Below are 144,179 nucleotides of genomic sequence, written 5' to 3' on the forward strand. Positions count from 1 at the left end.
AGGGAAAACTGACTTGTCAATAACCTTGACAGGATCCAGGTTCAGCCTTCAAGATTAAATGTTTTAGCATTTTTCAAAGAGACAAAAAGAGAGAGAGAAGATGAAGTCTCAAACGCGGCAGATCTTTAAGACATCTGAAGATTTTATTAGATAGAGATTTCCTTCCTCTCAGTGATAGTTGGACTACAAATGGAGCGAGTGGGCTCCTAAACCTGAATCAGGGAGTTCAGGTAGGTTGGTGTCCAGCTAGCGTTGTAGCTAACTTTGTAGGTGAGCACTGATGACTTGAACTTGATGGCAGCAGCAGCAGCAGCAGGAAACCAGTGGGGAGTGATGAAAAGCACAGTTCCACCGCAGAAGGTCATCGTTTCCCCAGATGTAGATGCTCTTGGTCCAAAGAAAGGAGGCTTCTGCAGAGCCTGGATGTGCTCAGGACTGCACCGACACCAAGCATGATGTCCAAACTGCATACAATACTACATCAGCATGTGCCGTGAGCTCACTGGACAAACTCGACTGCCCAGAAATGCATCGTGTGTCTTCAAGACCATCCAGTGGTGAGCCAGACAAACTGTGGCTGGTGAAAGGCATCGACAGTGGATCAGTCATGAGATGCAGAGTTGCTCGTTTAGTAGAAAAACAGGGTCTAGCTTTAGTTCTGAGTTAGCCCAACGAACCAAACCTGGACGATCAGAGAACTCAGAGAAGATCAGCTCAGATTTGAGTGTATCGTTGTGCTGAAAATGAATGTATGTGTATGTAAATGGACTAAAGCCGGATACTTTATTCTGTTGTGACAATATACATTCAACAGTATTTAAAGCAACAAAGAACAAGGAAAATGAAAACAAACGGTCAGATTTCTACTCAATTTGATTTGATTTGATCTGAAGGAGTCTGAGCTGAGTGAAACGACAAAGTGCACCGCCCCGCTGCTCGAGCAGCAAGTGAAACGGCCGGCCTGGACAGGATTAAGCCTGATGAGTTTGGTGTTGAGGTAATTTGTGTTGCCTGTAAAAAATCACGACCCGCGGGAATCAGAGGTGAAGGTGGCCGATCGACATCATTATCCAGCAGCCTCGTTTCAATAAATCACTGAGGAGTGATGCCTCTGACCGCCTCAGTGTGATGTCCTGTGGACGTCGTCTAACCTCAAATCAAAGCAGGAGTCTCCAAAGCGCCTGAACGAACGCTGGATATCAAACAAAAGTCACATTTGAAGTAAAGGTGGTGACTTTTATTTTTTTTCTTTAAACTTTACTGTCCCCAAACAGAAACACGAACACACACAGACCAAAACACGAGCTGTCTAAAAAGGTCTAGAGTGGATCAAACATACATACAAATATGTAATTGAGTCAAGTTAATTCACTAAAAAGACAGGATCATCAGCAAAAGAGTTGAGTCTGGCTTTGTGATACATCTACAGAGAAAGAGGATTAAATAGTTGTTGCTGTGACTTTTCCAGTTATCAATCCTCTGTCATAGCATCATAAACTTAAACTCACTGATACCATCAAGTAACATTTCCACACCAGAGCAGCACTGGTGTTTTTGGTCTTAACAAAGATGGCAGCCAAACAAACTCCTCCTTCTGGTCCAGACAACTGCCTCAGCTGAGAACGGGGGGCAGGCTGGGTGTGAAGGCTGCATTGTAAACCTTCAGGGCAATTTTCACTTTTCTCAATGAACTCTGGTGGCTTGTTTCTGATTGAAAAAAAAAAAAAAGGATCTTCCAGGTCTCTCTCTGTAGGGATCCTTTCCATGATGCTGTCACACACTTAGAATAACACTCTGAGCCTGTCAGTGGATCAAACAAGTACTTTTAGTGTAGCCTGTTTGCCGCACATTGTCGGGGGATCTGTAAGGGATCTGTAGGGGATCTGTAGGGGATCTGATGGGCAAATTCCAAAAGGTTTTGCATCCAACAGTCATTTCAAGCTGAAAATATGTCAAATTAGAGCCTGTGTTTAAAAATACTGGAGTTATCCTTTAATGAAAGGTCTCTCTGTATGATGAAGTGTAACTGTATCTAAGTCCATGTTTTATTTACGTGCATTAATACACACTGCCTGTGTGCACACAATATGAACCAAAGAGCACATCATCGCTAATTAGGAAGTGGCTGACAGCTCTGGATTTGCGACATGAGGCTAATTGAAGTTCAAGAACTGAGGATTTTTCCGGGAATTCATCGCTGCTCTCATGGTTAGAACAGTTCATCCGACATATTCAGACATGAAGACGTCACATTTCTGTTTTCATGTGTTTCTGCTCTGGATTGATGAAAGGAGGATTATTATTTTAGGATGAAATTGTATTGTTTCCTAATCCCAGATAAATGGCTTTATGTCCTTTTGTGCTGGGTTATTAAACTTGTTTCAGATATAAAATCTATGTTTCAGCCTGACTTAGTAGTAAATGCGGTAAATTGCGTCTGCTGTGTTTTATTACCCCGTCTCAGGTGAACGACCAGGTCAGGTTAGTGTAGACCACATGGTTCAAACCAGTGTCAATCAAAAACATTAACTCGTGCAGTGCTGAGAAAACAGCAGCTAAACTTCAATAAACTCTACGACACACAACCAAACAGCTTTCTATAAATAGATCCACGTTTTCCTCTAAACAAACCTTGCATTTCTCACGAGGACGTCTCGACAAGGACGAACACGTCTTCTGGTGTGGACATCAAACCCCCGGCTTCTCCCATCAGGCCGTGCTGCTGCCCTGCGAGCCCCGTCAAGAAAGTGGCTCCGGCATAAACGACGGCGGCAAAGACTCACGCTGGAGGAAGCGATTTGTTCCCCATCATCTAAAAATCTATTAAATCTATTCATGGATTTGAAGTGAGCTATTTATTCATAAACAAAACAGCAGGGAAAACAAAAGGAAAATCAAGACGAGGAGAGAAAAGATGAAGATAAATGAAACTCCACATTCAAATGCCTGTCAGACATCACAATCATAATCATGAATTCAAATGTAACCTTGCTGTATAGCATCTTGACTGTCTTCAGCTCAAGTGCACAATCAGTGCGAGAGAACTGTTTCTGTATTGATCATATTCCAGCTTTCTGATTACCAGTGTGATTACAGATGATTAATGCCGCAGCTCCAAGCCAAACAAGGAGAACCAGCAGCCAAATGGGCGACGAGCTGAGCGCAGCAGATTACAAGGAAGGGACTGGAGGAATGAAGAGGAGGAGGAGGAGGAGGAGGAGGAGGAGGAGGAGAAAAAAAGAGAAAGTCCTCGGGATGACTCATCCCCTCAGGCTGCCTCTCAGATATGATGCCAGCACAGTTGGTTATTTGCAGCAGGCTCAAACCGCCACGTTACCCTCAAACATGATCATTTCCCGAGCTGGCCTCAGCCTCTGTGACTCCCCGACATCATCGGAGCGCAAAAAAAAAATCTCCACCAGTCCTTAATCTCATACAGGGGATTAAAACTTCTATCACTTGGAGCACATGAGGGTGGTTTCTGTGTGTTTTCACTGCAGATCAGCTTGTTTCAAGACTTCTTCTTTGATTTGGTTATGTAATTTTTCATACTAGCACAAGTGTAGGATTACCAGGGACATATCTAATGCTGCTCAGACCTCCAAACGCACATCCTGCTCACCAAAGATACAGACAGAGTTCTGCTGATGACGTAAAATGAGGGGATGTTTCTGTGGGAGCTGGTGTTTCTCTCCATTTAAAGGACCACACCGGTGAAAGGCAGCCGTTCAGGACGCTCGGGCCACCACACTGACAGTTTCCTCTCCATGTATCCTGATAGTGTGGAGAGGGAAACAGCAATTAGCCCTTAATGTAGGAAAACAGAACGGCAATGCTTCATTTACACGTCTATAATTTCATTATTATCTCTCAAGTGGGTTGTAATAATGATTTTTTAAAAGCAGCTATTGATTTTCAGAGACAGAACTGTTCACTTTAATGAAAATGACAAATACAAATACCTTTAGTCATAATCTAGCTAACTAAAAAAATGTTTTACTGATGTGTTCAATGTCAAACTTTTGCCAGATTTGTTCATTAACAACATCTCCTCATTATGATGATATCAAATCTAATCTGGTCGACACTGTTTTTGTTGTTGATAATCAATTAATCTAAAGCTTAGACTGAGGTTATCAAGGTGGACTGTTGGTAGAAGACTGGAAAGCTTTCAAATTTTATTTAAGGTGGATATATTATCTTTTTTTCTGCATTACAAACGACAATATTACTGTTTGTGCTAAGATGTGCACACTGCAGACATAAGCAGCCCAACGTTAGATATTCTTTCATCAGGTGAAACTGGATGCGTTTGATTTAAAGTGAAAAAAACAACAACTGTCATTTGACATTTTCGCTGAAGACAATGTTGAAAAAAGTGAACACAGAGTCTCTGTTCAACAAAGTGCATCCACATATGTTTAATAAAGGCTTTGCTGAAATTTGATTTGGTCTCTCCACGTGAATTAAATCTGATTGCATTTTGGCTGCTGCGAATCTGGAAAACCTCAACTCAGCAGGTTTGAATTAAAGAAGCTGCTGCCGTCGGCCAATCAGAACGCAGCGCTGAGAGGGGGCTCAGTGAAGACCCGTTTAAAACAAAACTGCATTCATCCAGAACCAGAGGCCGGTCTGGATTAACTCACTACCTGATTCAGAGTCCCCTCCCACTGACAGTCATCCATGACCACCGTGTTCCTTCAGACCATGTAGGTGGCACGTCAGACGTGGGGGTTCTTTTCCTCATGCACTTCAAACAATGAGGTCGAACCTTGAACAGATCACTTTGCAGTTGAAACGGCTAAATACTGAACTGAAGGGTTATTCTTAGGGAAATGACTGCAGCACAGAAAAGAGATGAGACGTCAGAGGAGATGGTTTGTAGAACCGCTGAACTGACGTCCAGCCGCCGACAGACACGGACACAGTGGACCGATCACAGTTGTTGCCACGATTTGTAATTACATATTGGGGAAATGAAAGTCAAGCTACGGTGTAGTTAGACACACTGAGACTTCAGGCCCCCAGAACGGACCACACAAACAGGTTCTTCAAGCTGCGTTGTTCATGTGAAAAAGCTAAATGCAACACAAGTGCATGCTGCAGCCTTAGCGTTGCAGCTAGGCGGTGCTATAGCGTGGAACAGTAACAAACAGCTGTCTGACTTCACTTCCCCTCAAAGCAGCCATTTTTACAACTTTTCTCTCCAGCTGAACGTGTCTGTACATGCCGCCATATTAATGACCCTACGTCAGCGCTTTCTTCAGACAGGAAGGCAGATGAAAACACACCGTGCTCATGGAGACGCTCTGATTTGCTCTACATGCATTCAGACATGCTCACAGTGATGCTGAACACCGACAGGTATAATGTTTCACCCATAACTACAAATGTGAAGCTCAACGTGGCAGCAGAGGGAAAGTCAGAGGATCAGCAGAGTGACATTTACTAAAGATTCACTGTCTGTACCAGCTTCTGTGTCGACCCAACCAGTACATGTTGATATATATATATATATATATACATATATTTATTAGTGGTGGTGGTGGAGGTGTCTGAGGAAACGTCAGACGGCCGTAAATGTTTCCGTGATTATGAGGATGATTCAGTCAGGACCAAAGTGTCTGACTCACTGGCTGCTGTGTTTCCCTCACATAACGACCTTTCTGTTTCCTGTGAGAACGAATACTTTCTTCATTCCTGCAGGCAGGTCGTGTGTGATATCAGTATATCTTCACAGCCATACACACACACACACACAAAGTCATATACATCCATCCGTGCACACATACATATCGCCGGCATGCTGGCGGTGAGGCTCATCGATGGTGGCATATGAAGCTTGTGTCAGCGTGACAAGATCAGGAGGTGTGTGTGTGTGTGTGTGTGTGTGTGTGTGTGTGTGTGGGACGATAAGACTCCTGCAGTCTCTCTCATTTCCCTGCCGGCCTCTGATTTGTCAGATAAACTGCATCTGAGTTAAAACCTGCTCGACACCCAGAGAATCTGCATCCTGTCATCACACAGAGGACGAAGATGCAGAGCTGAGGTCAGCGTGACATCAGCGAGGACGGTCTGAGCCGCTCACTGGGTTTTAAACTTCGGAACAGAAGTTATTAAAAGTGTTTAGGAGTCATACATATCTTTGGAAACCAGCGTGTTGTTTCTACAGAACCTTCAGCTGCACAGTAAAGTACAGGTTTGACTAGTTTCAGCCTGTCACGTGTGTCTATAGAGACAGTTTGTCATGTTACACAGATAAAGAGGTCAACGAGAAAGTTCTACAAATGTCAAAGAGCACAGAGGTCAGCCATCTTTAGTCTGAGTGTGATAAGTGATCAGACGCTGCATGTTTATTATCGCTAACTTGACCGCTGAATGAGGAAAAGATGCACAGAGAGCTTTAAATGCTTCACATGACACAGAAAATATTAAATAATACAGAAACCTCTCTCTTACCGTGATTGATGAGGTCATCCCAGCGTGTGTTCATGCTTCATCAATCAATGTGATCGATCAGTGTCCGTGGAGAAGCCCCAGGAAAGACCAACATGGAGATGTGACTTCCCTCCTCCTTCGGCGGCCATCTTTGTTTGGGTCCTGAAACTAAAGCTGACCTTTGAGCCCTTAGAGGTCCGCCTACGTGCCTGCGTACTTCTGTCAACTTCACTGGAAAGTACAGGTCTGAAACTCTCTCCCACTTTTTGTTTGACGTTGATAGACCATGTAAAAGCGGAGATATGATCGTTTTATTTTGAAAGTACTAAAACATTTTAGCGTGACCTACTTTTTCTGTTCAGGCGCTTTGAAAACGTCACGTGATCTGACGGACCCGTAACCCAAACAAAGATGGCGGCTGAAAGAGGAGGGAAGGGTCTTTCCTGGGGCTTCTCCACGGACACTGATGAACCTCATCAATCACGGTAAGACAGAGAGTTCTGTATTAATTAATATTTTCTGTGTCATGAGAACACATTTAAAGCTTTCTGTGCATCATGTCCTCATTCAGCGGTCAAGCTAGCGATTATAAACATGCAGCGTCTGATATGTTAGCATACTCAGGATCAAGATGGCTGAGAATGGTTTATTTATTTATTTATTTGTTAAGATTGTTATAATTCTCCCTGGTTGTATAATTCTTCCTATTTTAATTTTTAGACTTGATGTCTGGGTGTACCAACATAATTTCGTTGTAATGCTGTTAACAGTTGCACAATGACAATAAAACCTCTCTTGTCTTAAACAACTCTCTTAACACTTTGAAAATAAAGCTTGCCGACATGGACAGGTTCAGGATTAGGCACAAACACTTTAGACCCCCCCTCTTTCTTGGACATTTGTATAACTAAACAGCAGGCAGAACAGAGAAAGTGAGCCTGCTGTTGTTTGCAAGTGTTATTTTAGTCTGATTTCTTCTTGTGTTAGAGGAAGAACTGGCTGGTATGTTAGCTGACATGGTTACACACAGCAGATGTTACTTAGGATAACATTAATGTAACTAAAATACCTTAAGCAGTGATTTAGAACAGCTGACCGTAGGTGGTGCAGCATTTAAAGCCCCAGAATTATTCCATTATTCCCCAATAACCGTAGATATTCATGACTAAATGAGCAAACCGTCAAGACGAACGTGTGAAAAAGCTTTTTTCATTTATTGAAGACTTCTATTTTCTATATTTTATTCTTTATATTTATCGAGGCTTAAACCGGGACCTGAGAACGTCATTTCGTAACCTCCCCGTGTGTGAATGTGTGTTGGTTTGACAAATAAAGTTCTTTGAATCCTTGAATATGAGATGCCCCTCTGAGATGTCATTAGTTTTTGAAGGGGTGGTGAAACATCCCCCCTGATGGAGTCTGGACACTGGTGGTGGTGGTGAAGGGGTGAAAGCACCGGCTGGAGACACGGAGGAAGGACCCCTGGGTGCATGGACGGAGACCCAAGTCCTCTTTTTTTTTTTACTGGCCAAAATCGAAAGCAGGGACAGTGAACGTGACGTCGCCTCGTGAGGTCGTAGATTTTTCACAGCTGAACACTTAAGACTATAAGATGGGACTGACACAGTTTGATTCTCAGCTAAACTGTGACTGGGGCCTGGATGTAGGTGACAAATACAGAAAGCGGGTTTAGGGGACTTTAAGATCTGTCGGGTTTTGACGCAGCTCGATAACGTCAACAGCGTTCGGTCCAGCCCACGAGGCCTGGGATTGGCTCGGCTGTTTCGGAGGTCTGGAAAGCAGGCTAACAAGATTACAAACAAATGTAATTCAGGTTCCTTGCACTGCATCAGTCAGCTGGGCCTCTGTCTGATCCGATCAGATGAAGTTTGTCTGGATGTTACATCCTCACTGACTTACTGTGCTTTTAGTCTGAAGTTTTTTTCCCACAAACCCCTGCTTCCCCTTCAGGATAACAAGGAGTCTGACTCTCGGATCATGTTTGACCCAGATTCAAACCCAGTCAAACACTTCACCGACACAGAATAACACCAGATCTCTATTCTTTTGCTGCTTCTCTTTGTTCCGTCCGCCGATGAGTGGTAATCCTACGGGGAGTGAACACAGTCTGTCTGAAGCTCCTCTACCAGACTGTTTCCACACACTTGATTATTTGCCTCAGTAAAAGTCTTTTTTTGGTTGCAGAGCCTCAGTTTTTAACCCTGATGTTTCCAGAACATCAGCTCGGTGCAGGCTGGAGCATCTATCTGTGTAATTATTAACCTGTATTTAACCAGAGAAAGGTGACTGAGCTTTTAAACTCGTTTTTCCACCCACTCCCTCCTCCAGTCACACATTAACACTTGGCAGGAGGCCAGCACAATCACAGTGTGCTCTCATTGGAGCTGAATTACAGTGAAATGAGCTGGAGAGGTTTGGAAAAACTGATTTACTCTTTAATCACAGAAAAGCCACCTAAAAGTAGTCTGAATTAACATTTGTGGAGAGGAAAACATCATCTAGGAAAAAAAATCACAAACTCAAATCACGGATGCTGGATGAAGTGTTTCACACACACAGAAACACACAAGCTGTCAGGACCGAAACGACAACACGGGCTGATCAGTGTCTTTAAAAACAACTTATTATGAGCAATTACTGTTCTGCCACCTCCATGTTTAAGATAAGATAAGATAAGATAACGTTTCTTGATCCCTCAGTGGGGAAAGTTTGCTGTTGCAGCAGCTCAAGGAGACAGACATAAAGCACACAGTTAAAGAAATAGAAAATTAAATAAACATAATATATACAGAAGAAAACCTTTTATATACACAAAGAAACATGATGTACACTGAATACAGTAATTACAAGATTAAGATGTTGTTTCTTTAATATTGATTAATTCTGTGTTCCTGCTCTAAGATTATTTACTATCTATGACGTTTAGTGGTGAAATGTGTGTTTAATAAAAGTTTGTTTGTTCAGGTGCCTTTTGTGGACAAAGTCCTGCAGCATCCTGACTCTCAGATTACATGAAGTACATTTAATAAGATGATTTATTTATATTGTGTAACGTTAAATATCACCAGCTAGATAAGTAACATCTTTAGGTGTTATTTAGTTTAAATCTCAGCTGTGTGGAGGAGATTTAGATTTATTCAACATCAAACTACTCAACAACTGTCATCGGTTTCTGCTGATGACTGATGATGCACTGAAGAACAAAATCCCATTTTTCTCCTCTTCAAACGAGAAAAGCGCAGCTGAAAAGAGGAAAAAATGTGAATCCTCACATGAGAAATGACCCAAAGTGTTGACATGCATGCAATCAATATTAAACACTGTACACAATATAATCAGCCGACATGTTTGTACTCTGAGACACATTATGACTGTGATCCACAGCTCGTGCTGCAGACGCCCTCTGAGACCTCGTCTTCTGTGGGGGAAATGGACCAGAAACCAGCCTGCCAGAGGAATTAATAAGGTTATTACTCATGCCACGCAAACAACAACACAGTTTGAACAAACACGCATAAGTAATGTGGAATAAATCATCATGTGGGGAGGAAATTGTAAGTGGTGAAGTATGAAACATAGGTAGCTGAAGCGGTTTGACAAATGAAGTGGTAAATGACCTTCACAGCAGGCGGCTGCGGTGTGAAGAGAGCGAAGGAAAATGTTTCTGCAGATGACAGGTAGGAAGAGATTTAGACGTGAGAGAGGCATAACTACGGCGGGGCTACAGGTTCAGATCCCTGGGGGCTCTCACACGGTAGAGATGTGGACCAGAGATGTGGAGACCCGTGCACGTTGATCACATTATTGTTGAATAACTCCTGTTGGATTGTTTTACTGCTAATACTGCGACAGTGATTTCTATGAGTGATCAGTTCTGTACCCGGTGCGGACGCTTCTTTTATAACCCGGCACGGTTAAATCCACAATCCTCTCAGTCTGGGGGAAGAAAAAAAAATGCTTTTCCAAACTCAGCTGAAGCTCATATGAGGCGTCAGCTGGCTGACTTACACAAATCAAGAGGGTATTTTCCAGAGTTGCTGTCTTTCTCTGTATGAATAGAAACCCTGCAGTGAGGAGATAGAAACACAAACAGATGTTTAACACAGAGTTTGAGGTGAACAAACGTCCCTTTGTGTCCTTCAGTCTAATATACACATTCAATACTCCATGATTCCCCTCAGAGCGTTCGGCTACTGGAACAAGTATTAAGTTATTACAGCTGCTAACGTAGAGTGAAGACTATAAATAATGTTTGTGGCTTAACTTCGAACCTCCAACCATCAGCTTGTTCTCCTGCGGCCATAATAATTATAATAACTTCCTGGTTTCACAAGCATCCAGCAGAATCCACATTTACTGTAGTGAACATGACAAACTTCACTCACTTCAATATATATATTTCAGTATTTTGTCTTGTCAATGCCGTGATCATAACATCTTAATGATTGGTCATGACTGCAGGTCACCGTGTTGTTATGAGCAGCGAGCACAGAGAACAGGAGAGGCTGAGAGGACTTTTAACAGTTCGTCTCCCTCCCTCCCTCCCCCCTTTTGCTCCCTCCTCCTCTCCCTCGGTACATCTAGGGGTCTACAGTGTACGATGGCGGCAGTGAGCCGAGCCAACAGGGAAGGAGAAATGCGCACACGTGTGTTATGTTCCAGATGAAACATGTAAATCTGGGCCGCCTCCCAAAGTCCTCGCCAAAGTCATGAAGGACGGCGAGCTGCTTGTGGTCAGCCGTGCGTGTCCGTGTGACCAGCGTCCATCTGAATAATGTGGTGTTTGAGTCTCCAGCGATGAGACGGGAGCTTCTCTGAAGTCTGTCCACAGTCTGTGAGCTTAAAAGCAGAACATCCAGACATGTTTCAGTGGTCTAATAAATACTAATTATGTCTCTCCTCCTGATGTGTGCGACCTGAATGCACTGAATCATCACCTGAGCAGCTCCACGTGACGTCATCAGCTGTTTCTCTGTCTCTCGCTCCTTCAGATTCACGCAGAGACATCCTGTATTATCGATTTCCTGCTAAACATTAGTATTGATCAGCTTCGTGTCTATTTGACAACCAGGATGAAGTGCTGTTCTCTCTTATGCACCACATGGATACTTTCACAGTAAACTTAAGAGGCTTCACATATAAATAACACACCAGTGTCTCTACTGACTTATACTGTGTATTATTTCACACGTCACGTGTAGCATCAGAGTGTGTGTAGATCCACATGGAGGAGGCCATGATGATGATGATGATGATGATGATGATGATGGATCAAACACTGTGTGAAACCAATAGTCAGTTATTTGATAACTTATTTCATGTTGGTATTGTAACCCAACCCTAACCAAGCCTCGATAGATCACGATGGATCTCAGCGAGCTTTATTTTCACGGTGTAACCAGACGCTTCATGTTGACTCTGGCTAACGTGACGGCAGAATGAGAGCAGCGTTAAATGACGTGACACATGAAATGTGGCGCTCTGTTTATGCGCCATCCCGTGAGATCACGCAGGAACATACATTCACTTCAGTGACACCACGACGCCTTGACGTTTTTAGAGCTTTAAAGAACCAAACCAAGCTTCGCTCTGTTTGCTCCACGTCTCATTTCTTCTTGTCTTCCAGTTTTGATTCTCTCCTTCTTTCCCCAAACACCCCATAAACATGTCAGAGAAGTATTTTTACTTTCTTCTACTTTTCCTTTTTTTTACTGGGTGTTGATTTCCCTTGTTTTGGACTGAGAGTCTCCTCGATGAGAAAGGTGTTTGCACACAGGTCTATACATCATGTAGTCATGTAGCTGATAGAATAACTGCTGAAAACCTCAAACTGGACAAAACACACAAAGAAAGAAAGTGAGGTAGAAACCACGTGCTGCTCTTAGCAGGTTTTAACCTCCAGAGGGGACAAATGATGAGAATAAAAGCTCCTGCAGAGCTAAAAACCTTCCCATGTCTCCCTCCATTATTCAAGGTAAGGCCTATTTTAGCTCTGCGGCTAGCTGCGGGGCACGGCCCGTGCGGGGACATCAGCCTTGACACGCGGTCAGGTGGTGCTGGGGGAAAAGCACCATTCGTCCTTGCTGTTCACGCTCGCCGTTGTTAAGCTCTGTGCATATGAGCCGTCCCTCATTTCATGTCATCTCGTCATTGAAACCTCAAATTACGGCTCCGTGGAATTGATGAGCTGTCAGGCGCGACCCTGCGGAGCTGTCAGGGGGCCCGACACCCTGAAATGAGCAGGTCCGGGCGGAATGGCAAACAGCTTAATTTCTGAGGGGCCTGTGACATTTTGACGGCCGACTGATGCACCTCAGATAATGTATGCAGCCTTTTAATGTGGCCCGAGAGAGTAAACAAGGAGTTTCACTTCCTGAAAACTAGGTTTTCAGGACTTAATATTAGAAAAATGGACAGAAGGCAATCAAATCTGCTTAATTGTCTTAACTGTTCTGAATGGATCCAGAACAGAAAGTGAATCACTTCAACACTTGTCCAGTGTATAACCTGTAAAAGCGTCTGGCTGTGGTTGATTCATGATGAAGAAGGAAGATGAAACGCCACAGAGAGGCAGCTTCCACATAGGACGTGGCCTCGATATTAAAAATGTCTTTTTAAATGAGGGAGGAACACTACGCAGTATCTCTGAGTTCATCGGGAAAAGGTTTTGCAGCTGATGGTATGTACTCAAAAACAAAGAAAAGGAATCTCACGTAGCGTCTCGTTGTCGGGCCGTGAATATAAAGTACGTCTGATGCTGCACACGAGTCATCACGGTGGGCTGAAGTGTGCGTTAATCACGCTTCGATGTGGCGCTGCAGGAGAGAGGCCGCACATAATAACAATAATGTTAATAAAGAACCATGGAGCCTATTCAGCCAGGGAGTAACAGAGAGTTAGTGTTGGCTTTCAGTCACCACATGACCCCCATGAGCAGGGGGAGTCCGGCCAGTGTTAAGAATAAACCTGGAAATCTCTAAAGCTTTTAAAGGGACACGAGGAGCTTTTACCAGAACACAAAGAATTACCTGTGTGACTAATATTATCATCTTATTACTGGTAACAGAGGGCGATGTTGTGTCTTTGTCTTTGTCTTTGTTCAGACTGCAGACAGATCAGATCTGCTTCTTTCAGACAGACTAGTGTCCAGACATCACCGGCCCGTCTGCATGCTTCGCCGTGGAAGACGAGGGCAGTTACATATGTAGGCCTGAGAAATGGAGATCCGTCATCTCTCCTCCTCCGAACAACTCCGATTCAGCGTCCTCCAAACCGCCCAGCCGCTCCGATGCACTTCCATCACTCTGGATTTGACGTCGTCGTCGTGTGTCGGGTCGCCGGACTGAGGCGCTTCTGTAGGAACCTGATCGAAATCGCATTCCTGTCCACCTCCACGTGTGGCTTTTAACGACGAGACTTGACTTGACTCGACCTAACTAACAGTCGCTGCTGGTTAAGGTCAAGTAAACCATGCAGCCGACTGCCTGAAGTTAACAAACCCACAGATCTGGAAACATCACGTGAATCTCTCCCTTTTTCCTGAAACATTCTGCTCTGCAACACAGCAGACAAGATGTTTTAGGTTAAGTTTGTATCTGTACAAAGTTTGGTTGACCCTGTTTGGCTGCTCAACATTATTCTGTATCTGCACATAATCAGAATCAGAATCAACTTTATTTGGTCAAGTTTGTACGAGCAAACAAGGAATTTGACTCTTCTCTCTTTATGTACAGTAAAAATAAGAAATAGACTAGAACAATAAGAATATGAACAATATAAGTCCACATAAATAGCAGTATAAATAGCAGTTCTGTGGGATTGGGGGGGTTAATGGTTAAATTAGATTAAAAATCATGAATAAGACCATTTAGTTTTATAAAAATAAGTGTAAAGTTCTGAGGGAAACTGATTCTGTAAAAGGTAAAAACTCATTTAAAGAATTTATTTATTGCATTTTGACAAGTACTTTCATTATTCATCACTTCTGCACAGACAGTATTTACTAGTTAAAAACAGAAAGTGCAGTTGGTCTGGTTCGTTTTTCTGGAGCAGCTTTCCCTCTGAAGTTCAGGCTCCAGTGACGTGAGAGCTGCACACTTACGATGTCAGTATTTCTCCCCATCACTTCCGATGCCCATCTTCTGAGGACGAGTGAAGGGCGTGTTGAATAGGAGCTGGATCTTACTGGTGCTCGATAGTGTTCAGCGAGGTTCAGCTTGGGGAAGGATTTCAGTAAGTCTCCTTCCCTGGGAATCAGCAGAAAAAACCCCCGCTACAGTAGAGACACGGCAGACGAAGGGAGGGTAAAAATAGACTGAATAGCAATGAGGCAACTTTCCTCTCGCCTGGAGCCATGCGTGAGTCAAAGTGGGGGTTGCTTCTCCTCATAAGGACCTCTTGCAGCTCCTCAAGGTTTAGGAGGGAATAATTTTACCCGGTCTAATCCGAGTCCAGCGAGCACTGACAGGCCTTGGCCCTGCTTCTCTCGGATAAGGAAAAGTGGGGCAGGATAGTTAACACGGTGGGGGACGATTCCCTTCTCCTGTATTCTGTCTGCATTTTGGGCGTTTTGATGACACATTGAATTAATCTGAATTAATCTCGCTTTAACCAGAGTCCCCCGGGCACGACAGTGAGTGGAGATCTGTGGAGGATGATTGTACAAACATCTCTGGGGAGCTCCGCTTTCATGATTAATTTGAAGTTTACTGTTTGTGATTAACATTCGAGGGCCTCCGAGCCGCCGATTAAATTCACCAACAGGTCGAGAATATTATTTACATTTTAGTGGGTAAGTTGATGCTCCTACCCAGGGTGATTTACACTGAGGCCGAGAGCAGCACCAACCTTGAATTAAAGATTTCCAGCATTACAAATCAGAAGAAGTGCAGCAACCGAAGGCAAACTGCCCTGAAAGCAAATGTCAAATACATGCCTGTGGATGTGAGGTGAATTCTAGAGGCGTAGAAAGTTGTCTAACTGGGGCTAAGTTATTGATTTGGGTTTTTCTATGTGGAGAGGAGACCTCAGGTGTGCCTGTAGCTAAACCACAGGGTTCTGAATAATCTAATAAATTATTTTATCACAGCTTTTTTTTTTTTTTTTTTTTTTTACAAGAGAGGCTCGAGTGTTCAAGTGTTGAAGTTACATCCTTCAGAAAACAGCATCTTCTTGGTGTTTGGTCCCGAATGAAGCCGGCGACAGACTGACACCTGCCTGCTGGCCGTGATGTAGCTTCAGATGTAGTCAACGTTTTCAGCTCCGTGAGCATCAACCAGTCTTCTGTTTCGCTGCTTCCTTCTGCTCTTTAGTAGTATTGACCCTCACCAAAGAAAAGGCAGCTATTGCAGGAGAATCTAACATACATTGTTAGATGCACAGCGGCTTGGTTTAGTTGTGTAGCTAGCTGACGCTCTGCTGGCTAACGTTAGCTTCTGTGGACTGCTACTACATCCTGTTTACTAGCTGCTGAATAGAATCTGAGCACTTGACTCCACAGCGTTTGGGCGTCAGTGCAGCAGCTTCGCTTGGCTGTTTTATATCTCCGACACTCGTGGTGTGAACACATCATGACGCCTGCTCAGGTTTAGTTTGACTTCAGATGTCCAAACGCACACATCTGGAAAAGAATTCATACTAAATAATCTAAAACTGGCAAAAATCTGATTTAACTTGAGGGTAAAATTCATCCTCCTTTAACCCTTCAGAGTCATTTTACCTTTGTGTTTCCCAGCTTACCTTTTTCCTGCCTTTCTTTGTCTTTCTGTTCAGCACAACCTCACCTATGTGATTCTACAAGTATTTATTTATTTTGACATGATATATGGACACACTGGATGTAAAAGTGCAAAAGAAACACAAAATCCGAGCAGGAACTAGTTGGATCTTTGGAGGAGCGGGGGTCTGCGTGGACACCTCCTCTCCTTCGTCTTCACGTGCAGCATCCACTTCATCCTCTGAAAGGAGTCTTCCTCAGAATCACAACGTTCTTCCCCAGATTCAGCATCTTCTAACTCGTAGAAGAGCTGTAGTGTGCCACTTCGGCTCTTCATAACTTTAGTCTTAATAGGCCGATCGACAAAATTCAAACACTTGTAAAAAGTTTGAAGTGTCCGCTTTCCAACAGTCTTTGAACTGAGCACCTGCGTGCTTGTGTCACAGCTTTACGTTTTCAAACGTGCGACATGTGACTTTGACGCCGTGTGGCGGTCCTAGACTCTGAAGGGTTAAAGCTGTTTGACTTGTTTTTGTATATTTGTGTGTGTGTGTGTGTGTGTGAGATATCTTGAATGGTTGATCCGATCGACTTCACACTGTTTCGCCAAGGAATGTCGTGTGTGAGTGTGAAGTCTATCAGACGAGTAAAGGGGCACGCACTCTGCACAGGTACTGCTCTAATACTAACAATACGAACTATTTACAGCACTTTGAAGCCTGTTCCTCTACTATAAAGCCCACTGGACGCCTCCTGTCTGGCTGTTTGGCTGTTTGGACCCATGACCAGCCGCTAATGTGGATGATTGGTGCTCATGCAAGGCAAATGTGTTCATACAGCAAAGCAATCCAAAGTGCTTTACAGTAGAATAAAACCAAGACACAGAATCATTAAATATTAAATTGCATGCAGCAAACACACCAAAGTCAACTTCCACGCTGTTATAAACAACATGAGTGTGTGTGTGTGTGTGTGTGTGTGTGTGTGTGAGTTTGACTGTGTGTGCTAGCTTCATGGGACAATGAGTGGAAGGATGACTCATCTCAGGGCTCCATCAGCAGATGCCTGTTTGCCTGATGCAGCCAGTGCCTTTTATAAAAGCCCACATCCAGGACACTCTGTCAAACACTCTGCCTCATGCTTCACTCTGCTGACGGGGGGGGTGGGGGGGGCTCAGACCATTGATCCGGCTGCTGTCAATCACTGTTACTATCTGAGCCACTTATGTAGATTATCGTCCACAAACACGTGCAACAGTGGGCTTTGTTTAGCAGCATCAGGCCCCACAGGTCCGCTCATTCTTCAGCTTTTGTGTGCTTTGATCTTCCTCCTCTGCGGTTTGTTAACTCCTGGAGTAAAGTTAGTTAAAGACGGTCGTCATCCAGCAGCGCTTTAACGACATCACGCCGAGAGACGAGGGTCGGTAGTGACTCAGCCACAAGGGGCCACCTGACGGAAAAATGTGAATTTCGGTTCTTGTGGCGCCTGACGCTGTCTCTTCATGACTTATATCACATTATGTTGTGTTCAGTAACACCAAACTAATCACACACACCTTCATTATGTTCTGCTGCTTATTTTTGTGACTATTTCTGACTTCATCTCGTTGGTTCCTGAACTGTGCAGCCTGACTCATGACTCTACATGCACTACACGGCCAAAAGCATGTGGACACCCAAACTGCTGCTGCAACAGCCTCCTCCTTTCTCAGTGTCTCCTGCAGATGTTTGAATGGGCGACTCTGCGTCAGTGTAGCTGGTGGCGTTTGGTCGTTTGGTATCTCTGACGCTCGTGATGTGAACGTGCTGCTAATGCTAGCAGGCAAAGCTAACTAGCTTCCATTTTGATCCCTGTTGAATGTTGGGAAAGGAGCAGATTATTGAAATCACCAGCAGGCGGTGGCCAACATGTGGTGTCCTGATGTTCTCTGCTTACGATGGAGTAGTTTCCACTAATAGGACCTCAGACTGAAAGCTCTGGCTGCCAGTTGTGCGGCAGAGGTCTGATGGATGATGAGGTTCAGCTCCACTGACAGATTCAGCCTCCTGTCTCAAACCTGTGATGGGGGTACATGTGTTTTATTAACTGCAACCACGATCTTTGCCTACAGAGTTGTAGTTGCCCACCCGTTGCTGCCGCTACCTGAGAACCCTCCTCTGATCCAGCACCACACTCCAGTAACAACTTTTTAAAATAAAATAAGAGGCACCAACATCGATGCAGCAGAACCAGAGATGTCGTCTTTTTTATTCTACAGTGTGAATGTTGACCTTCTGATTCTTGGACGTTCTTCACCAAACTGTTGCCGCACCGCTGGAAGAACGGTGAGATCTAAACTTTGTTTTTATGCCGGAGCATTAAGATTTCCCCTGAGAGGACCTGGGGGGGTAGTCAGGAGGAGGAGGAGGAGGAGAAGAAGAAGAAGAGAGCAAAGGGAAACGGGAGGAGGAGGACAAAGAACCTGGAGGAATGATTGGAGACAGAGGGAAGGATGGAGGGGGGGGGGGGGGGGGGGGGGGGATGGAGAGGAGGGGAAGGGAAGTAATGGAGGATAAAGGGATAAATCAGAAGAAAAGCGTGGGATGAGAGAGACTGTTAAGATCAGGAGCACACACACACACACACACACACACACACACACACACACACACACACGGATACAGAGGTGACTGTGACGTCAAACCGGAGCCCAGCTGACTCGCTGCCTCTCGCTGACCAGCCTCGCGCTCTCTGCACATCCACTCCACGCGGCTGCTGCTGCTGCTGCACGCCCTTCTGAGCACCGAGGAGGAGACGAAGAAGAACAGAAGAACAAGGGGGGGGTAGACCGGGAGGACTCACGCGGAGAGACGGCTCACCGACGGAGGAGGAACTGGAGGAGGAGGAGGAGGAGGAAGGAGGCTGAGCTCTCATCCTCGCGCGCTGCTCTCTGGACACCCTCCGTGGAGACGCGCCGCGGTCTCCTCTCAGAGATAACCCAGTAGGACCGTGGACCCGGTAGGACCGTGGCAGGGGGACCTTGGCGTGTCTTGGCACCGCTGCCCGCCGCCCTCACACCCCCGGACAGGTGTTGCATTCAAGCGCGAGCCCCCGGTGTGGATGGAGGGGCGCGGGGAGGAGGGCTGATCCGCTGCGGAGCCTCTTCAGCAACAACAAGTTGACAATCCTCCATCGGCTCTGCGGAGCGAGCACACGGATTCTACCGACGGTGTCCCCCCCGTGTTTTTTGGGCCTTTTTCTGACGTTACCGGATTTGTCTTTTGTGGCATCTTGTGTGAAAAAGGGATTTAACGTGAAAATGTGCGTGTTTTTGCTGCACAGCCGCACGCGCACATAGGAGCCGGATGGCCAAGTGAACGGACCCAGCTGTGCCAACGACGCACGATCCATTTTTTGGGGGGGTTGAATGTAAAGATCCCGTTTCCTGGCGTCTCCGACAGCCCGACACCCTCCCGCACCCCGAGCCCCCTGCCTTGTCGCTAACGGATCCCGGCTCTCCGTGACGCCGCGGCACCCTGATGGTGCGGACGGACGGCGCACGGTGGCTCCTGCTGCTGCTCGGACGCGCCGCCCGGTGATTTTTTCCGGTGCCGATGACGATGACGGTACGCGGTTAATCCGGGAGATGCTTTTCCACTCGAGTCGGATTTATGTGCTGTTTCTTCAGTGGAACCGTTCGCGTGACGATGACCTCCAGCCGCGCTTTACCCCGTGCCGTGCTCGCCGCAACCCGAGAGACAAGCACGTGCCCCCGGTTCGATGCGCACGAGAGGACGTCGTCTCCCCAAAACAGCTGAACTAACTGACACCCGGGAAGGCAGGGATCCTACGAACCGACACGACCCATAGGAGACACACAGCCGCGGCAGCAGCGGCGGCGGCGGCGGCAGTGATGGAGCTGTCCGAGGTCCGGTGCTCCAGCGCGAGCGAGGAGCTGTACACCATCAACAAGACCCCCAGCAGCAACAACAGCAACAGCAGCGGCAGCGCGCGGCCCAAGCGGCTGCTGTGGCAGGACGCGGTGCGGCACATCACCGAGCAGCGCTTCATCCACGAGCAGGGCGGCGGCGGCGGCGGCGGCGGTGGCGGTGGCGGTGGGGGGGTGAAGGGCATCGGGCCGGACGAGCCCTACGACCCGAACCAGGGCGCACGGAAGCAGTCTGCGGGGAGGACGTCAGTGGGGGACCGGCACAACAACGGGGGGACCAAGGTGTTCCCGGAGCGCGCCAGCAGCGATCTGGGCTTCCTGCAGATCGACTGCGCGCCGAGCAACTCCGACTTCTTCCTCAACTGGGGCTACACGTACCGGGGCGTCATCTTCCCCACGCTGCGGAACGCCTTCAAGTCCCGCGACCTGGAGCGGCTGTACCAGCGCTACTTTCTGGGCCAAAGGCGCAAGTCGGTGGTGGTGATGAACATCCTGGACGTGGTGACCAAGCTCACCCTGCTGGTGCTGCACCTCACCCTGGCCTCCTCCCCCATGGACCCGATCAAAGGGACGCTGCTGGGCTTCTTCACGGGCATCGAAGTCGTCATTTGTGCCTTAGTGGTGGTGCGGAAGGACACCACGTCGCACAGCTACCTGCAGTACAGCGGCGTGGTCACCTGGGTGGCCATGGCCACGCAGATCCTGGCTGCCGGGCTGGGCTACGGGCTGCTGGGGGACGGGGTGGGGTACGTGCTCTTCACCCTGTTCGCCACCTACAGCATGCTGCCGCTGCCGCTCACCTGGGCCATCCTGGCCGGCCTCTTCACCTCCGGGCTCCACATCCTGGTCCAGCTGCTCATCTCCCAGAATGCACAGCTCTCTACCAACCAGGTAAGCCCCCATCTGTCCTCCTCAGACTCCCCATTCCGCCCCCCCCCTCCCCTTTCTCCCCTCTTCTCCTTTCCTTTGTCTCCCCCTAACCCCCATCTCTCTTCCTCCAGTTTCCTCCCTTCCTCTCCTCCTCCTCCCCCCCCCCTCTTGTTTTATTCTATTGATCTCCTCTTCCCCCTTCATCTCCCTCCACCTCCCTCCCTAATCCTCCTCACCCTCTCCATATTCCTTCCATCCCCCCTCCTCTTCTTCTCCATCCCCCTGCTCCCCTTTCGTATCTGCCTCTCGTCCTCCTCCTCTCTCCCCCTCCTCTCCTCTCCTCCACCATTTTCTCCTCTATCGACCTCCTCCTCCTCCCTTCCTTCCTTCCTTCCTCCTCCTCCTCCTCCTCCATCTCATGACTCTTCTTTGTTTCCAGAAACTTCCACACTTGTTGATGAATGCCTTCAGACTGAGGCCTGATGAGATGTTGGTGTTTACCACAGATCTCAGCTGTGAGCCAGCTGTCATGTGATCTTTTGTTAGGGCTGCTTTTCATGCACGTTTCCCTCTGCGCCGCAGTTTGTCTGCAGCTGACACCCGTCTCTCCCCCCCCCCCTCTGCTGCAGATGAACAGGTGTCCACGTTTGTCCCTTCACCTGGGCTGCTTGTCCTCTGCCTTTTTATTCCTGTGAAAGGTTTCAGGTTAAATAATGGAAGAAGGCACCAGCCTGCTGGTGTGACTGCTGAGGTTTCAGCACCAGGAGCTGTCCCACACACACACACACACACACACACACACACACACATACAGGTCCTGAAGTGCACTGCAGCTCCACAAAGGTGTAGCACCCCCTACTGGTGAACATTATAATCAGAAATCCCTCTCTCTGTCTTTCTTGTAGATCTAATATCTCTAATGTCTCAGTAAATGTGAGCTCAGGCCTCACAGTATCCCAGCACACTGTCATGCTGACTCCCATCTCTAACTTTATAATCTCCACATCAGATGAACCGTTTAGTTTCTGTCGCTCTAAACTAAAAAGGAGCCTCGATCAGTCTCCGTCCAGCAGATCATAGATCTAGAGCTCTAATACCCTAAACCGATCATCTGATGTAAGCACAGGAGAGCCTCTCACTGCCTGGACTGTGTGTGCGTTCATGTCAGTATTTGTTTGGGAGAAAACTGTGAGAGAGTTTCTACCTTTCTGTCTGTTCTGTCTCTCCTGGCAGACAGAGTGAAGCACGCAGTGTTAAATACTGAGGCCTCCTACTTCTCTTTGCTTCTGCAGGCAGTCAGTCAGCGGCTGAGTTTTGATAGAGGAGTAGTTGTACCTGGGCTCTGTGCATCTTGTCTTGGAGAAACTCCCGATGAGTCTCCTAAGCTGTGCTGCAGCCACACGGGAACCTGGGCTGTAGGTGACGGCGACACGAGTCAACAAAGATGCTTTTAGACGGGAACGTGTAGGTGCACGCTCGACAGATTATAGTTTCTGCTGTCAAAATGTTTTTGCTCCTCGTTAAGCGTCTCCCTCCTGTTTGCTGTCAGGACTAAAAGGGTCCTGGAGTGATTGTGTAACCGCGGGTGTCTCTCCGAGTTAAGAACATAATTGTTCTTCAGTCAGAACTTCATTTATTTATCCTCCTCATCGGAGCAGACAGGCTGATTACTGAGGTGCAGGCTCACAAGTTGTCACCCACATTCTACATGTTTGATAGTCATTGGTGTTAAAATGTCAACACGGTTTCAAATGAGCGTTTTCTTGATTTGCTAAATTGCAAAGAAGCAGAGACGTGTTTTGGTAGAAAATCACCTGAAGTGGATTATTCAGTGTGTGACAGTCGGAGGAAGATGCTTATCTCCGGTGTGTGTGGGAGTCTGTAGCCGGATAAAAAGCCCAGCGAAGCCCTCTGATGGGTTTTTACCTCTAATTCTGCATTTATTTTCTGAAGGTGGCTGTCACATGGTCCCAAGTGCAGTGCAGCTCTCGTTTCTGAATTAAGGTGTTTACGTCGACATGAAGCTTGAAGCGTGCAGCATGCCAGATCCCCTGAGGGTTCACAGGTCGCTCACGAAAAGCACCAATCACAGCATGAACAGTTTGTTTGTTAGCTGGTCTGGTTTCACTGAGGCTGTAGCAGCGCATGTAGGGAAGAGTTTCAGCACCAACACCAGGAAGGCGACGGTAACTACTTCTCTCTGCTTCGGTAGAATTTGCCAAACGTCAGTTTTAACACAGACCGTCTTCAAGGACGACGTTCACAGATCTACAAAATTATGAATCAGCACTCTGGATGTAAAATATCAGCTGATTTCTGTTCCCCAACAGTTTTCATTTGAGGTACGACATGTTCACAGACCAAAGGGAAGTCCTGATGTTTCATCACATCATTAACAGGAAGAGATTTTACATTTCTAATCTCACAGAGCTGCTGTTGCCATGGCTCATATTAAGGCCACCGGCTCTTCGCTTTGGTATTTCTGTCCTCTTTTATTCCATATTTAACTCATTTAGCTGAGCCACAGGTTAGTTAGTGAGAGTTTATCAACTGTTGAAGTCACTTTTGAAGACAAAAACATTCGGAGGATCTGCAGCTTCTCTCCGTTAAATATGATTGTAAATTAAATATCTTTGGGTTTTGGACTGTTTGTCGGATGAAACCAGACATTTGGAGATGCTGCATTTGTTCTGTGGTGGCTTGATGTTGTCATTTCCCACTAATTATCACATTTTATGAACCAAACAGTTATTTAATCAATGATACAAATAGTGGTTCACTGCAGCTCCACACAGATTTGTCAGATTCATCAACAGTTTTTAGTTTTATTCTAATAGTTCTTATACTGCTGAGTCTTGAATGAGCATCATCACATGTAGAGACACACACGCTATAATACGATGAACAGACAAAAGCCCAAATCTCTGTGGTTCGTCGTCTCATGAGGCCGTTCACAAAGAGTCTTTGAGTCATGACTTATCTCCAGCGAGCGGCTCAGAGTCACACACGTTCAGACATGCAAGAAACTCCAAAAACGCAGTGGAAAACCTCACACAGTGCAGCACAACGGCATAAAAGCACAGTGAGCGTGCTCCGTGCGACTCACGCCTCCCGATCCGAGGGCTGGGTGAGCAGAGCCTCGTCCCTCCGACGCTGTCACACCCAATCCCATCACGCCGCACGTCTAAGTGTCAGCTGACCCTCTGCGTGGCCGTGTGGATGACTGTAGATGTGATGCAGCTGACTGTACGCTGCACTGGGTGTCTCTTGTTGTGTAGCTCAGGGGGGATTTCCCAGCTTCCCCTTGTGTGGTTCAGCTGTGCCACTCTGCTCGCAGCCGCCAACCCGGCGAGCCTCTCAGAGGAGGAGGAGGGGGTCGGAGGTCGAGGCTGCCGCTGGCTGGATTCAAGAGCCTCTGCGCTGGATGATTGCACTGTTTTTAACTATTGATTGTTTAGACTGAGATGTGTTTTGGCAGCTTGTGCCTTTTATTGGACAGAAACAGGGAAGGTGGGCAGGAACAGGGAGAGAATGAGGATGTCGTGCTGTAAGGGGTTTGAGTCCCAGCAGCATGTGGTCATGTGGCATTCGCTGCGCCCACTCAGCCACCGAGGCACTTCCTGTTTTATGACTTTTGCAGATCAATAAAAGCTGAAAGAGTCAACAGTGACTCTGCTGTCTGTCCATTAGCTGCTCTGAAGTCTGTTTCAGCTGTGTGTCAGTGTGCAGTCAAACTGTAGTAATACTGTAACAGATTAGCACGGCTCTGCTTGCCAGTGTCGTCCATTTGTATTGATCGGCCTGAGCTGCCGATCAGGCCTGTGGAAGGTCAAGCTGATGGGTGTGAGAGCGCCCTCTGCTGGAGCACGAGGCGACGCTCTGCAGCTCGTAGACACTGTGGACTTTACGCTCCAACAGCGTCCAGGAGCAACACTCTAACATTTAAAAGATATTGATTAGTTCGGCTTTAAAGAAAAACAGGATGTTTTCCCAAAGATCTGCGTGTCAAGATGAGAAGCTGTCCCTCCTGCATGCACTCGTCCACCTTATGAAATCTGCAGCTGTCTTGTGGTTTCTGTCTGTATTGATCTGGTGTGTCAGGAGGACCAGATCCAAACAGCCTCTCTGACATGAACGAAGTGTCGACTCTTCATGGCTTTAACTCCGTGCTGTTGTTCCTCTGACGCCGTCATGGTGGCGGTGAAACGACTCTTCTCAAGGTTAAGAATGAACTCTACAATCAGCTGAAGGTTTAGAGACATTTAGGCCAAATGTAGCTGTTGTTTCAACAGTGTTTCAGTAGTATTATTCAAATGATTAGTCAAGTAATACATTCAAAATCGCCTTGTTAGGAGTATTTTCTGCTTTGGGTCTTGGGCTGTTGTTTGGACGTCACCTTGGACTTGGAACTTTTGGACTTTTTTGGATTTGTTTGTCACTGGATAACATTTTGGTCTGCTGATGCCGATGGATCGCTGCCTTTATGTTCTGATAATTAAAGTCAGATTTTCCATAAAGCTCTGATATGTATGAGAGTTCGGCGATGAGTCCATTAATTAGCTTCCAGTAGTGCTGTGATCCCGGTCCTTGTGTCATTATTATCTGAGTATTAGCTCGCTGGAAACTCTGTGGGAGGGGAGGGGATTATTTAAGCATCGCGTGTTGATATTAGTCGACCCGAAAACGCTCTGAGATCAGCGCCTTACATGTTCTGTCTTAATTCGGCTGCGGTGACATGCAAGCTGTGGTGCGTTGGGGTGCGTGCAGCTGGACGGGCGGGCGTGGTGGTGGAAGGAGGATTAGGACGGCTCATGCTGCACTCCTGGGGTTAGGAGGACCGGGCTCGCTGTGAAATTAAACATCCTCGACTCAAGCGGTGCTAATCTGCTCTTATTAATTGTGTTTGCTTAAGTATGAGCTGAATATGTAACGTATATATATTTATATTAAGTACAGAGAGCAGAGAGAAGGGGAGGACGTTGACAGCCAGTGTAATTAGAGGAGGAGGCTCAGCTTTTAAGTTTAACTGGAAGTTACTAAAAGCAGGTTTGTTAGAGGGAGAAGACTCGAGCATGACCTCCTCAGGAGACCCTGCAACATAAAATTATGTTATCACATTTTGAGTAAAGACACATTTTTTTTTAAAGTCAACAATAGCAAGTGTTATTAGGACTCTAACTGAACTTGATCCTGAGCTGTGGTGTTAACAGGATGAACTAAACTGTGCGCCCACATGTGAGGTCTGCAGCGATCCTTTAGACAGATTACATTAACCAGCCACTTTTCTCTCCACATAATTGGAGACTTATTTTCACATGTGAAGCTGCTTCTTTCTGATGAATGTTGAAGTGCCAGTCGTAATTAAGCTCCGCTCAGCTCTGCCGCTGCAGTAATGGAGGCAGAGCTTGAGATGGAAACACACAAATCAGCCGCTGGATTTGTTTCTGACTGCCCCGCTGACGTGTGTGCAGGCCGTTTGGTTTGAGCTTAAACAAGCGTCGCTTCCCTAAAGGTGGATATTTCCTCTGTCAGGCTGTACAGCAGAATAATTGTAAACAGTGTTGAGAGTTGTCCACTCCTCCCTCAGTCTGTGAACCTGTCAGACTCAGAATAGTCTCCATCGATCCGGCTCCATCTTTTAGAGCCTCTCTGAGCCCCCGCTGGCCCCACATCCTTTGTCTCTGGCCTGTCAAAGGCTTCAGTATTGGCTGCTGCATTTCCTTTAAAACCTTCACACCAATACGATCACATCTTCTCGCTCTCTAAACAATAAGCTGATATTGACCTGCTGTTTGCTTTTTTTTCCTGAAAAGACTGCGTATAGACCGGATCCCGGTTCTCCAGCCGCTGCTGTATTGATGGCTGCCTTTGTGCAGAAGTCATTTAGCCTTTTTACTTGCTGTTAAATGAACAGAGGCGTCAGTAAATAGCAGATTAGGTTGTTCTGGGCTGCGGGGGAGTGTGTGTGTATGATAATGTGTGTGTTTTGGTGTTTGGGGAGTGTTCTCGTGGAGCTAAGAGCGTTATAAAACCGTCAATAGTGCTGCATCTTCTTCCCTCTGTACACACAGCTTCGTACCCACCGATTAGCCGCTCTTCAAGCTCACCGCAGCTTCCTCTTTCAAGGTCAAACTCGGCTTACCTGGAGCGCCGGCTGCACTGAGGAGATAGAGGAGGCAAAAAAAAAGAAAGAAAGGCCAAGTGTGGATTTAAGAAGGAGACTACATGCATGCATTTTCAGTCTCTTGCCTTTAGTTCGCTCCTTTTTTTTGTGCATTTTAACCCTAAAAAGGTTTTGCTGTTTCCCTTCGCAGGCAGTAAATCACAATTAAACCCATTTTTATTTCTTCTCAGAGACGCCTGATTTAAATTACATTTTAGATTTCAGGCGCTTATTTAAGAAAGAGCTGAGGAGATCTTGTGTGACTGATTCTTTCGGTCTCTGACTGGACCCTATTTCTGCTAAAATCAGTGCACTACATTCATGCACAGCAATCAAGAATATTAAAATGTGTGTGATTGTTCCCACAGCTGTGCCTGCATGTGTAAATAAATGACGGGGTTCATCTACGCACAGTAATTGTATGTTACTGCGTGTGCTTGATGACTGAGGTGCTTATTCATGTGGTGCCAGTGGTGGCTCTCTGGAAGGTTTTAGCTGCAGCAGAAGCAGCAGAAGCTTTGTCCAGTTTATCTGATCACATGAGATTCTGTGACGTCTGCCGATGTGAGATACAAACGAAAGCGTCGCGAAAATGTTCTGGTGCTTCAGATGATCAAAAGCTAGTTTACAATAATGCAACTCCCTTCTGTTCGGTCTTCCCCCAAAAAAACCTCCATAAGCTTCAACTGGTCCAGAACTCAGCAGCTCGCATCATCTCTAGGACACCATCCACTCATCACATCACACCGCATCCAATACAAAATCCTACTCCACACATACAAAGCCATCCACAGCCTCGCCCCTCCACACCTCTCTGACCTCATTTACATCTCTGTACCTGCCCGCACCCTCCGATCCTCTTCCTCTGTCCATCTCTCTGTCCCCTCTGCTCGCCTCGTCACCAGTTATGGAACTCACTCCCCCCTGACCTCCGCAGCACTGACTCCTTTCCCCAAAACCAGACTCAAAACCCATCTTTTCAAACTCTCCTACTCCCTCTGATCATTTTGCACTGTTTCTGTATTTTATTGTTTGTTTTTATACCCGTTTTTACTTGTTGTATTGTACTTTTATTTGTATTCTGTACAGCGACCTTGAGAGCCTTGAAAGGCGCCTTAAATAAAATGTATTATTATTATTATTAATAATGGGATGTTCATGCATTGGACAGGTGTTGATATGCTGCATATTTAAGTTGTGAAATTTCCATTTTTTCAGTGTGCTGAATATTTGACCTCTCACCAACAAGTAATATCTATGATTACTTGACCTGATCACCAACCTACAGCCTGAGTTTTATGCTTTTAACTGAAACCAGTTAATAGTAGCAGCTCCTCCAAACTTTGATGCTGTGAATGTTTTTCCACCACTCGACGGGAAAGGTGTTGCTGCTGTATTTAAAGACTAACTTCAATGCAAGATGTTATCATGTAGTGATTTTGTCCCTTTTAAATATCACACTAAATATTTACACTTTGTTTAGAGGCACACAAACAAAAAAAAAAACACTTTACAGACCGACCGACTGCTTCACTGAACTGCTTCCTGGTATCTCGACTATTTGATCTGTGGTCCATGTGAAACCTTTGATCGGTTTTAGTGTGCGTCAAGGGCACACACTGGATTTGGTTATCAGCAAGAGTATTGATGTTTCTAGCCCTGCTGTCAGGGACAAATCAGCCATTTTTAATTTTCTAGCCACCAGATAGTGCCGTGGAGAAGCTCCCTAGCTGTCACCAGTTTAAAAAAATAAAAAATAAAATAAGCCAATACAGAAAAGCTTAGCGCAAATAATGAAAAACTAATCTTCAGGTTCAGTATGGCATTTTTAAAAGACAGGCTGATGACAGTAATATAAACATTTCTCATGACTTGTTTACAGCTAACTAAACCTGCATTATGATTCAGCTAAAACATAACTTTTGGTGCTGCCTGATCTTAATGCCGGCTTTGATACTGTGGACCATAAAATACGCACTGACTGACTGGAAAAGTGTGTGTATCTGGCACAGTTTGATTATCTGGCACAGTTTGATTATCTGGCACAGTTGTCTGCTGGCTCAGATCATATCTTGAAGTTAGAGACTATGCTGTCGCTACTGGTGACCATAAATCTGAGTGGCTCACCATGATGTGGAGTCCCCCAGGGTTCAATTCTTGGGCCTCTATTTTTCACCCTCAGTATGTTCCCCTTTTGGTCAAATCACACATGACGATAACATCGTTTATTACACCTATACACTCAGATTTAACTCCCTCTATCCATCCCAACAGCATGCAACCAGCGGGATTCAATTAAATGAAGACAAGAGAGACATAATTGTATTTGCCAATAAAGGGGAAAGAATGAAAGTTATTGCTGAGCTTGGTTCCAGAGCTATAAAGACGAAAACCCAAGTGAGAAATCCTGGCGTTTTAATTAATTTGGATTTCAGATTCAGCAGCTGCATCGAGGCAATAACTTAATCAGCATTTTATCAACTCCGACAAATAATAAGAATCAGAGCTCTCATGTAGAGGTGAGGTTTAGAGAAACTCATTCGTGGCTTCATCTCTCTCTCTCTCTCTCTCTTGTGAGATCTTCTCCAAAAGCTTATTATTATTATTATTATTATTATTAAAAAGCTTATATCGATGCTGCCAGAGTTGTAATGAGAACCAAGAGAAACAGGCACATCACTGCTTTCCATTCACTTAGAGTTAAAGTGCTGCTGCTAGTTTATGAATCATTCAACAATTTCAGGCCAAAATACAATTTCTGAAGGATATAAACCCTTTGGACCATTACTTCAGGAAATATATAGACTTAAAGCTGCCTCGCTTTAGAGGACTTCTTGCTTAAAAGTTGTGACTGACTTACTGAATGAAACACTTCTACGTAATCCTTGTTTGGTAGCTTCTTGTTGAACAGTTCCCTATTTCCTAAAATTGTGAATCCTGTGGCAGTGATGGGCACCCAGGTTTGTGCCGACACCGTTCCGGTTGTCTGAAGTCGTGGTGACCTTTAAGGTCTGGTTGTCATTCAGATGTCGGCTCTCCTCTCTGTTGTCTGTCTGCAGCTTTCCACCCACTTTCCCCCCTGAAGAGCTTCCTTCTGTAGACTGACTCGGCTCGATGGAAAATTATTTTCTGGCGAGATGGGACAGGGAGGTGCAGTGGGACGGATCAGAGACTCCATCTTATGTCTCCTCTCCATCCTCCCCCCCCTCCCTCACCTCTCTCTCACCCTCCTCCTCCTTTATCTTGCCGGTTTCATGCGATTGATCTCAGACAATCTTGCTGTTACCAGACACTGCACTCAGCCTCTCTTAATATTTAATGAAGGATCACGGCCGGCAGCAGCAGCAGCAGCTTTTTGTGCTTTTAATGGCAGAGTTTTCTGGTGACATTTTTTTGCGCTGCGAGCTCCGAGGCGTTTCCAAAAATTACTACAGACGGGAAAGCTTTTACCATCCTTAACTTTCATTCTTCTGTCACAAATGAACCCCAAAATCGAACAGGAAATAAACGCCTTTCATCCATTTAAAAGCCAGCAGGCGTTATTACCACTTAATCATGCAAACATTTCTTTTTTTTATTATTATTTTTTAGGAGGAACGCTGCTGAGGGGTCACTGGTTAGCTGCCAAAATGGAGAAAACACATTTTAAAAAGTAGTATTATAAAAGCTTAAATCATTCACTTAGTATGTATGAGGCGAGGCTCCACTAAATATTTATTTTGAACCTAGAAAATTTGGCTCAAGCACCATGAATTCTCAAACAGTGTTCGTTTCACACAAGTGCAGAAAGAAGCAGGCCGTCATCTGGAGACATTTATGTCCCATTTACTCAGCAAGACATGTCCTTCTCTTTTTAATAGCAACCCCGTTTTTATTGACTAATTAAATCTAGCTGTTTCTACTCTGCTTCTCTTTTGTTGCTGTAAATGTAAAACACTTGGAGCAGAACTAAAGCAAAGCAAAGTAATAATATGAGTCAACTAGTTACTAAAAAACAGTGTTTGTGTTAAAGAGAGAGAGAGAGAGGTGAATGTGAGTGCTGTGGAAATGAACATTACTCTGATATTATAATCACTTTATAATGAAATACCTCTAAGTTTTCACTTCTCCAGTCAAATCTCTCAACATCTACTTGGTATATTGGTGGCTCTGGCTCTGGTTATTCCCTGACGTTCCCTCCTGCACAGCTTGGTTTTGTGTAAAATATCAATAATTATTGGATGAATTGCCATGAAATGAGGTTCATACATCCACGTCCCCCCTCATAATAACTACAGTTATCATCAGCCTCAGCGCATGTAGTTTATCTTTAGTGCTAATTAAAGATATTAACATGCTAACATGCTAAAATATTCTGGTGATCATGGAAGACGTTAAACCTGTGAGCATGTTGACTAGCATGGCTTTTCCTGATGAGTTTCTGCTCTCAGCCTCTAGTTTACAGTCTTCTTCAGCACAGCAGGATGTTCATGTAGTCAATGATGGTTGTATTTAGAGTAAAGAGTTTAGAGATGATGAAACAGGGTGTGATTTAGGCCGTAGCGTCACTGCTCTGCTGTTTTTGGGTTCTCAGCCAGATCCCCCTCGCTCGCTCCTCCCCACCTCCACCCTCTTGTCTATATATGGTCACTTCTGACTCCAAAAAAAACAAGATGGTGAGTGCCAAAATATATAGTTCGTCCGATTCTTCATTGGTTCTCGCTGGCCGAGACATCATTTGACTTAAGGTGATTGCAGTTCTGAAAATGAGTATCCATGAAATCCACAAGTAGAAAAAAAAAATCTGAAAGAAACGTACTTGTGTAATCGTGCAGTTGTGTTTAAAAGGCAGAAAGAATCAGATTTAGAGTTTGATTTAGCGTCCAGCTCGTTGCCCTCACAAACTTCACTGGGGGGGACTTTTGCTTTGGCCACCGTTCGTCACCTTGTTTACTCCTTCAGCCTCGTCCTCGGTGAGACCAAATGAAACCGTCTGTCTGGGAGAATTACAGCTCCCCAGAGAGTCTGGGCTCTGAAATGATGAAAAAGACACTTCAGAGTGGCTCATTTCCTCTTCTCTCTCTTCTCTCTCTGCTCTCTGCTCTCTGCTTCGGGCTCTCGGACCTTTTTGTGGAGTTTTGGGGCCAGAAGAGTGTCCTGACCTGATAAAAGACACCTTGTTGAGTTTTACAGAACAGTCGGTCCTCAAACTGCCTTCAGGGAACACGGAAGCTATTTTCCACCTCCCTCCTTCTTCCACTGAACTTTCCTTCATTGCTTTTATTAAAACGTCATGTGTTGAGGTTCCCGATTTCCAGAAATGGGATTTTTGATGCAGCAGTGGTGAGCGACCTCTAAAGGTACCTGCAAGTCATTGGGTTTTTCTTGCCAAACGCTGACTCAACACTCCCCCCTCCTCCTCCTCCTCTTCCATTATCGGCCTGGCTGCCAGACATTCATCTCAATGAAAGTTTGTCTTTGTGTCCCTTTCACTAAACTGCTGACAGAACCTTATTACCTGTTATTGTGTTGCTGCTGGTGAATATAAGGAGGCTGAATACTCTGATGTGAACCCTCAGACATAAATTCAATAAACCCAGAGTTTGAAGGAGAGCGCGGCTGCATCACACAAGCAGAGCGTCAGCAAAAATCTGCCTCGTCAGGGTCCTCGTGACGCACTTCTGCCACACAAACAAAGGGCTGTGATGGAGGAGGAGGCTGGAAACACAACCAGGTACTTAAGCTGGAGAAAGATGCTTCGAGAGCTGCTGTGGTGTTTGTAAAAAAGCTGCTCAAACTGAATCAGGTGACCTGTAAGTGACGAGAACATGCCGACAGTTTTACAGAGATGTTACTAGAAAACGTTCTCATAGTAACAAGAATACTTGAATATATAATTCTGTTCTTAAAAGTCTGTTGATGGACGAGTCACGAGCAGTTGTGAACGTTGTCCAGGGATAGTAAAGCTCTGGGTTAAAGGCACAGACGGATCATGTGTTGTGCTGTGTGACCTAAATACTCTGCAGCCATGCATGCTAGCACTGCCCCGTTGACTTATAGTCAGATGTGTGCAGACGCTTTGGTTGTGTTTGTTCTAAAAAACTAGAAATGATTCATTAAGCCCATCGGTTGAATCATGTTTATCTTACCATCATTCTGCGTGAATCCTTTTTGTGGCATCTTTGTGTGTTTTTATTAGACTGGATGATCCCAGGGTCAGCATCTCAAACCCTCTTCTGCCCCCAGTAGGGCATTTCTTCCCATTGTTACATCAGCCAGTCCCCTTTTCTCTCTTTGTACTGATCAAATCATGTTTATTTTTATTACAAACACACGTGGAAGCTAAATACGTGCATATGAGACGACAGAAAAAGGATCAACAATTATTTTTAAAAGAAAAGTATTGATCATTTTAGTCATTTTGGGCAGATGTTTCTGGTAACACCTCCTCTGTTGCTGTGTTTATTCATCTAATAGGACAATAAACTGAAGATGATATTGGATTAAATGACAGGTGGCCTCAAGGATTTCTATTCTAACTATATATAGATCAAATGATTACTAGTTTAACTGAGGAGAACCTGGGCCGTGGCCATTTGGAAAGGTTTATCTGCAGAAGTTTGGCCACTGAAGTATCAGGATAAGTTTAAAAACACGCTGGAAGCCAGAAGTGGAGTCAAAAAGCAGAACAGCCTCCACCTCATCATGTGTGTTGTTATTCTCTTCATCTGCTCCCCAGTGTCCCTCCCACTGCTGCAGTAATAAGTGAGTAATTAAGTGGAGCTGTGGCCCGAGGCTGGGTCAGGAGGTTAAAGGTCCCAGCAGCTCCTCCTTAATGGACCTGTGGTAATGTGGTGAGAGATCTGACCCTGAGACCTCCTGAGAAGTCTCCTGGGGAGAGACGAGCAGCAAACACAGTAATGACCACACACATCATCATCATCTTCTTCTTCGTCGGATGAGGAGATTCACCCTCTCTGTCCAGTAACTCACTGTAATTAGCGGCACAACTAAAGGAGCATTTCAACATTTTGCTACTAAAGGCACTAAAAGCATCGTGTCCGTTCTTAATATAACTCTCATACAACACAACCCCACCTGCCCTTGAGCTCATCTTCACCTCCCGTTGTCTCCAGAAAACAGACGCTATCCTGAAAGACACATCTCACCCTGCCCACCACCGGACAGTTAAGACACGCACCACCAGACTGTCACATAGTTTTTATCCTCAAGCCATCACCAAACTAAATAATGCACCAAAAACATAAAGCCTGTGCAAAAAGTTTTGACTATTTTATGTAGAAATGGCTTATTTTATGATCACTGCATATTTTCAGGCACTACCTGTTTGCATGCATGTGTGTAGTGTGGGTGTGGAGTATGAATGGAATATCATTTATTCTTTAGTATTTATTGATTTTAAATTCTTAAAAGATTTTAAAAAATGTTCTATCTATCTATCTATCTATCTATCTATCTATCTATCCTCTAACTACTGGATGCAAAAACAACTACAGAAAAAAACCATCATTTACACAAAGAGCCATAAAACCAGACACCAAATATCCAACATGATAATATTCCATCATATACAACAGCTAAATAAACTTTATTATCAGTGTGTTGGCCTGACTGCACCACTGGAGCCCAGCCACGTCTTTATTACACGAGTTATAGGGGTGGGGGGGCAGATTCATCCATTATGGAGACAGCATCTCCTGGCAAGAAGTTCCTCCGTGTGGTTTTATGTAAGATGCTCACACTTTTCAAGCTGCTCCCAGACTTTCAGCACCAGTTTCCTGCTGTGAAGAATCTAATGTTTTGAAGGGATTCAACTGTAGCAGCGACTTACTGATTTGCTGAAGGACATTTAGGCGTCTCAGAGTTATTTAGATATCAGTAACACACACTCAGTGGCCCCTGGCTAAGAAAGGGGGTCAGTGTGTCGACAGAATGCTGGACACAACAACAAAATAGCTTAATGACTTTTAGATGATTTCATTACTTGTATGAACTTGAAGTGCACCTTTAGTTTGCTGAGTGTTCCTGGACTTCATGGCTGTTCTCCTGGTTTAAGAGCGATCAGTCTTGTGAGTACACACTGGCTCCACTTTCCCTTCAGTGTTATTTATTCTGAATAAATATTTCAGGGATCTAAGGGACCTTGAGGAGAGCAGATTTCTGAAAGTAGAAGAAGTTTTCCAGAAGTTTTTTGCAGATGAAATCAGGAGTCTTCTCTTGTGTCCATTGATTATTTTTGTGTGTGTGTGTGTGTGTGTGAACCTTCTGCTCTTGAGAACATCAGTGTTAGTTTCCTGTGTATTCACCCCGTAGATTAAAGTGGGTTTGATATGCAACAACACTGGTCCTGTTTGAGTCTGAGAACATATTGAGTGAGGTTTTAAGCTTAAAGTGAGGGTGATTTTCGGCTTATTCTTCCCATCGAGGATGATTTCAGACAGGATTACCTCCCAGCTGTAATCTATTCATAGCACCGGGCCCCAGCCAGCAGCGCTCACTGCTCTCCTCTGGGGTCACTGTTTAATGAGATTACTTTTGGATTATTGTTATCTGTTTGAAATGTGGAAAAACAGCAGGTAGTGGGAAAAAATGAATGAGCGCCGTCTGTATCCGACCCTCACGGTGGAAACAGAGAAAGAGTGTCACTCTGAAATCTGCGCCCACCGAGGGGGAAAACAATCGGTGCCACAACATGCAAGCGAAGGCTGAAAACACCTGCAGGTAGCTAAAAACATTTAGGTATTCTAGCATTTCTACATCTACCAGAGAGGAAACGATATAACAGCACTGTTGGCCAGTCTGTTTCCCCTCTCATCACCTTTATTGTCTTGGAGAAATGATCCCACTGAATGAACAGAAGTGAAATACTTTGATCATCATTAACCTGCAGTAGATCAAAACCAGGCCTGATAAACTGAGCTCAGCTTCCAGCTCTGCAGTTTATTAAACAATAATCCAGGCACATAACATCAGGGCTGTTTTATCCGTGATGGTGGTTACACATATATAACTTATAAACATATATAACTTATTTAGTTACGTCCATGTGATCGGAGACAAAGAAAAGTTTTGATGACTCGTGTGGTGGTTCGATCTTCTCTAACACACACTGAAAGTTCGTTTCATTTAAAAATGGATCATATCATTGGCCGTAACACTGATAGCAGCCGCTCCCCGTCCACGCTGGGTTAGTCGTGTACAGCTGTGCAAGTTCATGTCTCCGATTCTGTATTTGGAAGGAAACAGAACATCTCTGCTCAGCATCTGATTGGCTGTATGGTTTGATGGCTGAGCACGAAAACAAAACTCTCTCTAAGATAGAACGAGGTGATCACAACATGATATGAAGGAAATGGCTTGTGAATGTTTTTGGACTCACCAAAGACGGGACCGGTTTGGATAAACCGTCTCAGCTTTTGGCAGTTAGTCTTTTACAGTTTCTTCACTGTGAAGGCCCAGTGTGGTCGCCAGTGTTTTGCGCAGAGCTGCTTGCATCCAAACAGAGCAGTTTGACACTTGCCAATGAAATTGCCAAGCTCACCGTGAATGTGCCTGCGGGCCGCGTGCAGGTTGACACCCTGGTATTACACAACAACGACTATCTGTCACGTCTGATAAGATTCTGGCTGCGGGAGAACCGTTAACTCTCAGAGAGTGTTGGAGTGGGCAGAAACACACATTATCGCGGCCAAGCGTCGTACGCAGGGAGGCTGGGAAACGGGTCTGATTGGGACGGACGTCTGAAGGGTTTTCATGGATGTGTGATTTTTGATTTGACTATTTTATATTCAGCCACATGGAGACAGACAACCAGCGATACGTTCTTTGGGAGGCTAAGATTTGTCACATGTGTTGAGCGAGAGTCATTTTTCTGCCTCCATCTCGTTCATAACTCCACGTTTTAACTCCTGAGGGGAACATCTGTCTCTAGATGTGTCTGTCTGCTCTTTTGGAGCGCACACCGGCTTTATCGGAGCTCGTTTCCTGAAATAAAAGAGGCTGAAGTTCTGTGAGAACTGTGTCGATACGATCTGCTCCTGCCCGTTCAGAAGTTTGGTCTGTCTGTCTGTCTGTCTCAGGACAAACCGGACCGTACAGCTCATGGTCTCCAGGCTCGTAGTCGGTCCTCAGCGGCCTCAGCATCACACGCCGTTTGTTCACTCCCTCAGGCTGTTGTGCTCAAGCTGCCGGCTCCCCTCGAGGAAGCCGACAGTTTCAGGGAGGAATCCACAGCTCGCCTTTCAACAGCACACACATCTGGCAAAGTACCTTTTTAAAAAGGTAGATTTTCTTCTTCAAGAGAAAATCTGAGTGAGCAATGAATTTATTTTGGTGCTAAACCTTTTTTTTATTTATTTTTGTATCTCAGCTGCCAGTTGCAGCTCAGGTCGACTGTGAAGACAGAATGATTTGTTGGCCTCTGATATCAATTTAGATTTTCTTATATTTCTCTAAATCCTCTGTAAAAAAAAGAAATCATTTTATGATAAATTTTGCAAAGGTTCATGTGCATGACGACTGTTTGGAAAAAATATTAAATTTCCCAATCCCCCCCACCTTAATATGAATAGTTTTCCACAGTAAAAACACTGTTCTGTGCTGATTTAGTGAATCAGACTTTAAAAATGCGCTGGCACACAAAGGCTCTCATCAAAATATTTGCACATCTTTCAAACTGGTGTGTTGATCTTTATCAGCCAACCGTCCTCTCCAATGAGAAGACAGGTTCACCTGCATTACGGCTGAAAATATCCTTCCTGTCCTCCTTGGATTTGATGCCCATTTCCAATTCCTGTGTGTTTAGGGGAGTCTTAAGCCTCCACAGCGGCTTTAGATGATTAGTGTTTATGCTGAATAAGAAAAAGTGAAAATGGGATCTTAACAAGTCGCAAACATTTGAAAAACCAATACCAGCTGTTGCTAAAAGCTGTCAGGAGCACATTCCCACAAGTAAACTGTGGTGGTGAGTGTCATCTTACAACAGGCAACAACTTCAGGTGCTCACATAAGATCAGTACATGAAAATATGAATATAAATACACAAGTACACCATCTATCTTTCAACATATCTCCATGCCAGCAGTTTGAAACAAAGGGATCCTGGATACAGGCTGTGCTGCTGCTGAGGAGTTGAAGTGCATCACTAGACACCTAAACATCAGACTTTGGTTATTTGAATGCACCTCTGCTTAATGAGTGTTGTATAATTTCAGAATCTTCCTCCGTCGCATGAAAAGACTCAAACTGAAGCACAGTAAGTCACATCATCTTTGTGCTGGGAGCTCACATGTGGTGTGACGCTGACATGATAGATAACTTCAGTAAATCAGGCTCAGAAAAAATGTTGATATGCTCCTGATATGATGAGAGAGAACACAGCGGAGACGGGACGTATCGGCTAGATGTGTGTGTGTGTGTGTATGTGTGTGTGTGTGTGTGTGTGTCAGCACTCACTGACTCTGTGCGTTCAGGCAGCAATCCATCAGACTTGTTTACAGCTGCACGGAGAGCTCGCCACAATGGCTGCTTTCAGCTTCTCCTCCTGCTCTCCCTCTCTGAGAGAAAAACAAGATGTTGCAGCACACACACACACACACACACACACACACACACATAAGGTGACATTAAAGAGACGAGCATGCTGCTGAGCTACGGGCTTCGCTGTGGGGAAATGTCAGGATCACATGCTCAGGAGAAGCTTCGCCAAAGGCCATGACGGGGGGAGGTACATGGATGCTGAACGTAGAGAAGGTTTGTCAGAGGTCAGAGGTCGCTGTTATAAAACCTCTGCTGCGCCGGGGTAATGCAGCGCAGCACTTCACCTCTCTGGCTCTTGTTTAGAGACACATCCACCGGACTCTTTCATTCCAGATTTAAAGCACAGACAAGGTTTTTTCTGCTCATATCAGGAAATTATAAATGAAATATTCTAAATTATTCAGGCCATTCGCTCTTTTTGTGTGAGGCGTAGGATTTAATTTTCTCTCCAAACCCATGGGCGTTTGGAATTTATAGCTGTGTATCATCACTTCTTCTTCTTTTTAATCCTTTTTCCTTCATCTGGTCTATTTCTTGTCCTGCTATAACACCTAACGTCCTCATATCTTCTCCTCTAGTGCCATCATCAGGTCACACTTTTCCACTTTCTCCTGTATTCTGACTTTTGGATAAATAAGAAAAAACTAACGTGAGCTCCTCAAACTTTGTGCATCAACTTATGTTACGCCCCTGAAAACAGGGAGAAATAATCACAGAGTGTGAACTCATTGTTTCCTCAATGAGAACATTTACTTGAATGAGGAAAACTCCGCGATTTCCCCCGAGGTAAGTGGGCGGAGACAAAAGCAATCGATCTCAGACTCACAGGTGTCGAGGCTACTTAGCAGATCACTGATAATACTACTAGAGCTCAATTTAACAACAAATCATGAGCTAGAAAAATAATAAATTAGTGATCACAGTGAGTGTTTTTACCTTTCTAATCAAATCTTAAACCCATGAATTATCAATCTTAGCTGTATGATCTTTTACCCTTGCTACCATCATTTTCCTTCGACCTGTCACACTCAGAGCCAGTTTTTCTGGACTTTACAACCTCCCACAGCTGTAGACTGTTAGCATTACACCATCAGCTGTTTGGAGACAGACTTCTACTGCAGTTTGACCCTTGGTGACGTAGAATAATTCAAGTAAAGGCTGTGAATTGTATCTTGGTTATGATAAATGTGAAAGGCACCACATGTCCCTACATTGACGTGTGGTTAACTGAAGACATAAAGAGGCATTAAATGGTAAAGTTGACATCACTGCTTGACTCAGAGACGCCCACACCTGCTGGCACATGGGTGTTGTTAAACGTTGTTTGGAGGCGTCTTCCTGCTGATCTATAAGCCTGAGCAGCCCTCTCTCTTCTTGAAATATGCATTCAGGCGGCGCACACTAAAAATACATCATCTGCAGCGCATACAGTGACCCAGATGATATGCAAATCTGACGCTTCGTCATCGGGCTGCTTCTGATCGCACATTCAGAGCATATTGGTGAACATCTCAGTTTTCATGGCTGCTTGTTTGACATGAGCTGCTGTAACACACACACACACACACACACACACACACACATCCTGTCATCTTAGTTGTGAGGCCAATTTACACGTTCAGCCTGAGAAAACAGCCCGGCTGTGACACTGGAGGTGCCAAGAAGAGTGTTTATGTTTTACCAAGGAGGATTTCTGATCATTGTACAAGACAGGGTCGTAGATGACATGCAGTTATAGTCATATACATCGTATAGTAAGAATATGGTCTGTTAATCGTCAGGAGTCTCATTAGCTGGGGTTCACATCTACAAGCACACATAGAAAACATTTGTTCAGCATCACAGCCTGGGGCTTGTTGACGTGGCTTTATTTTGCCTACCTGGCCGTCAGTGAGGAGTGTTAACCCCACACTGACAGACCTGCCAACCTGCCAACCACATGTTTGCGAGTGTAGAGATGATTTTATGTCCTCAAATATAAGTCGGAGTGTGATGTGTTTGGCGACGAGCATTTCTTTTCACCAAATCGGCTCTTACAACTGGTAATTATATTTGTCCTCAGCTTTGTAGCTGACTGACCAAACCGATGAGGTCTTCTCCTTCTATTAGTGGAGAAAGCTCTCGGTGGAGATCAGACCTCTGCCAAGGAGCTGGACTGAGTCATTGGTGTTCAGTCTGTTTGAGCTTCGTCATCTTGAAGTGACAAACTAACAGTGTGTCATGTCTGTTTATTGCTTTCATGCTCACTGGAGCACTTATGGAAAGTAGAGTCATGTAAGGAAACCTGCTGATTGAACCGATCGTGTTAATTAGATTTTCAGGCTATTGATGATTAAGTGAATCAAAGACACCACTGACATAAAGTAAAAGTAAGTCCTGTCTGAGTTTAGGGCCTGGAGTAAAGTTTAAGATTATCAAGTAATCTTGTTCAATAACTGTGAACCCATTGTTGACCAAAATGATCGTGATAATGATTTTTGACATAACAAGCAGATAACTAGAAAACATGTAAAAAGTTTATGTTGATTAACTCAATCGACATAAGCTGATACCCTGTTAAGACTTTTTGATTTATCTCTGTCTTTGTGTATATATATATGTATATTTATATATATTTATTTCTCTTTGTGTTTCTACTCTTATTGTTTCATTTTCTGTGTTTATTTTATACTTTATTTTTGGTAAATAATTGTCAGCCTTGAACATTTCACTGCTCATTATATAAATAATAAATAATTACAGGCTTGGTCCGGACGTTTGCCTGAACATCAGAGTAGATGAGCGCCCAACCAAACCATCTGAGAGGCTTCTGCTGCAGACATACACATGTGTAGTGGAGGTGCTGAGGGTTTTACAGGTCCGCTGGCCCCCAGTCCACCACTGCGCCCTGAGGGGGCTGAGGTACGGAGGTGTGGGTGCCGTGCTCTCGAATGTGCTCGTGAGGAAAATGAAGAACATGAAGCTGTTGGGGAATCTCAGCATCTCTGATCTTTTCGTGGTCTGTTGTGCTTCAGTGTGGAGAACAAACACCTTCTCCACCTGACGTCTCTGCTACATGTGACACCTGACACACCTGGAAGTGGCTTGTTGGGAACATTAAGAAACAAAAACGCCATTTTGGCTCCCAACTTCCTCCTGATGGTGTCGCCGCGTGTCTCCTACGCCTCGACTTATCTCCTCAAACAGCAGTCGAGCTGCTTTTGCTCGTTCTCGGCACCGATGATGAGTAAGAGAAGCTGTCTGTGACAATAGTCTGCTGAGTGACATCAGGCATTGTCATGGTAACGAATCGCATATAGGTCACATGCCGTGGGATTCATATTTGGAGCAGAGAACAGATCTGTGTGGTCTGGAATTGAGTTGTAAAGAAAAGAAAAAAAAGAAAAAGCTCAAATGCTCAAACCTTGTGATGTTCTCACAGAGGAGGACGCATCAGATCTGTGTCACCGGACGGGAAAAAAAAAAAAAAAGTCTGAACTGGGACACAGAGATGCAGTGAGAGCAGAGTCTGTACGACAGCATCAAAGTTTCTACCGTCCTTCTCACATGTAATGTTTGGGAACTTTTACCACTGACACAAATTCAGATTTACACAAGTACAGGCTTGTATGATATCTATTTTTGAGTTTTTTCACCTGAGATTTGTTGCTGTAACAGGTGGTTGGTAGGCTGGTATTCACTTGTGCTGCTCAGTCAATCACAACACTGGGTCAGGGAAGGTTTTAGCGCTTTAACCCGGAGTTTGTAGCACAGCTTGTCCCACATACCCCTCAGTTACTGCTGTGGATGACCTGTGGGACAAAAAGGAGCGACTGTATTTATTTACGCAGAACCAGGAGTCTTGTTCCTACGCCCGGAGGGAGGGAAGGAAGATAACAGGGTGGAAACTGATTGAAAGCCATTTGATTTTTTCAGGTCATTTTGCAGAGACGGCTCGGCCTCGATGGTCGTTCTGTCGACTGACTTGGAACATCCCCGTTTAATGCCGCTAATTACTGAGAGCCGGCGCTGCGTGAAGCTTGTACTGGCAGACTGTCACAGATTGCTGTTCAGGTTATAAAAGAGATTTCTGATGGTTGGATCGGGTTCGTTCCAGTTACACTAGGTTTAATGTAGTTAAAATAGAGAGGCCGGCCCCGGTTGTTTGGACTGGAGGAATAAATCCCGACACTCTGTCCACTGAGAGAACACACGAGGCTTTAGTTTGTTTTTCTGCAAAGTCTGTCCACAAACATCAGAGCGATATTGCTCTTGGTCATAAATTATTAATGGAGACCGTCCATGTCATGTTGAATTTAAAACGTAATATCTTTTGACAGCCTGTGTTGACCGTGGAATATCTTCATCTAGTCGACGGCAGATAACCGAGCGTGTGAAGCCGAGTTAATCATACGCTGTCCTCTTCTGTACCTCGGAGCCACAGAATAAATCCCTTCATTTGGCAGAGGAGTGTTTTCTGCAGAGACCAGCGCTGGCAGCGGGGAGGTTTCGCTCTGCTGCTCTTAGCCAGCTGCTCTTCTAACATGTTTTCATACAGCTGTCATCAGATACCAGGAGCAGGTTAAACTGAGGTGGCCCCGACAGCTTTTAAGACTGCCGATGCTGCCGCGGCTCCTTTTTCTAGACTACATACAGTTGCAAGAAAAAGTATGTGAACCCTTTGGGATTACTTGGATTTCTGCATAAATTGGTCATAAAATATGTTCTGATCTTCATCTAAGTCACATCACTAGACAAACACAGTCTGCTTAAACTAATACCGCACAAAAAATTATAAGTTTTCATGTTTTTATTGAACACAACATGTAAACATTCACAGTGCAGGGTGGGAAAAGTATGTGAACCTTTGGATTTAATAACTGGTTGACCCTCCTTTGGCAGCAATAACCTCAACCAAACGTTTCCTGTAGTTGCAGATCAGACCTGCACAACGGTCAGGAGGAATTTTGGACCATTCCTCTGTACAAAACTGTTTCAGTTCAGCAATATTCTTGGGATGTCTGGTATGAATCGCTCTCTTGAGGTCATGCCACAGCATCTCAATCGGGTTGAGGTCAGGACTCTGACTGGGCCACTCCAGAAGGCGTATTTTCTTCTGTTGAAGCCATTCTGTTGTTGATTTACTTCTATGCTTTGGGTCGTTGTCCTGTTGCATCACCCATCCTCTGTTGAGCTTCAGTTGGCGGACAGATAGTCTTAAGTTTTCCTGCAAAATGTCTTGATAAACTTGGGAATTCATTTTTCCGTCGATGACAGCAATCCGTCCAGAACCTGAGGCAGCAAAGCAGCCCCAAACCATGATGCCCCCTTCACCATATTTCACAGTTGGGATGAGGTTTTGATGTTGGTGTGCTTTGCATTTTTTTCTCCACACATAGCGTTGTGTGTTCCTTCCAAACAACTCAATTTTGGTTTCATCTGTCCACAGAATATTTTGCCAGTAGTGCTGTGGAACATCCAGGTGCTCTTTTGCAAACTTCAAACTTGCAGCAATGTTTTTTTTGGACAGCAATGGCTTCCTCCGTGGTGTCCTCCCATGAACTCCATTCTTGTTTAATGTTTTACTTATTGTAGATTTGTCAACAATAATGTTAGCATGTGCCAGAGATTTCTGTAAGTCTTTAGCTGACACTCTAGGATTCTTCACCTCATTGAGCATTCTGTGCTGTGCTCTCACAGTCATCTTTACAGGACGCCCACACCTAGGAAGAGTAGCAACAGTGCTGAACTTTCTCCATTAGTAGACAGTCTGTCTTACTGTGGACACATGGACATCAAGGCTTTTAGAGATACTTTTGTAACTCTTTCCAGCTTCATGCAAGTCAACAATTCTTGATCGTAGATCTTCTGAGAGCTCTTTTGTGCGAGGCACGGTTCACATCAGACAATGCCTCTTGAGAACAGCAAACTCAAAACTGGTGTGTGTTTCTTATAGGGCAGGGCAGCTTTAACCAACACATCCAATCTCATCACATTGATTGGACTCCAGGTTGGCTGACTCCTGGCTCCAATTAGCTCTTGGAGAAGCCATTAGCCTAGGGGTTCACATACTTTTTCCACCCTGCACTGTGAATGTTTACATGTTGTGTTCAATAAAAACATGAAAACGTATAATTTTCTGTGCAGTATTAGTTTAAGCAGACTGTGTTTGTCTAGTGATGTGACTTAGATGAAGATCAGAACATATTTTATGACCAATTTATGCAGAAATCCAAATAATCCCAAAGGGTTCACATACTTTTTCTTGCAACTGTATGTAATTCTGTAACGTCTCCGCTGTGAATGCAATACAAAGTCCAGACGTTGTGCAGGAGGGTAACCGATAGCTCTGAAACATTGATGCAGGGTGGGTGTCTGTGTTTGGAGGCAGCTCTGACCGCCTGCCCGCTCTTTTTCAAATCATTTTGTTGTGTTAATGTGCTGAAGGGTGACAGTGGTTAATTATCCTGCTGATGTGACGAGCAGTCGACCTCATTTTCTTCAATCTGCAGCCTTGAAGTCTGACGTTACTGGTCTTTGTTTTCTTTTATCAGAGGAGTGTTAGTCTTAGTCTCTGTTGTATAAAGACAGGACAGGCTTTGGTTTCTGTTCATTTTAGAAAACCCTGCCATCTTATTTTACGTCCCTGTTAAAGTGGTCCTGCAGCCGTTACTGCTCCTGATCAAGTGACATCTGAAAAACTGCTGTTAGCTTTTATGCTGGAACATTTTTTTACGACACACTTTAAAATTTAATACCATTGTACCTATTGGTCAGTTTAAAGGCACCATCACAAACTGTTCTGTCGTTTAATTATTTGTGTGTGTGTGTTTTGTTGCTCCTCAAGATTCAAAGAAAGGTTGAATGAATGAGAAGTAAGGCTGTGAAACGCTGTCGTCCTGTCTGGCAGTAGGTTTGCAGCACGTGGTAAAGGTGGAGGTGCAGAGAGGAAAGTGTTTGTGAGTTTTCACAGACATCCTGACTTCATGGGTCTTTTTTTTTTTTTCCCTTTGTGCTCTGGTAAATGGACTGAACGCTGCTTTCTAGTGTTTTTGACCATGCAGAGCACTTAAAGACGACACTCGCATTCACCCATCATTCATACGCTAATGGGAGGTTGTCAGCCCTGCCATCAGGAGGGAGCCTTCACACACACACACACACTCACACACACACACACACGCTGAAACCATGCTCGAGCACTTCAGCAGTGTGTGGCTCAGCTGAGAACATGTTTTTATCAGTCACAAAATATTATCCCTCTTAAATCTAGGTTCTATTTCTGCATTGTACAATGTGGAGGATGGACATGTAAGTGTGACAAGCGTGTGTGTGTGTGTGTTTTCCATGTCACACACACACACACACACACACACACACACGGCACTCTTCACCCGAGAATCAAATTGAAAACATTATGATAATTATTACTATTATTAACCTTGCCTCGTTATTTTCCGTGTAGCTGTTTGTAAGCTGTGTCTCTTCCTGGCCTGCTGCTCTTAATGAGACCTTGTTAAAAACATCCACATCACTGGCATTTCCCTTTAATGAGTGCACCGGCGGTCTCCATGCTGATGCCCTTTATGGTGAGCTGGCGCTGCTCTTTTCCAAAACAACATGGACGCCGCCACAGTTACCACAGCTGCTGCAGCTTATGGGGTTTTAATTTTCGTCTCCGTGGGAGGAGCAGAGGCCTTCGGGGGGCCACTTGGAAATTGAATCAGTGCTGATGGCGTCCTGGGAGAGATTCACAATAACACACAGTAACACACGGTAATGCACTGAGAGGCTCTGTGAGATACAGTGAAGGGCCTCAGGGGAGAAGACTGTGGGAGCGACGGCTCTGTGTGTGTGTGTGTGTGTGTGTTGCATAAAGCAAAATGCTCCTACACGTTCAGTTTTTTATGTGATATACACTAAGAGATTTGGTGTCTTCACGGTGAACATGCAGGGCTCCCTGCAGCAGATTCCTGCAGCAGATGTGGGCGGCCCCCACTGAATTAATGACCACCTCCATCATCGTCAGGAGAAATTAGAATAAAACCTTACAGGCAATATTTTTGATCATGAAAAGCTGAGGCATATTCAGAACCAGGGTTTGTGCTGCAGACGGTGTTGGTGTGAACAGAACCTTACAGGTGTTGGTGGGTTCTACAAGTTGTTGGTTCTAAAGCCTTCAGGCTGCATTAGCCACCGTTAGCATAACACACCAACTCTATGGTCATTGGTCCAAGTGCATTGTGGGTAAATTAGCCTCCAGAAGAACGCACGAGACAAAGGAGATGTTTTCTCTGGTTTTGATGCATTGATTTGGATCATTTGTGAGTCTGACGATGTTCTAGCGACGGGAGATTTAGATTTAGGACCAGTTGTTGTCTAGTTAGTTCCTGTGTTAAAAGCCTTGGCGGTCAGTTGAAGAGTGATGTATGGCTCCAATACTGTGGTTTTATGGAGAATGAGTGGATGCCACACTGTGAATGTTGGATAACTGATTCAGTTTTCAAACCTTAAGACACATATTTCGATAGGGACTAACCAGGGCTGGTATAAAACCTCTGTCAGACTTATTAGAATAGTCTAATAGTGCTGTACCGTGACAGCAGACACATCCTGTCCTGGTTTGAACAGTCATGTGGGTCATTTGTCTAATACTAGTGTACAGGACCTTGCTGCTTAGATTAGATCGCTCCTCTTTAAATCAAATTCCTGCTAATTGTGAATCCCAAATCTCCAGAGCGCTGGTCAGGATCTGTCTGAACCTCTGGCAAATACTTGAGACTTCACAGCATCCTCAGCAAACAGCCCGAGCCGCCGCACTCCTCTCTCCATTAACATCCACACCGACCCAGAGCGGTGGAGAGGCCTGCAGGCCGTCGGGGAAAGCCCCCTCAGAAAATGTCAGCTCGCTCTCCACGAAGCGTTGAGAGCACCAGAAATCAGAAAATCCCCTCTTCATGCTCTATTTTCTTCTCTTGAAATGTGCTCTTAGTGCTGCAATTTTACTGCGGAGGCAAACAGTGGCAGAGCACTTCAGAGCTTTTCTCTCAGCGACAGAGGACACTGAGCTGTCTGTTTGAGGTTTTTATCAGCTGTGACACGATTCTGCCTCCAGTGGAAGAGCAACAGCACTTTGTCTTCCTAAAAAAAACCCCAAAAAACTGAGAATGTAGACAGTAGACAGCGAGTAATGAAACGGCTTAAAGTTATTTAATAACCATCGCTGTGATTTACAGTGCGCCTCCTGCTAATGAGACTCCTGCAACCCAGGAGTGACCCATAAAAGAAGCACTTAAATGCAGGTTTCTGTCTTTAAATGTTTAATTCCTGTCTTCTGCTCCACCGCGATGGTGGTGGCGCTTATGTTTTTGTGATAAGACGGCTGATTAGAGGAGGAATCCAGAGAGAAACGTGGCTTGAACAGGGAAGATTTCACCGCACTAAATCCTGGAATAATAAACCTGCCTTGACATTTATGTGCTTTTGGAAAACAGTATTTTATAACCTTTAAAAGCTGGAATGCACTGAGTCACCGACGGCCCGTTTGTCATCTGAATCACTCTGTTTTCTTTCTCTCATTGTTTGGTATTTTTTAACTTTACTTGCTCGTATCTACTCGCTCGTACGGGACTCGGTTATTCCCTTTGTGTTGGCTGTGTATCTTCTTCTGGATATGCAGGTGTGGCCACTCCACTTTGGGCCCCCCGTTAACCACACCTGTCTGGACAGAGCACCACAGGTTTGCTTTGTAGTAAAACACTTAAAAGGAGGAATATACAATATGAGAGCCCAAACAGAGACGCTATGGGGGCAAGTTACGTCAACAAATAAACTCTCTGAGGTTGACTTTTCCGTCAAAATTAAATTCTCCCAGCTGTCTCCTGTCAGATGATTATAATGCAGGAGGGGGCAGAGGAAGGAGATGACCAGAGCTAGAATAATTCTAGCAATGTAACGTTTCTCTAAATCTAAAGTTTCAAATGATCAATCAGAACATATATCATTAACAATGCATGGTCCAAATACAACTCAAAAATATAAATAAATTAATTTCCTTGTTGGCTCCAACAGACGCAGACCCTGCAGTTGCTGCTGATCCAGTTTAGGTCAGACGATGAGTTCTAAACAGCAGAAATCTTGACTTATTGATCATCAACCTTATCAGCCACCTGCAGACACAGTACAGCACCGTCCTCAGTGACCTTCTCATAGAGACAGGTGGCAGCAGATGCTCAGGACCTGTCCAGACTTGTCTGTGGTTGTAATTAGTCCCCACACAGGTGTGTGTGTGTGTGTGTGTGTGTGTGTGTTTAGCAGTAAGGTGGAAGCAGTGAAGGGTTTTTATCTGTGAGATGCGTTGAACTCTCCACCAACCCGGTCTAACACTTGCGTCATGCAAAGCTCCAGCAGGCAGGAGGAAGCCGGTTGGGCGGGTGGTGCTGCTGGTGGTGGTGGTGGTGGTGGTGGTGGTGGTGTATTCTCCTGTGCAGCTAGGAAGAGCGCTGGTGTTGCAGAGTGTTACATCAGCTCTGCCTTCTGATGGTTTAAGGCGGCCCGGCTGATAAAAACCTTCAGTCTTCATACGGTCGTCTTTCAAAGAATTAACGAGGGCAGTGGTGTTTTTGTGACTCGCTGATGTGTTTCGCTGAAATGTGACTGAGTGAAATATTACCTCACGCAGATCTACTGAGGATGATAAAAGCTGATAAATGAAACATCAAATCAGTCCCTGGTGCACTGACATTACAAATTAGCCTTCAACTGCACATTTCTGTCCCCCAGTTGAATAATTTGTGCCCATAAATGACCTCAAAATATTCAATACTGCTGCCTAATTGCCTTTTTTCCTCATCGTCCCATCAAAGATAACAACCTAAACTTGAAGTATACACTCACATATCTCAATCCAAGATTAAAATTAAACTGTAGCAGAACATGGCAGCATGCATGAACCCTGTTATTTGGACATTATTTATTAATTTGAGAGGACAGATTCATTCTTGGCAAGAATGTTTGGAATATTTATAAAAACATCAAATAGGAGAAACATGGTTCCCTTTTTGTGGTAAACAGAAATATGTTATTAAGTTGTTCAAACTATTTGAGGCAGCCCTACACAGATATTCCATTTCATGTCCACATCACACTGGTGGGTTTTGTGAAGTGAATTAGGACAATTACTCATGACAGGAACTCCAGTGCAGAAGATGGTCGACCACCCAGTCAGACCAGCCCGGCCCAGCGTGCCCAGTACAAACAGTGGTGTGTGTGTAATACCTGGTAGCTGGGACTGGGATCCTTCTTTATCTGTGAAATGTCAGGAAATGTCAGTGATGGTACATACTCATTGTACTCTTCTGTCTGTCAACATTTCTAAATAAAAAGAATATTCAAAACAAAAAAAAAAATAAGAATAATAAATGATGGTGCACCAGCAGCAGCAGATACAAGTCTGACTTCTCATTAGTCGATTAGGTGGTTTAGGTGTTCTTTTAATTAACACGTGTGTTGTGGAGCGTTGGTTTGTGGATCCCGTACGAGTCGGACGGCTGCTGATGCGTGACATCGTTGGGTGTAAACCCCCATCGTCACCCTGTCCAGCTTTCTGAGTTGCTGTTGGCCTGATTTCTTCTGAGAGTATCAGGACGCCCCTGATGTTTAATGCGCGGTATGTAATTGTATGAAGAGATATAAAAGGGCAATCATTTGCTCACAACTCTGCGGGTGAATGAAGCAGGTCATCGTTAAACGTGGAGCTCTTTATTCGGCCATCATGCCGGGGATGGATGGATGGGTGGAGTAAATTACAGCAGTGCAAACATCCCTGGGACACAGCGAGCACACGGTCCTTTCATGCCACACGGCCGCAGGTCATTATGTTTTATTTGAATGAAGCTATACAACTTAAGTTGGTGAACTGTGAAGTCAACAGATTGGTGGTTTCTCCCCTTCAAGCAGCTTATTCTTTATATTTATAGTTTTTGCTATGCTGTTTTTCCATTTTATGCCCCAAAAATACAACAGAATCCAGCTCAGTGAGGCCGAATAGATGCTTTTTACCTGCAAATAACCAAATAACAGTTTGGAGATTTGCAGTGACAGTGCAGCATGTGGGAGCTCACCCTCTGTGTGTGTGTGTGTGTGTGTTTCAGGTAGCGGCTCAGGCTGTGCTGTTCATGTGTATGAACACTGCTGGGATATTCATCAGTTACCTGTCTGACCGGGCGCAGCGTCAAGCCTTCCTGGAGACGCGACGCTGCATCGAGGCTCGGCTGCGACTCGAGACGGAGAACCAGAGACAGGTGAGTCCTCCACGTGACGCAGGGCAACGATTCTTCTCTCACAGGGTCAAGGTTTTCTACATCTGATGAGATTAAAGTGGAAACACTGGTGTTTTCTTCTGAATCAGGCCGGTTTACAGATGTTCTGTTGAGAGGTCGTCCACCACTTTGGCTCTGACTGATGGATTGTTATGCTCCCCAGAGGATGAATCATATGGACTTTGGTGATCCGCTGACTTTTCCTCAGTGGAGTCAGATAACTCTCAACAGTAGTGTTTACACAAGGATTCAGTAATTTGGGATTTATATATGTAAATGACAACACTTGTTGTAATTATCTTTGTGTATTAGTTCACAAATTCACAAAGGGAGTTACCTGTAGCCAATCAGGAGGCTCCTTCTGTTTGATCATAGATTCAAGGGCATCTCTCAGTGTGATCACATTATGTTACATCTATTTACATCTGAGGTTGACGTCTGTGCTTTTGGATGTAAGGCAGCAAAATTTGCGACAAATATTTTAAAGTCCCCAGAGGATAAACTCTGACATTTATTCAGTGGTGGTTATTGTGTCCAGAGCCAAACACGGTGAGCACTGTGTCAGCTTAACACGAACGAGCGCTTGTGAGCACGTCCAAATGATGTTTGCATTTAGCTCATGTCCAGCCTGAGAGAGCCGCTGGCACAGCCGGGGTCTGTTTCTGGTTGGTTAACTCGTGCTCAGTGAGAACTTCATGAGCTTCCTCCGTCTTTATAGTTACAGTTTGCTTACTGGTTCCTCATCACGATGCTCATATCTTCCCGTAGCAACGGTGGAGTTTTGATTTCATTGGCTTCGGGTTGGTGTTTTAATTAGGATTGAAAAATGTTTTTGCCGGTCCATTTTTAGAGATACTGAACAGTGACCTCTAGATGACCTTCAGCAGCCAGAGCCCAAGATCCTGCACCACATAGCAGAATGATGTGTAGATCAGAAATTATGTGTTTTTACTTCCTGTTGTTCAGTGATGGAGCTCAGTGTGAGGAGAATTGGATAAAGGAAGAAGAGCGATTGATGGATTTCAGCTGACAGGACTGACTGTTAGCGGCTCGGCTAATGAGCCTGCAGAGAGGAGAATAACATGGACGCTGCATCGATCGGCTGCTGTCACGCAACCTGTGCTTCAGTGCAGTGGACACACACAGATAACACACTCAAATAGAAGCATCACACATAGTCTGAGTCATAAGGGCAGTGAAACACACACACACACACACACACACTCAGTGACACATAGGGAGCTTTGTTTACGCAGTGGACTGGATGGTCAGACTCTAAGAAGCCACAGAACGCTCTGACGGTGTCGTGTTTCCTGGAAGAGTTTGGCTCTGATAAGCACTTGGGTGGCTGTAATGGGGCGAGATGGGACCCCCACCCTGAGCAGACCACCTTAATGTGATCCAATCAGGACCCAGTGTTTCTGTCAACATGCTCAAAGGAGACGAGGCCACGTTTCTGTCCACAGCACAAGGCAGCATCGACTCCTCCTGCGTGCGTGCTCTCTCCGTCCTCTCTCTCTTTAAAGTGTGACTGCGATATGAGCGTAGTGATTAGCTCTAACCAGCTATCCTTTGGAGGGTCGTGGGGGGCCGGAGCCAATCCCAGCTGACATTGAACGAGAGGCGGGTTACACCCTGGACATGTCGCCAATCTAAGTTAGGGCCAGACAACCACTCACACTCACACTCAGACACCACTTAAGCTGACCAGCGTGTCTTTGGGCCACTAATCCATAGTTCTAAATGAAAATGGATCAAATGGGAACTTGTGATGTGAAAAAGGTCTCTTTTAATGACGCCTCTCTGCAGGTCCCATCATTTCCACACAGCATTAGCATCTTTCAGCTTCTTGTCTTGAGTTCCCACTGTGCCGTTAACTAAGGTCACTCGAACACTTGCCTGGGTCCAGACCTCTGAATCTGTCCACTCCACTGAGTCTCGTCTGGCACCGTGACATGAAATGAATGATTATCCAGTGAGCGAGCGCCACGGGGGTACCAGCGAGTAGCCAATCAGCGCCACATTGATATTTGGCAGTGAGCCAAACGGTCTGTCGTTTGTGGTTTTACCCTCGAACAACTTCATCTTCCTCTCTGTAAAAATCCACCAGCTGCCCCCCTCCCTCCGTCCCCGGGAGCCCACTGCAGCACACTGGCCAAATGATGGACGTGACTCCAGTGTTCAGGCCTCTCTAAGCTTGTCCAACAATCTCAAGAGGCATCACTGGATTTATGTTGGCCAGGTTTTGTGTTACGTCTCAAAGTGAGTTACTTTTACAGAGGGCTGAATAACAATATACAAAGGGCTGCGTTCTACTAGATGAGGAAAAACTCTCCAACTTGACTTCGTCTCGTGTTTCCCCGTTTGTGAAAGGACTCATGTTTAACTCCCAGCAGCAGCGATGTTCAGAGAGTATCATCTAAACGCCCAGGATGTGAATATAAAACAGTCATTTTTGGGAGCGATTATGCATCTTTTAAGTCTTTAAAGAAACTGATCTTTTTTTGGAATAAACCCCTCATGGTTCAGTGCAGAAGCACAGATAATGAATATGAATCAACTTTAGGCGTTGGCATTAAATTGGACCTCAAAGCTCTTTCATTGCTGCAGTGCTTTAAACTAAAAACCCACCACGAGCGATAAGAAAAAGCAGGACGAAGGAACAAAGTGTTTTCCAGTGAACCTTTAACACAATCTGACTGAGATATGAAGATCCAAGTTGTCAGTAAGCTGCTAGAGGGCTTCAGCTAGCGGCTAAAATCAAGCTGCGCTAATGACTTTCAAAGCTAATCTGACACCGAGTCCGCTGGCTCTCAGCTGTCCAAACCAGAGACCATGTCCAGTGGAGCAAACACACACTGCAGCCCCCGTTAACTGTCCACACTGCAAAAAGTGTCCGGCTCAGGACCTGCTCTGGTTCAAACCATGAAGAAGCACTGAGCTCATGAGCATCTTTAAATGATTATCCACCCTTTGAATACTGATGAAATGCTTCTGTATTTCAGAAGATTCTCGAAAAAAAAGCCAAGCAAACATGTCTTTTCTAGTTATTTCTCGAAAATCACATCATTGGAAGGTAAAAAAAAAAACTGTATTATTTGATGCAGAGACATGAAAGTTTATGAAAGAGATTTATTATCATCAAGAGGTAATACAAACATCAAATATAACCCAACCAGATGGATCACATTTAACAAAAAGGAAAGCAGATACATAAAGAAAAGAGACATTAAACACTAATAAACAAGCATTCACTAAATCTGATGCTTCTAATGTGCCTTAATTTACAAGACAGAGTTTAAAACAACTGTAAAAATCTTAACGTGATCAAAAGTCAAATCTAAAGTTCTCCTATAAACTGAGCTGCAGTTTGACTGGCAGCACAGGAACATCAGCTGAGGCCGCAGAAAAGACCTTTAAACTCTGAGTCTGAATTCAAGACGACTCCATAAACTCCACATTTCTTGCAGTGAATCTCCAACACCAGGCGCCCGGAGCGTTTGGTTCTGATGCAGCCGCCGAAGCATTAGCAACGCTCCACTGTCTGTCTAGACCTTAATTTGGGGATGCACCGCTCGGCTTCCCAGCACAGATACCAGGTCAACACGGCAGCCCGGACACCTGCTCTCACGCAGCACAGGAAGCACTCGCAGCTGATGGTCACGTCGGCTGGCGGAGGGAACGCCGCGGCCGCAGTGGTCTCGATGGTGTCACCACGTGTTAATGTGTGTCAACGAGTCAGGATGCACCTGAGACACATCAGCTCACCAGAGAAGCAGCAGCTTTTAGCAGCTTTTCTCCCTGAATTGCAGATACCAGCGACTCTACAGTACAAATACAGTACGCAGATGAAACTACATCACCGTTTGTTTTCTCTGCTGGTGGGTCTTTACAGTGACCAGGTTGTAGCTGACTGTGTGTCAGTGAGCTGCACATTATGATGAAGGCAGTGGCACAAAGCTGTGACTGTTAGAGGAAACTACAGGAGCTCAGCAGCTACAGACCTCTGCTCTATCAGGTGTCTGTGTTTGCTCCTGAATCGCTGCAGATCCAGTTTTACACTGCTGATAGAGCAGCTCCACTGATTAGAAAATCGATTAGTGTATTGGTATTTATGACAGATGATGTTTAAACTTAATTTCACCGTGATTTGACCGAAACGTGTGTTAGAAATAAATGGGGAAATACACTTGTACTCTCTTATTCTCCGTGATAACAACATGTCCCTGTTTACTGAAGGAGGTGGCATGTGATCTTTTTTTTCCTGCATTGAGAAAACATTCAGTGATTGTGTGCAGAAGAAGAGTGAAATGTCCCTTTTATGTGGCTTCAGGACGCCCTGGTTGGCAGCTCAGGGTTTGTAGAGGCGGCTCGTGCGAAGAGAGCTGAACGTTGCTTCTGTTGGTGTGTGTTGGTTGTGCATTAACTACATCATGATACTCATCTAGACCTGATACTGGAGCCTGTTGGTCAGCTGGGACGCAAATGAAAATGCAAACGTTCTCCTCGTGCTTATGTGGGTTCTCTCTGGGTTCTCCGGCTTCCTCCCACCGCCCACAACCTTTAAGGATAGATAGATAACGGATGTTTCTTCGGTCAGACTTTCCTGATTTGACCCACACCTGCTGCCTGTGTGTGTGTGTGTGTGTGTGTGTGTGAACTGAGACCAAAGGCAGCGATGAAACAGCATCACTGAATTATGTTTCATTCAGTGTGACAATAATGAATGAAGATAGATGTGTTCTTGTTTAACAAAGAGTGAATGAAGCAGGGGATCCTCTCTCTCTCTCTGAAGAGTCTCTCCAGAGCTCTCAGGCAGCGTGATGCAGCTTCACTGAGCTTACGAGAGGTCGGGCGTTTTATTCTTTTATTGGAAAACTGCATTAGGAGCCAAACGGGACAAAGCCAACACGCTGTTATTCACATCTACTGTGTGTCGTGCATCCAAAGAAAGAAAGAAAGACGCTCCACACGTCGTAGAGCCAAAGATCAATAATGTAGTTAAAAGCTGACAGTTAAAGGAAAAGTCATGAAAAATGTGACGTCATTTTTCAGAGCTCATTTATAGCCAGAAGACAAACGGATGATCTTTGGCTTCAGATTCAGGAAGAACGTCTGAACATTGTGAGCTTGTGTTGTTTGTACTGCTCTTAAAGGGACACTCGGCCAATTTCAACTCCCTGCTTGTAAAGTCATGCAAATCAAGCTGCTAGTTTCTATCTCACCTCTATTTTCATGTTGAATAAATGAGGGTGAGAGCAGCCACATTTCTCACAGCTGTTATAGTTTGAAGAGAACAAACCTTAAAGATATTAGTGAGAACCTGAACAATGTGACAGCACCTGAAAGAGGAGAACAACAGCTGTAGTATTATTTCATTTTCCCTTCTGAGCAGATTGATCAGAGTCTGTTTGCAGGTCGTCACACTGACGGGACCTGAGCACCGTTCGATGATTAGACGGTGAAGCTGTGTCGTCCCGCTGGCAGACTGGTCTCTTGTTTACAGTCCATAAAGTTTCAGGACTCGGTAACAGACTAAATGATGAGTTTGGACCGTGTGCTGTTATTAGACGTGTCCCTCTGCCGTGCACCAGAGACCAGCTGGCTTCGTGGACGTTCGCAGGATTTCCGGAGAGCAGAAAACTTGAGTCTTGGTTTTAATGTAGTAATGTAATGGTATCTGAACGAGGCAGTCGCTTGGCGCCGCCGCGGATCCCCGAGGCCAAAAAGTAGCGACGGACGCTGCACGGCTCCCACTCCAAATCTGTTTCTCCGTTTGCCAAGTGGCACCGCGTCAGCACCGAGACCACGAGGCAGATTCGGTCGACTGTGTCGTTTCTGTGGGCCTGGAGGCTTCGCAGCATCCTGCTGGAGGAGCTTAGAGTCTTCTTTCAAATCATTTCTCACCGACAGACCTTTATGTAACTGGTGTTTGCCTGATTAATACTCAGGTTGTGACTTTGCTCTTGATATTGACACTCTGTCTGTAAGTGAACATGATGAAGTTATTCTTCTACACAGTCAGACACTTCACCGTACGTCGACTTTAAGTCTGAAACAACTAATCAGTGTGACTTTTGTGTTTCAGCCGTGGGAGCTTTCCACCTGTCACATAAGGCTCCAATAGAACCAACATGTCAAAAAATATACAAAAAGGCCCAGTAACAAAGTGACAAGTGATCGCCACTAACCTCAAATTTAGGAATTATGTTCCTATATTAAACATCTATTATCATGTAGACTGTCTGAATATTGAAAAATCACACGAGTTGATTGAAGGACCTCGACAGTGGCTGATTGTCTTTTCACTCTTTTAAAGAAAATAAAGACTTAACAATAGAATAAATCTTTATTGTTAGCAGGATGTTTTTGCTGTTCAGGTGCATTAAATGATCATCCATACTTCCTGATCTGACTGATTCTTCTCCCCCACAGGAAAGGCTGGTGTTATCAGTCCTACCGCGTTTTGTAGTTTTGGAAATGATCAACGACATGACAAATGTAGAGGACGAACACCTCCAGCATCAGTTTCACAGAATCTACATCCACCGCTATGAGAATGTCAGGTGAGGCTCTAATGTAGCTGAGCAGAAACATAATGCATGCTGGGGGATTAGAGGGGGGGGGCAGCATGTTTGTGGAAGCTTTCAGAGCTCTCAGCATGTGTTTCTGAAGAGTTAAAGTATGTTTCCCCACAGAAACATATCAAACACTGACACATAGAACATGAAGAATCAGGGTTCCTATGTTTGTCTGCTTGTCTGCTTCATATTGTCCCAAACGGATCAACAACCATTTATTTTAAACCTACATTCAGCTGAATCAGTCCTAAATCTCTCTGTAGTCTTTACTGCCTTTTCACCAGAGCTAGAACATCATCTGTGGCCCGACGGTGTCCAACACCAACCCAGTAATGACCCTTGATCCACTTACTCACTGCTCATCAGACCGACTGTTGTTACTGTTTGAGTTTCAGCGTCGGCCACAGTGACGTTTAGTAGAAGTGACTCTTCTGGAAGTTTCACTCAGTTTTCTGAGACGTGCAGATTAGTTTCTCTTTGAAAGAGGTTACAGGTGTTTCCCATCAGACACATCAGCCTGAGGAGCACTGCTACCAGCCAGGACTGATGATTATTTTCCTCATTTCTTCTTGAAAAGTCTCATCGACACTCATTAGAAACTAGAGTTTGTCACATTGTACAGAGAAAAGCAGGTTATATAATCACAACTGTTTAAAATTCTACTTGCACTGAATGAGAAGTATTTGAATGGTGTTAAAGGTCTGAGCTGGATATTAAAGTGACATTTCCATATTTTATTCAGCATTCTTTTCGCAGATGTTAAAGGCTTCACAAACCTCTCCACGACGCTGTCGGCGCAGGAGCTGGTGCGAATGTTGAATGAACTCTTTGCACGCTTTGACCGCCTCGCACACGTAAGTCATCCGGCTCCTGACAGTTTCTTTAAATGCTTCGTCATTGTTCTGTCCTTTTTTACGCTTGTTTTACCAACAACAGCTGTGTTTAGTTTAGACTGGATCCATGTCAGTTATAGTTGATTGAATATTGGGACAGTTTTCACTCCTCCTGCAGTATAATCCACTTCTCTCTGCCGCAGATTCCCCCGAAACTTCAAATTGCTTCTTAAGCCAAATGTGTGTGAGTGTTTGGAGCGCACGGAGCTCATTTGTTCCTAAACAACCACGGCCGTTTCAAAGATGATTCCTCTGAACATCATCCGGTCACAGCTCTCAGGGTTTGGTTAAGATTAGGAAACTAAAACTACTGATTTAAGATGCAGAGTAAAAGAAAAAGGAGCTGCAGTTTCTGGCTGGTTATCAGTTATGGAGAGAACAAACCACAGGAATGTTTTTTAATTTGTGCATTTGCCAAAAAAAATAACAGCTTCAAATCCCAGTTTTGAGGAGCTCTTTACTGACCAGTGCTGTTCTGTGTTTGTGCTGAAGACGGAGGTGGATTATGCTGACGGAGAAGATTATAAGGTTCCTATTGAAGTGTTGGAATCCACAATAAGGGACAGGAATACCACGGCCTCTTTTAATACTTTGAAACAGTCGTTTTCCAAAAGTAAAGGAGCTTCATCAGATCCACACATGCAGTTTGCTCTCTACACTTAGATCCAGATGTGCCTCCGCCGCCCGGCTGATCGCGTCTTTTCCTGGAGCTCATCTCCGCCGTGGCAGCCACAGCACACGACGGCTAAATAAAGCCGCTCCAGTAGCCGGATAAATATTTTATTCATAACAACAGAGTGAATAACTGATCCAACATTCACTCAGTAGGGCTGCATGTCTGTCTGATATTAGACTGAAGAGCGTTTCAGTCCTTCACAGCCTTAATGCAGTCTTTCTATTTCAGATCCATGTGCTATATTTTATTCATCTTGTCCTTGTGCTGTGCTGTGCTGTGTATTCCAGTAGTATTTCAGCGGTCACCTATCAACTGATGGGCTGTGTGTATTGCAGGAGAACCACTGTCTACGAATAAAGATCCTGGGAGACTGTTACTACTGTGTGTCGGGTCTGCCCGAGCCCAGGCAGGACCACGCCCACTGCTGCGTGGAGATGGGCCTCAGCATGATCAAGACCATCAGGTACCGTCCTCTCCCATGATGCTTCACTACTCTTAAACAGCAGGGATGATCCGTCCAACACTGACGTGGATTTTGTTCCTCTTCCTGCATGTGACTGGTTGCATGTGTATGTTGATAATGTAGCTATAAGAAAGGATTTCTGGATGCTTATCTGTGATTTATGTGATTTAGGAACAGTGATTCTAGTAGCTTGTGTGTGTGACGTCTGTTTTGAGAGTCTGAGAGGAGCGTGTGCATCAGTTTCAGAGGCTAAATACAGCTTTAAAGCTAGACTGTCGGCTAGAACGGCCGTTACATTGAACGTTTATGTTCCTGCAAACGTGCTGAATTAGAGAAGCAGGACACTCGTCTTGTTTCTGTTACTTTAAAGAAACTGGCTTGAAGAAATAGACGGACAGCAGTGCTTCTTTTAACTCGCAGCGCTGTGTCGGTGCACCAGGTCTGTGATCTGACATCAGCCTCCCTGCAATATTTGCATTTGCAAGAATTAGCCCCCGGCTGTGTTTCTACAGAACATCAGTGGAATAAGCGTCACCGCGACGAGCGAAGAAATATTTCCACTGATTGTATCTTTTTTTTTCTTTTTAGATTTCACAACAGGGATTCACAGAGCTCATAAGCTCATGAATCACGACACATAACCGACTGTGTAATTATCTAGTTTATGTGAAAAGGGAAGTGTGCGGCACAAATAAGGTCTCCAGTCACTCACTTAAACCACGCAGGCGCTCTGTGGTTACTTGTGAGAAGACCCACAGACCCTGGAGTTGGTGCTTTTAAAAGCCTGAGGCGTTTTTCATCTCGATTATCGTCTTTGTTGCTCCAGCGTTTCAACCCCATCGCATCACTTTCAGCGTGACAGTGAGGGAGGAGAGGAGGACTGATGTTTAGAGGAAAAAGAGGGATTAGTGACGGATAAGCTGTGAGATTTGTGCTGTATACTATTAAGTCAATACGGTGAGCTGGGTACAGGCGACCGCTTTGTGCTGCAGAAGTGGTCGCAGCTTGGTAAATACGGCCTAACAGCTAATTAAACTAACTGAAAATAGAAAGATTTCAGCTCCTTGTGAGAGAAAAGCGAAGGGCCGTGTTGGTATAAGAGCATCACAGCGACAGTCAGAGAAGGAATGATGCTGCTCATGACATAAACTGATCAACGTGACCTTGCTAACGCAGTTTGAGCCTCTGCGTTCGCCGACACGCTGACCGGCGCCTGAAGGCCTCAGTGTGCTTCTGATGAAGTGTTTGTCAGATCTCCTAACAGCGTCTCAGACCCTCCTCCCACACCTTCCTGCGGTGGAATCACAGCTCTCAGTTCCTGTAACTTACTGCCCACCTGATTGTGAGTTCATCGGGCGTTTATCCCCACTTGGGGGGCGATTCATCCCGTCCACGACGACACGCCGTACAAACTACTATAAGATTGTGGCTTCTGAGAAGAACAGCCGAGTGTGACGGAGGCAGTGAAACATGTGGATCAGTTCTTGATTGGCTTCAGCTCGTTTCGCCGTGTGTCCCCGGATGTCTCTTCAGGTTTCAGGTCCCCGTCTCGCTCCCTGGACAGACTGTGACTCTATTATACTTGGACTGTTTAAACTAAACCAGATCAGATGAGTTGAGGGTTATGAACTGGTTTGTGCTGCTGAGGGGCTTCTGTGTTGAGAGTCAACACAAATTAAAGGCCAGCAGCTGGGAACATTTTCTTTTTCTTGGTGGCAGAGTGACCCAGAGCTTAGACACACACACACTTATATTACCTCTACTCCTGAGTGACACTTCTTCGTGTTTATGTATGCAGGTTGATGGCTTTCCTCGTGCCATTTTAACAGCCTGGATTCACTGGATGTGCTCTTCACTTTTTCTAATTGTGTTTTTCTTTTGATGTCCGTGTTTACAAGAGGTGAGCTAATTACAGCTGTGCACAACAAGCTAACAAAGAGATCTAGTGGCTCATTTATCCACACCGTGGATGATCAAGATGCTGAATCCACATGAGCACAGGACGAGTGATGAACACTGGTCTGTATGTTTAAGGCTCGTCGTGTTTTCTATTTTGTTCAAGTGTTTTGGGGTTTTAATGCAACATAGATTAAGAAAACAAGCACGTAAATAAATGGGCACGGCTTTGGATGGAAAATACAGCAGATTGTTAATAATGTAGCTCGTGGCGTTAGAGGGCTGGCACTGCTGGGCTGTTTCATCATCTCAATGACTGTGGATGTCAGGATTTCACTGTAGTTTGTAAATAGTTTAGTAGTTGATGATGTAGTTCAGTCTGGACCCGACTCCTCCTCCTCAGCAGGCTGACGATGGTGAGGATGGCTGACTGACTTCTTCAAGAGAAAAGTCTCCTTTCATGAACCTGTGACGTTGCTGATCAATAAATCTAAGGCAGGGGGGTCAAACTCAATCAAAGAAGGGGCCAAAATTTAAAACTCGGTCTAATTCGTGGGCCAAACGGGTTCAACATTTAGTGAAGAGTCTAAAAGTGACTCTTTTATTATAGTATATAATATAATAATATATTTTATCCAGAAATGTGAATTTAAACAGACAAACTTCAACTTTTCCTCAATAAAATAAATAGAATTTTAAATTATCTTTCTCTTTTCTGTACTATCCTCATGTTTTGTCTCTTAGTGTCGTCTTATATTTATATTCTTTAATTATGGCCACATCAGCTCCACAAACAAGACACACAGGTTCACCTCCGACAGACAATCAGGTCAAACTCTGCCCCCCCACCTGCTCTGAAAGTCTGTTTACAGAGTCCACTTTTCCTTTAGCCATTTATTTTGGGGGGGCTAGCTGATCGATGCATTGATCCGCTGATCGGTGTGTCATTATACCTGCGGGAGGAGGGGCTGCTGCAGCGCGGCAGCTGTTCAGTGCATTGTGGGATTTGTAGTATTAGAGGTGGGAGTGCTGTTCACCGACGGGCCGTTCTTAATAGTCTCATGAAATTATCTCACGAGCCGGATATAATTGTTGCCTTGAGTTTGACATGTATGTTCTGAGTCGTGCACATTAACATACAGCTTGTAAGGCACGAGGCGTGTGCAGCGTCTGCTAGAGTCTGATGATGAACAGCAGGAAACGCTGATGTTAGCTAGCTTTGGATCTGCCATGCATTAGTTAAGTACCACACATGTGCCTCTAAAGAGCAATATAACAATATAAGGCATCATTACATTAGACACAGAGTGAATGTCTGTAAATGGCTCAGTAGTGACGTAGCTGTTACTTTAAGGAGGAGGTGTGACCTCTGACCTCAACAGGCAGGTGAAGGACTTCCCTTCAGAGTCATTAAAGTATCACCATCATCATCATCATGACGAGCTGCGGTTTGGGTTCATTTCCAGCTCCCGGGTGTCGATGTGCACTCGACTGACTTTAAGCACCTGTCACAAACTCCCAGGATGCCTTTCACCTCTCATTCATCACTGCTGTTATGAGGCATGAAATGAGGCCTGGAGGCAGGGACGGGCGTGACGGCCCCGTCTGCTCCTCTCACGCTTTTATCGGCCTCGGCTTGTCCCGCTTTTGTTGTGTTCAGGGGATAATAAAGTATGAAATGAGAAACAAATTTATTAACCAGTGTGAAAAGTCTGCTGAGAATGTTTTTCACCAATTTTCGGGCTCGTCTAATACGCGTGAAATGTATCGTGCTCATTTCTCGGTGAATCCGTGAACAGTGTCTGTCAGCGCTATCGGTTTCGCCAAAGGTCAATTTCATGTTTATTAATTTGCTGAGTTAATGTGCAGACACTGTGCTGTTCACAGCGACCCAACGTTAACCCCGGAGTATTTCACACCAAACATCTGCCCTTTCAGACAAAAGCACAGGATTCTTTTATTTTATACTTAAATATGAATATTCAACCTTACAAATCATTATTTTTTACCAATTTAAACCGTCACTTTAACCATTTTATTAGTAGTATTCAATTTACGGGACCACACACACGTCTTTATGCACAATTTATGTAATTTATTGCTGATTTATTCTGAATTATGAATGCTAATGAAGCTGCAGCTCCGAAGGCCGTCTGTCACAGGGGTGGAGGTTCAGCCTTCCTGTCCTTGAACAAAGCATCAAACACTCTGAAGGAGATGAGGAATGCTCCCGTTGAGGGGAAAAGGTCTAAGTGTGTGTTATCCCATGCACTTTACATTCCTCCCAACCATGTCCACAGGCCGCCTGGATCTCCAGAGAACAGAGATACACATTTCATGCTTTACTGGATCCTTCTTTTTAAAACCTGAACTGTACCCACTGTGTTCCCTCCAGATACGTGCGATCACGTACGAAACACGACATCGACATGCGGATCGGGATCCACTCGGGCTCCGTGCTGTGCGGCGTGTTGGGACTCAGGAAGTGGCAGTTCGACGTCTGGTCCTGGGACGTGGACATCGCCAACAAGCTGGAGTCTGGAGGGATCCCAGGGTGAGTGAACCCAGCAGGTTCAACATTCGATGTGGTTGTCGGTTTGTGGAGACGGAGACGAAAGCAAAAAAGGTGCACAGCCGGAGCTGAACCACAGAGGGTTTGGCTACGGTGACACGTTTTATCAAAATTGTTGTAAATGAGGTGAAATAATGCATTTTTTAAAATAAATTATAATAATTAATGATAGATTTTAGTTCCACATCAGTTTTTTTTACACTTGTTTTGTGTGTTTGTGGTGTTTTTCCTACTTTATAACAGTTTATCTGATTAAAAACACATTCCAAGAACCAATAAGCCTGATCATCATGTATCAAAATAAAAGTTTGCCACGAGGGGAAAGAAATGTGGAAATAAGAGTGTTTGCTGGCAGTTTAACACACTAATGGGATGTTTTGCCTTTTTGTCTTTCTGCCAAAACAACTGGTTATTATCTCTGCATTCACTCCGATGTTCCTGCGTGGCCTTTAGACGCAGGGAGGATTAGTTCTCTAACTGCTGGTTTTAAATGTCCTGCCGGCATCTGTTGCTGAGCCGAGCTGTAACCCCCGACTGGTTGCTGCTCTTTGCCGAATGTCGCTGCGTAACATGAACGGATGAATCCTCGGTGTCTCTGCAGCACGTCTGAGCCGCGGACAGGGGATCTCTGAATTCATCTCACCCTCCAATCACATCAGACACCCTCCCATAGGTGCTGGAACATACCGGACCTGACCTTCATGTTCTGTGACATTAAGCTGCTGACCTGACACTGTGCAGGGCTTCATTCACACCTGCACCTCTCACTGATTGGCTGCTCCTCTCTGGCTCAGGGTGTCGCAGAAATCACCTGCTGATGGAAATGCAGTATAAATGTTTGCTTTGCCTCCGTGACGTCGCCGTCTCTGGTCTGTCGCTGCCTTGATCAGTTAGTTTGGTTAGTTTGTCCCAGGCTCTGCGAGGTAAAATCCCTGTTTTAGTGAATGGAGTCTGGTGTGTGTGCAGAGAGCGATATAACGGCTGTTTGTGGTTAAACCAGAAGGATCTTCCAGGTCTCTCTCTGTAGGGATCCTTTCCATGATGCTGTCACACACAATCTGAGCCTGTCAGAGGCTAAATTAAGAATTTAGCCTCTGACAGGCTCAGATAGTTATTCTAAGTTCTTGCAGAGGATGTGCTTTGACAGGCACAATTGCCCAAAGGATTACGTTGCAGCAACTTTTGGTTCCTACCAGTCCTTCCAAACTCAAACTATGTAAAAACAGGGCCCAGGTTTAAAGTAATGAAGCAATACTTGATTAAATATTATACTTTTACAAAGCATTAAGGTTACATGGTATATCCCATATTTCTACTGTCTGGTACCTCAGTGTTCACAAGCTTTCTACTTAAATCTCAGAGGTGGCAGACAAAAAAAAAAGAATGGCCTGTAGAAATGTTCAGGAGGAGAAAACCTCATTTCAGACCCTGCGAGCTGGTAAAGAAAGTGGATGTTGCAGGTCGGACAGGTGGACAGGCAGCTGTAACGTTGGTGGCAGTCACTTCTCCAGAAAAACACAAACTGCAGCTTTAAAGCAGGATTTTTTAAAGATGCAAACTTTGACAGGGTTCTTCTTTTCTGTGCCTCCAGGAGGATCCACATCTCCAAAGCTGCTTTGGACTGTTTGAACGGCGACTACGAGGTGGAGGAGGGCCACGGGAAGGACCGCAACGACTTCCTCCGCCGCCACAACATCGAGACGTACCTCATCAAGCAGCCGGAGGAGAGTCTGCTCACCCTGCCGGAGGACATCATGAAGGAAGCGGCCAGCTCTGCCGACCGCCGGGCCAGCAGCGCCACCTTCAACGAGGCGTCCTGGAGCCCGGAGCTGCCCTTCGACAACATCGTGGGGAAGCAGAATGTAAGTCCCGCCGCTGCTCGTATCTCAAGGCATATTGTGCACTTAATCACACTGTGGAAAAAGACGTTCATCTTAACACCAAACTTCCTCTGATTGAGGATCAGTCTGTTAGTTTTATTCAAAGGTGGGGGCAGGTGTGGAGGTAAAGACACTTCCTAACTCAATCGTAGCCTGCAGACAGACTGAGGGCCTCACTGCCGGATGAAGTGGCTTCCTAAGATGGACGTTTTTTGCAGTGCATGGGATCTTCTCAGTTGTCTTGCCCGTTTGCTGGTTGTTTTTCTCTTTTTGTTTTCCTGGGGGAATGAGTGGATGGAGGTTGTGTTGCCGTGGTAACGAGTGGCCGTGTGTCAGCCTGCCTGTATGTTTGACGAGTGACGAGCTTCTGATCGTGTGGCCCATTTAAAAAACATCCTCTTCACCTCTTCTTCTTCCTCTTCTTCATTCGTCTGTGTCCCCATCCGCCCCTGAAAACAAATCAGCCCCCTGAAGAAGCGTCATGTTGACATTTTGAGTCGGTTGATTTTGGAGAAAGTGGTTTCCTTCATGGAGGCGGGCCGTGAAAGCCCCGATCATCTCAAAAACACAACTTGACACGCCTGAAGTCAGCAGCATTTTTACTAAACAGTCTTTGAGAATGTGGTGATTTTTAAAACGTCTAATGTTTTAGATTCAGGAGAGACGACTGTGAAAAGCAAACCGTTAAATTAGGTTTTGAACATGACATGGCTCACAGCATTTAGCCTGCAGGCTCCCACACTGACCCAGAACAGCAAAAGTATTTGGGAGCAGCAGTCAGACATTAGACAGTGTTTCCTCTGCAGCTCTGACCTGTGGTGTGTGTGTGTGTGTGCTGTACATGTTAACAGCTAACGAATCGTTTCAGCTCTGGATTTTACGTCTGTATTAAACTTTTCTTCATGGCTGATATAACTGAGCCCATCTGATCCTCAGCGGCAGGAGGAGAGAAGCATCGATTCCTCTTCTTCATTTGTTAAATCAGCACGCTGAAGAGTGGGTGTGACTCCTCATCAGATGACGATCGCTAATCTTAGTTAGTTTTAAGCTGCGGGGCTTTTGTTCTGTCCTGCTTAGACTACAGTAGTTCCCTTTGCACTCGTCATGACCTGGATTTGGGCATCTTTTAGTTAAGACACATCATCCAGACCACCATGTCCCAGTTTCCCCCGACCAGTTTGCCAAAAGGACTCGTGTAACTCTTGATATCTTTAAACGTGCTGCACATTGGGGGCGCTGAGGTCTGATCAGCCCACAATTTAAAGTGACTGTTTAGGAAGTTGTGGCTTCTAAACTTTGGAGCTTTCTGCCTTTGGACTTCATCTGTGGACCTTAAGATAGCAGCTCTGTTTCATTATTCTCATTTGCAGGTGCTTTGTCTGGTGCTTAAGTGCTTCCACACACACACATAACATAAATTCACAGCAAGATAAAAGAGAGAAAGAGCATTTTATGTGAGAAGGGACTCTAGGAGGACGTCTTCAAGGCGGAGTCTGCAGACTGAACCGAGTTCGTTGCAGGACGACTCGACCTGCATTCGACCCAAACAGAAACACTCACATGCAGAGAAATGCACTTCTGTTGAGGAGAGAGATATCACAGGGCTTCACACGGTACTTCCACCTCCTGCAGAGGGCCAACAAACCAACCATACAGTTAAGAGATAAATAATGAATGGTGGGATATGGAGGAACAAAGAGAAGGTGGTAGGGAGATGGAAAGGAAGCACAATAAGAGCGTCTAATGGCTAAATCGCCCTTTTTGAAGATGGATACCACACTAGCTAAACTAAAGAATAATGTGAGTCACCCTTTGAGTCATCCCACCGCTCAGGGATCCCACAGGGGAGAAGTTTGGAAAGTTCTTTGCAGATGATATACATTCTGTCTGTATCGTCCATTTTGCTTTTGTCTTTTATTGTGACATCTGATTTATTCTTTAGACGTAAAAAAAAAAGAAGCTCAGGGTGTGCAGCTCTGTGCGACACTGATCCAGCTCACAGTCAGCTTTAGTTATTCACTTTCCTGGGATTAATTCCAGAAAATTGTTGGTCTGAAGCCCACACAGCCACAAGTTATCCACAGACTTGTACAGGAGCTCTCTGCAGTCCCCCACGCTCACAGCTATGTCATCATGCGTAATAGCTAAGAGGGGAGGGGGTAAAGCTGCATATTCAGGCCACAGTTGCATCCCCAGATTGGTTTGAGGGGATGAGCTGTTGCGTCCTGCGCTGCTGGCGGACACCCAGCCACCACCTGGCCGGGACTCAATGTTCCTCCACCAGAACCAACCGGTGACTTCCTACAACTCCTCCTCCGGGCCGCTAAGCCTCACCAAGTGTCATCAGGAACATTTCAGAAGTCTGGCCGGAGGGAGAGAGCTCACTCCAGCTTCGTACTTCCTGATAGATGGGCTGGAGGCCCTGCATGCATATTTTAAAGATGATTAAGATGTGATGCATGAGAGCAGGAGCTAAACAAGTGAGGAAGAGTATTTACTTTACTACGCTCCTTACCTGCAAGAGACGAAGTTAGATTAGACACCAATATACAATTCATGTCATATTAAGTATGTATATAAAGTACAGTTACACCCACAGATGATCACCCACAGTCTCACTACGTTATATTAAAAAGGTTCCAGTATGTATTATATTACATATTTCCTCTGATGATACTAATACTATCAGCCCCCACTTGTTTTCACTCGGACATTAAAGGCTGTTTCTCTGTTAATTAGTGTGAAAAATCACATTAAAGCCCCTTTAATTCAACGCACCAATAATTAGTAAAGCAAACTTCTATTTGACAAAACATCATTTAGAGTGTATTGTATTTTCAGTATGTTGCTGTGTTTACTGCTCTGCTGTGTGCAGTTCACTCAGTCCATACTATATATATTACATTACAGCATTCATGTGAGTTTTAATAGTATGTGTGAGTGTGAAGCGTCGTGTTCGTGCCCTGCAGGGAGCAGCAGATGATAAAATGGTAATCAGTCCATCAGATTCTCACGTTGCTTATTTTGTCCAACAAATGGAAGTTGTTACCTAGAAAGGATTTTTATTTTCACTTGGGAAAAATATGAATTTATTTCCTGATTTTTTGGCAACAAACATTCTTTCAATTGATTGTTCAAAAGAGGAATCTCTCGTCACTAATCACAACATCTCTGCCTCCTGCCTGATGGTAAAGCAGTACTTCCCCAGGCCTCATGTACACCACTTTATCTTCATTCCCAGCGTTTTTTGTTTTTTTTGTTTGGTCTCCTGTGGCGATGAGCCAACAGTGAACTCTGTGTTACCTCATGTTTATATACGAGGACGCAGCTCCTCCTGCGCCGTGGGCCTGTCGGGGGCTTAAAGCATTTGATGTTACTGTGCATTTGGATGCAGAGGAATGTTATTTCTGAAAAGTGCCACTTCTTTGTTTGTGGCACAATGAAAGCCTGTCAGGACTGTCATTTCTAAGAGCGGCTCTTTGCATATCAAAGGCTTCTTGGAGGAGTTTTAAAAGTGTCTTTTATGTTGTTGCCTGGCTCTGCCTGGAGATGAACTTCTCCCTCTCCGGTGGTTTTCTGTCCTGCGGGTCCCCATCCTCCCCTCCTGTTGGTCGGATTCAGTTTTCAGCATCACTAGATTGAGGACAAGGTAGAATATTAGGGTGTGTGTGTGTGTCAGATGGAGAGGAAATGGGAGGGGAGTGAGAGAAATGGTGGAAAAGAGAAACAGAGTGTGTTTCATTTTTGTTGAATTATGCACAGGTGTGTGAAAACGCACAGATTAAATGTTACTGTGGTAGAATCCTGAAAGCACAGAATGATGTGAACTTCTATGAATACATACGTACAGTAACACAGTAACACACCGATCACCACTACAGCGTCAGCCACTTCCAGCTAAAGCACCAAAAGCGATGACTCTCAGGTCACTCAGGTGAGAGAAGGTGGACAGCAGGAGTCTCTCTGTTAATCTGAATATGAACGTCTGTTTGTTTTGAAGAAATAGTTTGACATTTTAAGAAGTATGCTTCTTCCCTTTCCTGCTGAGAGCTAGATGATGAGAGCGATGCCACTCGTGTGTGCAGCCGGCTCACTGAACTTTGCATAAAGACTAGAAATATACTAGAGATCAATGCTAGAGATTCTCTCAGGTGAAAACTGAAGTGGTTCTTAATCTGAATACGGGTCCTTTTATCCAAGCAGCACAGTGACAGTACAGGAGGTGGAATCAAAGACATAAACACACTGTTGGACAATAGGATCTTCCATTAATTGTTAACGGCAAGTTGAAGACGTGCAACGAAGGCTGATGCATGAAGCAGCAGTAACCAGGTAACAGCTCTGCACTCATAGCTGCCATAAAACAGTGTTGTGCATCAGTGGGCGACCGTCATCTTCCCATCATCCTGTTTTTTATCTGGGAGCACACTGATGACTGTTGGATAAATGACATCACATCCTGTCCGTCCCTGCGCTCATGGGAACAGTCAGGACCGACTGCCGTCGTCAGACTGAAGGTTTATCCTCAGACAGAAGAGCTCCAGCCCTGAAATCAGACTCCCAGCTCTGTGCGGGCTCCCTGCACCGGCTGAGTGGCTCTGTCTTTACCTCTTTCATGCTTCACTGTGTGCCTGCTGGCTCCCATGATGCACAGCACTGTCACAGTGCTTTCACCTCAATGGAGGTTGTGCGTTTCCTCAGAAGACCCAGTTACTCAGTGAAATCCAGCCCTGAAAGAAATGGGTTCATTTTCTTTTTTTTCTTTTTTTCTTGGCGTCGGTCTGTGTTAGTTCTGGGTTTATGACACATTCGCTTTCCTGTCTGCTGAAGAAAATACTTTTAAATGTTTAAAATGATGTCATTGGGCTCAGCTGTCCATCTCACTCTGGACTCTCCACCCAACACCGCTCCGCCTCGGTTCGCTTGCTCACATTCAAGACGTGCCGCAGCACTAATTATCACCGTTATTAGTAAATAATAATGAACATATTATCTCTGTCAGTAGCTCCACTTCTCAAATTACATCCAATTATTATTTTTTTGTTTGTGTCATGGAGGAACTGCTTCTTGCCGCAGCGTTTTAATCAGCGTACATTTTGGCTCTGATTAACATTTAGATTGAATTATTTTGAGAAATAATCATCATTTTGGTTGGTGTGCTACAAAAAGAGGAGAGTCTGGAAGTGCTGCAATAACAAAATGAGCTTTTTCTTGCACCCCCCGCTGTGATCAGTAGAAATAATCCCCGATGAAGCAGATGAGGGCTTGGCCATTAGTTTCAGAGGTACACCCCCCTCCCATCAACATGCTGGACAGGTGTCCTGTGGTGCGGCGTGAAAAGTCAGGGGGATCAACAACTTCATGTGGGACTGTGTGTACCACATTTCATGGCAAGCTGTCCAGTCGTTCTGAGGGTATATCGCTTTGTACTACAGTGCTGATCCAGATCCTTCATTTGCCCCAAAGCGTGTTTGGTGGTTTACATAATGGCCTGCTTCCAATCCTGTGAAGAGCGCTGGTTCCAAACAAGTCATGTTGCACTGAATTATACTTTCTGGCTCGAAAATGTAAGTTAATCTGTCACACCGCCGCACATGTGAGACACCCAGCGCAGCACAGTCCTGATCCAGCTGCATACCTTCACACCGTCCGATCTCACCGTTGCCCCCTTTTCTCCACTTGCCCTTTTTCCTGGCATCATATGTTGGCATTTCCAACATGTGATTTCCAAGACGTGTTATTAATATGGATCATATGTAATTCCATACTGCTCCCCCCCCCTGTGCAGCCAACCGCTGCTCCGGGCTGCATCATGCCGGCCAGGACAAAGAAGAGAAATGTCAGAGATGGAAGCATGTGCCCTTTAGGCTGCACGCCTCCTCGGGGACATGCGTGCCAGAAACAATCATGGCAGCGTAGCTCATAATACTGGCACCCGTCCCCTCTGAGGCCTCCAGTCATGAGTGGGTGGCTGCAGGCAGGGATCTTATTGATGATTATAGAAGAAGCCTACAAAGCTTTAGATCCACCTTTCTGATATAATGTTGCACCCAGTATCTGTGACCGCAGCACTAATCCACCGCTACGCAGACGAGATGCTGTTTTGAGTTAAAGTGCAGATCCCAGGGTCTGTGATAGCAGACGTGTCAGGCTGAATCACAGATGATGGTGCACATGATGCCTGTAACAAATGTCCCTTTGGGTTCCAACATGTTTCAGTGACTCTTTGGAAAGACGGTGCTAAACAATATATCTGTCACATTAGTTATAATGTGGAAAAGACAGTTTGATTGTTATTTAGCTGCTTACGGTGGAAGTCTATGGGCATAAAGATTCAAAAGATGTAAAGTTTTTTTTGCCAAAGCTCCACAAGGAAACATTTCCAGGTTTGAATCCAGTCTTTTTCCTACAAACCGAGAAGAAACTAAAGAAATATTCCTCCTCACAAACTGAAAATGAATTCAGTGGGTGATGTTTAAAGCAGTACAGCTCTTGTCTTGTATTCTGCTTCAGCTCAGTGGTTTCCTTCCTTCTCTTCCCAAAATGCCTTTTGATGAACCCAACATTCGGGGGCTGTCGGTGACAACAGAATAGTGAAGGGATTATTATTTTTTTTTTACAGAATGTGGAGTAAATGGGTAAGAAAAGTTAGATATTTTCCTGGTCTGGACCCAAACGTGGCTCCAGTCTTACTTCCTGCAGTCTCTTCGTTGCCTTTCAACCTCCGTGATGAGAAGAGTCACGGAAATGCACCTGGCCAAGAAATAGTCCCACAATGTATGGATTAAAACAACTAGATCTAACTTGGTGGGCAGATGGCTTTACTTTTGGACAGAGCACCATCCCCTCTGCTCAGCTTTCTGTCTTCACACTAAGCCAAGTTAGCTTCATATTTAAGGAGAACAGACACGAGTGGTATCAACCCTTTATTTAGCTACTGACAAGGAAACCAGTAAGTGTATCCCGCCTGAATGTTGAACTGTTCCTTTAAGTGAGCTGACTGAATTTACCCCCCCATCAGGAGGAGTTCAGGTTGCACATCTCTACTTAAACACTGAATGTGAGATGTTACAGTCCCTGCATCACGTGCAGCTGATGCCGTCCAGTTCAGCGAGGGGGAATTCAGTTGTTAGGGTTAGGGTTAGGGTTAGGGAACTCAGGGACAACAAGCACTGAGGAGCAAAGTGAGACAACCAGACAACCTAAGAAGGAGCAGGAGACAGTGGGCTGGTATATATGCTGAGGGGCTAATGAGGGAGCGAGCTGCAGGTGAGGAGATGTGCTCGGGAAACCAGGTGAGGAGAATGAGGTGATTGCAGGGCAGGAGGCTGAAGTGGTTTTTGTTCCTGAACAATAGTCAAATCAGTCATTTGGAACTAATAAATGCTGATGAGGCCTCCAGGTCTGAACATTTGGGAGGCAAAGACCTCCAAGTTTGAGGATCTGACTTGCAATGTGCATGAAAATGTAGACACCTGTATGTTATTCTATCTAAACTACAATATCGTCACTTGGTAACAAAGCTGCACACAGGAACCTTTTATGAAACCTCATGTGTTTCATATATGTTAATGATTTGACACGCAGGTCGCGTATTTTCATTCATATGCAACAGAGGTTTTCCTGAGTTCAAGTTCAACTTCAGCTCTCTCTCCCTTATCTTCTGTGTGTGTGGAGAGTGAAAATTTACAGTCAGTTAGTGCTCTCATGGCAGAGACACGTTCGGGAGAGTCCACAGTAATTTGGTGGACAGTCGGGACGATTCTCTTCTTTTGTTTGTGTCCCGTTTACTTCTTAGCATCTAAATCAAAATCTGCAAATTCCTTTGTGTTATGCTTTCACCTGACAGTTAAAGTGCACTTCATGTTGCTTTGGATCATAGTATCTTTGCATTTCCTCAGTGCTCATCTTAACTTACTGGAATGAAAATGCTGGTGTTTGGTACTATGGGATGGAGCCACTCATTTTCTCTGTCTTCATCTGTTTTAACATCTAAATATCAAAAGCTCTCAGAGTGCGACAGTCTTCCTGCTGATGGTGATTAATACTTGAATCCCTCATGATGTCTGCAGCATTAACAGATGAACCTCCAAATGGCAGTCGTTTCTTATCTCCAGGTCGCTCTGATTAGATTTAAATCTGCCTGTAATGATGGCCAGCGATAAGCAGAATGGCCCTGACAGGTAAAAAAAAGAAGTAAAGCGGTAATTGAGATTGGTTTGAGAACATTCATTCTTCAAGAGTGTGAAAATGAACTTTTAATGATCTCAGTTTGATGGATTTCATTCGTTAACATGTTGGATCTAGCGAGACGAGGTGAGGCCGGCCACAATTGGTGAGAGACGTGTTGAACTTCTCACTCTCTCTCCATCATCACACATTTCTCTCATAATCACTTTAACGGCTGCATGAGGCTCAGACACTCAGTCATTTGTCCAAAGTTCCCACATGGCGGCTGTAACTCCGGCCTAATGGTGGAGAGCGAATGTCAGTGGCTCTGAGAAAAGGACTCCTCATGTATGACCTTCATCACTTTCACCTTGAATTACTGAAGACTAGAGCAGGTCAATGAACATGTGTGTTTTTACAAATAATGTGTGCTGCAGATTTACATAACTGACATTTTAAACTCATTGCCTTCATTTCAGGCAGCTGTGGTCTCACTTCCTTCACCCCATTAAAGTCATCTTGTAGCGGGGAGTATTTGCTCTAAATGGCATTTAATAATTCTTGGCTTTTGTTTGTCGGGGCGTTGGTTGAAGTGAACGGCAGGGCAGACTGTAAAAGTTTCTGGATTACTGGCAGGTTTGAGCCCAAACACACAGCTGGGAGGCAGCGAGGGGAAAACGGGGACAACAAGGACTGAGGAGCAAAGTGAGACACGCTAGACAACCTAAGAAGAAGCAGGAGACGATGGGCTGGTATATATGCTGAGGGGCTAATGAGGGAGCGAGCTGCAGGTGAGGAGATGTGCTCGGGAAACCAGGTGAGGAGAATGAGGTGATTGCAGGAGGCTGAAGTGGTTTTTGTTCCTGAACAATAGTCAAATCAGTCATTTGGAACTAATAAATGCTGATGAGGCCTCCAGGTCTGAACATTTGGGAGGCAAAGACCTCCAAGTTTGAGGATCTGACTTGCAATGTGCATGAAAATGTAGACCCCTGTATGTTATTCTATCTAAACTACAATATCATCACATGGTAACAAAGCTGCACGCAGGGACCTTTTATGAAACCTCAGAAGAGTTTAAACTACCAGAAGTGTTCTCTGGAAGCTGTGACGTGCTCTGTGGTCATGTCTTGCACTTCCAAAGGTGATGAAGTGTCCTTAACCACACTCTACAGGCTACACGTCACCGAAAGAAAGAAAGCAAGATGACAAATGACTGGTGGTTTATCTGTCTGCTCCCAGCTGCTGCTGAGGACACCAGGTCATCAACTCTGGGTGGTTTGGTATTGTTTGGAAACCTGGGTGGGACTTCTATGATTAATGAATTAAAAAAAATGTCCCATCATTTACTAGTATTTCATTTGGAGAAAATATAATTAAACAGTTACCTTGATGACAAAATGTGATAAACCTGAATATGTGGTCCGGCTTTTAACATAAAAGAAGAAAGTTCAGGAAGGTTTCGACCTTCAGTGTGTTCTTGTCGCAGAGAGAGAGAGAGAAGGAAGCCAAGCGAGACGGGAAGTGATGAAGTGACAAATTAAAACCGGAGGAGACCCTTGTAAACCGGAGAGCCTGGTGCCATTTAATTACCTTTTACAATATTCCATATTAATGCAGCATGAGGTGTCCTGGTTCAGGACGTTATGCATTTTTACATTTCTTGCTCAAAATGCTCCAACATTTTGGAGGTCAAATCCTTTTTTCTTCACGTTGATGAAAATGTAAATATTGTCTTCGCTTCACTTGCTGCAGATTAACACGATGAAATAAATGATTCACAATGTTTGTTATGATATTTTACAAGTAAACTCTTCTCTCAGCTTTTTGTTTTTTGTCCTCCATCTCATGCTTTCTGTTCTTTAACGTTCACCTGTGTTGTGTGTTCCCTCCACCGCCATGGGCATTAATCACAGCTTTGTTAGGATGCATAACTACGAGCTTTGTCACCACTAACATGAATGCAAAGTGACCGTGCTGCGAGTGAGAGAGCGAGAGAGAGAGAGAGAGAGAGAGAGAGATGCATGACTTTGCTCTGAGCCGTCTGTCTGATAGCGAACGTTGCATTTTGGTCTTCCCCTTTTCCTTAATTTCTCTTTTTGTTTCTTTTTTTTTTGTGTATGTAATGAATGTAACTGTGTGTCTGTTCTTCTTTTTCATTTGTAACTTGAATGAAACAAAAAGGGGGACAAGCAGGTTCATTCTATGTGCATGTGCTTTCCCCCTAGACTCTGGCTGCCCTAACGAGAAATTCGATAAATCTGCTTCCAAACCATCTCGCACAAGCTTTGCATGTCCACTCTGGTCCTGAGGAAATTAACAAGCGAATAGAGAGCGCCATCGACTTACGGAGTGGCGATAAGTTGAGAAGAGAGCATATCAAGCCTTTCTCACTGATGTTTAAAGACTCCAGCCTGGAAGAGAAGGTAGCTGGGGTTTTAGACAGATAACTGTTTTTTTCTTTCTCTCTCCCTCCTCATATCTTTTCTTAGATGAAGATTTCCAGACGCAAAACAACAACCGACATTTTTTTTTTTTTCCTATCATGAGTAAGCTAAAGGCACTTGAGATAACATTTTGGTTTCACAGAGGGAAAAAACAGCAGGTCTCTTTTTTTTTATTTTGCTGTTTTGTTTACATGAGTCACTGTAACATGAGACAAACCAGAATGGCGTAACTTGAGTGAGTGATTACACCATATCTAATAATCAATATCACACACAATCACAGGTCCAGGGTTTTCTTTCGCTCTGTGCTTTCCTCTATTTGGCCTTCAGCGTATGGAGTCTGAAGTGTGACAAGTTTTAATTAGAGTCAGTTAATGGAGTGATGCTTTTTAAGGCACTAATATACATTAAATTTGCATTTGGATGATGTACGGCAACAAAAACAATATATTTCCTAATTATTAATCCTGTTTTCTCTCTCTCCCTTTAGATATATATATCTATATTACATATTATTTCAAAATATAAATAAATAACAGAACATTAAAGCCTTTAAAAATGCTTTTATGTTCTGTTATTCTGTCCACTTCCTGCCAATCATAGTCCATCTTCAGCTCATTTTGACATTAAATTAACAACCAATTTAAAGACAAAATTACTACATGATCAATCTGTAAATGTAAAAATAAATATTTTTGGTTTTTTTTATTAATTAATGCTGCATTCAAACTACCGTACATTTGTAGATCTACAGTTTTTCAGGTCATGAAGGACGTTTATGATAAGTTTTACATTTTTAAACATTTATTTTGTTGATTGGTTATGATGAAAGGTTGAAGGGCTAAAATGATTCAGTTGGCACATGTCAGACTCCATATTAGTAGAATCTAATCTAATCTAATCTAATCTCACAGCAGATTTTCACTCGTCTCAACAACATTAACATCTTTTCTACTGAGTTACTGCCAGTATTGTGTTTAAACATTAACCCAACTTAACCATGACTCATGTTTTTGATTCTGAAATTCAAATAGAATCAGCTTTGATTTTTCTTTTTGCTTCGACGAGCATAGATCAGTCAGATGGGTGAAACATTGATTTCTGGCAATGCTGATTTGTTTTGTCGAGACTCCAGAATCCCCTTCAGTTTACTCATGACCAAAAGTCCGTGCCGTGGACCTGTTACCCTTTTACAGTGTTGTGGAAAAAGTTGACCTGCTCAACTTTGTTTTTCTTTTTACAGGAGCGCACTGCATTCACTAAAGAAAAAAAGCATTTCTCAAATTCCCAACTTGCATATCACATAATTATGATTTCACATCTTCACCTTCAGATATTTAAAATTACCATCAAACTACACTACTGTGCTGCCACCAGTATTCTTCAGTAGCATTTTATTAAAACCACGCAGCTACAGAACGTGATATATGAGGGTAATTAGGTTGATTTACGCTGCAGGTTTGCAGTTGATAGCTGATACCAAGCAAACAAGTTGTTTCCATAGCAACAAATTCTAATGAAACAGCCAATAGCAGCATTTTGACCGATGACCGCTAATCCTCCTGTAATTATGAGGAGTCACAATCATGAGATATGGAAGTCATAACTGCAACAAACTGTGTCTGGTGTTCTTTTCTCTGGTGAATGCAGTGCTCCTCTGCAGCTTTTTGTCCCCTTTCTTTCCATTTTTTTTGTTCCATGGACAAGCTCACCTTTAACCTTTGAGTTGACCTTCATATGGGCCTTTTCCCTCCACATCTATGTTCCCCTTTGAGTACCACCGCCATCCTCAAAACTTTTCCAAGAGCCTTATATATATATATTTATATTTTTTATCTTTATTTTTTGGTTGACCTCTTCAGTAAATGTGCAGTGATTTGCTGTTGGCCTCCCTCATTTTTCTTTTTTTTTTTTTTGCCAAAGTTGTGACGAAACGTGAAGCATCCTCTTGCTAATTTCCCAGCACCCTTTGAGAAAGAGACAGAGCGAGGACGGGGCAGCGGGGGTCACGGGGGCGGACAGTTTGAGACGGAGCTGAGTCAGACTGTCGGTCCAAACTGCATCACCGCGCCGCCCTTTTATCTCCACATAACCAATGACCAAGTTAAACTTAGTGAACTTTTTATTTATCGTATGGGTAGAGTGACTCTTAAAGGAGCAGTTCAACATTAGTTACATGCGAAACAACAGTCTTGTTACAGTAACTCCTCCTAAAATCCATAAATTGTGGCTTTATACATTTCTGCCTGTGTATTTTTTTATGCTAAGCTAAGCTAATAGCTTCAAACCCTCAGCTCCATACACAACACAGAGAAATGAGACAGACATGAATCTAACGTTTAGGTAAGGAGTCCAATGAGCATGTTTTCCAAAATGCTGAACAATTTCTTTAACATCAGGCTGGAGACAGCTGATAATAATAATAATAATGAGCCTTCTGTCGCCTCGTTCACAGCTCCTCTTTGTTTTCTGTTCATTAATGAGCACTGTCCCTGACAAATACCTGAAATAATACAACAGTAGTTATACTGTAGAGCCTAATGGAAAAATAAAGTTTAACCAAACAAGCATTGACAGTAATGTCCATCAAAATACAATGGATGAAAAGATTCCTCTTATTGCTTCTTACCCACGAGGTGAATTATATCTGCAGCTTAATCTTAATGTCTGATGAGGTCAAATTTGGGAAATTAATTGGAGATCATTGGTTATTTTTTTTTACCAAACTACAGCTGTGTTACCTAATAATTCCTCAAAAATATGAAAACCTGAAAACTGGCTTTAAATAGCAGCACTAGCATAGATGAATATGGATTAAATGAATATAGTTCCTCTAATGTTCTAATATTTCTAAAAATCCAGAGAAGCTTAGTTTAGCTTCGTGGTTCGTTTATTTATTTTTTAGCTCGTTCGTTTGTGTCTCTGACTCGGCTAACAGCTAGCAGCTAAAGGCTAACAGCTGGCAGCTAAAGGCTAACAGCTAGCAGCTAAAGGCTAACAGCCAGCAGCTAAAGGCTAACAGCCAGCAGCTAAAGGCTAACAGCCAGCAGCTAAAGGCTAAAAGCTAGTAGCTATAGGCTAACAGCTAGCAGCTAAAGGCTAACAGCTAGCTTTGTGCTTGTCAGCCTTGCACCTTCCCCAGGACCCCGCAGCCAGCCCACCGGCTCCTGTCTCTCTCTAACGCTTGTGGTTGAAGCATCGCATGCGTCTTTGTCAGTGCGTTGGCGTGTTTGAGATGAAACTACGTGTGTTCAGTCTTCTGTTTGTCTGAAAACTTGTTTCTCCATCTCCCCCTCATCTCTTCTTCTTCTTCTTCCTCCTTTTTTCTCTCTTCTTCTCCCTCCTCTCACGGTGCAGTACTCCCAGATGAGAGACGAGGTGTTCAAGTCCAACCTGGTGTGCGCCTTCATCGTGCTCATCTTCATCACCACCATCCAAAGCCTGCTTCCCTCTGCCAGGTAAAAGATCTGAAGAACTGATCGCTCAAAGATGTTTTGGCGTTCAGCAAACAGCCAACATTACATGTCTTGTGTTTTCTGCAGGATGGTAACCATGGTGATCCAGTTCTCGGTCCTCATCGTCCTCCACTCCTGTCTGGTCCTAGTTACCACGGCGGAGGACTACAAGTGTCTGCCTCTGGTCCTGCGCAAAGCCTGCTGCTGGATCAACGAGACCTACGCGGCGCGAAACGTCATCATCTTCGTCTCGATCCTCATCAACTTCCTGGCAGCCATGATTAATATAGTGAGTTTTGATTAATATAGTGAGTTTTGATTAATATAGTGAGTTTTGATTAATATAGTGAGTCCTCTTCCAGACAAAATATAAAAGATCCTGCACATAGCTGGAACCATTTTATTAAAATAAGGTGAAGAAGGTACCAGGTTTTTATGGTAGAGTGTAAAATATGGCTAATCCTGTGTGGCATTGTGGCATTTTTCTTATCATAATTATCTAATTATGTATTGATACTAATTTTCCTGGTTGTCAACAATCCCAGAAAAAGTCAAAATCTCTGCAGCACTGCTCACTTCTGAAGATGTAAGAGTAGTTTCCTAGAACAGCTTTGTTCTTTGTACTATTTTATTAGAATATAATCAGGCTCTGACTGCACACACGACACTGTCTGGGCGTCTTCATGGGAAAGATTCACCAAACTTATCCTTCAACATGTCCTGCTGTACTTTTAAACATGCAAATTAAATCATTGACTTTTATGAATTAAGCCCATACTTATAAATAGTATGAACATTGAATAATCTGTGAGACGGAAGAACCAAACAAACCAACAACAAAAGGGCTGAAATCACCAAGCCAGACCTTGAAAAGTGGAAAAAAAAGGGTTGTTTGATTAATGTGAAGATGTTTGAGTCATTTATCCATTAAATGACGTCATGGATTTCAAACAGTGAGGATTATGTGCTCAGTTTGTCAGTGCTGTTGGCAGCCTCCTCTTTCATAACTTTGAGATTAATGAATTAATCCAAAAGCCGTTTTTTTAAAAAATTTATTTATTCTGTTTTTCATCGTCTGAAAGTGTGACCTCATTGACCCCAATTTACCTGATACGCTCTTCAGCAGGGCGGCGTCTGAAAGGCACCGGCTCACTAGTCATTACTTAGGCACATGAAACAAGCTCATAATTAGCTTTTGGTCTTGCAAGGTGTCTCTGACTGCATCCATGGAGCCCCGAGGCTTCAGCTGGATCATTAAAGGAAATAATCAGCACCTTCAGTCTGATTAGGAAAGGTGTGTTTGTATACATGAATTCACAGTGGTTCTTCGCTCTTGACGTGAGTATGAATGTTCAGCAGCAATAAACAAGAGAAGAACTCCTGGATTTCTGATTTCTGATGCCTCAGGAGAGCGTCGGTGTCGAGGCGTCACAACAGATGTATCTGAAACATGTTACCTGAAACACCAGAGGCTCAGGCCTCTCGGTCCACGGCTCCGTCAGCCTTTTCTTTTAAAACCATCGAACAATGGAACCAGCTGCCGGACGGTCTGAAGTTGTCTATTGATCTGAATAGTTATTCACAAAATTTAAAAAAAACATATCCTCAATTCCCAACTGTGCCGACATGACATGCACTGACATGTTTTTTTTTGTAACTCACTTTTTATTAGTTTTTCCATTTTTTTCCACAACAACAGAACTTAAACAGTCTGAGAACCATGAAACAAATAATATATATATATATATATATATATATATATACATACACATACACACATATACATATAAAATAAGAAAAATAAATAAATAAATGCACTGACATGTTTTAATATAGAGTGGTGTTATATATTCTCTGGGAAATATTGATTTGACTGTTGATAAATATGATTTTAAAACCTGTGTTTTTGGAATGAAATATGCTGAAATTGCTTTTTTAGGAAACAACATGAATATTATGAAATTGATGTTCTTAACTGTTGTAATTATGAGCTGAGGTTAGTTTTGTATTGTATGTAATGTAGATGTTCTGTATGGCGTGCACACCTGCCCGGGGACAGCAGATGGAAAGTAGCTTGTAGCATCTCTTCTCCTTGAGATTAATGTATTTGTGCACCGTCCCTGACAAATAAACTATAAACTCAGGTTCAGGCTTCTCCCACTGACCCGACACAAACATCCTGAAAGCTTAAAGGCCTGTTATCAAATGTCTATCTGTATATTTTCCCCTCTTTAATGCTGTAAAACAACAATAACCCCCTCCTGTCGGTGTCTCTCACAGCTGTGGTGCGACTTCGACAAGTCGAGCACCTTCAGGAACCAGACGTACAACGAGTCGGCCTCCATCCCGGACATCTGCTTCTACCCAGAGGTACCGACTAGATGTCGTCTGAATTTTGCACTCGGGTCCATCTGTTGTGTTTCTTCACTTGTGTGACAGTGGCAAAGCGATGAATTAAACATGGTCGACATCTGCTCGCGCCCAGAGGGAGGTCTCGACTCAGACCACGGCGACTGATGGAGCCATCAGGATGTCATGGAGAAAACATCCATTATGTTACTTTGCTCACACAATATGCAGCTGATTGATGGACTCAATAAGGGAGGAACGTTTCCCTTTGCTGTGAGCTCAGGCTGAGTCATGTGTGCTTGCATGAATACATCACAGCCATATTTCCTCCGGAGGGTCGGAGGGGCTCGTGTGTTTTTAAAAACATAAAAAGGAGTTATTGACTTTTTTAGGCTGGTAGATTACATCACACAAGCTAAAGAAAATGATAAATCTGGGGCCAGCATGTCCTTTAAAGGTTTAGTAGTCTTGGTTAATACTAACATGTGCATGATATCATCTGTGGCTCTGCAGGAGCTCTGATTATTTCACAGTCTCTGTGTTACAAACATGGATTAGGTGATGTGGATATTTGCCAGGTAAGGACGGTCTAATGAAAGCATGCTATCGAGTTGCATTGTGGGGAAATATGGAGAAATATGGAGCCTCGTATTAGAGACTAAATGTCAGGAGATATCTGCAGCATCTGTGGCTTAAATTTGTGTCTGTCTCTTCTTATTTCCCCAAGATGAGGGAAAATTAAGCTTTTAAGGATTGTTATATGTAGGAAGGTTAAGATGTCAAACTTTTGTTGTCTTCAATTTCAAAATGTTGCTCTGTTACGTTCCCCAGAATAACTTCATGCACTGATCACATTCTCCAGGAACATGAATGTCCTGATGATATTAACCACATCTTGCTGTTATTTCCCCAGTATTTCGTGTTCACGGGGGTCCTGGCGATGGTGACGTGTGCGGTGTTCCTGCGGCTCAACTCGGTGTTGAAGTTGGCGGTGCTGCTGGTGATGATCGCCATCTACTCCCTGCTGACCGAAGCTTTCTACACCTCGCTGTTTGTGCGCTACGACACCGTCCACCACAACACAGAGTGAGTTTTTTTTTACAGTCACGCGTTCGACCATCGCGTCTGAGTCTACGTGTGGACGCAGCTAAGCTCCAGTCTCTTCCCAAAGAAAGAATCTCTTAGAGAACTCTTTCCTCCTCATGAAACTGGGCCGTCCAGTATCTCAAGAAGAAAACATGACAGGAAGTGACCACCTCTCTCTACTCACACTCCACATGTACCAGACAGCTCGACCTCGTACGGTCGATTGTCTGATTAGATTTTACAGCAGTCCTTAATGACTGCAAACTTCACATTAACAAAAGTACAGGTGTTGAAGTAAAGACAGGCAATTACTGTTAATTAATCAGGGACACATCAAGGAGCCACGTTGACCTTTTTCTGGACCTAAATGTTGAAAATGTGAGAAAACTCATCCTGCAGGCGTTTGCAGCAATAATACCGTGACCTTTATAGTGACAATGTATGCAGGCGTCCTGAGAATATAAGTTTCTGTCCCCTTGAAGCAGAGTTTTCCATACGAGCTCCACGAGGAGCTGACGGGAATCAGGTGTGTTTATTTAACAAGAGAGAAGGTCAAGATGAAGCAGCAGCTTTGTCTGCACACTGTTATTATTCATTTATTCATCTATTTTCATTAAATATAAGATATTTTACTGCCAACTATTGAACTGCTGATGAAGCTGCTGCATGTCAGTGACAGATCAGAGAGACATCCCACGTGTTTCACTCACAGAAACATTCAAAATGATGATGCTAAAGGGATATTCCACCCAAAGTATGAACACTCGTGCTCTGCAGACGTGAAAGGTGGCTGAAAAAGAAAAAAGGACCTCTGACCCTGTTGAACTTGTGAACTCTAGTGTCAAAGACGTCAAACTATATTTTGACCTAATTCTCTACTCTGAAAACAAATGATCTCTTAATGTTCTCTAGTTTTGGGAGTCGAACAGATAACTCCGTGTGAAGAGCCGAGAGCAGCACATCTACTGTACATCGCTGAGAGCCTGCGTTACATCTGAGGCTCACTGAGCTGTTAATCCTCAGTGAGCCTCAGATCAGCCTGAGATCCTGCAGGACTCACTTTCCTTTTGCAGCCTGAGATGAAATCAAAGAGGTGTGGAGGTTTTATTTCTCTCCATCAGGCCCCTGCTGAGCATGTAGAACAAACAGGAGCGGCTGATTAGGCGAGAAAAAACACTGTGTTCTTTTAAAACACTTAGATACTAAACTTTTAAAGGTCACTTTTCCTCCGTTGTTTGCCTCTGAATTCTTCTGTGTTTCACATAATACTGTAATTCATACTGTGTCATGAATTAAAGTTATATCAGAAGAACACACTGGTTAACATGTGAAATAAGATCATTGTGTCCTTCGATGAGCATCAGATGAACAAAACTCCCCTTTCAGCAGCGTCTTCTCTCTTCTTGCTCCTGCAGGAACTTCCTGGGGACCAAAGAGACGTCTCTGCTCCTGATGGCCATGTTTCTCCTCGCTGTGTTTTACCACGGCCAGCAGGTGAGACACCTTCATGTCCTGAGGTGACCCAGACACAGTGATCACCTGAACGTAACCAGACGTGAACCTCAGAGGTGTCAGAACAGAAAGGCCTTTTGGGAACGCACTGGTGAATCGTGGTGTTGTTACAGTAAGAGGACTTGTTGGAGCACAGTATAGAAATCACTGCCTTTAGTCTCCTCTCTTCTCAGAGGATTGAGCTGGAGGAAAGGAAACCTAACGAACGTTTCCTCTAAACAGAAAGGGAAAAAAAATCATTCCTGTTGCTATGCAGCCGTTTAATTAGAAGTCCTGATGGTACTTAAATAAGACAATGACGTGTCCGGCTTACAAAAATGTAATCACCGGAAAAATGTCTATCATCCTTCCAGCTGCTGTTTGTTTTTCAGTTGGACGTGGAACGGTGCATTATGGGTAACACTGAGACACATTTACCCCAAAACAGACCCACTGGAGTCAGCAGCTACTGCAAACATTTACACGTTTCTGTAAGAAACAGCAAACGATACCACCAGGACATCTTTAATCCACACGTCTGTCAGAACTGTAGACATAAGACTCATCTGCAGTGACACTTGAAGACAAAATCTTGATGTCTGACTTGATGTCCCCGAGCAGTAAATACTGAAAAATGTATTGGAACTACTTCTTACAAAAGAAATACCTCAAATATTAAAGTGGCACCGTTTCTCTAAACAGATGTTGTTTTAGAACTGGAGGCAAAAACCCCAGAATAATATCATAAAGTATAAAGTCAATAAAGTATTTTAAATCCATATTTTGGGTTTGAAATGCCTGTCAGGTGCAGCCGACAGTGGCTGTAGTCTAATTCTTCTTCTGGGCAGCCGCACCGGTCAAAGTACGCCCACTAAAAGTGCTTGTTTTTGTCGCTGACTGGCACAAATTGTACTAAAAAACAGTAATTTAGTTTGTGTTGTGTTTCTATGTGTTATTGTGTGACGTTGGTGTTTTTGAGGGTTAGTTCAAATCCAACACAATATTCGTGTCACGCACAATAACACAAACAAACTAAGCAGCTGATGGAGCAGCAGGTCCGGCGCTCTGAGAGGTAAAATTACTGTTTTTGTCAATGAAGTCTGGTGGGTTTGAATAGCACGGTACAACAGCTGGTCAAACAAAAAGCATCTTACAGGGCGATCTCTGTCGGGATCATGTTGTCAAAGACTTCAGTACCAATCTGAGCCTGTCAGCGGCAAATACAAGCACTTTTAGTGGGTGGGTTTTGACGTCCGACTGCCCCTAAGAATTACAGCATCACAGCCTGTTCACCCTCCACTCCTGGCTGCCAGAGGAAACCCAAAATATTGGGAAACAAGGACAGCAGCTCCCAGTGTGTTTGAGATAAAGGGCTGAACAATACATCTGAGGGGTGGTGAGATTCAGAAAAGAACAGAAAAGAAAAAATCCATTCTTTGGTTGAGCTGCTCGTAAACATATGCAAGCTGTGACGAAGGGAGACGGCGTTCTACAAGAAACCAGCGGAAGAATTCTATACAGCACCCTGTCAGGAGTCATGACTGGAGTATCAGCCACATGGCCGACACACAGAGACAGACAACCACTCGTGCTCACAGTGTAGAGTCACCAGCTAACCTGCAGACACGGGGGGGAACATACAAACTCCCCAGCAGATTCAAACCTGGAACCTTGTTGCTGTGAGGCAGCGGTGCTAACCACTGCACCACCGCACCACCTCTGACTGCTGCAAACGGTTCAGTGAACAGAAACAAACACCTGACACATTATACGAGGCGTTTCTAAAGATGCAGCCTGAAGGAAACTGGTGTCACTGCGCTGCTTTCATGCTCTCTCTCTCTCTCTCTCTCTCTCTCTCTCTCTCTCTATGGCAACCTTTGATCGTGCAGTTCAGTGGCTCGGCGTCGGGCAGAGATGGAGGAGAGACGCTCTTAATTGAAGGTCCTTTGTAGATTCATAAAAGTAGAAAGCAGTCGCATTTGAAGTCATCCATTGGCATATTGATTTTCCCGGGGTCAATTCTACCACTTGTTTGGCAAAACAGAGACAATGACGGCTTCGCAGCGTGAGGTGCTGCTCTGAAAGGCTGTTTGTGAGAGATGCATCAGGCCGAGAGAAAAGAGTGCGTAGAAAGAGACTGTTCACTGTTTGCAGGGAGCTCCAGTGGGCACAATGGGCTCCAGCGCTCTGTGTGGTGAAGTGGTTATGGTTTGATGTGGCTGCTGTAAACACAATGTGAACTCTGCAATTAGTCTTTTCTGTTAAATACTGAAAAAAGAATTATTCTGGGTCATTCTTACTTCTCACGCACAGCAGATGTTATGTTACAACCCCATCTGCTAAAGAATCCATTCAAGTTTTTAAGGAAATGTTGTACTACCAGGGTTTTTATCCTCATAGTGACACATTTTTAAAATAGTCTGCATCGAGATATATTAACTTCACTTGTTGTTTCCCCAATCTGAACTATTATAAAAGAAACGTCAGCTTGTCCGAACATCATCTGCCGACATTTGAATACGTGCAGCCGAGGTCACGCAAGAGCAGATTCACAAACCTCATCAGCATGTGGTGCAGACCTCGGTATCGAGCAAGCGGATTGTAGGTCTGCAGCCAGGCACGGGCTCCAAAAGACAAACATTCAGTATTACTGTTTTATAGTCTATTAAAACAACTCTGAATCCTGTCAGCGCCCCCTATAGGACAGATGGAGAACAGCCACGAGCAAGCAAATAACGTCGTCATCAATCGGTTGAGGTTTGGTAGGATTTAGGCACCAAAACTACTTGGTTAGATTTGAGAAAAGAGTCGGTTTGGGTTCAGATATAACAAGTATGTTAGTTACAGAACAAACAGAAGAGACAATTTCCCTTATTCCTTATTACTGCGGCCACTTGAGGTCACCCACATGAACACTCGATGTTTTAATCACCTTGGAAAAATGACAGCTGTTCGTTATCATTTTTGTCATTCGGTTTAAATAAAACACACCTGCCAACACCACCAGTTACCACCGCTGTCATCCCTATGGCTCATTAGCACTTGGGCAGCTACTGGACCACAAAGGCCCACGTGGTAGAGCCTCGGTGGAGCTGACATGGCAACGGGTTCTTAGAGAGGAACACTGAGAAATCTGTGAAACAAGTGTGCTCCTGCAGAAGCACAGCCCCCCTCCTCCTCTTCCTCCTCCTCCTCCTCCTCATCTTGCACCGAACTACAGCCTCCTGTAATCGACTCGAGCAGGAATCATAAATCTCATGGTGTTTTCAGAGGGCAGAGGCTTCGCTGCTGCTCGGAGCAAAGATCCGACAGAAACATGTCGTGACAAAGTAAAACAGATGTAAGGCAGCGCCACACTAAACACTGGAATAATGAAGCAACTTTATCATTTGCAGTCTGGAGCAAGAGCGAGGCTTTTCAAACCCTTTTGTAGCCGGAATCATTTGTTGCTGAGAAAATGCAGCAGAGTTATCGGTGCTGCTTTCAGAGGAGACATTGAAGTGATTTTATTGTGGTGTGAAGAAGAGCCTATTAGAAGAGAGAGATGGAGGAGACGCTCTTATTCTTCTGTCCTGCCCCTTTTCATTACAGTAATATTGCTCTCATTCACTGTGTGGTAATGTGAATGCTATTTGTGATGCCTCCACCATGACCCAGACGGAACAACGTGTGCACACGTTGTCCGTTCATGTTATGATTAAGCTGCATATACGCAAGAAATGATTAGAGGCAGGAAAAATCTGACATATACCAAGAACAGTGAGAAACAATGATGACTGCAGCACAATGTTGATCTCACAGTGAGGAACACCACAGAACGCTGTGTTGTTCTGTGTTTAACTACCAGTAACGTGACATGATGTATTGAGTTAAGCTGTTTTTTGACTCTTTCCTATGTATCCTGCCGTATGAGGTTGATTTCTGTTTCCTTAGAAGCAGCAGAGGAAACGGAGCCACGGTCGTTTTACACAGTAAACTAATTCTTCTGGCGGGCGCTGCTGCCAGATGAGGTTGTTCTTCATGAACGCAACTTCCCGTCAGAGCAGTAATTACATTATCAAGCACAGGGAACATGAAGCATTTCATTACAAAGCTGCAGACAAGGCTCTTATTTTGAAATGATTAGGGCTTCTTTTTTGTTGACACCCTACTTTTCTGTTGAGTCGACCAGAAATCAAGTCATTTACATGTGTTCTCCGTCAGTTTGGCAGTTTTTTAAGCTTCACCAAACCCTCAGCACAGATGTGGCCGATCAGAAAACAGTTCTAGACGGATCGTGTTTAAATGAAAAGGCGACCACAGTCTCTGATGTCCCCGTCAGAGACTTTTTTATGTAACAGACATAAGAGATAGCATCACTCCACTTCCTACTGTGTTACTAAGCACTGTTTTTATTGAACTGTCCATAAAATAATACCAATAAAAGCTGAAAATAAATACTGATGTACCAGCCGAGACACTTCTGTGGGACTGTGAGAGACGAGAGCAGCTTCAAAGTCATTGCTGTGATGTTAAAAGAGATTCTTAGCAGTGACACTAAAGCGGTGCAGTGGGCTTAAGCCTCCTGAGATGGTCCTAAAGGTGACGTATTATATGAAGAAGAGGTCCTTCGCCAGGAAAACATAAAAACACATCATTTAAGTTGTTGAACAAACGGCCAAAGTGTTGTTTTTATGGTGAGGACGTTCTCAGATATATAATAATAATAATAATAATGCTGCTGCTGCTATTACTACTCATACAACTACTACCAGTAACTTAGATTAGAAAAGTGCCATAAAAATGACAAGATATTTAACAGTTAAAGCAGAAAATGTTAAGAAGAGAACACTGACTGAATGAATAAAACAGTAAAACAAGGTTTATTACGTCCTGGGATTTACACTATGAGTCATTTTGTCCCAACAGTGGGATTAAGATAAGGAATTAAAACCCCTCAAACTGAACAGGATGAAATTATTCTCTACAATAATTCTAACTCTAAATGTGTCCAAAGTGTCCAGTAGTGGCTGTCAGATGAATGAAGTGGAATAAAAAGCACAATATAAACTTCGTAGTTGTTCTCCACGTGTGTACAAATCTGACATCTGTTTCCAGGCGTAAATGTTTAGCCTCAAGTGTTTAATAAGCTCATCTCTCGGAGCCCCAGCTGAGGAAAAGGTTGTCAGATGAGGACGGTTAAACGGTGCAGCTGAACATTATTCTGCAGCTGTAACGCTGACTGAAATGTTTATCTGGAGTGTTTTTGTCTGCGGGTTAATAGAAGCCGCTTTGAATGAGAGCGTCGCCGCCGAGGTCACGATGGTTAACGCCTGACCGACCCGTCGTTTCACCGGCCACCGTCTCATTAACCCTCCGGCAAACCGGCCCCTGCAGGCTTCGCATCCTTAATGAGAAAAAGAAAAAAAACTGAAAATGAGATTGAAGTTCTGTACACACTCATACGATTAAAGGACTAATTGATACCAGGATTAATCACAAAACTGTTTCCGCCAGTTGCCAGAGAGAGACACTCAAATCCTCACAGGCTTATCTGCCTGCCCCCGAAATTAATTTTCAATATCAGCTATTTTTTTCCCTCCTTTCTGGTGCACGTACAAACTAAACGGTACTGACTTTAGTTTGGCTCTAATGTATCCAAATGGCTTTGTATTAATTGTGCACTCAGAAAAGCAATTTGTGTTTCCAATTAGGACCTTTTTGTGCACTTCAGATTGATCGCACGCTCTTGTCCTCCATAACTGATCAAACCTTGAACAGATTTTTTCATTTAGCCGTTCATTACTGAACCGATGCTCAGCGTTTCCATCATCTAAGTGATATTAACAACAGACTAATCCTAATGATCTTTGGTTTTTTAAGCAGTCAAGCACAAACTCGAGCCTCCTGGAAAAGAGGAGGTTTTCCAGGTGTTTCAGGCTGGAGGAGTAGCACAGTCGGAAAATATCTTTTAAAACTTTATTTTGAAATCTAAAAAATAACATTCTTATTATTCATGAAAAGGTTAAAAAGGTACTTTGCTTTGTGTCGTCACATTGTGGGTTGTATCTGCAAACTAAGCAGACCACGATGCAGCGTGGAAGAATAACGGCGTACAGAGGAGGAAGAGTTTCCTCTGGTCATTTAGCACCAATTTAGCAGTGAAATACTTTTCTAACACTCAAAATGTCATCTTATCTGCTCCCTCAGGAGTCTGTCTGTGTGTGTGTGTGTGTGTTTTAATCATGTTTGATTGAAGAATAACTGCAGGCGTCCACCAGGGCGTCCATGGAGGATGATCTGGTTTTTGCCCCTCAGCAGAATAATGTGGATGTTAGACTAAGAGAAGACACGAAGGAGGTGATGATCATGTGGGAGCAATTATGGCGAGATCGCTTCACTGACTTTTTTCTATCTGCTTCCTCCGTCTGCAGCTGGAGTACACGGCCCGGCTGGACTTCCTGTGGCGCGTCCAGGCCAAAGAGGAGATCAACGAGATGAAGGAGCTGCGAGAACACAACGAGAACATGCTGAGGAACATCCTGCCCAGCCACGTGGCCCGACACTTCCTGGAGAAGGACCGGGACAACGAGGTCTGAACAAAACCCAGTTTTTCCATGAAAACACCGGATACTTAATTTACAACCAATCAGATTCATATTTTCCATCCTTTAGATGTTCATCCTCTTGTCTCGAAGTTACGACATCGTAGCTTGTGGAGGTTTTAGGAGCCGAATCAGCGAACGCAGCAGCCTGAATTATGTCTCAGACTCATTTCAAGTGTCAGAATTATTTCTAAGAATCAGTAGAAACCAGTCTGGAAGGCAGGAAAGCAAAATCATCTCATGGAAAAGTCCAGTTTAGTTCAAGTGTGGGCTTCTTTTTGTTATGTTCTGTCCATCTATTGATTAGGATGATGAGTACACAGCAAAGTAATTGCTGAGATGTCCACGGTGACGTCACAACAGACGTGTCCCTGCTCCCACACACCTGCTCCTGCTGAACATCGGGCCTCTGCAGGGCTCGAATGACGAGCTGATCGTTTGAATCAGGTGTGTGGGAGCAGGGCAGAGCTGGGGAGCGCTCATCTGAAGAGAGACGGGGATAAAACCTTTACTGTGTCCAAGTAAGGTCAGGAGAGGAATTATGGAAAATACTAGAAAAATAAGAGCAGTACTTCCTTCTTTGTCGCCCGCCGTTACGAACCAAGATGAATATTTTCAGTGAATGACAAACGACAAGCACAATAGTTGTCAGTTTTCATAAAGCAGCAACCACATTTCAGCTCATTTTTCACCGCAGACCTGCTCCAAAATTAGTCCCCTGTGTTCATTACAGTCCGTTCCCCGAGACTGTGGAGGGAAAGAAAGGCTCTGTAATTGCTTTTCAACCGGAAAGAGAGAGGGAGAGAGAGAGAGAGAGAGAATTGGTGGGGCGGTTGGTTCAGCCGGGGAGTTTTTTTTTTTGGTCGCATGAATTTGATTTGATTTTAATAACACGTTGTCAGTCAGCAGCAGAGAACACATTGATTTGTCTCCATCGCAGCCGTGACTCAGCTGCCCCGACTCTGCAGAGTCAAACTTTACAAAGTTTCTCTTTTTGTTCACCTTATCTGTGCTGCCCTTTTTCCTTTTGTGCTTTTAATTTCCCTCGAATGGAGCCGCGCTGCACTCGTTAAAAGCCTCACATGGAGGCGCACACGTTAACACACAAGCCTGACGGGCCGCCCGTAAAGCCGGCACGTGTTCCTGCATGTTTGAAGCACACGGCCGTCACACCACCCTGTTTTATATCCCTGAGCGTGTTTTTTCTTAAGCGTGTTCTGGTCAGTGGCATGCACCATAAGTGAGCATGCAGACATTAGAGCGTGGCCACAGAGATTCACTCCCATTGAGCCACAAGAGCACCAGTGAGGCCCTGATGAGGTGACGAGGTGATGAGGTCTCACAGTCTGTGTTTCAAAGGGTTCTGCTCTTCCACACACGTCCACACGGTGCACAGATGTTGAAACAGGAACATAACTTCCCCAAACTGTTGCCCAAAAAAGTTGGAAGACCACCGTCGTCTAACAAAGACTTTGAGTGCTGCAGCTTTAAAAAGTCCCTGTACTGGAATTGATCACCTCCACCCACCTCTGCAGCAGGGGCTCCATTATGTATTCAGGCAGATAGCTCCTGAGGTGTGATTCAGCACTCAGGACAGTGAGATCTGCATCACTCCTGCCGCCTCTCGGCTCTGCTCATCCCAGGCTCGTGTGCCATAAAGCTTCTGATGCACAGATGTTACCTCCTGAGGCACTTCAGAACTCAGTAGCAACAGAGGTCAATTGATTTTTTATCCCGATGCTGTGAGCTTGAGTGATTTGCTGTTGTTACTCCGTGATGTTTCCACCTCACAGTAACGGCACGTACAGTTAACCGGTGCAGAAATGTGACTTATTGGAAAAAAGGCGCCCTGTGAGAGCACAGTATCCCCAGGTATTTCATCCATATTGCACGATTCCACACATCACAGTTTTACGTTGCAGGAAGCAATTTTAAGTCCACTGCTTTTTCATTAAGCCTGACCGGATCCGTCCCTGAGCTCGGTCGTACCGTAGCCGCCTTGCACAGAAATTGTTGAAAGGATCTTTTTAAAAATGTGTGAAAACCTAATCAAAGGCTGGCTGATAACTTCAGTGTTACTCTGTAATCAGCTGCCAGCAATTAAGATGAGATTACTTTGGGATGAATCTATTTAAATATCCCTGGCCAGGGTTTGATATCAGCTGAGCCAAAAAGGAAAGTGAAATATTTCAGCTCTTTTTGTTTAATGTGGGAAAAAGTTCCTGCTTTTCTTTCTCTCCCGGTTGGTTCTTCACCGACGGGATAATGACTTGTTGTGGTGTGCGGAGAGGACAGTTCTCACACGGTGGAGTCAAATCGCCGTATTGTCCTCGTCTGTCCTCGTCGGGCTCCTTCATTATCGACTCCTCCGATCCTCCGTTGCCTCCCGAACAAAAGGCAAGCGGCCGATGAATTATGAATGTCAGGAGGGGAGAGCTGATATCATTCTGCTCCCGTGCCTGCTCCTAATTAAAAAGGCCGTGATTAAAAATGCATCCATTAGGAGAGGTTGGGTCCTAATCACTTGTTATATTATTAATCAGGCTGTTTATTGTTCCGTGATTTAGATACTGGAGCTCTGGGTCATTAATAGGCTCCTACACCCCTGAAGAGGTGTTGATGATCTTTGGAATTAATCAGGTGACAGAAAGCTGAGTGTCACTTACGTCAACACTTTTTATCTTCTGCTCTGTGGCAGCAGCTTCTTGCTCAAGGACACTTCAGCAGCTCTTTCAGCTGCTGTTGGTTTAAATCCTGTGATGTGATGAAGGTTTGGTGACAGACGGACATTAAACTCATCCTGTAGAACTGAGCAGTAGTTTTTCCTTCCTAGATTTTGACACCAATGATCTTTTTCCCCACATTTAAAGTCTGTAAACGTCTAATTAAAATCATTCTTCTAAGAAGTGTGAGAAGAAATATTAGGAAGCATTGTGGATCTGATACTATAGATAGAAAATAAGGCTGCACAGTAAAGTCCTTAAGTCGGTGCTGAAATGATACACGACATGTTTCACAGCAAGCTGACTGGTTGACTGAGCTCCTGCTGCAAAGCAAATCAGACAAGAATAGAATAGATCAAAGTAAAAGTGTTAACCAGCCGCCGTATGCTCGAGCCGTACATTGAACTGTGTCACTTCTAAAACATAGTTTACAGCAGAGAGATTTAGAATCAAGTCAGAAGGTTTGAAACAGTTTAAAACTGATGTTGTAGGTTTCACTGTCACCAGATCTAAAACTGATCTAACTGAGAGGATCTGTGACGAGGAGCCCTGAAGCTGTTCTCCAAGGCTTTGTGGTGGAGCAAAACATTACTGACACTCTTTGTGTCGGCTGCATCCATCCATCCGTCCGTCCACGTCTCCTGGAGTACGTTAAAGAGGCTTCGCTCTCAGGGATGAAACCCCCCCCCCCCGGGTGAACCTCCAGACACCGACTGGATCCTCCACTGAGCCAGAGCAGGTCCCAGAAACAGAATAAGTTTACCCACTTCCACTTTGAAGCTCTGACATTTGACTGAGCTCATTAAGTGTGCACAGTGTCAGTGAGGATGTCACAGGCTTATTTTCATTAGTGTGTAATTACATTGAAAGAAATTAGAACACAGGGAGCGAATCCCCATATTTGAATTATTCATACCAAATGTTGAACTGTGGCTGGACCTTATATTTACCAGCCTGTTATTAGAATATTCCCATAATTGCATGATGAAGTGCTGCGTGTGGCATTAGTATGTCAGGACGTGCTGCTTCATGTCAGCGGGCCGCCGTGCTGCTCGGCCGTGTGCCAACAGTGCCCCCCAGTGGTGGAGGAGGTGTAGGGCAGAAACACAAGCTCCAAACCTCTCAGGTGTGGGAGGCAGGGCAAGATCTCAGTTTAAAGCATCTCTTCACTTTGAGATTGAGTTAAAGTCTTAGGTGTTATCTGTTTGATTTCAACTTGTGCAAATAAAAAAGAATGACCATGGAAAGAGACGTGCAGAGAGACAGAAAAGAGGACTGAAGGTACGATCACATCAGCGTCAGCAGGTGTGGGTAAGAAGGAGTCTGTAGGAATAACGGCGACAACAGTGACTCTCTGTCTCCAACCACAGAGCGACACGCGACATTTGTGGGTCAAAGTTGATCTAAAACGAACGTTTGCACCTTAACGCTGTTCTGTCAAACTGCCACAAGTGTCCTTAACTAAAGGGACCTGTTCACCAGCAGAGCAGCACCATCAGCACACTGGTGCCATCTGTGTACTGATGAACGCAGGTCTAACGTTCACGCTCCTCTTAGCTCTGGTTTGGTCTCTACCACCTCCCGAGGGAAACAACTGGCTCTTGAGCTGCTTTCTTATTATCAAACTGTCTGTCTGTCTGTCTGTCTGTCTGTCTGTCACTTGGTGAGGTGGTCAGGTCGTGCACACAGGGTTTAGGTTTTCTTCCCATAAACACTGGAGCATGTGCTCTGAGTGCTGCATCTTGCTTTAGCCTCTTTCACGTGCTGTCTGTCTGTCTGTCTGTCTGTCTGTCTGCCTGTCTGTCTGCCTGTCTGTCTGTAGGGTTAGCTTCATATTCTATGACAAGACTTTTACTCTGTTTTCTCCAGAAAAAGGCTCAACAGACAAAACTGTTGACTTACAGTTCAGTTACTTGATGGTGTGATGGAGCTAAAATCTGTAATTATTTGCTGTAACTTTCAGGTCTATAGAGTTTAACACCTTAAACTGTATATAAACAAACCGGTGTGTATGTCTGTGCCGTCCCCCCCCCGACACAGGAGCTGTACTCCCAGTCCTACGACGCCGTGGGCGTGATGTTTGCATCCATCCCGGGCTTCGCCGACTTCTACTCCCAGACGGAGATGAATAACCAGGGAGTCGAGTGCCTGAGGCTGCTAAACGAAATTATTGCCGACTTTGACGAGGTGAGACTGCAGACTTTGAAGTGCGCCCGCTTCTACTTCAGCCCAACTTTTAAACACGAGCCTCTGAAGTCAGCGTCTTCCATTTTTGATTAAAACATCCATCTTGCTCCCTGGAACACTTCAGGAGTGATTAATGCACCGGCAGAAACAACAGGAGGGCTCGTGTCTGCAGGTTATCACACCACATTCATCTCAGATAGAAAAGACTAAAACACTCAGGGTACAAAATATCATGGAACAAACGTCCATGAGGTGAAGTGCTCCGCCGAGGTGGATCCAGGTAGGAGCATCAGTGAGGAGGTCCCTCATGAATTACAGAGGGATTTTAAAATCTGCTCATCTTTCATCTTCAGAAAGACTTTGTAATGAAGAGCAGACTGATGAACGCAGCGTTAGCACAGTGACACCCAGTGTTTCCCTCACGTCCTGGTTCAGTGTGGCCTCCCCAGTTTAGCACACCTGACCTCCTCCTGCCATGAACAAGCCAGACTTTATCTGAGCTCGCTGCATTTGATACGTCTGACTGATTTAGATCTGCCTGTATTTATCAAACTATTTCAACTGAAGTATTTTCTGTGTTTTCAAACTTGGGCTCTATTTTTACCCACTTAACTTATCAAAATGACTAGTGGGTACAATGATTGGTCCAGTAGATCACCTCAGACTATATTATAGTGGCTGCAAAGTAATCCTGATCACAGTAGGTCCACTAAAAGAGCTTGTTTGATCCACTGACAGGCTCAGAGTGTTACTCTAAGTGTGTGACAGCATCATGGAAAGGATCCCTACAGAGAGAGACCTGGAAGATCCTTTTGGTTTAACCACAAACAGCCGTTATATCGCTCTCTGCACACACACCAGACTCCATTCACTAAAACACTGATTTTACACTTGAGTTGCCACGATCAGTTATTTTGTTTGCGTTATGGTGTAAGTTTGTGATTGTGATTTACAGCTCTATTTCGGATACGACACAATGTTTGTGTAACACACAATAACCCAAACAAACTCACCAATCGAGGCAGCGGTAGACAAGAAACTCCTGTGTTCTGCGAGGTAAAATGGCTGTTTTTGCCAATGGAGTCTGGTGGCTTTGAATGGAGCGATATAACAGCTTTTTCGAGCTCAGATTGTTATTCTAAGTGTCTAACAACAAATATGGAAAGGATCCCTACAGAGAGAGACCTGGAAGATCCTTCTGGTTTAACCACAAACAGCCGTTATATCGCTCTCTGCACACACACCAGACTCCATTCACTAAAACAGGGATTTTACCTTCAAAACACTGGACTTGCTGGTCTGCTGCTGCTTCGATCTGTTAGTTTGTCTGTGCTCTTGTGTGCCTCTGTAAGGCTGTCACACACTTAGAATAACACTCTGAGCCTGTCAGTGGCTAAAACAAGCTCTTTTAGTGGACCTGCTTTGACAGACAGCGTTGCCCTAAAGGATCACATTACAGCCACTGTAACCCGTCCGCAGACTGTTCTGGTTCCTGCCAGTCATCTGGAAGCCAAAACATGTACAAACAGGGCTCTGGTTTAAAGAAGTGTCCTGATTTCTGATTCAGATTTACTGATTTTAGAATGTAGACATGAAGTACAAGTAGATGGAGGCGTCTCCCTGCTGCTCCTAGAGTTTCCTAAAGTTCCGGCACATCCCGGCTCCCTGTGGACGCGCTGACGTGTAGAGGAAGTCGTGGTTGTGATCGAGCCACCGAACTGAACCCAAGTGTCTCCTCATAAGAGCGGAGACAGACAGACAGACAGACAGACAGACAGACAGACAGACACCAGCTGAGATCTCTGCCGCCTCGAGGCCACTCTCCTCAATTTCAACCACTTTTTCCTCAAAGGGGAGCAGACGTCTCCATCAGGAAGCTCCCTCTGAGAGACACGGAGTCAGACGGCAGAGTGACTCATGATATTAGAGACTTTTTTTAAGGAAACAATTAGCAAAGCACTTAATCACATATGAAACTGGATTATTCTGATGATACGTTCTGTAGTTTTGCAGCATCAGTGTGTTTGCTGTGGTTCACAACAGTCAGGCCGCTCCTTTCTGCCTCTGTGGCTCTTCAGCACTGTGTCGGTCTGCAGGTCGGCAGCTTTGTGCTTTCTTTGGTGCTGGAGTTTTCTCTGGATGCAGTCTTAGTAGGCTCTACCTTTCCATCCTCTGTTCGTGAACTGAACTGAAAACATGTCCAGTTGAAAATATTATAATAAATTCATTTGGTGTTTTTGCAGGAACATTTTTTTTTTGTGTTTTCTAGTCAGATGTAGGTTCAGAGCACCAGTAGTGTGTTTTTAAGACCAAGAAGTTAAGAAGCAGAAGGCACAAATACACGTAACAGATAAAACGCTGGATTTATTTCATGTTCAATGTCTTCACGATCACTGAGTCCAGTCCGCTGCTTCATTTGTCACAGCTGCTCGGGGAGGATCGCTTCCAGGACATCGAGAAGATCAAGACGATCGGCAGCACCTACATGGCCGTCTCTGGTCTGTCGCCTGAAAAACAGGTGAGCTCCTCCACGTCTCATGTGAACTCATCGGTCCTTTCTGCTGCTGTCTAAAACCAGCCTGAGGTTTGGTCTGGAGCCTCTCTCTTCATTTTCACAGCCCAGATAGACCTACAACCAGTCAGAGCAGTGGAACGTGAAGAGTAAACCACCTCCTGTCAGACATAGAAAACATAACGTCCACTTCATTTAAAACTCATGTAACAGCAGATTCAGATCATTCCAGCCATCTTGGTTGTTGCCTCAACAGCAGAAAGTCTCACATCAAGCTTGTTAGATGAACGGTTGTGATTGGCCAGATTGAATCTGTCTGAACCGGAGGAGAACCAGACACAACATGAACACTCAGATTCATAAATTACAATATTTGCAGTCACTTTGTGATATCAGGTCCGTGCAGCCCTGATGTGTTACAGGGTTACACAACACATCGACACAGGACTCCTTTTAACATCCTTCATTCACTTGTTTTTTCAATTCAATTCAACTTTATTGTCTGTTAAAACAGAAATGTTTCTTTTGTCACGGCTCTAAAAACAAGGTTTAAAACCTGCAAAACCTCACTGGAGGCTGTCGGTCCATCTGTGACACACTGAGCATGTTTTATTTATAGTAACTCTATTTATAAACCACACAAAATATGTGTGTGTGTGTGTGCATATATACACACACACACACACATACACACACACATGCACAGTTGTGCTTTGGGGGATTATTACTAAAGATTTGTAGACCCATGTTTCTATTGGTGCCTTTGTCCTTTTTGGTACAGCAGAGGTGAGAAGATGTCCTGAACTGTAGCAGCAGTGTGAGTAGCTGCACTAGAGCTAAAAGCAGCAGTCAGTGAATGCACCGTAGTGTTAAACCACACAGTGACATCAGGAGCAGCGGCTCCCACTGTGAGTCCTGCCGTTCTGCTGACTCACGCTCTTCTCCTCTTCCTCTTCCTCTCTGCCCCTCCCACAGCAATGTGAAGACAAATGGGGTCACCTGTGCGCTTTGGCCGACTTCGCCATCGCCCTCAACGAGAGCATCCAGGAGATCAACAAGCACTCCTTCAACAACTTTGAGCTGAGGATCGGTGAGAGCTGAGTGTCACTCAGGGGGGAGGACAGGCCCTTCCTCCACATTTGTCTTCCCCCTCATCTTATCACATCTGTTTCCCCATTTTAACACTTTTAATACTTCTTTAATCTTGTTTTAACTAACAATGACTGATTCATTATGTTCGTGTTTATCCTGAACCCCAAATATACTTTAAAAAAAGATCCCCATGAAGTTCCCAGAGCTTAAAATGATCCTAAAAGCAGCCCAAAGCCAAAGATACAATAAGATCCAGTAACACAACCCACTGACTGATTGTTTAAATGCTGCTGGACACTTTGGATGCACCAGTTTAAAGCCTCTTTATACCTGAACTGCTCTGAGCTTTACAGGAACATTTTGTTCTTCGGACGGCTGCAAAAATCACTTTCTAGCAAAAGCAGCTCATTTTAAAGCCTCACAGAAGATTTCAGGCAATTTCCCTTAACATTACAATCAGAGAGGAGCAGCGGCGCTCTGATGGAGGATATCAGCATCCTGTGATCTGTGTTCATGCTGACAGAAAATAATATAGTCAGACTACATAAAAGCCTGGTACTGTGGTTTTTTTTTTTGGGGGGGGGGGGCTTCTTTGCCGTCCCCAAAGGTGTTGCACAGAAAATGTGATGTAAATCAACAGGTACCAGCCTGCGTCACTATGGCAACCAGTGCCAGTGATTCGCCCAGCGTCTGAACACTCTAATTCTGCTCCAGGAACAAACAGTGAATTGAGCCGTAAGAAACAAGGAGGAGCATGTGATCGTCCTGACATCTGCTGCAGCCTCACAGTCAACAGGCCGGCTGGTTTTTACCGCCTGTCCGTGTTCCCATCGTGTCAGAAGGAAGTGAAACACTGCACAGGTCTGAGTGTAGAGGTGCAGAAAGCTCTTTTAGACGCTTAAAGCGTTTCAGCAAAGGTCCTGCAGTCTGTGACGTGTATGAGGATGAAAGGAGGATACTAGATTAGTCATTTAGATTTTAAGTTCAATGATTTTTAAAAGCCCGTGTGTGTTTGGCAGGTATGGCCCACGGCTCGGTGGTGGCCGGTGTCATCGGTGCCAAGAAACCTCAGTACGACATCTGGGGGAAGACGGTGAACCTCTCCAGCCGGATGGACAGCACGGGGGTCAGCGGCAAGATCCAGGTCCCCGAGGAGACCTACCTGATCCTGAAGGAGCGCGGCTTCGCCTTCGAGTACCGCGGCGAGATCTACGTGAAGGGCATCAGCGAGCAAGAGGGGAAGATCCGAACGTACTTCCTGCTGGGCCGGGTGCAGCCCAACCCGCTCATCCTGCAGCCGCGGAGGATCATGGGCCAGTACTCGCTGGCGGCCGTGGTGCTCGGCCTGGTGCAGTCGCTCAACAGGCAGAAGCAAAAGCAGATCCTCAACGAGAACAACAACTCGGGCATCATGAAGGGCCACCACCACTACAACCGGAGGACGTTGTTAGCGCCCGGTGGCTCCGAGGTGGGAGGGGGGCATCACACCGAAGCAGCTGATAAGACTGAGTTGTCCTGAAGAGCAGACTGGAGTTTTAGTTCAGCACTTCTCAGAGGCAGAGCTGCTCTTTAGGCAAACATGACCCAGTGGTTGAGTTAAACTTCAGACATCCACACCTCTGAATGGGAGGAACAACTGACCAATCGGAGCTCTGCAGGCAGGATCAGTGACAAGGGCGTCACGCTCCTGTAGCAGGACCAGACTCATTCAGGCTGTTTAACAGGATCAGTGCATTCGTTCCTGCTTGTCAGGTTTAGAGTTCAGATTTCAGGTGTTCTGGGTGCAGAGACGCACGTGATGGACTCTGCTGAGCTCACACACGAGTCGAGTTTGTTGTGATTAGTGAAACCTTAACATCGATCTCATGTGTTTACATTTCCGTGTCAGTGTTAACCGAGCTGATTGGATGACGATGCTCCTGCTGGCTCACGTCTCCCTGTACGCTCACCTGCATGCTCCCGAGCCAGAGAGGCAGGCTGAGGCCTTAAAGGTCCCCTGTGGAGTTTCTGACCACTACCAGCACTACTGAGCGATGTTCTCACACGTGGGTCCCCGCTCACTTTGTTCTCGGACACTGCTGATGGTGCGCGCTACTCCTCCGGTCTACAGGTGGAGGCGCTGCACCGAGAACCACAGCGATGTTTGCTGGACCTCAGAGAAACACGATGTGAGCGTTCTAGTGAGAGACACTGAATGTAAAGCTGTTTGTTTACGAGAAAACTCCACAGGGCGCCTTTAACCAGGCGGAGGCAGGACCGGACCCGCTGCAGGGCCGGTTTGGATGAGCCGGATGCTGGGATTAGCTAAACCCTGAACACACACCAGCCTCACAGCATGATGGTTGAGCTGTGAAGGTCACCTGGTAAACTCACCTGCTCTCCTCTCAACATCATGAATGTCACGTCAGAATGAATGAAGTCACTTCCTCTCTTACTCTTAGTTAGCCTCTGGCTCCTCCCACTGAGTTTAACTCAACCAATGAGACGACTTCTGCCTCCAGAACAGCTCTGCTTTTGATCAAAGTTTGGAGAACTCAAACGTGCATTTTGCTCCCGAAGGAGGAGGAAGAGGAGGAGGAGGAGGAGGTTGGGGGAGGGAGGGAGGGACTGGACGGGACCGCTGCGTTCTGTTTTCATCCGCCCTCATCTGTTCGATGTCTGTTCGACTGATCCCCTCAGACTGTCTGACGTTCCTCCTGTCGTTTCCACTTCCCCTTTTTATGTCGCCCGGCCACCGACCCCACCCCCCCCCCCTGCCCAAAACCCAGAAACCCTGTCCCACTTCTGTCCCGCTCTGACCCTCGCCCGGTGTCGATGTTTCTTTTTTGTATTTCTTTTATATATGATACACAATAAAAGGGGTCTAATTTTTTATATAAGCTTCGTGTCTGGTTGCCTTTATTTTGTCTTTTCATTCAGTTCAGATATTAAATATTACTCATGTTTTATACAGATTAGGATTTAAAAGTTATTCTAGACATGGATGAAACCAAACTTATGACACATACCTGTGCAGATCGATGTTTTATCATGTTTTCTTGTGTATCAGCTTCCAGGACTTCCTTAATGTACAATTAGCAAACTTCATAATTACAGACTTTTTACTCTTTATATAGCAGCTCTCAAAGCATGTGGCGCTTCACAGTGGAAGAACTTAATGAAGACAAATCTGTGCCACAAATTCAATCCAGCTTTTAAAAGTATATTGAATAAAATTAGATGGTACAACAAATAAATAAAACAGAAAATATAGTGAAAAAATAAAAACTTTGATGAAAATGTAATGAAAGAAGTGACTGGACACAGAACTGGTCTGACTGGCTACAGGCTTCATCTAGTTTCTTTATTAAATAACTTATTTAAAAAAAAAAAGCTCTGTTTGGTCACAAAAGTCTTTTTTAATGTCACATTTTGACCAAAAACACCAAACTATGAAGTTTAGTGTGGTTAGTTTTACAGCCTGCTGGTCCCAGATCAGTGTGTTTTCTCTGACAAGGCTGTGATATCAAGACACACACACTAAAACAGATGATGAGTTAGACCCAGTTTAGATGTTTCCCTGATTAAAAAGCATTTAAAGGTTTTCCAGGATTCCTCCTTTCATCACATCACATCATAAAGTAACTGAGTTAGAATAAAAACAAAGTGGTTGTGCAGAAGAAAGACACAGGCAGCTCTCTGCGCCTGAAAAAGAAAGATCTTCTTCTTCTTCTCCTCGAGAGGGTTTTGATGAATCACATCGTCTGATGAGCGTGAAGAGGAGGAGCTGGAAATGAAAGCAGACACCTGCTGGATGATCCCAAACCATCTGGACTCTGACGGGCCGATGTTTGATGAGCAGCGTCAGAGCCGATCATCCGTCCTGCAGAGCTTCTCTCTCCTCACTGATCGTCTCATCCGTCCGCTACAGAGCCACAGTTAATCAGCCAGCGATGGATCTTCTAGTCAAGAACAGTAGACAGTTCATATCTCAGATCAAGTCGGCTCTGCAACTTTTTTAAGCTACAAATGTGTTTAATTGAGCGGTGAAGCAGCAGAAGGTTCATCTTTTGTTCATTTGATGCTGTTTGCACTCTGAAGTTCTGTGAAACCTGCAGGGAGAACCTCCAGTTTAAACTCTCACAGCTGAAAACCAACAAGCTCAGAGCTTTTCTGATGACGTGTCTCTTCAGGCTGCAGGTCTTCTCACACAGGAAGTGACCGGCTCACAAGGAGCCTCCTCAAAAGAAAAGTGAGCACTTCACTCTCCCTGTTTATATTGTTGCTGCTGTAACAAGAAAATTTCCCCCTATGGGGGATCAAATAAAGAAAGTCTCAAGTCTCAAGTCTTCAGTCACATTGTCAGAACAACGTACAAATCACGTAAAGCTACAAATCCTAAGAGGGGGGGGGGTGTTTTTGTGGACAGGTGTGCCAAAACACACAGACAGTGCATGCAAACACAAAAAAGGAGGAAAGTGTTAAATACAAATCTGCAGCTGTCGGCTCGGGTGTCAGATGTGAACAGGTGCATTTTACCTGATTCATAAAAACAGAGAAAAGGAAACCACCTGCAGCCCAAATACCCAAAGTGTCTCCTCTCCACTTTGAAGACGGGAGGAGCTCTGACCAACACAATGTGTTCACACGTTCCTGCAGTCGTGGTTTAATATAAACTGTTTTTATTGCACTTCCTTTGTTGTTTCTGAGACCTGAACCCACATTTCTGCTTCCCTGACTTCATCTCTTCTGATCAGACCAGAGGAAGACGCTGACGAAGGAATCTGCAGAAAATTCATAAATCCTCACTGATAAAATGAATCACTGAAGTTTAACACGTTGGCATTCAGACAGTAGTTTCACACTTCCTGTGTGATCTCAGTGTCCTGATGGGTTCCTCTTCCCCCTCTGCACCCTCTAAAAACAGTGGCGTCACCGTCTTCATGGGAGCACAGCTCTCCTGCAGTGTGCACAAAGGTCCAGTAGATGGCAGAAGACGCTCAGTCAGACTCCTGCAGTCAGACGCAGAACATCCCATCTGTTGTCATGGTGCTGTGACCTCTGACCTCCTCACTGCTGCTTACACAAAGGGAAGCGGAGGATGGAAGGTGAGAACATCAGCGCTAACTGGACATGATGGGAAACCAGAGGCCATGAGGACGATGTGATGACTGATATACAACATAGAAGCATTTATTGATCACCTGTGTAAACAAAGTCTGTTGTTGGTGAGAAGAGAAGCAGCACTCAGATGTTCTCCTGAAGCCTTTCACTCATGTCACAGTGCAGTGGAGGCTTTGCTGAAGGGTCACAGCAGACGTTTGGGAAGAGAAGTGAGAGGGTGAAGGGCTCAGTATCTCTCTCTGACTCTCTGCCATTAAAACACCCAAATCACTGCTGAGTCACACAAACAGCAGCAGCTGATTCATATCCAACATTTGACTCAAAAATTCAAACTAGAATCACATTTCCTCCAAACATGAAACTATCACACAGACAGTGACTGTAAAAGCTCTTCATCAGCTCTTCATCAGCTCTTCATCAGCTCTTCATCAGGTGAACATGACACATGACACCTTACTATGTGTGATAAAGTCACCTCCTGTTCTTCACGTATAAACTTCCTTCCTCCTTCCTCACATCTCCTCTCTTATTAAATCCACTGACTTGGGGACACGGTCCAGTGTGAACCTGCCCTGAGGTGAACCTCTTGTACGCGTTCACTTTGGCAGAGCTGGTTTCAGGCGTCATGCACCTTTTAGAAACACCACATCACCTTTGGAGGAGCTCCACACATCAATATCTGCTCCATCAGGTTTCATCATCCCTGTGTGGTGTTAAGACTTTATGAGCACCTTTTACTGCTTTTCACTGCTTTCATGGTATTCAGCCATTTTACGTCTTTATGCAGTTATTGGTTCTATTATTAGTATTTATAGTTTATGACGTGTACTTAACTTGATTGGATGTATCATCCCACTGCTGTCACACCTCCTGACGTCTCTATATGAATCTTTATGTCGATCTATCTTAATCTTCTCTCCTTGTTTCTCGTCCTCAGGTCTCTCTGGGAGCTTAATCTCAATGACGCTGCCTGATTTTATACAGATTAAGATTTTAAAAAGTAATTCTAGACGTGGATGAAACCAAAGTTGTGACACAACCTGTGCAGATTGTGGTTTCTGGTGTATTTAATCAACATGATCAGTGTCACACCTTTATCGTAATGACCTGTGAGTATTTCTGGTGTCTGCAGACTCCACATGAGCTCAGCCCAGACTTGATGAATGGAGGATTTGACCAGCTGTAGCTACTTGTGGACTTAATGAGCACATTCCTGGAAGATCTGAAGGTGTGTGAGTGTGATGAAGGGCAGACATTCGGCCTCTCAGACGACTAGTGAGCAGCAGAGGAGTTGTGTCTGTTCTTTTCTGTCACCATGCTCCACACAGGACGCTCAGGTCCTCACCTGCCACTCGTCTGGTTCTTATTTCGTCTGTCACCCAGCAGGTGGTGTCCAGTCAGCTTGTATCCAGGCTCGTGGAGCAGCTTCCTCTTCCTCACTAACTACAGAACCAAAACAACGGCTGGATTTCCACATTCATATTTCTTTTACACCTGTTTTCGTGCACTGCTGTTTATTCCGTTCCTGTTGAAGTGTGTTAAGCGAACACCCCATGTCTGCCCCCCCCCCCACAGACTGAAGTCATTCTAATGTGCTAGAACATGTTGCAGCTTTGATTTTCCTCCCACTCGTCTATCTGCCTCAAACAGGCGTCCCTGAATGGAGACATCACCGCCGAATAAATCAGTAAATCAAACCGAAGGACTCGAGGCATCCGGTCGCCACGACGGCGACAAACACAAACACTGTGTGTTTGGAGAGAAATTGATTGTTTTTCTCTGTTTCCCTCCCTTGTATGGATTTTCTGTTAGACAAGAAGGAGGAAGAGGAGGAGGAGGAGGAGGAGGAAACAACGGGAGAGGCAGAGATGTGGAGAATGGAGTTGCCATGGCGACCATTGGCATGTCGGAGGTGCAGCCTGTGTGTGTGTGTGTGTGTGTGTAACTGTGTATAACTATGACATGTCTGTGTGTGTGTGTGTGTGTGTGTGTGTGTGTTTAGATTTCAGAGGTGATGGACTGAAGAGCTGCTTTTTTATTTGCTCTCTCTTCTCAGATGTGTCTCCTCTTGCCTACTGAGCTGCTCTGACAAGTGAATTCCCCCCCTGATGCAGGATTAAAAACGTTTCTAATCTAATCTGTGATCTCACCACAAAGCTACAGGTGAAGACTGTGTGATCCAAAACAAGACTAGGACACCGTTTTCTTAACAGAGAAGCATATATGAACACATTTACTGTATATACTCCTCCATCTTTCCAAACAGAGTCACAGTGACCACCATTTGCTCATTAATTGAGATGATGTAAAGCTTCATGTGCACCTGAAGCCGTTATTAGCTGTGATAACAGGAAGGAAGGAAGGAGTGGGACCGGTCTTCTTTGACCGGTTTAAGACCACAACAAGCACCTGTATGGGAAACATCCCTGAATGTTCCTTTAAAAAAAGGCCCTGCTGCTGCTGCGCCCACGCTGGCTGATCAGACCTCCGCTCAGGTTGGAGGTGGGCGGAGCTGAAGTCACGTGATGTCACCCGACCAATAAGAACGATGAAGTTGGGACTTTTCCTCCCAAACAGGTGCCATAAATCCACTAATGGGGTCAGAGAGACGTTGATGGAGCATCGCCTGCTTCTGAGGAGTCTGGTGAGACAAAGTGAGTCAGAACACGAAGCCTTTTGTCTTGTGGTCCCTCCTACACTCAGAATCTGCTCGCTGGCAGCAGTTCACTGTCCCCTCACACTGTCAATAGCAACACTAATCAGTAGTGCATTAGTTTCTAGGCTATGGGATGGTCCTGTGGATTTCTATTCTCTCTGGTGGGGGAGACGGTGGACGACCTGCCACTGTGACCCCCCTAAAATAAATAGAAATAAAAGTTTTGTCAACAAGCAGAAGCAGAAAATGTCAGGATGGTTTGTTGTCCTTCACGTTTTCCACATCAGCTATTCAGGTCCAAGTAAATGGAAATGCTTCCAGATTGGAGATTCTCATGCAAACAGACGCTGTTCAAACTGAGAAAACTGGAATTTTTTAAGTCTAATTTAGAGTCCAGAGTCTCCAAAGACTTTAAAATTTGTCAGTTTGCATAAATATACATAAATCATTTCCCCAACGTGTCTAGAATATTAGAGGACTTCCACTAAAATAGAGGAACAAACAGATTATTTTATACTCAGTGTCAATTATTTTTAAAAAAACTACTGAAGAGAAAGTTGATTAAACAGCAGCAGTGAAGAGAAATAAAAAATAAACTTTAAACTAATACAAGAGCAATAAATCAACATTCAGGAGACAGGAGGGTAAACTGGCCCGACGGTGTCTAGAAATAATTCGTGCTGCTGTAATTATTCATCCTCAACATCAGGACTTAATAATTAGCTGTCAGTCACGTCGGAAGATTCCAGAAGAACCATCAGCAGCTGTGGAGGAGAAGAAACGAGCGCACACTGTCTAATGGCTGTTTTAACATCCAGACAGCTTCGGCCTCGGGGGGTCAGAGGCCGAGCTCCTCGTGTTTTCGGCTCATTTCTGCTCCCAGAGGTCTCCGACCACAAACACCACGCTGCCAAACCCATTTCTCTAAAGGCTTTTTCCTGTTGGCGGGTTAAAACACACAGAGGACACTCTGCAGGTGTGAACTAACCAGAGAGGAGCTTCATGAGCTACAGCTGTTCTGGGTGTATTCACTCTGAAAGTAACTAAGCAGTCCAAAGTAACTAAACAGTCCAAAGTAACTAAACAGTCGACAAAGTAACTAAACAGTCAGTCAAAGTAACTAAACAGTCGACAAAGTAACTAAACAGTAACTAAACTTTTTCTCAGCCGTTGGTTGAGACCAGTGTTGGACTTGATTCACCAGACAAACGTGTCCATATTTGTTCTGCTGCCCCAAAATGACCAAAAATAAAATCAGTTAATAAAATAAAGTCAATGATTGATGATGTTGATTAGTTTGTACTGTGTGCTATTGGCTTGTTTTTACTCTGATATACTAAACAAACTCATCATTGTACTTTAATGCTGTTCAATGTCTAAGAATAAGAGAGGCCGACACATTACAGCATTAGAGTTCATCCACACTAACTCCACTGACAGCCTTCAGAAATTAATGTTACGTTTCTGTAAGATGCACTTTAGCTCCTGGACGGTGGGGGCAGTAAACCAGGAGGAGGAGGACTGACGACAGCAGCAGCAGGTTTTGCACAAAACTGAAAAGGTAACATTTTGGTAAAGTCGTGTTGGACACACTTTTTAATCCTGTAGGCACATAACAAGTCACCAGAGTGTGAACACTCACTCCTCGTCTACGCTTCCACGTTATTAAAATAAACGAGCACTGAGGGGTCGAGCTCAGCTGGAGGAGAAACCTGTTCATGGAGATGTGGGTCACAGTTTATTAATGCGTCCAGCAGCCTCCCTGAGCTGCTTCCATACAGCATCATGGGACTGTTGTAATGTATGTACACAACATTTTCTCCTCTCTGTCTCACACAACGCATCGTTTCTTCCTCTCGATCACACACAAACACAGCAGAGAGCCCGTGGCGCTGCAGCTGAGCTCACATTATTACCTCAGAGCTCCAGAGCCCGTTGTCTCGATCAAATGAAGCAGCCGAGTTGAAGCGGAGTCCAGAGAGGAGCATTTATTCACAGCTAATAACAGTCTCCATTTACCCCCACCGACGCAGCTTCACTGTAAAACCAACCAGAAACAATCACGAGCATCTTGTTGCTGTTAGTGCAGAGATGAAACAGAGAGACACCAACAGGCCGTACAGGTCATTAATGAGCTGTGCCCATGGGAAACAACAGGGCCCCCCCCCCCCCCGTTAATGTATGACAGTTTAGATCAGAGCTGCTGATGAAAACAGTTAAAAACATACTCAAGTCAAACTAACAACAATATCTGAGGCTGTTTGACTGTGAATCAGACATCACTTTTGCCATGGCAACCGCCTCCTTTCCACCGGTGATGCTCCTCAGTTGACCAAAGAGTCGACCGCCATCTGGACCAACAGGCGGAGGGAGGGAGGGAGGAGGAGCACACACACACACACACACACACACACACATAAAAAGCATGTTAGCATGTTGCCACACAAACCAACACAGAGAAGCAAATAAACAACTGATAAATATCTACAAAAAACTGAGGCAACACAGCCTCGAATACATAAACCTGCTGGGACGTGAAACTAAACTGACTTGGCATACAAAAATAATATATATATATATAATAATAAGCTTTATTGTCATGCACTCAGAACAAGTGGGGGGGGGGGACTGATAAACTGCCGGCAGCAAATATGGTCAATTATTCAATTATTTCTTATTTTAACAGCCCGGAGCTGTTTTGATGTGGTGGTGAATGTAAAGTCTGTTGAGCAGAATGTCCCCACACATCCTGCATCTCAGATTCTTTCAGCCAGTTCAGGTACAATGTTGATACATGACGTTGCCCCCCCAGCAGCAGAACATAGTGGGGGGGGTGATGATAATTTCCTTCCCAGGGGCACTCAGGGCCCACAAGTGGCTGCTGGGATTGTAAAATGCCATGTTAGTGTCTGCAGAGCTCCCAGGTGAGCCGTGCAGCAGTAAAAAGGTGAACACAGCTCTGACAGCTTGAGTACTGTTACGCCCCCCCACCATCGGTCGGCCCTGGGGGGGGACAATACTCCACATGTGACCCATAATTTCACTCAAAGCCATAAAGACAGAACAAGAAGAAGACAGTCAACAGCCACAGTCAGTGAGTAAAGACCCTATAAAGTGGAGCCTGGGACCTTTTATCAGCTCCTCCTCCTCAGCCAGCTGCACCTCATCAGGTGGAGCACACCTGGGCGGAGCTACAGGGAGGAGGCTGATACCCAGCAGGCAGCAGGGAGGGTGTCAGGTGAGTGTAAGGGCGGACTGGAGCGTGTCTTCTTTTAAATCTGTGCATTCTTAGCGTCCATGTTTTTGTATTTTGCTCGTGCTAGCATTAGCTTCACTCATGCAGCATTAGCATTAGCAACACTAGCATTAGCTTCACTCATGCAGCATTAGCATTAGCAACACTAGCATTAGCTTCACTCATGCAGCATTAGCATTAGCAACACTAGCATTAACTTCTCTCATGCAGCATTAGCATTAGCAACACTAGCATTAACTTCTCTCATGCAGCATTAGCATTAGCAACACTAGCATTAGCTTCACTCATGCTGAAAACACTGTACTGGTGTTTGTGAAGTGTTTTATAACCTTTTCAAACAAGGTGCTACATAAATAAATCCTTCTTTATGATGGCGATTTTTTTTATTATGACACGCTGCACTTCATTGTTGTTACCATGCCGATGTTGAGATGAGAAGCTGTCCACTTCACCAAGAGCAAACACTCCATCACGCCGTCCACCCAGAGTCATACCCAGAGATGGATGGACGGACTGTTATTCATGCTGGATGCCCTTTCTGTTTACTGTCTCTCCACTCCATCGAGGGGGGGGGGGGGGGTGTCATGGTCGCTGACACAAACGTCCCTACACTTCCCCCCCTGGAGACTGAGCGTCCTACATTCAGCCATCAAACCCCACTGTTACATAAAACCGCCGCCGCCACACAAGCCGGCTTGCTGCCTGTTGCTAGGCAACAAGCCCCGGAGCCCCATCGGCGAGTCTCGCTGGGCCGCGGCTGCACCTGAAAGTGCTCAAATGGGTCAATGAGGACAAAAGAAGAGAGACGAGCTGGACGGACGGAGGAGAGAAAGATGGAACCACGTCCCTGTGTGGGTCTGCAGGCTGGTCTGGGAGGGAGGACACAGCTGATATAAGACAGGGGGGGTGAAAAGATGAAAATACAGAATCTGTCAGCGGGTCTGAGGCTGCAGACCTGAACCAGCAGGACAGACACACGACAGACAGGACAGACAGTACAGACAGGACAGACACTGGACAGACACAAGACAGTCAGGACAGACACTGGACAGACACACGACAGACAGGACAGACAGGACAGACACAAGACAGACACAAGACAGACAGGACAGACAGAACAGACACAAGACAGACAGGACAGACACAGGACAGACAGGACAGACAGGACAGACACTGGACAGACAGGACAGACAGGACAGACACAGGACAGACAGTACAGACAGGACAACAGGCTTTGTTTCTGGTGTGAAACTAAGTGTTGTTTCATGTGCTTTAGATCATGTCTGTAATATAACTTTACTTTAGTAACTAACAGACTTATTTCACCTCAAACCGTCATGTTTTCATTCACTCATGGTTTTGTGATGAAATGTATTTCAGCCATCACCTGAAATGTTTCTCAGCAAGCTGTGATTTAAAAACTTTAATTTACAAATGTCAGAGAGCAGAAAGCAGGTATGGACCCAAAATCAGCCAGAAAACAGAAGCAGGCAGGTGAAATCTGAAAACTGGCAGCAGCAGACTGGTTTACAGGTGAACACAATCTGGTAATCAGCTGACCATTAGTTAAGCCCCTCCCCCAAACAGCCACTGTCCAATCAGCTCAGCAGCCATAAGGAGGCGCAGCCCATCTAAACTGAAGTGTGCGTTGGTTTCAACAGTCTGTCTGTAATGATGTGAGCTGCCACATGTGATATTTATGAGTCTTATTATAAAGTCACCCAGAGAGCCAACTTGTGGAGCTAATGCTAATTAGCTCGTCCTCATGAGTTCAGGCTCACCCATTCATGTTGAGGATTGTAATTAAAATTCAGTCTCATTTTCTCTCTTGTTTTTTTTATTTGAGAGCAGATCTTCCCTTTTAAAATCTCTTGCTGACAAAATGACAAACTCCGAGCGCTGATGACCTGTGACGTTTGTCATCTCAGTGCAGACTGGTGATGAGATGGGAGCGTTCACAGTTCGTGTCCTCCCTCACACGCCGGGGGCGTCTGGAGTTCACATTAATATTTGATATGCTGACACTGATTGCATGAAATCCTGTGAAGGATCGAGACGTTTTGAAATTATTTTTAACTTTACATGTTCTTTACATGTTATACAGCCGTGTGACCATGAGCTGTATGAGACATGTTTTTATATGTGGCCCTGCTCCAACACACCTGATTTAAAATGATCAGCTCGTCATCCAGCTCTGCAGAAGCCTGATAAGGACTCAGGTGTGCTGGAGCAGGTAAACCTCTAGAACAGCAGGACATGGGGGGGGGGGTGGGCAAAGAGTGAGGAGAAAATAAATATGTCAGCCAGATTTGAAGTAAATATCAAATTGGTGTTATATTAATAAAAATGTTTGTCTTTAAAAGTACATTTCAGTGTACATACACACACACACACACACCATCCGTTGGATCTCCAGTCGCTCCTTTGACTCCTGCTCACCAGCAGATCTCTACGCTGCCTCTGAATTATTAACGAGTCCTCATCAATGTTTGATTCCACATTTTATGATTCACTATCTATCCGCCGCTCTCACTTATGATACACCCCCCTCTGAAACGTGTGCGGCGTCAACACGCCGAGGCCCAGGCTGTGATTGATTGATTGATTGATTAGCAGCAGGAGGGACGCAGGTGTGCTGGACAGAAACGACACACTGATCAGGTTCAGGATCGCTCTGATTGGTTTCTGTTCATCTTCCCTTCATGAGTGTTGATCTTTTTTTCACTGTCACATTTTGACCAGATGATGATGATGATGATGATGATGATGAAGGGGAGTCATGTGGCAAATATATAGTTCAGTTCAGTTCAAAAACTTTATTGTCATTCACGACACACACACAGTGAACATGTGAACGAGATTCTGCTGCATCTGTTCTCCAACTGCATTTTCCTTAAATAAGAAATATAAAAGTATAAAAACACAGCACTTATATTCACACCTGCAGATAAATTATTGCACTTAAAACTATATATTCATACATTTTGTGCACATCCATCCATCATATTCATGCACACAGTACACCACCCACCTCCATACACACACACACACACACACACACACACTTGCATACACCTACCCACATAACTGCAGACACACGTACTCTAACAGTCATACCTGCACACATACATTCATCATATTGTCGTGGGGCCTGAGTTCAGGAGTCTTATGTCTGGGGGGATGAAGCTGTTCTTGAACCTGGTTCTCAGGCTGCGGTACATAAACAGATGTATAAGAACTTTATGTGTGTTTGATATAAACCAGGTGTGGTGTCACCTTTTTCTTTCCTTCCAACACTGATTCAGATAATAAATGTTTTGTTTGTTTCGTCTTCGTACATTAGAGCCTTTTTGTAACTTGTGTTTATTTTTATTTATCTCTCAGGTGACAGTAAGTGGTTTCACATCGACCGGTGGGGGAAACACACACACACACACACACACACAAAGCTTCTTCTGCTCGGCTGAGCTGGACAAGATGGTTCATCAGTTAAAACACAATCAATCAATCAATCAATCAATAGCATGTATCTTTTTCATTTAGACGGTTAAAAGAAGATTGTGAAGAGCATCAGAAAATGTTTTTTAATGACCTTCTGGGGTTTTTTAAACATCAGATGATCTCATTTTTTATTCTAATACACAGCAGTGACTACAACTATCAGCCGTCTCTGTCTAATCACTAAAACTCAAACAAGTAAAACAATAAATAAATTACCACGAGCTTAAAATCACAGTACTTGCTACTGTATATATTGTGAGTAGCTTTTCCTTCTGTTAGCTTATGACCACACCTTTACTCCACACCTGTCTACTGTGTGTTTGGAGGCCTGAAGAGACACATTTGGAATTGAGGGCACCATTGATGCCGTGAAAGTGCTGTTGAAGTGTTGAAAACGAGCATCCATAGTGACAAAATGGGTAAAGATCTGTTTTACATGAGAAATATTAGAGTTCTACATTTTCTTTTCTGTTCAGGATGATCAAAAAGTCAGCGTTAGAACTTTGAGCTGCACAGCCGACGTGTATTCTGCACGTTTTAGTTTTAGATGTCATCCTGTGTGGCAAGATTTGAAACTTTTACTGTAAGAGGTTTTACCTGAAACAACCTCCTGCCTGCCTCTGTTCCCTCTCTCCTCCGCTGACAGACAGAAACAACACTGCAACCTTGTTAATTTCAAGCCAAAAATAGCCTCCACTTAAGATTTCTTGACAACAGTCTCACCACCGCCGATCGTCACACCACCTCCTCTTGAAAAGCGCTGAAAATAGTTTCACTCTCTATGAATTTCTGTCACTTCTCAGCCTATAAACCTCTTAAACAGCAGCAGACGGGAACGAGTAGCACCCTCCATCCCAGGAGAGACACTCAAGGGAGAATTTGTGAATCTAGGACAGTCAATAGCACTCCGGTTGACTGACGCAGGCAATTGTACGGCAATCTTCTGTAATCACTGAGCTTAACTATCTATAATTCAGGAGAGCGAGGACCGGATGATTCCAAGGACAGGCAGACTTTCTGTAAAGCAGGAAATAATTCATCAGATGCCTCAATCCTGTTCAACGAGAACCAGCAGCCTCTGAAAACAGTGTACGGCGACAGAAAAGGTACATTAGGTTGGATTTGGAGGAAATCTTGTCAAAGGAAACTTATCAAGCAAACATGCCAAACATTGTCTGACAGTAAATTCTCCAGTGAGCAGAAGTTTTGCTTTCTGTTTTATATCATTATGAAGCTTTTTTTGTTTGTTTTTGAAGGATTAAACAAGGCTTTTCTCAATTTTCAGATACATGACCTCTGACCTCTCTATGAAAGAAAAGGACCAAGTAGTGAGATTACATCTTAAACGGCTGCTTTAGAAATGCACAGCTGCCCTCCTGCTGCATATTCCAGGCTGCTAAAGATGTGAATATCAGCTACAGATGGAGGTGTAGTCCTGGTGCAGCCGTGCTGGGTACTTGACAGAAATTAACATTTGTCACACGGTGGTTTGTTTGTGTTTTAGTGAAGAAAGAAAAGAAAATGTCCACTTATAGCGATTATCATGAAACTTCCCCGGTTGAAAGTTACTGAAATTCAAATATCCAAATGAGTCAGAGTTTTGTCGTCTACTTCTACGGCCATAAAGACAGTTGTCACCATGTTTTTAGGAGTAAGATGTTATATACTTCAGGCTCTGAATGATATATGAGCAAACCCCCAGAATCCAGAGACAAATAAACCTGTAAAGTTTGGTGTCTGAGAGCTGCTCAAGTGGAGATTTGTGGCTCAGGGGGAGAAAACAGCCTTCAAAGATTTGAATCTACAGACACAAATAAACCAAGTGTGGTAAAATAAACACCTAAATGTGTATTTTGGACATTTTTCTTTCCACTAGTCTGACAAAAGACCAAAATATCGCACCAAAGTCTGAGAGTCTGGTGGTTCCAGTGGATCTGGATCTGGTTCCCAGCCGACTGGCAGCCAAAGGGACCTCGATTAGCAGCGACATGTCTGAATGGCTGCCATGGTAACAGGCAATAATGCAAATAATCTCTGTTTGGTGGACATTTAGCCGATGCTGCAGCTGTGGCCATGAAAAGTTCACACAGTCAAACAGAGAGCCAGAAAAGTACTTTGTGTTTAAACCTCCTGATAGTTTGGGGAAACGGGCTGATCTGTCCACCGTGTCCTCACGATACAAATCAGACAGCACTTAGCCAGACATCGATTCACTCCACTTAAATACACAGCACTCACGGCTCCGATCTGAGATAAGATACAATAAAATTAACTTTATTGATCCCTGAGGAGAAAGTGGGTCAGCGCAGCGGTTATGAAGCAAAGGATATAAATAAGAATCGAATACAAGAGGAAGAAGAAGTGGACGGCAGCACTGTGAGGCTGTGACACAACACTGTGGTTAGATTGGATGAAAGTCAGAAGTCATCTTGACACTGACCACTTCAGATCATCTTTGACACCCCAGACATGTTCAACAACAACATTTCAGACCAAGATTGAATGTTGTCTATGAGCCCTGAGCACATTTGAAAGGTTCTTCTCTGTGGAGTTTAACTTGGAGGAACGTGTGCTGCTGACAAACTGGAAACCATCTTGACTGTCCTGACCTTTTTGTGGAAATGGAGGAAGCTCTATTATATAAGCTGCTGCACGGAACCATTATGGTGTGTGCACACGATATGGATCCGAGCACAGAGAGGGCTCTCCTCTCCGTATGTAATCCAGCACAAGCAGCGGGAGACATCCAGCGAGCCTCTTGTTGGCTTTGAGTGATTTCAGAGAGCATTTTAGAAAGATCCAGTACGAGCAGGTTTTGTCCTCCATCTTTGAGAGTGCTGTCATGCGTCACAGTCGGTATGGAGAGCATGAATGATTCCAGCAACTTGTAACCCGATGCACATATGGCATCGTGCGTACATCAGGAATCCTGGCAGGCAATATGGACTAAACACAGTTAAGGTAGGAATTATAAAGTAGTGCCTCTAGCTGTCAGAGGGGAGGATGAAGAGGTGTGGAACAGAAAGTAAAGTGTTGATTCAAGAGAAGATTCACTGAAGAGAGGAACTACTTTAAGTGGAAGTGAGAGGAGAAAAGGAAAAGCCTAATAAACAGGTTTAATATAGTGTAAACACTTAAAGTCGTGTGTTTCACATTGGTTTGTAGTCCATCATTAAAACAACAACAAAATAAAACCCTTAGGCACCATGAAGCTGTTTTTATGAGAGGTGTCCTGTCCGTTGTTGGCGCCAAAACAGTAAAGATGAAAATGTCCAGGAGGAACAAACAAACAAGGACTACATCACCAGAAGTCATTTACATATCCGAAGCACGGCGACAGGAGCAGCTTCTATTATTAATGCAGCTTTGATGCAGCAGAAAGTTCACATCCACTAATAAAACTCATCTCCACGCAACAAACCAAGAGTCCTGTGTTTCCAACCAGCCGAGATCAAAGATTTATTCTTTTTTTTTTAATCAAAAGCCACTCAGCCCGTCTGCAGTTCCTCTCTGTGTTCCTCAGACACAGAAGTGCTGCTGTTGTTGCTTAGCAACCATTACACCCATGAAAATATAATGAACTAAAGTGAGACGATGCTGTAATCTTTGTGCCTCCTGCAATGAGGCCGACTGAAAATAACTCTTACTTTACTGATTGTGGACCCACAAGTTTAGGGGGTTTGAGATGAACACCTCAGCATTTCAGCAAAACGTCCTCGATAAACAGATTGTTATTGTGTCGGAGTAATAAGTGGAGTTTCTGCTTTAAAGCCCCTGCACACCAACACAAGGAGGGGGGGGTTGTTTTTGTTTTTAGACCTGTGCTCAGGTTGAAGATGGATTACCTGGAGTCCCTCAGGTGTAGGTTCGACCCTGAAAGGTGCAACTAAACTAAACTGAGATGGGAAGACGTCCCTCAAGGTGACTCCAGTCACTGTGTGGGGACGATATAACCCACATTATACAGTTTAGAAACAGGTAGTGGTCCATAGGTGGAACATGTTCATGAAGCATCATCCTAATAATAACAATAATAATAATAATAATAATAATAAAGGGTGGGCACACCAAATATTGATTTTAAGATTTTTCTCCTGTTCGCTCAGTTTGTAAATTGATAAAAAATAACTAGTAATTCTGACCCTTAAACCTTTTGACAGTTAGTGTGTGTGGATTAAACAAACTGTTTTAGAAGAGCTGGTAGTTTATCTCATCATCATGTTTTTCACTTACCTTTATTGACACTGTTCATCCGTCCAGGCCTGCGGTGTTTGGTCTGATCCCTCCCGACCCCCCAGGGCCGCAGCAGGACTTTGACTTACAGGGATGAGTTTGTGCCGAGGGAGGTTAGATATTCTGAAAATAGATAGATAGATCCTTTAATAATCCTTTACAGGAAATTATAGTGACACGGCAGCTTTCCAAGCAGACATACATCACACATTACCTCAGGTATCTTCCATACTTACTAAGTTAAGAATACGTTAAATAAGTACTAAAAAAAAGTGCAAGCAGATATGAAAATGCAAAGCAGTCATAACACCACACAGTTAAAATACAATAAATAGTTACAAAGAGGTGCTAAGTTATGTTTTTCCATAGTAAAACCTTATAGCAGCTGGTTTCTCTCAGAGTTGCTCCTTGGTGCTGCTCTTGTTAGAAAGTAATCAGAAACTACTTCCATGACACATTAAGAGAGTCTGTTTAAGCTCTTATTGGGATTATTCATCAGATTCAAAGTGTTACTGTGGTCCTGGGTGTATATTTACACTGCTGGTACGTGTGTGTGTGTGTGATGATGATCCAGTGTGTACCCACCCAGGCTTGGATTGACATGGCAGACACGGGGCCCTGGGGAAGGACGAGCTGCTAGACTGGCTGGGGGTGGGAGGGTGATGATGGGATGATGGTGTTTGGCTTGTCTGGGCTCAACCCACATCCAAGGAACTCTCAAACATCACACACACACACACACACACTGTCTCATACACACCTAACAGAATGTGACAAGCCTGCCTCTGAACAGTGTCCCCCCCAAACATAGGATTTCTCAGTATGTGTCTTGTGTGTTTTTAGCCTCCCTAGCAGCGCTGCTGTGGGCGTGACAACAGAGAGCTGAAGCCGTGCAGCCCTTCCCAGCTGGCCTCCGTCCCTCCAGTCTCGGTCAAAGTGTCAGAGTGTGTTTTCTGTGTTTGTTTCTGCTGATTCTCATTTAAAACCCTGTGTGCAGACTACGTTGGTTTTAATCCCAGTTTTATATTTGGTCCTAATGTCCACAGTCTAGTGGAGCAGCATCACCGTCGGCCTGAGTCTGATCCAACACACACTTGGGGGCTGTTTCTCCATCCTGTGCAGCAGACGGCTGCGTTTATCAGCACACCTGTGACTCCTGCTCCAGCTTCACCTGGCCTGTTCTCCAAACGTGCTTTCATTCCTTCTTTACCTTTAGCGTTCAACACACTGGCCACTGTTACGGCCCCAGAAATAAGTTTCCACCAGAGATCCAGTTCGGCGTGTTATGTTATTGCTGTAACCATAGCAACCTAGAAACAGGAAACAGGAAGTAGGAAGCAGGAAGTAGGTTCACCATGTGATGGTCGGATTCATCTAATGACATGAAGCCATCCAGTTATTTAGTGTTTGCATGATTAGAAGTGGCTGGATGCTAATTGCTAGTTGCTAAGTTAATGAATTGCTGGTTGTCTTTTTGGCCGTGTTAGCTGTGCCTTTGTTATATCAGCTACGTGGCTAAGCTAGTTAAGATCTGCTAAATGCCTGGATACTGTTGTGATGTGTGTATTTGATCAACAATGCTGTTTAGTAATGCAGTTTTTATTGTAATCATCACATGTATCCTGAATGTTTTGGAGAGTGTTTAAACTGGAAACAGTCCATGACAGCTACACTTCAATCAGGAACAATATCTTTATGCTTCATCCACTCATCTTTCTCTCTCTCTCTCCTCTTGACTTTACTCCTTTGTCACCATCTCCATGAACCAATCACGTCGTTGCTGTGAAACTTTAAATCTCTTCCCTCTGCTGCTGTCAGCTGTCACTTCGATGCAAAATGGTCCCAAACGTCAAACCCTCGCCTCCGTATTACCTCCGTCATGTGGTGTTGGTCGCGCTACGCTGACGTCTGCTTCCTCTGCCCACGAAGAGAAACGTCTCTCCTCGTTCTCCTGCTCACACAGCCTCGTCTGAAACCAACCCCCCCGCAGCTAAAATCAATATAATATCAAACTTAAGGACCTTCGTTTAAGACTGAAAAGCAAGATTTACAAAGTCGTTCCCAGAGGAGATCAACTTTGTGCCACTTCACCTTCATGAGAATCCACCTTGTCCGTCTGTCCGTCCTGTCCTTTGCTGGCTGTGGTCTTCTCTCCTTCACAGCTTCCACTGACGGCCCCGTCCATCCAGACCCTCCACGGCGAAGACAACCATCACAGTTCAGGGTTTAATGAACGTTTCCGTCCTCTCATCCTCTTTGTAGAAATCCTTCCTCGGCGTTTTGGGTCCGGCTGCATATTTATCACAGTTTAAGTGAAGTCCAAACTAAACGCTGTTTTTATTTTCCCAGCATCCATCTGTCGGCAGATGATGAAACATTTCCTTAATGCTATAATAGCAGCCTGGCCTTGATTTATCTTCACTACAGGGATGAGACACCTCGGCTGCGAGGATACGAGGGCATTTATTTAAAGGTGTTTATCAGAGCTGGGCCTCCACGTCTAAACTTCTCGGCCTGACAAGGGCACTTTCTTTTATCTGCTTCTGTCTTCTCCCATTTCCTTTGATAAGTTGTGTGTGTAGCTTATTATGCTTTTATATTGAAAAGAAATCCACATATCTATGTTTCACGTCATTTTCACCAATTCTCTTTATTCTACATACCTCTGGCTGCACCAACCCCTTCTTAGATTTATTGTGCTCCGTGTTATGTATTCGTACCACTGACTGCTGACTCCAAACACAAGTCGGAGCAGTTAAATGGAATTTGATGTTGGGACACAGTGAATATGATAGTTAATAGCTTCCTCTACTTTCTCTCGAGGGTCAGCACCATCACGAGGGTTACACATTTGTCAGCGGTGCAGATTTATCTGTCAGAGTTCACCAAAGTGGAACTCTATGCAAAAGCAGGGTGCAGATTTATTGCTGTTTCCTCTGTGAGCAGTAGGACGACCTAATATCCACAAAGCCAAATTTATGTTTCCTGGAGTTTAGAGTCAACAGTTATTTTTACGACGTGCACGATCTCTAAGAGGCATTAAGCTCCGTAATGAATTCACCTCGCTGACCGCATTGTTCAGGTGAGGTAGCGCCGGGGTTGGAGGCTGTGCAGGCGTTTGTCTGCTGTGAACCACGTCTCGGCGTTGTTCAGCTGTGCTGGGCATCCAGCTGAGGACCACACACTGCTGAGTACAGTTTAGCAGAGCTCCATTTTCTAATCCAAACTGCTCACAGGTCTCAGGGGCAAAGGGCTGAGCGACTCGATTGGTCTCTAAGTGGGAGACAAATTGAAGCTTGTTGAGGCGAACGAGCCAAAAATGAATTCTTTCTCTCTGTCTCTCCCTCACTTGTTCTAAAATTGTTGTGATGGGCGTCCACAGCGGGGAGACTCTGCAGAGAGCCAGCTAAAGCTGCCGGAGCAGAAAAACAGCACTAACTGCAGTCTTAAATGTTCATCGGTAAACTCTGGCCATGTATGTGAGTAAACACGACTACATAAACAGAGCCATAAACCTAATGAAGCCATATTTAAGCTGCGTAATTGAGGCTGATGCATGGCAGCATCTTTAAATAACAGCTGGATGTGATATTAACCTTTTTCCCCACATTTAACACGACACAATTAAAGGTACTAACAAGGCAATCAGGATTTATGCGCAACATATGTGCACAAAACCGAGCAGGTATCTTTATACACGCTTCTGTGTGTCCTTGTATTCCAAAGACATAATTATGTGTGACAGGAAAACTCTTCTACAGTTGTGCTGTTTGTCCTGACATTTTGTTGTCAGAGTTCGACTGCATCTCCGCTACTCTCTCTGCAGTGACATTAAGAGATTGAGGACGAGTTTGTCATTGTTTCTCAGCCAGCCTACGATAACATAATGTGACCTCGATACTTTTTATTCTGCTGAGAAACACGAAAACAAAATACCCCTGGAGATCGGACCATTGCTGACAAGATGGAAAAAGAAATGGGACACAAAGAAGTGTCCAATTTTGTCTCCGTATTGTGCACTTCTCCTGTGCGACAGCTTTGATCAACAACATTTTGTGTTTCTGCATTGAACATCTGGGTCCAGACTCTGCGTAAGATGGACTTTAACCCGTGCACTCACCTGCTCACCTATTGTTGCTGTTGGTGTTGCTTCACCTGTGTGATAACGCACAACAAACCCAAGTGAGTGTGAGCCTGAAAACATATTCAATTAAGCTTCATGTGAATTTAAAACTGCTCTGTTTCTGGAATCAGACGTGTTGCCTGACATCTTTCAGAAGATAGCTGGGTGAGATGGTGGGTTTTAAAACAAACGTTGCCAGCGATGGTGCCACCTACTCTGTGAGCTTATTAGCCTACAAACAGCTGCAGCTTCTGTCAAACAGAGTCTGACAGGAAAAGATTATTTCTTTTCTGTATACATTCATTTGCCTCCCTGTGGTTTCACTACATCACTGGATATGAACATGTTCTTGCACAAAGGCCCAAAGCAACAACTGTGCGACCTCGTTGGTGGTTTTCACTTTCAGTTGGTCCCTGCACTGACGTCACCGAGACGCCACCACACATTCAGCATGTAAACATATACATATATATATATATATACGTCTGACAAATATGACTCAGAGGCATCGCTGCGTCTTCTCCGAGAGCTGCAAATTGCCAAGTATGCGGTTGCCATGACGATGTAGCGAGCCAATGAAACCCGCCAACTCCCCTGAGAGGCGAGCAGCATCAGCGGCTAGAGAAGAGAAAAAAAAAAAAAATGCAGGTGGCCGCGGACGAGAGGAGGGAGGGAGGAGGGGTGAGATGAAAATTATAACAATCACAAAGCTCCAGTCCCACTGTTTCCCACTCAGAGCCTGACGGATGCACAGACCCCACACTGAGCAGGATGGAGAAGCGGATAAAAAAAGACGGAGCGAGGCTGGAGGAGGCTGAGCTAACAAGCAGCTCTGACAGAGTGAACGTGTCAAAGTCTTCCTGCTGTTGTGTTGAATTTGTCCTGCAGTTTGACAAAATGGTGCAGAAACACTCAGCTACTAAATGAAGACAGAAAACGTTTGCTCTCTTCCCTCCGGACAGATATATTTGGCATTTTTGCACATGATCACTACCAATAAGATGAAGTGGAATACAGTTTGTGGTCAGGTGTGTTGGTAATGGTGGCGGCTTTAGCTTCTCCAGCGGGTGTAGACTTACTGTCAGTCCAGGAATGTGTCACAGCAGCAAATATCAGATTTCAACTCGTACCAACGTTAATCTTCATAATTCAGGAATCAGATCTCATCCTTATAACACCATGGAGGCACTGCTGAGATTAGACTGATCGCTTGGTCTCACATGTCCAAAAACGTCTGGCCAAGTCATTTTATTTGGATTAATCACAATAAACAATTTAAAGGGTCAATTTCAGTAAATTTAGTGACACGGCAACTGTTGCATTATAAAAATTGCCACCCCAGGTTTGGTCTTCTGCCATTAATGATGCAAAATGCACCCTGGGATACTCCTAAAACATCCTCCATAAGATGAGCAGAGCAAGAACACCTCTGGACGTTAGTTCCACTAAATGCAGACTTCAAATTGGGCCGACTGTTATACACTCACACATGTTGTAGTAACTCAGACCAACAACTAGTTGGATGCAGAACATGAAGTCTGAAAACAACTTGCTGCAACATTTGTAATTGCAAAAGAGGCAATCATCAGGTAAACTAGAACTCAAAGAGAACCATTTGTGGTCAAAACAGATAGTGTGAGGAAACTACCATTGCTAGTTTCAATCAAACTATGATTCAAGGGAGTTCAAACTTACAAAGAACAGGAAGATGCATTTATTTGATTTGCAACTGGCACAAAAGGGTGTAACACAGACTGAGAGAGGCACATGTAGGTTCAGGTAACGCACATGAGGCCCATTTGAAGGCAAAATGTAAATCAGTCACGTCTATACACGTAGTTATTTATAGAGAGAATATAATCAAGGTAACTAAATTGCCAAAGCAAATAAGTAACATATAAAAGTGTTTTGCAGAGCGTAACCTAATATATGATAAAGAGAGTATATGAACCATTTGTGATACAGTCTGCCGAGCTGAAAACTACGGCTGCACTTGACTTGGCATTTAGCGCAGAGAGAATGAGCTGGCTGAGCTGTTAGAGGTGAAGTTCTCTCACCTCCCTCGAGGAGAGTGCAAATGGCGTTGATGAATGAGACTTAATCCTGGCTGCAGAAATAATATTATTACCATCATTTACCATGAGCCTGAGGAATGCAGATAGATCTTTTGTATGCAGCAGCGGTGCAGTGCAAAGACGGCACATGCAGCTAAACAAGTATAAATTACTATTGGATTTCCTCTTGTTGTACTGCAGGTATCAACGCTGCGTTAGCTTTCTTTGCTTTATTGACTTGTCTGCAGCAGTGCCACCGTGACAAATCTCTGCACATTTGTTGTACTTGGCGAAAGAAGAGATTTAATTATTCAGTGGAGAAAGTCTGAATATGGAGCAGACGAGATTTCTGACCATTTCCGTGGAGCTTAAACGTGGCCTCTGATCAAAATGGGTTCTGCAAAGCTCAGACTGCTTTTCCTGGACACGTGACCCCCCCGTCTTGGCCACAGACCTCTGATGACTTGTTATAATTATTGTGTGTGGATATCCAGGCAGTCATCAGTGTCAGCACTGCACACTTAACACATCATTTCCAGTTTTAAATCAGCTGAGACCTTGCGAGGCCAATGCTGGGCTGCAGTCTCAACTACATGGGGAACTTATTGTGTATTAAAAGAAAGAATGTTAACACACATCTCCTTTTCAAATCCATGCTGAATGGGACTAATCACTCACAGGAGTTTATGACGCTAGAACATTTGCTAATGTTACATTAGCACAGAAGTTTACCCCACAGAGACAGAGCTCTGGGAGTAAGACCGCTTCAGGCATGACTGACGCTGGAGCCAACAGCATTGATACGGCAGGTCGATACGGCTCCTCCACCACGTTAACGTCCGTCTCAGAGGATTCTGGAGGGAAAATCTGGAGGGATTCTCTGTCACTTTCCCTCTTTCTCTGGCCAGGGGATTATATCACTGATTATATCACTCCTGCCTCACACAGCCACGCTCCCTCGCCCTGTCGGCCCCTGCCCACCTCTGTGGCATTTATCATAATCATGCACTGAGTGGGGGGGGGCTCAGACTTGGGAGTGAAGTCACACTTGTTGTGCTCCAAAAATGCCCCTTTTAACACGTGTCTTTCTATCAGTCCATCCCACAGCCAGCTGGGATTTCTTCAGAATTCAGTTAATTAATATTTTTGTGAACAAGATAAACAGACAAGATTCAGTCTGTATGCTAAGCTAAGCTAAGCTAAGATAAGCTAACCACACCCTGTTGTCAGCTGTGAACACAAAGAGGGCTCACAGCATCAAGCAGGAGTTAGAGGACGGTCCGAGGAAGATGGAGGACATTCATCCACCTGTTTCACTATAAACACTCATGCACAACATCACCACTAGTTCAAGTGCACTGACTATTAAGCTTAAGTCTCCTAAAACATCCAAAACTGCTTGGTTTTGTGCAAATATGTTGCACAAAATAAGAATATCTGTGTCCCAGAAGTGTTTGTGGACCTAAAACAAAAGCCAAACCATGACATGTGAGAGGAAATGCAGAGCAGGGTAAATGATGTCTTCATTATCACTGAATACAGCTGGATGGTCGACCATTTCCCAGCTAACTCTGTGTACTGGAGGCTGCAGGTATTCTGCTACACTGCACACTATAAATACTGAGGCAGGTCAGATCATAATAAAATCTATGGAAGTGTTTTTGAATTGCACATAACTTCCTCCTCGTCTGCAAACCTGCGTATCAGCTACTGCTCTTTCAGACCTGTCAGTCTTTGTAATCGTCTGCCAAACTTGTGATATCTAAATGTGGAGAACAGTGAGAGGACAACGGGTTCATCGGCTCTGGAAAATAACCGCTTAAAGGGACAGTTAGACTAAACTCACAGCGTGTTCGTCACCATCTGATGAGCTGCTTTGAAATGTCTTCTCTCTGAAAGTGAAGCATGTGGACAACCACACCAACAGAAACTAGTCCTTCATCTACACACATCTGAGTGTTTTCTTCACATATTCAGTAGAAAGAAGAAAAGCCTTCTGCTCTTTTCTGTATTAGACCATCCAGGTCATGATCTTTTGCATCTAGACTTTAAAGGCTCACTAAAACACTTTGCTTCAAACATCTGAGAAGAAGCTGCTTCACACACTTGGCCAAGTTTAAAGAGATGCGGTCATTCTTAGTTTCCAGTCGTCTGATTTGTTGCCCACATCTCCAATCAACCATCTTCCTACACAACCATTTAGCCACCTGACAGAAGATGTTCCACACATACGATGACAAGCGTGGAGAAGATTAACACAGCCGCACAACACGTCCATGTACATCACTCCCTGCAGATTGAAATGAAGACACAAACATAATGTCTGGATGGATGAATGAAACCACTGCTGTTCCACTTCACTGATTATCGGGCTGTTTAGGTGGATTTTTTAAAATGTCACAGCGTCCCATCTTGTGCTTTCGGCTCCAAGTTGTTCCAAGAGGAACCAAGAGCACCTTCCCCACCTTAGCTAATGTTTGGTTTGCACGTTTGATTTGAACATTTCAAAATGATATTGCTGCTGCAGCACGTTGGACGTGTATGAATGTGATTTTTAAGGCAACATGATTGTTGGCGTGTTTGGTTTCCCTCCAGCTGCTGTTCCAGGCTGAAGCTGCCAGTGTCAGCCTGGTTATGTAAGGGTTAAACAAGACAGTACAAGATGTACTTACTGTATGTCTGTGTGTGTGTGTGTGTGTGTGTGTGTGTGTGTGTGTGTGCACATGGAAGCGTGGCTTCACACTGCGTGCATCTTCAGCCCTGTGATGATGTGTTGGTGTGTTCATGTACATATGCCATCCTATGTTCCTGCCTCTCTCTCTCTCTCTCTCTCTCTCTCTCTGTGTCTCCACATGCTCGATCTATCAGCTGCTCCCCCACACGGAGGCAGGAGTAGGGGGGGTGGGGGTGCTCTGCAGTGGCTGCACTTGTGCCTGTTGCTAGGCGAGAGTCGGCACAGTGGCCGTCTCCACAGCCAATCGTGGGGATGCAGGAAGCTCCTGCACCAATGAGGCGGCTCGGTGAGGCGGTGGGCTGACGCTCAGGTTCTTCATGGAGTTTTTTCGACTGAGTTCTCAATGGGGTTGTTATGTGTTGGACATCAAAGCAGGTATCCGGAGTTATTTTCAGCCTCCTGCTTTTTGTTTTAGCAGCGGTGGCGTCAGGGTCTTTGTCGCAGGCCGTTAACGGTGACTCCTCTTCACAGGAGCAGTAATGAAAGCGATCGTTAACTCTGTGGTTGAGGCATCATGGCGGATGTTTCTGCCCAAAAGTAGTAACTCATGCTCTCATGGTCTTCTGACTCCAGCAGCTGGATGGAGGTCCAGAGGTCTCAAAAGCATTCTGGGAAATGTAGGAAACGACAGAAATTGGTTTACAGTGATGCACAACATTAAATGCTCTCATAAATGCTAGAATAAGGTGAACGTGATGGGTCTGAGTGGAGCTGGTGTTTCCATGAAGTCACCCCCGTTTGCAGCTGCCACAGAGTCTAAACATTTCAGATGAATGTCATCATCATCGGGCAGGTTTCAGGAGTATGTATGTTCTACCGTGTGTGCACGCTCAAAGACAGGAGAACACATCCTTCAATTATTTCCAACAGCCATCTCTTCTTGTATTTTTCCATCACTGTTTGTTCGAATCCAACCGCCGTCCTCGTTCCTTCAGCGTCAAACAAGCACTCGAGCTAAACCCGCTTTAAATATTCACCACATTATGTAAGATTACGCAAGAGCGAAGGAGTCCGGGGAAACATGAGGGAGATCATGGGAAACACTGAATATTTCAAGAATGCCTTCATGCTTCACTTGCTTCAAGAAGTGGCTAATGTTTTTTTTTGTTTTGTTTTCACTGACGCTCTGTGGACATTAGGACCCTGATTCTGAGCCTTTTCCTGGTTTTGGTCTTATTAACTTGGTCATTCATGTGTAGCGTACTGTGTTTTTAAGACACGACACAAAGCAGGTATACATACATGTATGTATGTATGTATGTATGTATGTGTGTGTGTGTACGATCAGGAGGAACTCAGATGTCTTATTATACACACTGTTAAGTTGCAGTGAACTGAGTTCGGTCTCCCACTCTCTCCATCACAAAGCAATTAAAAAATAAGCTAACAAACAAAACACAGGCTACACACACACACACACACACACTCACACAGTTTTCTGTTTCATTTGATTTCTCCAAAAACCAAAGAATTCAGTCTGTAAAAAGCTCTTATATCACACTGAACAGATTGACATATTTTGGGTTCAAAATGACTCAAAGGTAAAGTAAAAATAATCTTCTGGGTCTACCTCTGTACAGATCCAGCCCATAATGTTTTAATGTTATAGTGTCAGACACTTCAGATGATAATCTGAGCCTGTCAGTGGCAAAAACAAGCACCCAAACCGTTCAATTACAGCCACTGTTGGCTGAGATAATCTACTGGACCAATTCCAAAACTTTTCCTACCTACCAGTCAACCCATTAAACCCTTTAAAGCCTCCAACTGTCCTTTTTAAAGCACCATAATCAACCGTACTTCCACACTGTCGCTCATTCTGTAATAAATTGGTGTCACTTTCTCAGATGGTACCAATGCTCTTCATCTCTCACATTGACGCACACCCTTTCACTACAGCTAAATGGCACTTTATGACAGTGAGGAGTTCATTTCCATAATGCTATGTGTTCATTTCAGGAGTGACTCCTTCAGGTAATCACCCAGGGGCTTTAAAATGGAGCTGGTCCGACCTGTAAAGTGCCATCATTTCCTCTTAAATACCTTAAAGATCTCTTCATTCTTCCTGTTGTTCGCTGTAACAGTTGGCAACATCTTCTCAAATGACCGTCATCACATTGTGGCACTAAACACCATATATTAAAGATGCACCAACGACAGTGAAATGAAGCTTTATTCCACTTCAGGGTTGGGGCGCGGTCGCCTTAGCGTCTACAAGAGTAAAACTTTGGTGCAGAATCAATTCATGTCAATAGAACTGCAAAAATCATTGAATTTGCACTTTGTAGGTGTAAAAAAGCTTCTCAACCACAAGCTTTCACACAGAGTTCAGGCTTTGGGGAGCTGCACCGCCTCTGTGGGAACAGATAAAACCATCAGGAAGGCTGCGTTAGATGTGTTACACCAGCCAACGTTATGTAGAAACAAATATACCAGTTATGTGATTTAAGGCTTTTGTGGCTCAGCAGCTCGTTAAAGAATCTCCTGTGAAGTTTCTGAACTTTATTCTATTGGCTCTCGGGGCGGCAGTGTCAGTCGTTCTGTCAGTCCACCATTTTGGTTTAGACTAAAATACTTCTACTACACACCAGCTGTCACCTTACTGACTCTCCGTCAGGCTCAGCTGCACTCATGCTTAATGTTTATTAGCAAAGGATGATGATGAACATGGAAAAGATTACAAACAAATCTTACAAATTACCATCTTACATTTTCAGAGAAACATACTGTTGACCAATTCACATAAAGAGAAAATGCTGCTAATTAATGTACGGGGCAAGTAAATCAGTAAAACGTTCCCTGTATTTAATCTGATTTCTTCCAGTTTGAGGGTTATGTTCATGCACTTGGTCAGCGTTAAGATCTGTTTGAGCACCGACATGAGACGCAAACAGACGTCGTCTCCGAACAGCTGGCAACGATCATGTTGTCGCCACAATGAAATCATGAAATCAGTCATTTCTAGAAGCCATTTTGGGGCCACTGACATGTTTTAATCCGTCTTTGGGAAGTACAGTTGTACAGTGAACCTGAGATTATGCTCATTTCATTTCAGATTATCATATTAGACTCTGTTCCTCTAGGACCTGTGATTCACCGGAGCCCCCCCGTGTTCACCCTTAAAGCAACACCAATAAAATATATCAAGCTCTCGTTTCTAATGTGTTCCATTAAACCCCGTCTGTGTCCCCTGAGCCTGAAACCCGTCTGATTGCTATCACATGAATGTGCGGTGACAAACGTCCTAACAGATCCTCCCTGACAGCCGCCCAACACAGATGCCAGCGGATTCTGCACATTTGGCCCGAAGGCCTCCCGATCGAGAGTATCCGCGCGTCAGGAGGATCTGACTGATCTTCCACAAAGCCTCGCCTCCGTCTAGCTCCCTCTCCCTCTGATCCTCCCCCACAACGCCTGACTTTGAAAATGGAGAGAGATGGAGGCTGGGTAAGGACCTGCTCACATTCAGCAGGCTAAATGACACGGATGCTTTGAAAGCAGCGCTCGCACAGTTCCTCACTCAGGCTTCAAAGGACGGTCGTATCAGAGGGAGAGAAAACGGGAAGCCAAGTGAGCGTCAGACGGCATCTTGGAAGAGAAATCAGCGGCGGCTCCACACGCTCTGACCTCTGGTTAGGCCTGATTCACACCTGCTACAGACGGTCAGCTCACGGCCACACTAATGCACATGATTTAACCCTCCAGAGTCTTGGGGTTTAGCTTTCTTTGTGTCTGTCTTTTCAGCACAACCTCCCCATTTATTTATTCTGACATAATATATGGACACACTGTATGTAAAAGTGCAAAAGAAACACAAAACCCGAGCAGGAACTAGTTGGATTTTTTTACTCTGGCAACCATAAACATGCACAACAAATTGTTTTGGCAAATGAAAAAGAAAATCCAAATATCAAATAACAATAAACGATCAACCACTGTATCATTACATTACAGAAAAAAACAGACACATTTCCAGGTGCTTTTCTGCAAAACCAATAACAAAGTGCTTCATCGTTCAAAAAATATTTCCACACTTTGTTGAGTGCTACATTACTGATGCTTTGTTTTTTTCCTCCTGATATTCCGTCGTCGTCGTTCTTGTTGTTTTTTTTGAACAAACTTTATAGAAAAAAACATTACGCTCTCTCCATGTGTGTGTGTGTGTGTGTGTGTGTGTCCTCCCAGCAGATTCCCCACACAAGCGCTTGTATTATCTTTCATTTTACATCTCCAAAAGTGCGACAATAGGGCGTTCCAGACGTGAACACATTGTGGAAAAAAATAACTTTAGTTTAAATAGGCAGATCGACAAAATTCAAACACCAGAAAAAAGCTTGAAATCTCTACTTTCCAACGGTCCGTGACTCTGAAGAGTTAAAGCAAAGGCCCTTCCTGTGGCCCTCCATCCACATTGTTCTGATTCATCACCTGCTGGCTTGTGTCACTCTTCAGTCCTAATGCACACACAGTCCTGACGCTGTATGTGAACTGGACCAGCAGTGGTTAGTATACTACGGATCCAGTTTGTGAATAAGAATGTTTTTTCATAAATCATGTATGTTTTGGCCCCAACATGAGCTTTCTCTCTCTCTCTCTGTGGATCTACAGTATATTTCAGCCTTGCTGCAAGATAGAAAGGTGAGGAAGAGAAATGCCATAAGAGAGTTTTGACCTTTGGACGCTGATCTACATTGAATTCTGTTGGACACCTAGAGGAGGAGGAGGATGTCCGCCCTCAGAGCAGCTGACTGCAGCCAGAGGAAGAAGGAAAGTGAGGAGTCTGAGCCTGAGTATTAATAGGTAAATAAAGACATGCTACATCCTTTTAAAGGAGTTTTAATGAAAACAAAGGTTAACACATCACAGAAACCTGACAGCCAGTGATCAGCCCTCGGTCTGACAGCACTGTATGTGTGTAATTACTGCATGTCTCACTCTTTTATCTCTCACGTTCTCTTTGAAGGGGGCTGACTGACTGGATTCTGGGAGAAAATAGCAGCTGAGACAAAAGTTTTATTTTCCTTCATTGTTAACCATCTGTCTTCATCTGAAGCCTGCTGACGTGAAGCTCTGCAGCGTGTAGTTACTACCACAGGGAGACTGACTGTGTGTGTGTGTGTGTGTGTGTGTGTGTGTGTGTGTGTGTGTGTGTGTGTGTGTGGTGGGGGTTCTGCTTTGTTCGGCGCACTAAAGGTCAGAGCTTCTGAGTATTTTAATATTTCTAACGGGTAAAGAAGACAGACATAGCCTTGCAAGTGTTTTCAAATAACAACAGAAATAGAAATGTCAGAGCGGATCACTGGTAAAAGGGAAATATATCGTCTGTATTCTGTCCCTGCTGATAAATCCTGATGGCTTTTGGTGAATTAAGCATGCTAGCGTGTTCAGTCCGGCCTCTTTGACACAACCATCTTTATGTTTCATCCTATCAGGGCCTTGTGTTTGGCTCCCAGGATCCTGCTCCTGTTTCTGTATGGCCTCACATATTACACAGGCTTGTTGTGGCCTGAGTAAAGGCATGGGGAAGGTATTACCGAGTGAGAAACTGCCTTTGAACAGGTGTAAATCACAGCAGTGAGATTAAGTCCTTGATTTACTGCCCCCTCCCTCCCCGTGAGAGCGGGGGGACGAGAAGAAAGCAGAAAAGATAGACATCAGTCGTCTTTCTGGTGTCCCTGTCGATGTTTTTCTTTTTTATGTGATAAGCAGGAGTGAAATTATTGCTCCGATGAAGCACCGTGACCTCACAGACAGTTTGTATGGGGCCTTTGGGTGCTCTGTGTGTCATCTGTGTGAAAGCCAGTCAAGTGAAACACCCCTGTGATTCTGACACATACAGTCTGTCAGAGGAATCACACACATCATGTATCAGTGCTGAACATCATGTGGCCGTGAGTGGGAAACTAAGAGGAGTCTGTGTGATATCAGGTAATGTTGGACATGATATATTAACAACTGTTTAGTCTAGAACATGTTTGTTTTCTGCTGCACTGACTAGTGAATGTGGTATTAGTTTAAGTGCTAATGTGCTGGATGGTTTGGGTTCTGTTTATGGTCTCCTGAGGATATATCAGCAGCTAAATGCTAAACAATGAGAGCCTCCATCTCTACAAACTGCCTATGAACCAACCAATCAGAATTTAGCATAATATTAATGAATCACTGGGGTCTAAGATACAACACATTTGTTTTCCTGTTGATGAACTCATCATTTCATCTCTGGTTGTTAATATTATTATTATTATTATTATTATTATTATTATTATTATTATTATTATTATTATTATTATTATTATTATTATTATAAGACTCTGGACTCACCTGGTGCAATAACTTACCTCTGTGTAATAATTTGTAATAATAATTTTTAAAACATACTTTTATATATTTATATTTTTACTTTTGTGTTTGAAGTTTATTCTTATTCTTTTGGAGCTGTGTGTAACAAAAGCAATTTCCCCCTGAGGATTATTAAAGAAATTCTGATTCTGATAAACCGTACATCATCTGACCATCTCTGTAGTCCTACACTCTCTGTCTAATTTAAATATTTAAATATCTTTCAGTAAAGCAATAAAGTCTCTATAAAGGCAAGACAGTGGTTCAGTTTCATCCATCACCTGGTGAGTCTGATCACAACATAGTCTAATACCAACTTGGCTGCTTGTTATTAAAGTGAAAGCTTCACACTTATTTCCTGGAAACCGTCTGTTTCATAATTCGGATCCATCGGCGGATAGCAGATCTATCACCGATCTAACCCAAATGCCTCACGTGGATCCTTAAAATAAGTCTGTCCTAGTATTAATGTCTCACGCTCCAGAGACGAGGAGGTGCTGCTGAAACTGTGCCAGCCGCTTCAAGTGTTACAGTATTGTGAATCATTTTGCACAGATGGCCCCGAATGGTTTTATCCGTATGAGACGTAAAGGCAGCGCGACATCTTTAAAAAAGGTGATTTTCAGGAGGTTTTTTCATCACTAGTATACAAGCATGCATGTAAAAACATGCATCATGTAATAATATTGAGACTGTAGTGTGTGAGGTTTGGTTTAAAAGTAATTATTTGTATTCAGTCTCTCTTTTTAGTCTCTCTGTGTCTCTGGGCTGGGGGGCTTCCAGCAGTGTATGTCTATATTAGAGCTTTTATCCAATCATATTTCAGCCATCATGTGTTGCCAGGGTCAAAGAAATCTGCCCTGAGGCCTTCAGGATCTAAAGTTCAGGCGTCCGTAGTTTAAAATACATCACAAAGAAACTGTTGCTTTAACCAATCAGATTTCCAGTTGGTGACCCCAGGGCCTTCTAGCAGGTGTACCATGACGTTAGTATTTTCACGTCCTCTGATTGGCTGGTCAGAGAGCTTAGCCAAAGCTAGCGATTCTTACCTGTAGCGACCTGCACGAGCTAAAACTTTATATTTATGTATTAACAGCAGTTTTTTTAACCCACAGTGACTGACGGAGGAGAAGATGTTCATTTGGTCGCAGATCTACTTAGAAATCCATTTTCAAGGTGGATTTTCCAAGAAAAGCTGAAGCTAGCGAGCCTGTCCCAGTCGGGAAAAGGGTTCGTCCGCCACTTTCAGGTCAGTAACTAGGAGCGGTACCCTCGGCTTACAGGCTCTGAGGAGCAGATTGTGTTGCTGAGAACGTCTGGTGTTGGCAACTGAACGACTCTGTGTTTGGAGCCGAGTCGGTGGTTCGAGTGTTTGGTGACTTGTTGAATTCTTTTAATTGGGTTTCTTGCTTTAGTGATGTCATTCATCCTCGTAACATGAGACACCTGTCTGCGATGCAGCGTCCTGTTATTCTGCCTTTCTGTATGATACTGATGGTTTCTATAGCCGTGACGTCATACTGATGGTGTTAAGAGGTGGTTTGATTCAGGGAGGACGCCACTGAAGGCCCAGGTGTAAAATGAACGGCCCTCCGCTGGTCTAAAGTATCAGCTAAAGCAGATTTAGATTTAGATATTAGTTAATTACATTAATGAGTTTTAAGGACCTTCTAAGAGAGAGCAGCTAAAAAAGATACTTAATCTACAAACATGTTTTTCACCAGACAACAACCACCTTTATTCTGCTCTGAGTGACTGTTGACAGATCAAATGAAGCCTGTCTGCAAATCTGCAACTTCTAATACGATGATTTACATTCTGCTGATATTCTGAAAAAACTACCAGTAAGTGTTGTGTGTTCTTGTCGTTCATCTGTTAAGAACACATCTGTGAGTGACACCTTCGCTCCCTATGTTCATTTAAATGAACTCAGGCCTCAACATTCACTAAAGCACCAAATGTGGATTCATCCGCTCCTGGAAACTGACTTTTCCCTCCTGAATGTTTGATAAAAACTAAAGCCAGTAGTTTTTACATACAAATGTAATCATATGTCTGTGAGATTGATGTATTCAGCAGGAACCAATGGGTCTGTGAGCAGCAGACAGGGTGCACTACCACACTGTGCAGGTCTTTATAAGAGAATATGTGAGAATGACCTTTGATTCAGAGGTGATATTTGTCTTGTCAGCTTGTGAGTGCATGAAAAAAAAGCACAAAATCCTCATGTTTCAGTCAATTTCTTACATTTTATTACTGTTGCACCATTTATACAAGTACATATAATTTTGAATGCATCAATTTCCATATCATCTTTTTGTTTGTTTTGGATGAACGTGTGGTGTGGAGATAGCAGTGGTGAGACATGGAATGAAAATATCAACTGTAGTTGCATGGATGCAGACTGAGAAATAAATTTTTTTTTTTTCCACTTGACCAAAAAGACAGGACTACAGGTTCACCCAACCACGGACATGCAATTTACTGAGTCAAGAGAGGAAGAAAAAGTGAACCAAGTGACACACGACGGCCCTCGAGTGTTTGTTTCTGCTACGGTTTGACAAGTGCTGGGAGGAAAACGCAGTGTGTCAGGTGGATGAAACAGAACGAGTTGGCAAATGGATGAGATGGCTGAGATGAGTAAATATATACGTACTGTGTATACCTACATATATGCAGAGGTGGACATTAGAAAAATACATTTACTCAAGCTGCTGTGGTTAAATCTGATTTTTGGGGGGGTTTTCCTGACTCGACTGTTTCTATTTCGTGGGAAAACTCAGATATTTATCTGACTGCTTACTTTGCAAATTCACATTTTCCATTAACACGAGATGAGATTATGAAAGATCGCTGATGCTTCCTGCCCTTCACTCTTTTGCTTTTCATTCTTCTTCACCTCTTCCCCGCCCTCATTTTGCTTCATTGGCTCTCTCCCCTGTTTCTTTCTTTCGATCAGTTATCATTTCTCTCCGTCTTTTCTTTTCTTCAGCTCATATAAAAGCATGAAAAACAGGAGACACCACCTTCTTCTTCACAGTACCTTTTACCGGTAATGTCTTTCTTTCTTCCTTTCTGCTCATTCTGAAGCATCTCAATCCCCCAAAACTGGAGTTTTTCTACGTTTTATATAAAAATGACAGTAAAACTGCTTCTTTTACTCGAGGAGATGTCGTCACCTTTTCTTCCACCGCTGCATATATGCACATACATGTAATATATATTTCTGAAAAGTAAAGCAAAATGCATGAGGGGGTGAAAATGGCGAAATCAGAAGCTCCCTTTTTTTTTCGTGTGCAAGGCTTTCCCATCCCGTTATGATGGCGTGCTGTACGGTTGCCACGGAAACATGGGCCGTGACAGTTGGAGTCGACGGCTGATGGCTCCGGTCATTCACTGAAATCCCCCCCCACCCGACCTCCGGTCCTCCTCGGGGTCAGACTGCTGATGACCGAGAGCCACAGAGCTCCACCGACTCAAAACGCAGGAAAACAGACGTGTGAACCATCTCGTCAGGTCTTCACCTGCTCAGGTAACAGAGTGGTGAGGTTTGCTCGGCGGGACAGACCACTTTCATTGTTTGCCAGTTTTAAAGTTGATCCACTGGTTGAAAACTAATTATTTAGTTTACGGCTGAGCTGAAAATGATCAGACATAGAGAATTTAATTTAAGTCGAGTCTAGTTTGGGAACTCTTGCAAATTTTTTCCCATCCATGTATGACCATGTAATGCTTTAGCTGATCTGGGAACAGGAAAATACCTGTGGACTATTATTTCATTCCCAAATGCAATTCCAAAATCCACATTTTGGTGGTTTTCCTCTTTTATATCCTCAGTAGTCGGGATTTTCTTTACTAATTCAATAAGAAAGGAACCACTGTCCACTATACCTATATACTTCTGCTTTACAGATAATCCTTGTCTAACTTTAAATAGAATTCAGGACTTTTACTTGTAGTATATCTACTGTGAAGGCTGTGAGATCTTCCTCCAGACAGTCCCAGAAAAGAGACACTGTGAGCTAAAACCTCCCGATGATGCAGCAAACGTCACCACCTTGGTATTCTAAGCAAAATCAAACCATCCGTGACGTGATAGTGAAGCCTGTTTCGCCCAGGTCAGCAGTAGATATGTCTTTTTGGAAACAAAAATATTATAACGTGTTAGAATTCGTCGTCAGATTTGGTCGGAGAATCAGAGATTTCCATCAGACTTTCTTAGATCACTGCAGAGATCTTTTCGGCGAGGCTTTGCAGATGTTATTAGCATATTACAAATATTAAAAAACCACTTAGTTCACTTACAATATACCTAAGGGTTTCAGTACAAAATCTAGAAGTTTATCAGAAAAATTCCTATGACTGTTTTTATACGTCTAAGAATGTGTTTTGCTCTGCAAAGTCAGCCTTTTTTTCAACCTCTGAAATGTCTCAGAAAGCCTGAACATTCTCCGTCCTCATCATTAATTTAACTCCCTTTAAGAGGCCTTAAGAGTTTATGCCATTCAGAGAAAGTAGTGTTTCACCCCAAGAGGAGAATGGGTAGCAACACAACCCAACAATCCCAAAAAGCCAGGGGGGGGGAGGATGGGTTAGAAAAAAAGGATACAACCACAATTCAACGGCACCGAAAAACTGGAGGTACCAGGCCAAAGCCAAGGACACGATACTCTGAAGAGGAGGATGAGTCGAAGAGGGAGAGCTGAAGAGTGGACAGATTCGGTGGACGTCCAGCTGGTAAAGTGGTGTCTCGGAAACCCCTCCCTCCTTCCTTCAGTCCCATTTCCCCAAATTTTGATATTCTGACGTCCACAGAGCCGAGGGTGCAGGTGAACGTATGAGCGCGGGCCTTCTGCGGGCTGAGATGGGAGTCAGGTTAAACCTCTTTGCCGTATGAGGGAGAGAGAGATGATGGATGTGGAATGGCGAGGCGTACAGCCGACACAGACTCGTATCAAAGTTCAAATACTACAGCAGAAAAAAATAAAATAAAACATAACAATAATAATAGCAATAATCATCTGCAGCAGTGGGAAACTTCTCCAGGTGGTTGCTCCAGTCCTCCTCATTCACCAAATCATCATCATTACAATTATTATTATTATTGTTATTATCATAATATGGGTGGGCTAGTTAATTTCATTTTCATTTTTTTAATCTTCATCATCGTTGAGTTAGGTACTTTATTTTTTCATTTCCGAAAAGAAGCTGTCCATTAATCTTGAACTGCTACGGTTTGATCCTTGCTTGGTGCCTCTGTGGCGTTCGCCTCCTTGGCAGGGGGCTCAGCAGCTGGTGTTGAACTAGGGGCTGCGGCGGCCTCCTTCGCCGGTGCGGGAGCCGCCGCCACCGCTGCCGCCGCCTCTGTGGGCTTGGGGTCAGGAGAGGCAGCGGGGGCCGCCTCGGCTTTGGCTGCTGGTGCCGCGGGGGCCTCAGTCTTTTTGGCGTCGGCCTCATCTTTACTCTCAGCCGCCGGGGCAGGCGCCGCGGCCTTAGCCTCAGGCTCCTTGGTGGCAGGGGCAGATTCTTTGGCTGGGGCGGGGGCAGATGGTTTCTCCTCAGCCTTGGCGGGCTCTGCGCTCTTGGGTGCCTCTGTTTTCGGCTCAGCGTTGGCGGCAGGTTTCTCAGGCTCCTTTGCGGCAGGAGCTGCGTTCTTCTCTTCCTCTTTGGGCGCCGCAGCGTCTGCTGCTGGCGCCTCCTTGGCTGCTGTGTCGTTCGCTACCTCTTTAGCGTCGCTGGCAGCCGGGGCTTCGTCTTTGTTGTCTTTCGGTGCTTCGCTCTCCTCAGCAGAGGCCCCCTCTGCTTTGGCATCCTTGTCTTTGGCCTTGTCATCGTTTACGTTGTATCCCTTCTTCTTTTTGCTGAGCTTGCCTCCCATTTTGGATCTCTGGCCTCTGAAACAGAAAGGTGAAATAATAGGATTTGAGTATCATAGAAACAATTAATAACTCACGCAAAAGAAAGTTAACTTGACAAAACTAAACTGAGCAATGGAGGAAACGTGTGCATGAACCACTAAACTCAAGTCTTGAGCGCATTGGAAGCTCCTGACAGAAATAAATAAAATATCACGACCAACGACTGAGTGAGTGACGTTTCAAGTGCTGCTCTTCTTCACAAGATGACTTTTGATGAAGAGCAGCCTCGCTTTGTTGTAGAAATGAATCAGTGTGTTGCACCAGCAGCCTCTCCATGTACACACTCCTCTCTTTGTGACAAGTGCAGAATCTGACATGTCTGCATGAGCTTTCATAAGGGATGAGACCAAGAAGAAGAAGAAGAAGAAGAAAATGCTCATTTAAATGCACACAGAAATGATATGCAGTAGTCAACATTTCCCATATTGCATTTGTTATGTATTCTGTCAACCTGAACCACATGCTCCTCAGAGAGGCTCCCAGCATGATATTTTCCTCTCAGATCAGGCAAAGCTTATTCAAACAGGAGCTAGTATTGTGAGTTCAAACAGGAAAAACATGGAAGAAAACAGTAATAGATGTTAGAATCTGTACTTTTCTACACACAAACATGTGGAGGCTTTAACAGCAGAAATGCAAACACCAAAAAGAGACAAGCTTGGTCATATATTCTCCACACTGGACTCTCAGCTCATCTCATTTCTCACATCTCAGATCAAGAATTTCTAATTAAGAATGCAAAAAACGGCTTCTACAGCTGTGAGGTGCTGACAGCAAGAGGAAATTTAAATATCTTAGTGAGACAACACTCAGTTCCTCAAAGGGCCTCTGACGCTGGCTAATTGAATTCTCAGTGTACCAAGATGCCAGTAATACATTTTAAAAGGTTCTACATGTCACTTGTGTTGTGACTTAGACTTGGAGCCTGAGTCCCATATTCACCCTTGATGAACAATCAGCATAATGTTAGTGTTACTCTACAGTCTCCTCAGTGCTGCGCTCAGTATGTCCTGCTGGGGAGTGACAAAGTTAAACCTTTGGTGACAAATATACTTGAACTTGAAGCCAGATGTGTAAAAATATTTAACCAAAACTGCAATCGTTCCTAAATCTTAACTGCACATGTGAGCTGGAACACAAATCCTGGTTGCTGGAATCAAAGTCCGAAGCTTTTTATGTCTAATCATTCAAACCAGCGATCTCCCTGTGGCATTTCCTCCAAATCATATTTAACAAAACAATTTATTGAGAGGAAAAGCAGCAGAGTTGGTCACTGAGATGTTTGTTGCCCACAAATTACATTTGAGATGAATTGAAACTTGCTTGGGGCGCTCATATTCATCTGTTTTCATCAGCATCAGAAAAATATTTCTTTAATTAATTAATGTAATTGTAAATTTGGGTGTACATTTGTGGTCAGATCAAAAAAATAAACCCGTTCCTTTGGTTAACTGACTGAAACATGACAAACAGCTGTAGACGCTGTGTAACATGTAAAACACTGTATCATCGGCAAAGAATCATTTTTTAACAAACTCAAATAAATCTTGGGATGTGTGGTAATAATCACTGAGCAGGTAGACAGCACAGTGTGTAAGCAGGCTCAACACACACACACACACACACACACACACACCTGCAGATTCCTGGCTCACTCATCAGTTGGAGCATTTTTTCATGGCTATCACCATCTGTCCGCTCGACGGGGGAAGGACTTCAATACCACAACAAATCAGGATTATTAGGTGCAAAGACCCAAGAACGATACAATTTGTTGTTTGAAATATGAAGTCTGTATGTTGGTGCTCAAAACTGCCAAGAACAGCTTGGCAGTCTGTCCTGCTCATTAGGTTACGCCAGGAAAAACATGCTGTGTATGTTTTAAATTTGAATCTGAATTTTCCAAACTGCTGCGTACAACCTAAAAAACTAACCTTGGAAATTATTTTGGCAAAGACAATGTCAAAGACTAAAAAAGCAACAAACTGCAATTATCATAATTTTTGCTTATTTTTATACTAAAAGAATGTGTTTAATCTGCACTTTGATCTGAAGCCACATGTTTTAACACTCAGTGACAGGTTGTCGTGGCTACACACGTCAGATCTCTTCCATCTTTTCAATTTTGTGCAGCTGTTCATGAGAAAATCGCCAAAACATTGAAAAACACCCAGCCTCACAATATCAATAAATCCTTTTAAAGAGTCCTGTTTGTCAGTACAAAACACAGAGATGCTGTATTTTTTTTACACACATGGAACAACCTGCAGTGTTTAACTGCCTGCAAGTGAACTTTTGAACTTCTTTTTAATTTAATTTGTAACTTTAAATGATACTTGTTCAGCTTCTGTTACACAATTTCTAAAGTGATTGTCAAAAATATCTCTTAAAGTTTAACAGAAGCTGTTGTGAAATAGCTAAAACAGCATTAAGTGAGTGAAGTAAACTGAAGTATAAAACCAGTATATGTGGCATAATGTGGTGACTTTGATAGAATACCGTCACAGCAGCATGACGTTCTTCATTTATGTGGTTAACAACCAAAAGTCATTATTTGTTCTGCCATCTGTAAATGTGAAACGTCTCTGAGAGCAGACGTGACCTTTTCCTCCCAAACAAACCAGACCACTGAGAGATTCTGCTGGCTACTCACAGATTCGCCCTGTGAATGGGACAGAGCCGGCGGTGAATCCACTCAAAATGCTAATCACCTCGTCACCACTGACTGAATTACTCCACTATTCATGCAAAACTTCCCCGAAGGTCCAACAGTCGGTATCTGCCAGGGCCGCCGTTCCTGCCGCAGCTTTATACGAGCCACAATGGAGGTCTCTGCAACATCACATCATTTGACTCCCGGCTTGTGCTGCCAGTACAATGACTCACAATCATCTGGCCAGACAATGGCTTCTTTTCAACCAAAGGCACGCTCTCTTGCTGCTGGGCGTGTGGTTTTAGTGTTTGAAGAGCTGGGGCAGGGCCGAGACAACCTGGAGAAAATGCACTGGGTCGCACAAAAGACTTAATTTAACCTGCAAACTGCAGTGGTGGAAGCACAAAGGGAAGTCTGATGTGCCAACTGTGAACTTCCAGCATCACTTCATGCGGACGACGATGTCAGTGCCAAGTTTAGGTAGACATTTAGCTGACACTCCTACCCAAAGTGTGTAAAGAATTAGGTGGAAAGAGTCTTTTAAATGCTTTAAAATGAGTCCAACAGTAGATGATGATCAAGACAAAATGAAACCCACAGAGCCCTGAGAAAAAAAATTCAAATACGAAGTAATGAGCAAAGACACCATTTCTATCACTTCATCTTTTAAGTAATTAAGTTAAATGGATTTCTTGACCTTTAGGATGTACCATTAGGATTTGGAACCAAGTGTCTCAATCCATTTAGACACAGTCTCATTGTTACAGCTGTAAAAAGCTAATCTTCTAACCGTGTAAATCCCTGATCTCAATCTCTGTGAAATCAGTTCTTGTTCCCTGACCGTGGCCGATGTGGCATTCGGAAACCTCTTATTCTTCTGTTAAAACTGTTAGTCAAAAAGATTTCACCTGCCGTTCTCTCGTTTTGTCTGGCCCAGCGCAGAAACTGGCTCTGCAGCCCTTTTTAGGGGTTAAATGTATCCCGCCAAACACTTTCATTCAGGAGGAGAAACAAGTGAAGACAGACGTTTGCACCAGTGATGCAAAGCTTGTGGCCACCAGATGGAGGTAGTATAATTCGAGGGTTATATTCACAAATGTTGATGGACTGTGGGAGCACCACAGACAACAAAGAAATATTGTAATATTGCTAATAAACCAAACCAAAAAGGCAGAGAGAGTCATTTCTGGTTTTATTTAATAGCTTCAGTTAGTGCTCTGAGAAGAAGTAGATAAGTGAGAGGTTAAGAGGAATCAAAGAAGAGCTCGTAAAGTCACATTTAAGACCGTTTAAGATGGCCTGAACACCCTGTATGTGTGACATACACCTGTACGACAGGCCGTGACATCACTATGAGACAACAGGTGCAACAGAGCACTTGTGTCTGGTTTCTTTTAATCATGAATGACCAGGTTTTGTTAGTAGGAAAACACTAATATGATTTGGAGGGCACTAATAAACAGGAGGGAGGGAGGACTAGACCAGATGAAGTTCAGGATCTGCACTCACCCTGTTTTTAAATGCATCCTTTACAGACTCGATGCATCTTCCTAAGGTCCATTTACTTCTCCTGAGAGAGCG

General features: G+C 44.3%; 2 protein-coding genes across 2 annotated transcripts in view; one reads left to right on the forward strand and one right to left on the reverse strand.

Annotated features, from left to right (window-relative positions):
- Positions 1-20,066: 20,066 nt before the first annotated feature.
- Positions 20,067-101,547, forward strand: adcy8 (adenylate cyclase 8 (brain)). The gene is made up of 18 exons (XM_070844489.1): positions 20,067-20,993; positions 50,805-50,954; positions 57,408-57,538; positions 58,296-58,407; positions 59,458-59,585; positions 63,877-64,035; positions 65,645-65,915; positions 76,331-76,528; positions 79,907-80,007; positions 80,092-80,293; positions 82,285-82,374; positions 83,267-83,439; positions 84,855-84,933; positions 91,344-91,502; positions 96,278-96,424; positions 98,850-98,942; positions 99,912-100,026; positions 101,048-101,547. The coding sequence occupies exons 1-18, from the start codon at positions 20,067-20,069 to the stop codon at positions 101,545-101,547; spliced, it is 3,735 nt and encodes a 1,244-aa protein (XP_070700590.1).
- A 37,331-nt stretch (positions 101,548-138,878) lies between these two features.
- Positions 138,879-144,179, reverse strand: part of basp1 (brain abundant, membrane attached signal protein 1) — a 41,574-nt gene continuing 36,273 nt past the window's right edge. Inside the window, exon 2 of the mRNA XM_070845609.1 lies at positions 138,879-139,919. Within this exon, the coding sequence (XP_070701710.1) occupies positions 139,243-139,905 (663 nt within the window). The 5' untranslated portion in view covers positions 139,906-139,919 and the 3' untranslated portion in view covers positions 138,879-139,242. The remainder of the gene's footprint in view (positions 139,920-144,179) is intronic.

This window comes from Pempheris klunzingeri, chromosome 15 (assembly GCF_042242105.1).
Source record: "Pempheris klunzingeri isolate RE-2024b chromosome 15, fPemKlu1.hap1, whole genome shotgun sequence".
NCBI lineage: Eukaryota > Metazoa > Chordata > Actinopteri > Acropomatiformes > Pempheridae > Pempheris > Pempheris klunzingeri.

What these genes read in the sequence shown, in the direction of transcription:
- adcy8 (XM_070844489.1), top strand. Translation starts at nt 20,067, where the DNA reads ATGGAGCTGTCCGAGGTCCGGTGCTCCAGCGCGAGCGAGGAGCTGTAC. An exon ending in AGACGGAGAACCAGAGACAG is followed by an intron (nt 50,955 to 57,407) that starts GTGAGTCCTCCA and finishes TCTCCCCCACAG; the next exon opens with GAAAGGCTGGTGTTATCAGT. An exon ending in AGCATGATCAAGACCATCAG is followed by an intron (nt 59,586 to 63,876) that starts GTACCGTCCTCT and finishes TGTTCCCTCCAG; the next exon opens with ATACGTGCGATCACGTACGA.